Below are 144,179 nucleotides of genomic sequence, written 5' to 3' on the forward strand. Positions count from 1 at the left end.
GTTTTTCTTTATCACTTTCAGTTTGTCAACTGAATTGCTTGAGGACAAGCAAATGTTTAAGCTTGGGGGAGTTGATACGTCTCCTACGTATCTACTTTTCCAAACACTTTTGCCCTTGTTTTGGACTCTAACTTGCATGATTTGAATGGAACTAACCCGGACTGACACTGTTTTCAGCAGAATAGCCATGGTGTTATTTTTGTGCAGAAATAAAAGTACTCGGAATGACCTGAAACTTCACGGAGAATATTTTTGGAATAAATAAAAAATACGGGCGAAAGAATCAGCATAAGGGGGACCACACCCTGTCCACGAGTGTGCAGGGCGCGCCCCTGCCTCGTGGGCCCCCTGAGACTCCACCAACCTCAACTCCAACTCCATATATTCATGATCGGGGAGAAAAAAGAGAGTGAAGGATTCATCGCGTTTTACGATACGGAGCCGCCGCCAAGCCCTAATATCTCTTGGGAGAGATGATCTGGAGTCCGTTCGGGGCTCCGGAGAGGGGAATCCGTCGTTGTCGTCATCATCAACCATCCTCCATCACCAATTTCATGATGCTCACCGCCGTGCGGGAATAATTCCATCGTAGGCTTGCTGGACGGTGATGGGTTGGATGAGATTTACCATGTAATCGAGTTAGTTTTGTTAGGGTTTGATCCCTAGTATCCATTATGTTCTGAGATTGATGTTGCTATGACTTTGCTATGCTTAATGCTTGTCACTAGGGCATGAGTGCCATGATTTCAGATCTGAACCTATTATATTTTCATGAATATATGTGACTTCTTGATCCTATCTTGCAAGTTAATAGTCACCTACTATGTTTTATGATCCGGTAACCCCGAAGTGACAATAATCGGGACCACTCCCGGTGATGACCGTAGTTTGAGGAGTTCATGTATTTACTAAGTGTTAATGCTTTGGTCCGGTACTACATTAAAAGGAGGCCTTAATATCCTTTAGTTTCCAATAGGACCCCGCTGCCACGGGAGGGTAGGACAAAAGAACTCATGCAAGTTCTTTTCCATAAGCACGTATGACTATATTCGGAATACATGCCTACATTACATTGATGAACTGAAGCTAGTTCTGTGTCACCCTATGTTATAATTGTTGCATGAGGAATCGCATCCGACATAATTATCCATCATTGATCCATTGCCTACGAGCTTTTCACATATTGATCTTTGCTTAGTTACTTTTCCGTTGCCACTGTTACAATTACTACAAAGCTGCTACTGTTACTTTTGCCACTGTTAGTGTTACTTCCATACTACTTTGCTACTAAATACTTTGCTGCAGATATTAAGTCTTTTAGGTGTGGTTGAATTGATAACTCAACTGCTAATACTTGAGAATATTCTTTGGCTCCCCTTGTGTCGAATCAATAAAATTGGGTTGAATACTCTACCCTCCAAAACTGTTGCGATCCCCTATACTTGTGGGTTATCAAGAGTCCCTTTGAAGTTATTTTGAAACCTACTTTCAATTTGGAGTTATTTGGTTTTATTCAAATTATTTTTCTCCAAAAATGAAATATATGGAAAATAGGGTAAAATGATTCCCTACAGTAGAAAATTGGAGAAAAATGAGTTTGAAATTATTTTGGTATTTTAAAACATTTTTATTTGGTTTTTAAATAAACCAATAGCAGTGTTTGCTTTATTTAAATTTTTGTGGAATTTATTTGCCACTAAAAATATGTTCATGTTTTAGAAAATCTTTTTCTGAAAATTTTGATATATAATGTGCCTATGTAATATTTTTTTTATTTTCACTATTAATTTTTCCTTCTGTATTTCTAAAAAAAACAGCGCGTCCTCGCGCTAGCCAGCCGGCCCAACTGGCCTTTAGGCTCGCGGCCTGCCTTCCCCCGCCGAAGCGGTATGCCCGCACACCACCACCTCTCGGTCGCCTCTGCAGTCGATGATAGGAGGGCCCCGCCTGTCAGGTTCGTCTTCCCCAGGCAAGCTAAAGTCCCGCGAGGGCACGACAACGCCGCCGCGTGTTCAAATCGGTCGGAGTCTATCTCCCGATCGATCCTCTCCTCAAGAAAGCTCTCCTATAAATAGGCTAGGCTCCGGCCTCTTTTTCCTAAACCTGCAGCGCGTGAGACCCTCACCACGTGCCGCACCAGCTCTGCCGCAGCCCTGCCGCCTTGCCCCGCCCTCCACCGTCGCTCCTGACCGCCGCCGCCTCCACCGTCGGACGCGTCACCCCGAGCTGCTTCTCCCCGTGGTTTCGCCTGAGCCGGAGGGCCACCGGAGATCCCACCCGATAGCCTTGACACTGCTGCCGTCTCCTTCTCCGGCGACGTTAACGCCACCACCGCCGGTGAGTCCCCGAGTCGTCCCGTCCGTCCGATCCTAGATCTAGGGCTGAGATTAGATCTAGTTTTTTTTCGAACCGGTATGCTCTAGTTAGCAAACGTTCGTTGGTTTAGCGTCACAGCGAACAATTTTCAGCCTGTAGCATTGCTCCACGTGGCCAGGGACCTAGGCGTAGATCTTTTTTTTCAGTTTAGTCCCTGATTTTCAAAACACCACAACTTTTTACCCGTTTGTCCAAATTCAACGAAACTAACGCCAAATTCTTCGTTATGATCCCCTCTATCAGTAAACCAACTCAAATAAATTTTTGAAAGTTTTAAAATTTGAATTTATTCAGATCTGATTCAAACTTGTTTTGGCTATGACTTGAGTTTCGTAATTCCGATTTAGTTGATTCTTTTTGCAAATAGAATCTCTTAACTTGTACTTTCTATTAAGATCAAAATCACACAATTTTGCTGTTGTTAAAAATGTGTTTATGTCCAGAAGCTTTATTTGATGATTTTTTAAGTTTTCTGAAGTGTTTTCTTTGTTTCTTTTGGATCTTTGAGTGATTGCTTATGTGTGGTTATAATTGCTTGCTTACGATAGATTGATCGGAGTGTGATGAGTAGAACTATCAGGATTTATGAGTGCGAAGAATCTTCATCAACAGTACAAGGCAAGTTCACACTTTGATCATACTCTTCCTATACCCAGTTTTACTTGCATTAGATACACCGCTCAAAGATTTGCATGTGTAGGATTTGGGAACATATTACCTTTTTGATTCACCCCGGGAATATTCGTTATGCTCATATATTTCTTAGCCATGCTCATAGACGAGGATTGGTATGCACTACTGCAGGATGCTGCTAACACGACACTACGATCAAAGATCCTTCGAGAAACTGTGTGCGATGCAATAATCGCAAACGGTGTTGTATGAAAACCGTCAGAAATGATGCAAAACGTTTGCGATGAATGATACATCAAACACGGTTCAGATTATACTTGCGTGTGCGATGAGGGGCATATGGTTGACTTGTACGAACTGTTTGCGATGAGACAGAACAACAGAAACGGGCAGCCAAATCAAGGTGTGTGTGATATACGGCATACAGTTCACTCCGATGAACCGTTTGTGATGAGTGAGGTGAACACAAACGATTCAGCGTAACAAGATGTGTGTGATACCCGACAAACAGGTCGGTAATCAGAATTGTGTGCGATCATTATAGACAGACCATACGGTCTTTTTTTGTGAATTCTGTGGTCGTCAGGGCACACAGTTCAACAAACCAACCTGTTGGCGATAATGTAGAAGATCTCTGTCGAATACATATTACTAACCGTCTGCGATGAGATTGACAGGTTAAACAGAGATATATACAGTCTGCTTAATTTAGTCCTTTTTTTTCTTGTTGTTCTTGTTGGATGGCCCTGCGACATCGTCTTGGCGTGGACACTTCTTGCCGCTGACCATTGGCTTTTCATCGCCGCCGCCGTCGTCATCGTCGTTGCTGTCGTTGTCCTCCTCCTCCTTGTTCGACCATTCCTCCTCATCATCATCGTCGTCCTCTTCTTCGTCCTCCAACGGCTCCTCGTCCATCTAGTTGTCATCTGATGACTCCGGAGGTGGCGTCCCTTCCATGAACCGGATATAATCGAGGTCTGGGCTCGACGCCGGACTCATGGAAGACGAGCGGGATGATTCCGGTGTTGACCTATCATCGGGCGCCAGACTGCTGGCCGAACTGTCGTCCTCGCTATCGCTTGACATGGCTGCAGAGTGTGTGCCAGTGTGTAGCGCGGCCTGCCGGGGACGATGAAGATGGTGGACACTTAAGCGGGGTATGCAGAGAAGAGGAACTGCCAATTGAAGCAGGGATTGAAGCGGGGGTTGACGTATTATCTAACCGCTGATATAATCAACCGTAATTATTTGTACCCAGTCCCTCCAAATTCCCGGGGTTGCACAAGACTCATATTGGCTATTTGGCTGGTTTCCTTTTTCAGGACAAAAACAAAGAACGAGTTTTGGGATTATGCACCGGTACCGGTACGAACGGAGTAGGACAGTTGGCAAGCAATACATTGATCTCTTCTTATTGATAAAGCCAGTAATAATCAAACTAGAAAGGAAAAGAAAAAAGACAAAGAAAAATATCTGCAGGAATCTTTGCGTAACATAAATGGCATATATAGGACCTAGACGTGCATTACTTAGAGCACATCTAGATGTGCTTTAGCAATACTGTCAAACAAAACCCCTAATCATCATTGCAAACAGCGCATAGAACATGGCTAATGCGACAACCACAACTACACATGCTAGTTCCTTCTTGTCTCTTGCTTTCATCTGTTGCCTGTAATTGATTCTTTCTTGCTTCATCGTACTGATTGTACATTCCAGATCAACCAGTTTCTTCTTCAGCTTTTGGTGATAACACTCCGAGCCCTGCCATGCCATTCTTCATCCAGCCAGTTAACAAAGCCACAAGCCTCATATCCCTGCCAATGTTAAATAGTATTCTGGATGAGCGGTGGCATTAACTGAAGTAAAATGATGAACTTAATTAGCACTAACCTCTAAGGGGCAACTCAGAAACCGCCTGCCAATGTCGAATCCCTCCGTGCATACACGTCGAGCGGGAGTGTGCCCGTGCACACAACTCGGCTTTTGGTACTTCTCGGTGGCACAAAACTCAGAGTCGAACTCGTGTTGCGGGAGTATGGAGTCAAGCTCCAGATCCGGTGGCAGATCGCTTTCCTGGGGGGGTCATTCAGGACGGATTCAGCAAGGAGCCATACTTTGGACATGCTAAAAAAGATCAGGATAGATTGGAACCTGACAGGACGATTCGGATCCGTAGTACACCTGCCTTCTGATGACCTTAGGCAAGTGCTCGGCGGCGACCGTCGTCGTGGTGGCGATACGAGCAGGAGCAGCCGCACCGAAACCATCAGCACCACTCGTCCGCATTCCCCCAATGCCAGCGTTATGCGAGGGAATTTGGAGGCTATGTAGGGATTTGGGGGAAATGGGGAAACTATGGAGATAAGCTAACGGTCGGGAACTACTAATGGCACTATATATATGTTGTATACGGCACACTGTTTGTACATGTTGTTTGTGTTAGGTATTACAACGTCACACACGATTTCCGCACCAAACCGTGTGAGAAGACAACGTAGGTTAGACACGGTTGCCATTACATAACCGTATGTGATGTACTACCCTGTCCATATAATTGAGTTACGTTGAGATACCGTGTAAACAGCCGCTCCGCGGATATCCGTAAAAAAACAGCCGCTCTGCATATAAAGATGGTAGCGGCGGCCTAGGCAGCGGCTACCGGAGAAGAGGTCAATCTTCGGGCGGTGGGCGGTGGTGGCGTCATAGGAGGTCAATCCTCGTTCTGCGGTGGGAGATAGGAGGACCTCAACCATCGAGGTCGGCGGCGGCGTGATTCGAGCACATCCATCACGGTCGATAGCGGGATAGTGGAGGTCAAACTTCAGGCGGCAGCCGCACTAAGCTTTGCTCCTCGACCCTGCTGTCTCGGCATGCCGTCGCATCGCGCTTGTCTGTCTGCTGGGTGGAGGTCGCCGCGCGGCTAATTAATTACGGTATTCTTTTCGTGAGTGGCTAAATTTAGGTATTCAATTCCTAAGTGTAGTGTTGTACTAGTACTCTGCGTGTAAATTGACTGGCCATTAATTTTTGTCATAGCACGTCTGGATAACAACATGGAGCGCCCTCAGTAATTATTAAAATAAAACCTTGTGATTTATGCACGCATCTTTGGACAACAGTTAATCCATGTATTAATGTTGTTGTTTTGTTTTTAATTACCATTCGCATGCTACAGATGGAACGATCTCGATGGATGAAGAATCGGAAAACCGCAGATTTTATCAGTGGCATGACAGAGTTCATGAATTTGGCTGAAAGTACAAAGAGGAGAATTGGTGATGCGGATTACATCCTGTGTCCATGTACTGATTGTGCCAATACAGTGTCACATGAAGTTGCAGATGTCCAGATGCACTTAGTCTCTAGGGGATTCATTGATGGATATACACGTTGGACCAGACACGGTGAAGAGGAGGTCATGGATGAAGATACCCAGGGCAGCAAGATGCCAAACCCCGATTAGTGTCACATGGATGTTGAATCTAACATCAGGGCAGAGGCGTCAAGCTACCAATGGAACACCGGAAAGCCGAAACGCCCACTGGAAAACCAAGACGTCGACGCAGATGACGACGATCTTGATATGCCAGATTTTGCTGCTATGATCGTAGATTTCGAGGGCCCAGATAAGCATATGATTGGGTACAAGGATCTGCCAACCATTGATGCGGACTCCAAGAAAGAATTGTATCCAGGTTGCAACAAGAAATATTACAGGTTGAGTGCCACCTTGGCGTTTCTCAGATTTAAAGCAGCAAACGGTCTATCAAACAAGGGCTTCACAGAGATGTTAGGTCTTTAGAAAGAAATTCTTCCGGAAGATAATGTACTCCCGAGAAGCACGAATGAAGCGAACAAAATTGTTTGCCCATTGGAACTTGAAGTACAGAAGATACACGCTTGTGTGAATGATTGCATATTGTACTGTGGTGAGTACAAAGATTTTCGTGCATGTCACACATGCAAGCATGCACGATACAAGCGCAGGAGAGCAAAGGACGAGTACAAATTGGATGACGAGATCAAGACAGGAGTCCCGTTCAAGGTTGTTTGGTACTTGCCTTTAATTCCAAGGTTGAGGCGTTTGTTTCTAAACCCTAGAGAGGCAAAGAGGTTGCGGTGGCATCATGATGAGCGAATTGCGGATAGGTATATGAGGCACCCGAAAATGGGGCTCAGTGAGAATTAATCGACAAAAAGTTTGAAAAATTTGCCAAGGATCCTAGAAGTATAAGGCTTGGGGAGTGTACTGACGGGATGAATCCTTTTGGCGATATGAGCACCAATCATAGCACATGGCTGGTGCTTCTATGCATATATAACCTAGCTCCTTGGTTGTGAATGAAGAAAAAATACATTATGATGTCAATGATTATCACAGGCCCGAAGAAACCTGGAAATGACATCGACATTTACTTTCAGCTACTGGTAGAAGAACTGCTGATAGTGTGGATAGATGCGCCTGCTGTAAAATGTTAGGATGCTTACAGAATGGAGATTTTTGATCTACATGCAATGCTGGTGCACACCATTCAAGATATGCCGGCATTAGGCAACACATCGGGGCAGAAAACAAGGGGGAAGTAGGGTGTGTTACATGCATGGATAGGACAGCTAGCAGAAGACTTCCCAACTCGCACAAAACAGTGTATTTGCGTCAACGTAGGTTCTTACAGAAAAATCACCCATACCGAAAGATGAAAGCTGAATTTGATGGTATGGCAGAGGCAGCTGCAGCCCCAAGACCCTATGAAGGGGAGGTGGTCCACAACATGGCTAAAAACATTAATGTTGTGCTTGGCAAGAACCACCCTTTGACAGCGAAACTAACACCCAAGGATCAAGTGTTTAAGAAGAAATCGGTGTTCTGGAAATTACCTTACTGGGAGATTCTACGTGTACATCACTGCATCGATGTCATGCACGTAGAGAAGAACGTATGTGAAAGCATCATTGGTACTCTGCTCAAGATTAAAGGTAAAAGAAAGGATGGTGACGGTTCACGGCTCGATATGCTTGCCGATCAATCACAACGCAAGAGTGAAGCAGAAGATGATGACAAATTCATCAAAGCTCGCCAGAGTTACAATTTTAGTACAAAAGAAGCAACCCAATTCTTCACCTATTTGTTGTCAGTTAAGACACCCTCTTCCTACTGCGCAAACATCAGAAGTCTCGTGGATGTGAGCTCAGGTAAAATGAAGTTGGGACACATGAAGTCACATGATTGCCATGTAATGTTGACACAAATCCTCCCGGTGGCCATCAGGAATCTGATGGACAAAGATATAAGAAACACACTCATTGACCTCTGTGATTTCTTCAACCAACTATGGTAGAAAGTTGTAGATCCTGAAGAGTTGGATCATATGCAAGATGATATTGTAAGAATATTGTCCAACCTAGAGATGTTTTTCCCACTGTCATTCTTTGATATCATGGTCCATCTCACTGTGCACCTTGTCGACGAGATAAAGTATTGTGGTCCTGTGTTTCTTCGCAACATGTATCCCTTCGAGCAATTCATGGGAATCCTGAAGCGCTTTTGTCGGAACCGAAACCATCCAGAGGCAAGCATCCTACAAGGTTATACCGCGGAGGAGGTGGTTGAGTTTTGCACCAAATACATGAAACAAAGACCTATAGGTTTGCCGCTCTCTCGCCACAAGGGAAGGCTGATAGGTAAGCCAGTCCTTGCTGGCATGCAAATGGCTGCATCCGGAGAATTGGCAGAGAAAGCCCATTTGACGGTATTGCTTAACAGCCCAGTTCTCATCGCTTATGCCGAAGAACACTTGGCGGAGATACGCCAAAGATTCTTACCAATGGTGCCTTCATCAGATGTGGAGATGAAGGAGCACACTAAGAACTACGCCGAATGGCTGAGGAATTGTTTGGCACAAGGATCCATCGATGACATTTCTACGTGGTTGGCACAAAAGCCATCACCTACGGTGCTGACTTACCAAGCATATGACATAAATGGATACACGTTCTACACTGAGGAACGTGATAAGAAGACCTCGTATCAGAACAACTCTGTTTGAACAGAATGCATGACTGTAAATGAAGCTGATAAAAGAGTATACTATGGAACCATCAAAGAGATTTGGGAGCTTGACTATGTGAAAGTTAAGGTGGCATTATTCAGGTGAGCATGGATCCCTCTTGGTCAGGTAAGGAATGATGAGTACAGGAGGACATGTGTTAACAGGACAACGATGGCATATCACGTGGACCCATTCATTCTTGCCGGCGATGCTACCCAGATTTTCTTTGTGGAAGACCCCTTGGATAAGAACGGCCATTTAGCGATGCATGGGAAGAGAAGGGTACTCGGTGTCGACGATGTTGCCGATCAGGACGAGTACGATGAATTTGATGAGTTGCCAGCCAAGGGATCACGCACCAGTGCAACAAAGAAGAACCGTAAAATCATCAAAAACCCCAAGTTCATTCGGGGTCAACTTAATGATCCCAATTCCCCCATGTACATGGGAATTAAGCTGTAAGACTAGTCTTTATGCCTACCCTGCAACTTAATCCATTCAATTTAGAACTGTCGCGTGTACTGAATTTGTGAGTTATGCCCGGTTTTCTGTTGATGTAAGAACCGTTAATATGTTGACCTTGATATGCTGTCAGCTTAGGCAATGAATATGAACTGTTTTTTGTTGTTGTTATTATTATTATTATATCATAGAGGTAGCACACTCAATCGATCTCACTACAGTATGTGTGAACAAAAATATGCAATCTGGTTTGCGAATAGCACGCGGTTCATTGATGAAAGCCGTGTGTCGACCAAACCCCGCCACCCTGCCCACGATCTGAGTCGTGCTTTCTGATTGGCCAGAACCCAAACCCCACGGATCGTACGTCTGCACCGTTGGATGCTCCCAGATCGAATGGCGATCCTCATCCCTTTCGACAGCACATGCAGTTCCGGTTGTAATTTTATTTTTATGCACAAAATGCATGTTAATCTAAAAAATGTCTTAAATATAGCTAACGATGCCTGAAATGTGCCAGAAAATCAAACCCGTGGTATAATGGTGATTGTGTACCATGGAAGTTTTTGTGAGGCCAAACGATGAAGTCACCGGCCACAGGAGTTTGAATTGACACGTCTCCTTTTGGAAAACCATGATCCTTCATGTGAGATGCTCCGGTTTGGAAGGAGCGGTCATCAAAACTTGTGCCAAACTTTACCAATTTTTTTCCACGGGGTCGTGAGAACACACCACAGGCACACATCGATTTTGATGATGTCCGAACTCCATCTGAATTTTCTGTAATTAAAATACCAACTAGGCCTACGCCAGTGGCCGCACCTCGTGGCCGAAATGTTTGAAACTTCTCCCCGCTTCTCGAACAAACGGATGAAAACTCACAAAGTGACGCACAAATGATCTGTACAGCTTTGCTAGGCTGATAGTAAGGGGGTATCATAGCTGGTATCATGCATGCCAACTAGGCAATTTTGATGAGCTGTCATAGAATTAATTAAATGAAGAAAGAGAGGGTTAAGTATCATATCATGAAACCGTATCATAATAAATGTTAAGCTACTATGTGTCATGCATGACAATATAAATAAAGTACTACATATGATACTAGCTACTCTATGATACTATGCATTATTAGAGCAAGTAAGTACACAATAGAGTGACATAAGACTAGCCACAATGGGTAGTAACATAGAATGCTACTAGTCTATGTTACTACCTCTACAGTGGGGAGTAACATATGTGTAGTAACATGCAACACTTCATTTATTACGCTATAGACTCATCTTGCCTTGAGATGTGTGATGTTACTCAGACTTGCCACAATGGGTAGTAACATAGACTAGTAACATGCCCATGTGTTACTAGTCTATGTTACTACCTCTATAGTGGGGAGTAACATATATGTGTGGTAACATGCAACACTTCATTTATTAGGATATAGACACATCTTGCCTTGATATGTACATGTGATGTTACTCATACTACTAGTAACTAGCTATGTTACTACTTTCCTATCTTTATTTATTTATTGCTTGCCACATCATCTACTTTATCTAGATATGTGTGATGTTACTACCTATGTTACTCCCATTGTGGGTAGTCTCATACTATAGTAAGACTATACCCACAGTGGGAGTAACATAGGTAGTAACATCACACATATCCACTTTCCTCCATTTCTTCATTTATTGCTTGCCACATAATCTATTTTATCTAGATATGTGTGATGTTACTACCTATGTTACTCCCACTGTGGGTAGTCTGGCTATAAGGAATAGAATAATATATATGTGCTTATTAGTTAGAGGAAAGAGAAGAGAAGTGGGCTCTTTGTTAGTAGAGCCAGCTGCAACAGGAGACCCAAGACACTTTGTGAGGATGTAAGGTGGGCCAACTATTGATAAACTAGTGCATATATAAAACTTATTATTGTACATACCCGCTAAGAGGTTGGCTGTATATGACATGGCAACTTCTTATAGCTGACCCTTGGCTGTATTATTAACCATGCTCTTAGTGAGGTAGCTAGTATATCATAGACGACTAGCTAGTATCAGACTAGGCACAGTGGGAGTAACTTCAGGAGTAACACCGACTCCAACTCAGCAAACTTGCTTATGTGGAAATAAGTTAATGAGGAGAGAGATAGTTCCAGTAACTTAGATAGTTACTGTAGCATCACATGTCCCAATGCAATATGAGTCTGTAACCTAAGAATTGAAGCTTTGCATGACACTACACTTATGTTACTACCCACTATGAAGGTATAACATATATAGTCTAGGGATATGTGTGTATGTTACTAGTGTACTACTCTCCACTGTGGCTAGCTAGTCTCATACTCCCTCCTTTCCGGTTTAGGCTAGTTGTAATGGTATTATCATAAGCGGTATCATGCATGCCAACTAGACTTTCTGGATGATGTGGCACACAAGAGAGGATGTGGTATCATATCATGATACCATGTCATATTAAATGTTGTACTACTACTTTGTGTGATTAGTAAGGTAACCTAAGATGTTAACTTATGATACTATGCATTACGGAAGTAGCTAGTATGCTAGCTACACTATCATATATATGCATGATACTACTAGTATATATGATACTCCCCATTACAACCAGCCTTATAGGGCTCAATTCAAAAATCTCACCAACCAAGGTAGATGGTGAGTGGTGGAATACCTTTTTTAGTTTGCAAAAACACCCAATTAATGCTTTTGTTTTCCTCAAAATATTATGTTTTCCAATGTATTAATTGCAATACATGCATGCATATATAAAGTACATGCATTGGTGAACTTTCTCTTAATACTTGCATGCAATGATTTAATGCACCTTGGAATCTGGACATGTGATGAGGAACAACCAAATTGAGCCATATAAAATGGAAAAACTAAAATTTTGAGATAAGCCTACAAACCGGAAAGGAGGGAGTATATATGCATGATACTAGTATATGATCGGCAATACCTCCGTAATGCGCGCATGCATAGTATTATGAGTTAGTATCTTAGGTTCCTTATTAATTACCATGCATGACACAAAGTGGTACAACATTTAATATGATACGGTATCATGATATGATACCACACACCCTCTCTTTCATCATTTAACTATGTGCCACCAGCCTTATTAGGGTGGCCATAGTGGGGGTATCAGGCTGCTCCCAATGCATGGGTGCTTAGATGAGGTGCTAAGCACATTAAATAGCTTAGCAACTATACTCCCCAATGCATAGGTGCTTAGTTTATGGCACTAAGCTTGCTTCATTTAATGATTTAGCAACTAAAGCTCTTCATGTATTGGCGGGTTTCCTTCATTTAAATGCTTTGCCTAGGTTCACACTCTTAGCATTGTTTCTTCCTGGGGTCACCACACCCATCTCTCTCCTCTTAATAACTTGCCACATCAGATTTTTTGCCTACGTGGAAGGTTTAGCACCTGTACAAGGTGGAGCATTGGGAGGGGCCTTATGCATTGAGAGCTTTAATTGCTAAAGTCTTTAATGTGCTTAGCACCTTATCTAAGCACTTGTGCATTGGGAGATGCCTCATAGCCGGTATCATGCACCCGGGAATAGAAAATATGATGATGTGGCAAAGAAGCAGTAACATAGGTAGATACCGTAACATATATATATATATATATAAAATAAATAAATGCTATACTACATTGTGTCATGCATGGCCATAAATACAGTCATCTATGATATATATACTCCCTCCGTAAACTTATATAAGAGCGTTTAGGTCACTATTTAGTAATCTAAACGCTCTTATATTAGTTTACAGAGGGAGCTAGCTAGTACTACTATGATACTATATATGCAGTATGAAGGTACGTACGTAGTATCATACACTAGTATCATATGCATGATACTATATATATATAGTATATGATACTCCCCACTATATAAGGCTGGACATAGTGGTGGTATCATAGCCGACGATGTCATGCACTCAGAAATAGCAAGTATGCTGATGTGGCAAATAATTAAATATATATAAAGAGGGTTAGAGTAACATATAGTAGGTAGATACCGTATCATGTTAAATGCGATGCTAATTTGTGTCATGCATGGCAATAAATATGATCTATATATGATACTATACTCTATGTATTATACTATGCGCTGTAATTAATTAAAGGTAGTATCATATGTACTATATATTCATGATACTAGTATATGACAGTCTCCACTATACTCATGATTTCTTACCGTGGAAAAAAATTGGAGGCGAAATGATGAACTCATGTTTTCATTCGAACAAAAATATGATGTTAGGTAATGTAAATGTTTTCAAAAGAGCACACGGTTCACTCACGAAAGCCATGTGTCCACTAAACCGTGGCCGATGCACCCCCACCCCTCTGCCACGCGCGTGATCTGAGTCGTGCATTCTGATTGGCCAGAACCCAAACCCCACGGATCGTACGTCTGCACCGTTGGATTCTCCTTGATCGACGGCGATCCTCATCCCTTTCGACAACACATGTACATGTTTTCAAATAGCCCCTCCCAAAAAAATGTTTTCAAATAGCCACTCCCAAATATTTTTTTTCAAATAGCACATGGTTCACACACGAAAGACGTGTGCCTACCAAACCGTGGCCGATGCCCCCCTCGCTGCGCGTGCGATCTGAGTCGTGCGCTCTGATTGGACAGAACCCAAACCCCACGGATCGTACGTCTGCACCGTTGGATGCTCCCAGATCGGACCGCAATCCTCATCCCTTTCGACAGGAAATGCAGTCCGGCTAGGAATTGATTTATATGCCAACATGCACGGTAAATGCCAAAAAATGTCTGACATATAGCACACGAGACCTGAAATGCGCCAGCAAATCAAACCCGTGGTAAAATTGTGATTGGTTTACGTGCAAAAAATTTAGATGAGAAACGATGAACTCACGTCTTCATTTCAAAATTAGTACGTCTTCATTTCAAACAAAATTATTCTGTTTGTGCACACGAGCGCTTAGAGGCAACCGTTTGCATAGGCCTTTCCGCACGCGCGGTGACCGGGGATATTTTTCACCCTTTTCACCTAGGCCGCCAACACCCCCCCCCACCGTCCGCCTGCATTTCACTGAACTAGTCCACCCAATCTCCTTCGCCAGCTCCCCCCTCTCCCAGATCCACAGCAGAACCCTCTCCGGCGCCACCGTGCTCACCCCGCCCGTGTGCCCGCTCTTTGGCATCAAGCCTACCTTCACTGCCGTTCCCAACACACGGCGGCCCGCGCCTCGCCGTCTTCGTTTGCTCGCCAGCCACCCTCGAGCATATCGATGCAGTAACCCTCGCCTCTCCTGTGGTCCGGCCGGGTTTGCATTAAGAAGCCTGTTAGTTACTGCTCTCCATCGCGGTGAGGCATATTTCCTCGCAATCCCTCTTCCAATTTCATTCCATATGTTCCCAAATTTGCTATAAAATAACGGAGAGCCTATATATGTTAATTATCTACCTTCCTTACTACATGTAAGTTGTATTTGTTCCAATAAGTTACTGCCTATTTACAGATCGCGGGTGCCCGAGTCACACAAACTTAACAAATTAGCCGTACATTTTCTAAATTATTGCATGGCATGTTTAGGAAGCTTGATACCAAGTTGTTAGTTTTATGCTTATCCTCCTTTCCTAAGTTTCGCATGTGTTCTCTGTAGATGCCGAGTAGCAGCGACATCACTCATTCAGGCCATGTATCTTCATCTGATTCGGACAACCCTAGGTCTTTAGCAGATTGTGAGGGATCAAGTAGTCTTGAACGGGATAGAGCTGCAGCAATTACCCTTCCGGTCAGGACATGGAGGAACGCTCCAAGGAAGCCCACACACCAGCCTAAAGGTGTATATGAAGTAACCGAGATTGATTTAAAGTCCTGGGCTCCCACTAAACCAGATAAAGCACACATGAGGTTCGGGAGTGTGTGTGGATTTGTTGACAGGGCAAGGCTCGACATTAATCTGCCAGGGTTTCTGAAGGCTGACACAGAAACACAGCGAATGATAGTCCGGGAGATCATGGATCACTTCAATGTTCCAGAGCAGTGGAGAATGCAGGTGGGACACGCTGCACTGAAGAAGGCTAGGGATGCTTGGAGAAACTGGAAGCACGTGCGGTACAATAAGTACTTAAGTGAAGGCAAGGACCCAATCCCCGCATACCCCCAAATTACAAAGGCAAACTGGGCAGAATTCAAAAGGGTCATGGAAACTCTAGAGTTTGCTGCAAAGAGTTTCAAGCAATCGGAACTTCAGAAGAAGAACATACACCCCCACCGTATGCGTGTGGCAGGATACTACAGCATGAAACTAATATGGGAACAGGAGGACAAAGAAGCAGTAGCGGCGGGTGGGAATCCGGCCTTTAGTGAAATCAAGGGCAAACGCACCAGAGACTACTTGCGGGCACGTGCAAAGAGGCGTGATGACGGAACTTATTACTTTAAAAACGCACGTGACGCCAAACTGTCTGAAGTGATGGTAGAGGCTTCCAAGATCCCTGGAAGGTTCTACAGGAACTCAGGGCCATGTGACATTCTGTCCATTGCTCTGGACACAAAAGAGCCCCCTGGCCGTGCAAGGGGTATAGGTGTTAATGTCCCGCACAAGAGGGCTTTCACACTCAGCAAAGAAGAGAGGCTCAGCATGAAAAAAGTGAGGAGTGAAATGAAGCAGAATGCATTGTTTAAAAATTGAAGAAGGAGATTTATCCGGCTGTTCGAAAGGATGTTGTGGAGTCAATGATGATGATGCAGAAGACTCTAACACTGACAGATAGCCAGCAGATGGAGGGGAGGCGGGCATGGATGATGCTGCTTATTGCACGACAACACTGCACAAGAGTAGCTTTGCATCAGCTAAGCCCAGCGACACTGAGACTGCAGCTGCTCGTGATGATGCTATATTTGATCTATCTGGAATGAAAGACAGACTGAAGGGTGTGCTTACACATTATGAAGGTACATTAAAATGTGCAACAACATGGGTTTTCCCACCCTTCTTGGAAGATGGCCTCTTCTTGGACAATGTGCCATTGAAGCCGGGCTGTGTGAAGTGCTATGTGACTGAAGTAAAGCCTGGATTCCATGAATTTTCCCTGAAGAATGTCCTAGGAGACTTCGATGAGCAAATGACCTTGGGAGAAACACTGTTACATCACATCCAGTGGACACGAAAGGAAATAGAGTTCATCAATGAGATTCCTGAAGCCCCACAAGAGCAGCCACTGTCGCCCCTCAACCAGTGACGCTCTCCTTGCCAGAGCAGCTCTCGCAGGCTGATGCATCAACCTGTGATCAGCCGGACCGACTTTGTGGTGTACATGCCATGTCATCCTCCGCCCCAAAGCAACCAGTGGCAAGGCCTACAACTGATGATGACGCACCACCAGTTCAAATGCCGGCCACTGAAGCAGCGGGGGGAGACCCAGCTGCAGCACATGCTCAGCAGACCAACCTGGTGGAACAGACTGCTAAGCAGTCTGATGCTTCAGAACCGCCTGCTAAGTGGTTTGTAGGTCCAGAACCGACTGCTCATCAGTCCGTCGGTCCGCAGGCGCGTGATCAGCATACCAATGCGTCAGCACTTCCTGCTCAGCAAACCAACGTGTTGGCACGGCCTCCTCAGCACATCGACAAGTTGGCACCACCTGCGCAGAAACCCGACATAGCTTCAACGCATGGTCAGCAGTCCGATGCCTCTGCTCCTACAGCTCAGCAGTCCATGACTGCAGCATCGCCAGCTCAACGGTCCGGCATAGATAAACAGTCTGCTAAGAAGTCCGTCCAAGCTTCACCGTCTGCTCGGCAGTCTACCGTGCAGGCAACCAGACGTTCTGCCAGAAATGCTTCAAGTACCAAGAAGGAAGTGGCCAAAAAGGCTACACCCACGACCACGAGGAAGCGCAGCAAGAAAGTGAAGAGGAAAGAGAACGATTGCCTCTTACTTAAAGCACTCATCTCCCAGAACCAAATTAACAGCAGCTTGTTCGAATCGGGGAGTAATATTATTTCTGACGCCATGGATGATGAACAAGTAGAATTGTTGCTTGCTAAAAGAAAAGCAGACGTACTTGAAGCATGCAATTACGTCCATGGCCAGCCATTTCTTGTTGGCGAATACTTTGATGAGTGCAGCTCGAGTTGTCACGAGTTACATGAATATTGCATGGATCAAATGTCAGAAGGTCATCACCATTTGCTAGTCCACTGCAACAGAGATCATTTCCGACACGATGCTGGTTCCATCATTGTGAGTTTCGAGGACTTACATCTCTTCTTCAACTTCAACGTGCTCGATGCCACTCTTGTTAGATGCGTGATTTTGTAAGTACTTAACAAACTCTGATCAACTTCTCCATACAAGGCTGTAAATGATAAACAGCTAACTACATTTTATTCCTCTCAGGGGATTGAACGTGCAGAGAAGACAAAGTGAGAGTGTGTATTTCATAGATCCTGCATTAGCAAATGGCACAACATTACATGAAAAGGACCAACGGGACTGGGCCATTAACACGGTCGTCCATATCTTCGAAAACACGTCCCATGCAGAATCATTTCTCTGGCCATATCATGAAGGGTAAGTCAAGTAAACAACCACTCATACACTGATTATCTTTCAGATTTCGACATAATTCATAAGTTCATGGCTTTCTTAATAGGAACATTTGTATTCGTGCCCCTGGTTGGGTCACGCTCGACTAATTTGCCCCTATTTTTTAATAATTACGGTTTTGCCCAGCTCACTTCACTCGCCTTGTGTTTTTGCCCTTCCGGCATGGTTCCGACCAGTGAGCAGTCGCCACGTGGGGAACCGTGATTGGTCGGAACTGCCCCAGAAGGGCAAAAACACAAGGCGAGTGAAGTGAGCTGGGCAAAACCGCAATTATTAAAAAAATAGGGGCAAATCAGTCGAGCGTGACCCAACTAGGGGCACGAATGCAAATATCCCTTCTTAATATGTAGCAATCACTGGATATTAGTATTCATTGTTCCAAACAAGAACAAAGTTTACTACATCGATTCTCTCAGAGAGTCAACAAACGCTCAGGATCTGACGCATCTTCAGCAATTCTTCGATAGGTATTGAATTCTATGATGTTGAAATTAATTTACATTCATATCTGGTTCAATAATTGATGTTGTCAAAATTCATCATCATTTGAAGTGTGCTCGCATTGTCGGAAACTAAAACAGGGAACCTGTTCAAGAGGACACTACCTCCGCAACACGAGATCGTTTCTCTGGTAACACACCGAAATCCATTATTTTCGGAAAATTTATCCAACGTCTGCAAATACCTTTCCTTACGCTAGTCAAATGTTCAAGCTTCTAAATAAACCTCTTTCTATTTTTTCCAAAGAAAAAATAATACATCTAACACTGGTTAGGTTGTTCCTAACAGGACAAATACATTACTAATTTTGTACCAAAAATTTCAGTGTCCTCAGCAAGAAGCAGGGACCAACCTTTGTGGATACTATGTTTGCAGACACATGATCTCCATCTGCAAATCTGCTGATAGTTGTGACGATCCTCGCGAGTTATTACCAGTAAGTCTTTCTTAATTAATATCTTCTACTCCACTCATATGGCACATTCTGATCTTAAAAATACTGCAGCTCATCCTAAAATCGAGGACCCCTGAACCGCTCCTGGCTGGTGAATTGCTGATGGTTTGGAGATTTATCAGTGACTTCTTCCTGGATCACTACATCAATCCCACTGGTGATAATGAAGATTTGAGCATGCGTTCTCCTGAAACTTTGAGTAAGAGTTAGCCGCTAAACATATAACGCATGGATCCATTGTTTTCCATCTGATGAGGTCTTCGTATTTCGTACACTATGATTAATTATGTAATGCATATATGTGTGGACAAATCATTGGAATTTAGCTACCATATGTTCAATTGCAATTGTTGCGAAATCTGGTGAATGTTCTTCCTATGGACACTATTTGTTCAATTGAATATTGTGGCGAATTTGCTTTTTGTGTGCCGATTCAAAATGAGATATTTTTGTTTATTTGTTCAATTGAATATTGTGGCGAATTTGCCTTTTGCGTGCCGATTCAAAATGGGATATTTTTGTTTTAACCTGGAAATTGCTCCACACACGGTTCAACTAAATGAGTGTGTGCGATCCACATCGGAAAGCATACGTCAATCATATTGGAACCGTCGGTGATAGACAACAGATCGCAAACGATTCGCAGTGCTACTACGTGTGCGTAGGTTCTCCGGAACCGTTTGTGATATCGTGTTATCGCACACGAGAACTGGGAGTAAACCGTGCCCAATGCAAAATAAAATCCCAATCGTATTTTTTTCAGGAAACGTGTGGGATCCCAAACGAAAAGCACACGTCACTCTTGCGGCAACTGTCGGTGATACCTAACAAATCACAAATGGTTTGCAGCACGTGTATGTGTGCGAAGGGGCTCCTGGACCATTTGTGATAGAACATTATCGCAGACGGTAAATGTTGGAAAACGTGTGCGATGGAGTCTAGCATGGCAGACGGGTTACGCAGAAAACTCGTGTGCGATAGGGCACAAATCACACACACTTCATATGTTGGCCCGTGTGCCTTACATACTGTTTCCCAAAGGGTTCATTACGACAGACCGTATGGTTTCATTGCGTCATTAGAAACGCTTAATCACCGATACCACACGTGCGAACGAATTTAGTGTGTGTTGCATCGCACACATTATATTTTGGAAGGCCTCTAGATCACTGTTCCATATCCCCGACGGTTTCTAGGTCGTGTGGGAAGGACCCCCTATCACACACACTCACTTGGCAATGATTCCGAAGGCCATCGCCGAAAGGGGCTAAAAACCATTTGTTTAGGACCGACGCGCACCAGTGATGTGAGATTCATGAAAGTTGCGATAGTTACAATAATTAAGGGTTAAACTTAAGGTGGCTACTTTAATACACATCTGGGTGGAATGGTTGGGGCACCTTGGCGAACCCAATAGCTTGCCCGGGCACCTGGAGAACCCAGTGCTTGCCCAAGGGGATCCCAGAGTACCCGTGTGATCATCCTATGGAATGCCACCCAGGCTCAAAGGGATCATAAGATTATTCATGCTAGAAACTTCCGTGTGCAGCCACAAGCCATTATGGGCTCTGGCATAGTTGAGTAAGTTGTGTGACCTCTTTCAGTGGTAGACTAGCAGATGTAGGGGAAAGTAGGTGTAACTGTCTACCCAGAGTAAAGAGTTAATGCTTCAGAAAGACTATGTCTCGATCTTCCGGTTCTCAAACATCACGCAGTGCGAGGAATTCAACGGAGGAGATCGAGTCTTGTGGGGAAAAGTGTGCAAACCTCTACAGAGTGTACAAACTAATCATGATTAGCCGTGTCCCCGGTTATGGACAATTTTGAGTATTTGGTATTTGAATTATTTGTTGATCTCATCACTCTATTTAATCAAATTGTTGGGTTATTAATAATTTGGGAATTTTGGGACTGAGTTGGGGAAACCTTCTCAATAATGGTATAAACTTGGTAGTAAATAAAAATGTATTCCTGTGTTGTAGGAAAAAATTAGCTTTATGCAAAAATTAAACTTAGAGCCTCCACCAGCAAAATATGCATATAGAGATAGACATTTTCATCATTTTTCTATGGTGTGAAATTGCCAGTACATTCAATGTACTGACCTACATGGCTGCAACGTCTCATGTTGCAGGATTCTTACGACGAGTAAGTGATACGTTAGAGTCATGATGTCTACACCCAACTTTGTCGTTGGTGTTGTTGGGAACTCCACAACTTTGATGTTACTTCCGCTATATGGATTGAGGTAATAGTATTTATGTTACTTTATACATGTGATTTACCTCTGTTATAAATCCTCGAGTACTGTGTGTGTCAGCATACCGATCCAGGGATGACACTTAAGCACAGAGACTTTGATCCGTTCGGGTCGGGTCGCTACAACATGGTATCAAAGCACATGTTGACTCTAGGACGTGACCCTAGAAACCGGAAAGCCCTTAGGAAAGGATCTCTCTAAAACTTTATTTTCAAAAAGATATTTTACCTCTCCTCTTTTCTGAGCTTTATCAAATATTTCCTTTTTGTTAGACTATACCCTTTCCCATTTTGACCACACGAAGATTCGACTGATGAGACCAATCCAAGAAGTACAAGATATCAGACAACTAAGACCAATTCGGAATGAAGAGGATTTTACCGTGCATTATTATAATGGAAACTACAATGATTGAAGACTCCGAAGACTAGGAGAATGTGAAGGCTCCAAAGAATTTCCAGATTGGTATGACCTAGGATGGCTACCCTTATGGAACTTGTCGGACTATTGAAGCTGTCAATACCCAAGATCAAAGTGTGTCGGAGAAAGACCAAAACATGGAGCGTTAAAACTCAAAGTTTTTGTCAAGAAAACCCTAAGGAAGAAGATATCAACTATGGAATGATAGCTCATGGCAAAGATATGGGCATAAACACGGCTATCCATGATGTTATCGCCCGCTTACGCTACTGTCACCGTGCTGAGTTGAGCATGCATTTCTTCGGAAGGATTGGATGACAAAAGGGCTAATGGAGCACCTATCAGCAAAAGATGAAGTCTTAACCTTAGCTGGTGTATCACCAGGATCTGGAGTATTACATCAAGAATTTTAAGATGGACCTGCAGGAAGCCGTATTTGAAAGGAAGCATTTCGTAAAGAACTCAGGACCCAAAAGGTGAAGGTAGCCAAGCTGGAGGAGCAAAACCTCGAGATACCAGAGATTCGTCAGGAACTGAAGGACAGTAGGACCATGGTTCATGCCAATGATGTTGAAACAGAAGTTTGGAACACAACTCCAGAATATTAAAGGACGTCACGAGAGACTTCGCGTCAACAGAAATGACCTGGTAGAGGAACTTGAGAAGATCAGCTAACACGATCAGAAGAAAACCAAACTCCTGTTATATACTTATGTTAGATGCAATGACTATGAGCTGTCATTTGTTTGATGTTTTTTCGACAACCACAAAATAAAATATGTCTCTTCAAAATTATTGTTTGTATTGTGTGTATCCCTCTCTATCTCTCTTATCTCACCCCAAAACCCTTGGAACCAATAGAGGATGAATGGAGATGAACTCATATTTTTTTGGACCGATGACTCAATTTGTCACGGACCAATGGATTCAGAACATGGAAGATCACATGAAGAATTACACTATAGCTGGAAAGTATATGGCCCAGCATGCTCTTCAGTGCTTTGAAAGAGGTGCTGCTACTTGGTGGAGGATGTACCAAACCATCAATGGATGGCAAGGAGTAACCACTTGGAAAGAATTTATGTGCCTGCAAGCTATGTGGAGAAATAGGACACAACCATAAAGAACACAAGGATGAATGCCCCCATTGTGAAGAAAGTCACCCAGCTGAAGAATGCCCAACTAGGCAGATTACTTGTTTCTTGTGAGAAGGGACTACCCACTACCCTGCTTAGTGTCACATTTACCCCATGGTACAAAGAACCATCCAGTAGAAGAAAGAAGCAATGAAAGGAGCCCTCATGGAAATTTTAGAAGAACTTGTGATGAAGGAAGAAGTGGAGGACACACCCGAAGAATATCCAATTAAACCCTGCACCAAGTCATGCTATTCATGTGGAGAAGAAGGACACATCTCCCAAAATTGTCCGAAGGAGGATCAAGTAGAATTCCTGATAGAGGAAGTAGAGTATGACCCACAGGAAATAGAATCCCTGATTGGTACGAAAAATTCCAGGAAGAGAAATAGAATGTATCTCCAGAATAACCCAATTTCTACAAAGAAGGACCCGAGTCACATCACATGTTTTGGGTGTAAAGATTCAGGGCACTACTTCAACGGTTGCCCAAAAAGGAAGCCAAGGACCCAAGGAGGCTTTGTAATCACAAGGAAACCTCGAGACTTGTCAGAATGAATATGTTTCCGTTGTAATGAAGAAGGGCATTTTGCCAGAGATTGTTCTAAAGAGAAGGAGGCTTGTGCTAAATAGTTGAATTTGTAACAAAAAAATATAGTAGTAGTAGTGGGAACATTTCTTTTATTATTGAGGTGTTTAGTTGAGGCATGTAATGGAAATACAAGAGATCGTAATAAATTCATGAAATCAATAAAGTTCATGTGTCATGATTTCATATGTTAAATTTTATGAGTTGTTACTCTATGAAGAAAGATTTTGACCTTTTTTGAGGATATGAGAAATATGGTCTATGGAAGAATTTGTGCATTTCAAGGGTGGTAGTACCCTGTGAGGACACTTGACCCCTGGAAAAGATATTGATATTCCACAGAGTGGACTTCAGACAAAACTAAGTACGAATTTTATCTCGATATGTGGGATACCCTAAGAATATGAAGGGATGAAGTACTATTGGATATAAAGGAGGCACAATGTGGTAATATGGAGCAATTGTAACCCCACGATGAGTTCAATGTTTACAAGTGATGAGATGGGCCATAACCCACAAGCTCCAGGATCTGCCAAGAAGCAAGCACACTCTTGCTGAAGGAAAAAAAACCCTGGAAGAGGATATGCCTTTATCAATAGACGAACTTATAGGAGTTACGCAAAACCTAAGAGTTGTGAAGAAACGATAGAGGTTTGTTTGGCTTGCAAATCCATGGAGTTATCCAAACTTAGTTCATCGACAAATGAAATTCTGCTATGCTTGTGAGGATGACCGAGTGTTAGAATGCGAGATTCGCTAAACCATGTACAAGGAAATGATTTGGGTGCGGAATGGATTGATCACCATACCGACATACTCTTATTATTCACCTTGCTATATGGAATGGTAAATCTGAGTGACATACCTATAGTAGAGAGACGACGATCAAAACCTTGTTTAAACCTTAGAATGGTATGAGAATTTTCCCTTGTACAAGGCAGTTGTTGCCAACCGTAGGTCATACGGTGAGAATGAAGCCCAGAACCATTTGATGCAGGAGAAACCATAAATTGTTGACCACCATGAGATATTGATAGTTGTTTAGCATTGGTGCCAGACCTATCAGATAAGAAGACCCAGTCACAGGAGAACTGTACCAAGATGAAAGGACACTGGAATTGAGGAAAAAGGTTATGCCACTACCGGAAGAGCCAGAGTAGGGATTTTCCCGAGAATCTGAGAAGATCGACCCTGCCAACAATAAGGATGTACGACCTGAGTTTTGATGGAACCGTAACCATGTTTCTAAGGGTGGTAGCACCCTAGACCCCCTGTGACGATCGATGGATTTTGAGAAGACCCCGACCGTAACCTATTTCTTGCTAGCCTCTCTGAATCTCGAGGGCGAGAATCATTTTAAGGGTGGTAGGTTTGTAACATCCAAAAATTCTAAATTTTGTAATGTTATATTAAATAAATAGTTTTGATTGATTGTATGATTGCTTGTGTGTTTTGCTGTGTGAAATTGAGTGAAATTTGTAACTTTTTTGAAAGTTGAATGAGAGGGAATAAAAGGACTTCTCCAAACTTTCACTTTGCATTCTGATCTCCATGAATTCAAATTCTTTTCAAATACAAAACCCTAGAGAGAAGATGACATGACTTCTTCCTATTTAAAATGAAAAGGGTTTTTGAAAATATTTGAATTTCATTTGGAACTATTTCAAAATCGGAAACTTTATGCAACTCAATGAGTTTCATGAGAGAAGATAAAATGACTTCTTCAAATGCTAAGAAAGAGAGTTGGAAGTTTCAAAGAATCAAATTGAAAGTCCCTTTGAAGTTATTTTGAAACCCACTTTCAATTTGGAGTTATTTGGTTTTATTCAAATTATTTTTCTCCAAAAATAAAATATATGGAAAATAGGGTAAAATGATTCCCTACAGTAGAAAATTGGAGAAAATTGAGTTTGAAATTATTTTGGTATTTTAAAATATTTTTATTTGGTTTTTAAATAAACCAGTAGCATTGTTTGCTTTATTTAAATTTTTGTGGAATTTATTTGCCGCTAAAAATATGTTCATGTTTTAGAAAATCTTTTTTCTGAAAATTTGGATATATAATATGCCTATGTAATATTTTGTTTTTTATTTTCATTATTAATTTTTCCTTCTGTGTTTGTAAAAAAACAAAAAAAATAGCGCGTCCTGGCGCTAGCCAGCCCGCCCAACTGGCCTTTAGGCCCGCGGCCTGCCTACCCCCGCCGAAGCGGTACGCCCGCTCGCCTCTACCTCTCGCTCGCCTCTACACTCGATGACTGTGGGCCCCGCCTGTCAGGTTCGTCTTCCCCACGCAAGTTGGAGTCCCGCGAGGGCACGACAGCGCCGCAACGTGTTCAAATCGGTCGGAGTCTATCTCCCGATCGATCCTCTCCTCAAGAAAGCCCTCCTATAAATAGGCTAGGCTCCGGCCTCTTTTTCCTAAACCTGCAGCGCCCGAGACCCTCCCCACGTGCCGCACCGTCTCGCTGGAGTCGCGAGCTCTGCCGCAGCCCTGCCGCCTTGCCCCGCCCTCCACCGTCGCTCCTGACCGCCGCCGCCTCCACCGTCGGACGCGTCACCCCGAGCCGCTTCTCCCCGTGGTTTTGCCCGAGCCGGAGGGCCACCGGAGACCCCACCCCGACAGCCTCGACGCCGCTGCCATCTCCTTCTCCGGCGACGTCAACGCCCACCACCGCCGGTGAGTCCCCGAGTCCTCCCGTTCGTCTGATCCTAGATCTAGGGCTGAGATTAGATCTAGATTTTTTCGAACCGGTATGCTCTAGTTAGAAAACGTCCGCTAGTTTAGCGTCATAGCGAACGGTTTTCAGCCTGTAGCATTGCACCACGTGGCCAGGGACCTAGGTGTAGATCTTTTCTTTTTCAGTTTAGCCCCTGATTTTCAAAACACCACAACCTTTTACTCGTTTGTCCAAATTCAGTGAAACCAACGCCAAATTCTTTGTCATGATCCCCTCTATCCAGTAAACCAACTCAAATAAATATTTGAAAGTTTTAAAATTTGAATTTATTCATATCTGATTCAAACTTGTTTTGGTATAACTTGAGTTTCGTAATTACGATATAGTTGATTCTTTTTGCAAATAGAAGCTCTTAACTTGTACTTTCTGTTAAGATCAAAATCACACAATTTTGCTGCTATTAAAAATGTGTTTCTCTCCAGAAGCTTTATTTGATGATTTTTGAAGTTTTCTGAAGTGTTTTATTTGTTTCTTTTGGATCTTTGAGTGATTGCTTATGTGTGGTTATAATTGCTTGCTTACGATAGATTGATCGGAGTGAGATGAGTAGAACTATCAGGATTTATGAGTGTGAAAAATCTTCATCAACGGTACAAGGCAAGTTCACACTTTGATCATACTCTTCCTATACCCAGTTTTACTTGCATTAGATACACCCCTCAAAGATTTGCATGTGTAGGATTTGGAAACATGTGGGTATTGCTATGTAGTTGATGACGTAGGAACCTATAACCTTTTTGATTCACCCCGGGAATATTTGTTATGCTCATATATTGCTTAGCCATGCTCGTAGACAAGGATATGTATGTGAGATTCATGAAAGTTGCGAGAGTTAAAATAATTAAGGGTTAAACTTAAGGTGGCTACTTTAATACACATCTGGGTGGAATGGTTGGGGCACCCTAGAGAACCCAGTGGCTTGCCCGGGCACTTGGATAACACAGTGCTTGCCCAAGGGGATCCCGGAGTACCCGTGTGATCATCCTATGGTGTGAAATTGCCAGTACATTCAATGTACTGACCTACATGGCTGCAACGTCTCATGTTGCAGGATTCTTATGATGAGTAAGTGATACGTTAGGGTAACGATGTCTACACTCAACTTTGCCATCGGTATTGTTGGGAACTCCACAACTTTGATGTTACTTCCGCTATATGGATTGAGGTAATAGTATTTATGTTACTTTATACATGTGATTTACCTCTGTTATAAATCCTCGAGTACTGTGTGTGTCAGCATACCGATCCAGGGATGACACTTAAGCAGAGAGACTTCGATCCATTCGGGTCGGGTCGCTACCTATGTGGATGACATACTATTGATGGGAAATGATATAGAACTTTTGGAAAGCATAAAGGCCTACTTGAATAAGTGTTTTTCAATGAAGGACCTTAGAGAAGCTGCTTACATATTAGGCATCAAGATCTATAGAGATAGACCAAGACGCCTCATTTGTCTTTCACAAAGCACATACCTTGACAAGATATTGAAGAAGTTCAATATGGATCAGTCCAAGAAGGGGTTCTTTCCTGTGTTGCAAGGTGTGAGATTGAGCACGGCTCAATGCCCGACCTCGGCAGAAGATAGAGAAAAGACGAGTGTCATCCCCTATGCCTTAGCCATAGGGTCTATTATGTATGCCATGTTGTGTACCAGACCTGATGTGAACCTTGTCGTAAGTTTGGTAGGGAGGTACCAATGTAATCCCAGTATGGAACACTAGACAGCGGTCAAGAATATCCTGAAGTACCTGAAAAGGACTAAGGATATGTTTCTCGTTTATGGAGGTGACGAAGAGCTCGTCGCAAAGGATTACGTCGATGCTAGCTTCAACACAAATCTGGATGACTCCAAGTCATAAACCGGATACGTGTACATTTTGAATGGTGGGGTAGTCAGCTGGTGCAGCTGCAAGCAAAGCGTCGTGGCGGGATCTACATGTGAAGCGGAGTACATAGCTGCCTCAGAGGCGGCACAGGAAGCACTCTGGATGAAGGAGTTCATCACCGACCTAGGAGTAATTTCCAATGCGTTGGGCCCGATGACTCTCTTATGTGACAACACTGGAGCTATTGCCCTTGCCAAGGAGCCCAGGTTTCACAAGAAGACCAGACACATCAAGCGTCGCTTCAACTCCATTCGTGAATATATTCAAGATGGAGACATAGATATTTTTAAAGTGCACATGGATCTGAATGTCGCAGATCCGTTGACTAGACCTCTTCCAAGAGCAAAACATGATAAACACCAGAACTCTATGGTGTTCGATTCATCACAATGTAACTAGATTATTGTCTCTTGTGCGAGTGGGAGACTGTTGGAAATATGCCCTAGAGGCAATAATAAAATAGTTATTATTATATTTCTTTGTTCATGATAACCGTCTATTGTTCATGCTATAATTTTATTAACCGGAAACCGTAACACATGTGTGGATACATAGACCACAACATGTCCCTAGTGAGCCTCTAGTTGACTAGCTCGTTGATCAATAGATGGTTGTGGTTTCCTGCCCATGGACACTGGATGTCGTTGATAACGGGATCACATCATTAGGAGAATGATGTGATGGACAAGACCCAATCGTAAGCATAGCACAAGATCGTGTAGTTCGTTTGCTAGAGCTTTCTAATGTCAAGTATCATTTCCTTAGACCATGAGATTGTGCAAATCCCGGATACCATAGGAATGCTTTGGGTGTATCAAACGTCACAACGTAACTGGGTGGCTATAAAGGTGCACTACAGGTATCTCCGAAAGTGTCTGTTGGGTTGGCACAAATCGGGACTTTGATTTGTCACTCCGTATGATGGAGAGGTATCTCTGGGCCCACTCGGTAATGCATCATCATATTGAGCTCAATGTGACTAAGGAGTTAGCCTCGGGATCATGTGTTACGGAACGAGTAAAGATACTTGCCGGCAACGAGATTGAACGAGGTATGGGAATACCGACGATCGAATCTTGGGCAAGTAACATACCGATCGACAAAGGGAATTGTATACGGGATTGATTGAATCCTCGACATCGTGGTTCATCCGATGAGATCATCGTGGAACATGTGGGAGCCAATATGGGTATCCAGATCCCGCTGTTGGTTATTGGCCGCAGAGATGTCTCGGTCATGTCTGAATGGTTCCCGAACCCGTAGGGTCTACACACTTAAAGTTCGGTGACGCTAGAGTTGTTATGGGAAATAATATGTGCTTACCGAAGGTTGTTCGGAGTCCCGTATGAGATCCCGAACGTCACGAGGAGTTCTGGAATGGTCCGGAGGTGAAGATTTATATATGGGAAGTCTAGTTTCAGTCGCCGGAATGGTTCTGGGGGTTATCGGTATTGTACCGGGGCCACCGAAAGGTGTCCGAGGGTCCACCGGGTGGGGCCACCTACCCCGGAGGACTTAATGGGCTGAATATGGGAGGTAACCAGCCCCCTAGTGGGCTGGTGCGCCCCCAAGGGCCCAAGGCGCCTAGGATTGGAAACCCTAGGGGAGGGGTGGCCTCCCACCTTGCTTGGGGGGAAGTCTCCCCCTCCTGGCCGCCGCCCCACTCTAGATGCATCTAGGGGGGCTGGCCCCCTCTTTCCTTCCCTCTATAAATAGTGGGGGGTGGGAGAGCAGCCGCACCCCTTCCCTGGCGCAGCCCCTCCCTCCTCCAACACCTCCTCCTCCTCCTCCGTAGTGCTTGGCGAAGCCCTGCCAGAGAACCCCAAGCTCCGGCAGCACGATTATAGTGCTTGGCGAAGCCCTGCCGGAGAACCGCAAGCTCCACCACCTTGCCATCGTGTTGCCAGAACTCTCCCTCAACTTCTCCTCTCCCCTTTCTGGATCAAGAAGGAGGAGACGTTCCCGGGCTGTATGTGTGTTGAACGTGGGGGCGCCATCCGTTCGGCGCTTGGATCGGATCTTCCGCGATTTGAATTGCCGCGAGTACGACTCCATCAACCGCGTTCTTGTAACGCTTCCACTTAGCGATCTTCAAGGGTATGAAGATGCACTCCCTCTCTCTCGTTGCTGGTATCTCCTAGATTGATCTTGGTGACACGTAGGAAAATTTTGAATTATTACTACATTCCCCAACACTATTGACAGTTTTTTTGTAATATTAACTTTATTTGTCTGTTGCTAAGTTCAACTTGTCCACTAGATTGAGGGTGATAAGGAGATGTAATTCTATGGTTGACATCATATTTAGCAAGTAGTTTACGAAAAGCACCATGAATAAAATGTGAATCACCATCATTCACTAAATATCTAGGGACTCCAAACATAGGGAAAATAACTTCTTTAAGCATTTTAATGGAGGTGTTATGATGAGCACTATTAGTTGGAATAGATTCTACCCACTTAGTGACATAATCAGCATCAACCAAAATATGTGTATACCCGTATAATCAAAGCCCCAAACATCAAATGGTTCAATAACAAGTGAATAATTCATAGGCATTTCCTGACATCTACCAATATTACCAATTCTTTGGCATTCATCACAAGACAAGACAAACTTACGGGCATCTTTGAAAAGTGTAGGCCAATAAAAACCAGATTGTAATACCTTATGTGCAGTTCTATCTCCCGCATGATGCCCTCCATAGGCTTTGGAGTGATATTTTCGTAGGATTTGTTCCTATTCATGCTCAGGTATACAACGTGTCGGGGCTCAGGGACGACACCTATGGGATCACAGGGAATCCCTACTACGGTTGGTGGGGCGTGGGGCTGCGCAAAGAGTAGGTCGAGAAGATCAAAACGGGGGGATTTTTACCCAGGTTCGGGCCGCAAATGATGCGTAAAACCCTAGTCCTGCTTTCTGTTTATTTAGTGTTCTTAAGCTCTTGAACTAGCTGCAATGCATGCCCAGTCCAAAAGGTCTAAATCCTTCCTCAGTATGCCTCGGGCCTCCTTTTATATGCCAAAAGGGGTTGCCGCAGTGGCACACAGGAGGTGGAAAGTATGTACAGTGTACAAGTTTAATTATCTCCTGACATCATAGGACAAACGCATTTAATGCGCCACATATGTGTCCTCTTTCTTTATACGGGATGGCAAAGAAACACGTCCCGTCCGTCGCTGCCTCACCTTGCTTCGAAGCGTGTCCAAGCCGACGAGGCATGCAGCGCCACGCTGGCTGGCTGTTGAGCATGCAGCGACAGTTCCAACGCAAGCATGCTGCGGTCATTCCATGCACGACCCCCATGTCACGCACTCAATGCGGATCATGGGGAAGCGCAACTGGCGAAGGGATTACTGCGGTTAAGACTCTGCCATGCGTGCCCGCGCACCATTCTGGCCTTGGCCCAACAACGCTCTGTGCTTATGTGTTGCCCAGGCCCGGGGGCTCCTGTCGATGTACAAAAGTAGGGGCCTTTCTGTACCCCTTTACTTGTGCACGGGCAGTCGTAGCTGCACCTACGGCCATGCTTGACAAAGCAGGAGGAAGCAAAGATACAAGGCTATCGAGGCAGCACTCTAGCTAGAAGCATAAAGAGAAAAGGGACAAGATGGGCTTTCCCGGCAAGAGCCTTGCCGGGGCAGCCTACGTAGCCTCGGCAAGAGCCTTGCCGGGGCAATTTTCCCAACACCAGCAAGGCCACCACCCTTGAGCCTGAGAGTTCCGACACCATCGAGAACGTCAGGACCAAGGCTCAGGGGTGCCTTGCGTAGTGGCAAGCAGATCTTTGTAAAGACCAAAGGCCTGCAAAACTAGATGAGAACCAGAAGACGAAGACCCCCGGCAAGCAATCCCTCGTACTCTACCGTGTTGTTCGTTGATTATTCGGCGGGAAAGTGCATCTGGACTACGTACTTGAGGCACTCTCCGGTGGGTGCGACGAGTAGCATGCCGGCACCATCACCTTGCAGCGAGAAGGCTCCATCAAAGTACATAATCCAATCACGACTCGTCTCCTTGCCAGGAAGGGTGGTCTCTTGAATCTCTTCGTCGGGCATTGATGTCCATTCTGCTCTGAACTCTGCCAAGGCTCGGTTGTTGAAGTACTTTCAAACTTGAGGCCAAAGCTTGACAGTTCCAACGCCCACTCCACAATCCTCCTAGTGGCATCCGGATTGTGCAAGATTCGTTGCAAAGGGAGGCTGGTGACGACGGTGATCTCATGCGCTTGGAAATAGTGGCGCAGCTTTCTTGAGGCCATAAGAAGGCCGAAAAGTACCTTCTGTATGCCAGAATATCTTGATCTAGCCCCCTGCAAGAGGGAACTAACAAAATAAACCGGGTGCTGCACCACCTTCTTCTTCTGTTCAACTTCGCCCGCTTGCGCGGACTCCGTCTTGCCAGGACCAGGCTCTGCCGGGGGTCCTGCCTTGCCGGCATCAGACCCTGCCAGGGAGAGCTCCGGCTCATCATCCGACGGCTCTGCCGCTACCCTGCTTCTCCCTCAAGTTCTCTCCGTGCCACCAGCGCAGCACTGACCACTTGATTCGTTGCTGCTAAGTATAGCAGCAACGGCTCTTGTGGTTTAGGCGCGACTAGTATTGGCGTGGAAGAGAGGTACCTCTTCAAATCTTGCAGTGCTGCCTCTGCCTCCGGAGTCCATTTCATTGGACCCGCCTTCTTCAAAGCTATGAAGAAGGGGAGGGCGCGCTCAGCAGATTTGGAGATGAACCTACTTAGAGCAGCAACATAGTCGGCAAGCCTACGGACATCTTTGACTCGCCTTGGCGCCTCAATCTGCTCAATTGCTTTGATCTTGTCGGGATTTGCTTCGATTCCACGTTGAGACACAAAGAACCCAAGAATTTTTTCGGATGGGATGCCAAACACGTACTTCTCTGGGTTGAGCTTGAGGTTGATCTTGCGCATGTTGGCAAATGTTTCCTCCAGATCCTGCACGAGCGTGGCCTTGTCCTTGGTTTTGACTACAATATCATCCATATAGGCTTCCATATTTCTATGCAGCTGGGGCTCAAAACCAATTTGGACTGCTCATGCAAATGTCGAACCAGCGCTTTTCAACCCGAAAGGCATCCATACAAAACAGTACGTACCACATAGGGTGATGAACGCAATCTTCTCTTCGTCCTACTTCATCATGAAGATCTGGTGGTATCCTGAGTAGGCGTCGAGGAATGACAGTGGGCCACACCCGGCAGTGGAGTCCACTATCTGGTCAATGCGTGGCAAAGGGAAAGGATCCTTTGGACATGCCTTATTGATATATGTGTAGTCAATACACGGCCTCCAGTTCCCATTTTCCTTACGCACTACCACTGGATTGGCCAACCACGTGGGGTGGAGCACTCCTCTGACCAAGCCTGCCGCCTCCAACTTCCTGATCTCTTTGATATTGAACTCCTGTCGCTCCAAAGCTTGCTTTTTGACCTTCTGCTTGACGGGCCGCGCATGGGAACAGACAGCAAGGTGGTGCTCAATCACCTCCCTGGGAACGCCGGGGATGTCGGATGCTTGCCATGCAAACACGTCGACATTCGCCCGTAGGAACGCGACGAGCGCGCTTTCCTATTTGCTGTCAAGGGTGGAGCTTATGGTAAAAGCTCCACCTGTGCCATCCTCCTTGACGGGCACCTTCTTGGTTTCTGGTGGGGCGGCCTTGGACCTCTTGCTCCCGCTGGCGGAGCTCTCTGGCACGTCCTCAACGGTAACGCAGCACTCTGAAGCGGCGCATTTGCTGGACGAGGTGAAGGAGTCCTTGCCGGGGTCGGAAGTCTTGTCGGAAGGGGCCTTGCTGGTTTTCTTCCCTCCCCGGGCCTCAGCGGCAGGAACAAGTGCCTTGGCGGCAGCTGCTGCAACTGCCTCCCGGTAAAGTTGGTCAGCGCAGACGAGCGCGTCTTTCTTGTCGGAGGGGACGGTGATGATGCTCATCGGCCCGGGCATCTTCAACGTCTTGTAGGTGTAATGTGATGCCGCCATAAACTTGGCCAGCGCTGGCCGGCCGAGGATCCCATTATAGGGCAAGGGGATCTTGGCAACATCAAAAACGATTTTCTCCTTCCGATTGTTCAGCTCGCCCCCGAATGTGATGGGCAACATGACTTTGCCCTTCGGCTGACTCCTCCCCGGGTTAACCCCCTGAAACGTGCCCATCTCCTCGAGATCTCCATCGGGGATCTGCAGCCTCTCGAGCACGGCGGGCAAGATCACGTTCAAACCGGCCCCACCATCAACTAGCATTTTCGTCACCTTGAGGTTGCGTATTGTTGGTGAAACCAACAACGGCAAACACCCGACCGTAGTTGTGCGGTCAGGGTGATCCTTAGTGTCAAAATGATAGGCGTGCTGGACCACTTCAATGGCCTCTGGGCGTCGAACGATGGCTCCGCCACAGTGACTTCACGCGCCCACTGCTTCAGTTGGCGGTGAGAGGTATGCAACGAGGCGCCACCGTCGACGCACATGGCTTCCGTAGCTTTCTGAAATTTGTGCTCGCCGGACTCGTCGTCCTCATCATGATCATCATCTTCCTCCTTCTTGCCGCGGCCCTGAGTGGGCCTCTCTTGTTGATTATCCTTGTCGCGGCGGCCTCCTCGACCACCACGCTTCTTGCCGGACCCCTCAGCACCATCCTGGCCCTTCTCCTTGTCGCGCCTCTCATATTCAGCTTTCTGCTTCTCTGCAAGCAGCTCAACCTGCTGGCAATTCTGGAGGTCATGGCCTTTGGTGCGGTGGATCTTGCAGTACTGCTTGTCGGAGCCTCTTGGCTTGTCATCAGCCGCCAAGGCCCGGCAGGCAGCGCACCCGGCAACTTCCTTGCCGGGGTCGTCAACCTTGGCCTTCTTGGCGGTGCCGGGGTTGCCGGATGCCTCGACGGCAAGCACGGTCTTGCCCTTATGCTTCCTGTTGCAGCGTCGGCCCTTCTTTGCCGGGGCGACGGCGTCTCCGTCTGTGGAGTCGGTTTCCGCGCCAGCATGTTTGCCGGGGTACTTCCTCCCTTCTTTAGCCCGAGCGCACCTATCGTCAGAACATACCGCTCGACTACATCCTTAACCTTGTTCATCGCTAGCTCCTCGCGCATCTTGCGGTTGCGCACATTCTAATGGAATGCACTGATGACAGCGGTGGGATGAACATCCGGGATGTTGTACTGCACACGGCTGAACCTTTGTATGTACTTTTGCAGGGACTCGCCGTCCTTCTGGGGGATGAGATGCAAATCACTCGCCTGGCCAGGAGCTTGGTGGCCTCCGGTAAAGGCGCCAACAAACTCGTGGCACACATCCGACCAAGAAGAGATGGAATCCACTGGCAGGTGCATCAACCATGACATGACATTGGGCTTAAGTGCCAGCGGGAAATAATTGGCAAGCACCTTATCGTCGCGAGCCCCGACAGCTTGCATCGCGATGGTGTAGATGTTGAGGAACTCCGACGGGTGAGTCTTGTTGTTGTATTTCTCTCTGACCTCAGGCTTGAACGTGCGGTGGGTGGGCCACAGGAACTGCCGCAGCTCACGGGTAAAGATTGGACAACCCACCTCATAAGGTAGGTCACCGGCACCCCCCGACGCTGGGCGGTCCATAGTGGGTCCCGCGCGCCTATCTGACTGATGGCGCGCGTCCCGCCGCCGCTTGATAGTGGTCCGAGCGTCTTCTTGAGCTCGCTCCCGAAGGACTTGACGTTGGTCGCAGCGGGTTCGCGGGTCGGACGACGCCGTAGAAACGTTGTCGCAGGCGTCGGCCTGGCGAGCCGGCGGCTGCTGTCGCGGCCGTGGGGGAGGAGAGTGCACCATGGTCGCAACATCTCTGGTCCTCCCACCGCTGGCATGCACAGGCTCGATAGAACGCCGGCCTATGGGTCCCACTAGGCGCGCCTCATCTTTGTTGGCGAAGCTGATGAGGCTTCGAATGGTGGCCCTCCACTCCTTGAGCTTCTCCGCTGCCGGAGGGAAGTCGAGGAGTAGTTGCACGTGTGCCGACGCTTCCGCTGGCGTGGGTGGCGGCAAAAGCTGCGTGGACCGTGACGTGCTTTGATTTCTAACCATCTTAGAAGGAGCTCTATCACGGTCTCGCTGCCCCGCGCCGTTTCCGCCAGCGTCTGGGCGCACAAGCCGGCCCGGTGCATCTTGAGAGTGATGCAAAGGGCTCTTCCCGCGGCGGTGTCCGGAGGCACCAACGTCGCGGCATTTCTCATCACACGTGGCCTGTGAAGGTCGCGGCACGGGCGCCGGCTGGGGCGTCCAGGAGGTCGCCGCGCCGCCCGTGGGCAGCATGGCCTCGCCCCCGGGCCCAGCGGCACGCGGCTCGTTGTCTCGGGCACGCATGACGCCGCTCGCTTGGCTTCGATTGCCAGAGTGTCGTGGATACTCGCGGGCCACGCCTCCGCCACCATCCGCGACCTCTCTGTCGCCCGCCCGCGCTGGGACAGGTGGTTCGGCCCCAGACGAGCCGATCGTCATGATCGCCTTCTTCTTGGGAGCCATCACGACGAAGGAGTCGATGAGTTGACTTCAAAACCAGATTTTCACAGCCTCAATGCAACCTACCTGGCGCGCCAAAGAAGCCCATCTTGTCGCTTTGCTCTTTATGCTTCTAGCTTGAGTGCTGGCTCGGCAGCCTTGTATCTTTGCTTCCTCCTGCTTTGTCAAGCGTGGCCGCAGGTGCGGCTACGACTGCCCGTGAACAAGTAAAGGGGTACAGAAAGGCCCCTACTTTTGTACACCGACACAACGTCTAATAATACCATCTACTCCCTCCTTATAAAGATGTGAGTCATCCCAAAAGTAATGTCTTAAATCATAGAAGAATTTTTTTCTTTTGTTGGTATGTGAAACTAGGTGGTATAAATTTAGCAACAATATAATTAGCATAGTCAGCATACCAAGGAGTATTATGAGAAGCATTTATGACAGCTAGTTGTTCATTACGGAAAATATCATCAATAGGTAGTGGGTCATCAAGGATATTTTCTAACCTATACAAGTTATCAGCTACGGGGTTCTCAGCTCCTTTCCTATTAGTGATGTGTAAGTCAAATTCTTGCAGCAATAGAACCCACCTAATGAGTCTAGGCTTAGCATCTTTTTTCCATAATGTATTTAATAGCAGCATGATCAGTGTGTATAATTACTTTAAATTCAGCTATGTAAGATCTGAATTTAGCACAAGCAAACACAACTGCTAAAATTCCTTTTCAGTAGTAGCATAATTTCTTTGGGCATTGTCTAGAGTTTTGCTAGCATAATGGATAACATTTAATTTCTTATCAACTCTTTGTCCTAGAACAGCACCAACAACATAATCACTAGTATCACACATAATATCAAAAGGCAAGTTCCAATCAGGTGGTTAAACAATAGGTACAGAAGTTAAGGCTTTCTTAAGTGTTTCAAAGGCTTCTACACAATCATCATCAAAACCAAATGGAACATCCTTTTCTAAAAGATTAGTAAGAGGCCTAGAAATTTTAGAGAAGTCTATAATAAATCTCCTATAGAAACCAGCTTGACCAAGGAAACTTCTAATACCTTTGATATCTTTGGGACATGGTGTTTTATCAATTGCATCAACTTTAGCTTTATCCACTGCAATACCTCACTCGGAAATTTTGTGCCCTAAGACAATACCTTCATTCACCATAAAATGGCACTTCTCCTAATTCAAGACAAGATTAGTTTGCTCACTTCTCTACAAAACTCGGTCAAGGTTGCTGAAGCAATCATCAAAAGAAGTTCCGTAAACAGAGAAATCATCCACGAGAACCTCAACAATCTTTTCACAAAAGTCAGAGAATATAGCAGTCATACATCTTTGAAAGGTAGCAGGTGCATTACATAAACCAAAAGGCATACATCTATAAGCATAAGTTCTAAAGGGACAAGTAAAGGTGGTTTTCTCTTGATCAGGTTGTGATGCGGGTATTTGAGAGAAACCAGAGTATCCATCAAGAAAGCAAAAGTGTGTGTGTGCTTAGATAGTCTTTCTAACATTTGATCGATAAAAGGCAGAGGGTAATGATTTTTTCTAGTAGCCTTGTTTAATTTTCTTAAACCAATTGCCATTCTATAGCTAGTCACAATTCTTTGTGGGATAAGTTCATTTTTATCATTAGGAACAACAGTTATACCTCCCTTTTTAGGGACACAATGAACAGGACTTACCCATCTACTATCAGGTATGGGATAAATTATACCTGCTTCCAGAAGTGTTAGTATTTTAGTTCTTACCACTTCTTTCATCTTGGGATTTAATCGTCGTTGATGATGAACAATTGGTTTTGCATCAGGTTCCATATTAATCTTGTGCTGACAGAGAGTGGGAATAATGCCCTTAATATCAACAAGAGTATATCCAATAGCAGCTTCGTGCTTCCTCAGAGTTTTTAATAATCTTTTCTCTTCATGCTCTGTAAGGTTAGCACTAATAATAACAGGATATATCTTCTTTTCATCTAGATAAGCATATTTCAAGGTATTGGGTAATCATTTCAATTGAAACACAGGATCACCCTTAGGTGGAGGAGGACCTCCTAGAGTTTCAACATGCAAATATTCTTAAGGATAGGTTGTTGTTCAAAGAACATCCTATCTATTTCATTTCTTTCACGCAAGTGCATATCATTTTCATGGTTAAGCAAATATTGTTCTAGTGGATCAGTAGGTGGTACGGCAATAGAAGCAAGACCAATTATTTCATCCTTACTAGGCAATTCTTTATTACAAGGTTGCCTACGAAACTTAGAGAAATTAAACTCGTGAGACACATCACCAAAATTAACACTGACGTTTCTTTCTTGCAATCTATCTTTAACAGTGTTCAAGAAAGGTCTACCAAAGATAATGGGACAAAAGTCATCTTGTGGGGAACCAAGCACTAGCAAATCAGTAGGGTATTTTATCTTTCCACACAAGACTTCAACATCTCTAACAATCCCAAGTGGTGTGATAGTATCCCTATTAGCAAGTTTAATAGTGACATCAATATCTTCTATTTTAGCAGGTTCTATATCATTCATAATTTCTTGGTAAAGAGTAAAAGGAATAGCAGTAACACTAGCACCAATATCACATAAGCCATGATAACAGTGATCTCCTATTTTAACTGTTATAACAGGCATGCCAACAACTGGTCTATTTTTATCTTTAGTATCTGGTTTGGCAATTATAGCAGCTTCATGAGAAAAATAAATAACATGCCCATCAATACTATCAACCAAGAGATGTTTAACCATAGCAATACTAGGTTCTACTTTAATTTGTTCAGAGGGCCTAGGTGCTCTAATATTACTTTTGTTAACCACGGTTGAAACCTTAGCATGTTCCTTTATCCTAAGAGGGAAAGGTGGTTTTTCAATATAAGCAGTAGGCACAACTAGGTCAACATTGTAAATGATGGTTTCATCTTTAACTATAGCTTATTATTTAGTCTCTTCTTAAATAGAGGGGGTGATATTTAAACCACTTCTCCATAGGGAGATCAACATGAGTAGCAAATGATTCACAAAAGGAGGCTACTATCTCAGAGTCAAGTCCGTCCTTAGTGCTAAACTTGTGGAAAGCATCGGTATTCATAAATGATTTAACACAATAAAACTCAAGCTTTATACCTGACTCTTTACCTTCATCAAGTTCCCAATCTTCAGAGTTGCATTTAATTCTTTCCAAAAGATCCCACTTGAATTCAAATAGTCTTCTTCATAAAAGAACCAGTACAAGAATTATCGACCATGGATTGATCATCACGAGAAAGCCGAGCATAAAAATTTTGTATAATAGTTTCTCTCGGGAACTCATGATTGGGGCATTAATATAACATTGATTTAAGCCTCCCCCAAGCTAGAGCGATACTTTCTCCTTCATGAGGCCAAATATATATATATAATTCCGATCACGATGAACTAGATGCATAGGATAATTTTTTTGGTGAAATTCAAATTTGAATCGATTCCAATTCCAATTCCAATCTCCAATATCATCACATTGCCTATACCATGTCAATGCTCTTCCCTTCAAAGATAAAGGGAAAACCTTCTTCTTAGCTTCATCTCCGGGAAACCTGCAAGCTTAAATAATCCACATAGATTAGATGCATATCAGGATGTAGTGTTCCATCTCCTGCATAAGGATTAGCTAGTAGTTTCTCATCATACCCGATGGAATTTCATAACAAATATTTTCAGTAGGTGTAGTAGGTTGAGGGGCAACTCTTTGTGTTTCCGGTCAAGGTGAAGATACCCCGAACAAACCCCTCAAAGGATTGTTTTCCATAGTGATAAGTAACAGTAAATTTCAGCATGTAATATAAATTTTTCCTTACCAAGAGCGCCTCACTCCCCGGCAACGGCACCAGAAAAGAGTCTTGATGACCCAAAAGTATAGGGGATCAATCGTAGTCCTTTCAATAAGTAATAGTGTCGAACCCAACGAGGAGCAGATGGAAATGATAAGCGGTTTTCAGCATGGGATTTTCTGCAAGCATTGAAATTGTCGGTAATAGGTAGTTTAATAGCAAGATAATTTTGAAGGAGCAAGTAATAGTAACGGTAAAAAAGTACAGCAAAGTAGCCCAATCCTTTTGTGGCAAAGGACAGGCTGGAACGGTCTCTTATAATAATTAAAATGTTCTCGAGGACACACGGAATTTCATCTAGTCACTTTCATCATGTTGGTTTGATCCGCATTTGCTAGTTTAATAATTTGATGTGTGGGTGGACCAGTGTTTGGTGCTGTTCTTACTTGAACAAGCCTCCCAATTATGATTAACTATGGAAGAAGAATTAAGATAAAATCTAACCATGGCATTGAACGTATGGATCCAAATCAGCCCCTTACGGAATAGCGCATAAACTAGGGTTTAAGCTTCTGTCACTCTAGCAACCCATCATCTAATAACTACTCCACAATGCATTCCCTTAGGCCCAAAGATGGTGAAGTTTCATGTAGTCGACGTTCACATAACACCACTCAGGGAATCACAACATACATGCCATCAAAATAACGAACGAATATCAATTTCACATGATTACCTGCAACGTAACTTCTCCCGTGTCCTCAAGAACAAAAGTAACTACTCACACAACATATTCATGCTCAAGATCAGAGGAGTAAATATCATAATGGATGTAAACATTTAATCTTCCACCAAATAAACCGGCTAGCATCAACTACAAGATGTAATCAACACTACTAGTCACCCACAGGTACCAATCTGAGGTTTTGATACACAGATTGAACACAAGAGATGAACTAGGGTTTGAGATGAGATGGTTCTGTTGAAGATGTTGATGAAGATTGGCCTCCCAAAGATGAGAGGGTTGTTGGTCATGACGATGGCTTCGATTTCCCCCTCCCGAAGGGAATTTCCCCGGTAGAATCGCTTCGTCGGAGGGCAAAAGTGCTCTTGCCCAAGCTCCACCTCGAGACGGCGGCGCTCCATCCTGAAAGTTCTCTCCTTATTTTTTTCTAGGTCAAAAGACCTTATGTACCAGAAGATGGGCACCGGAGGTGGGCCAGGGCCCCCACTACCCACCAAGGCGCGCCAAGGGAGGGAGGCGTGCCCTGGAGCCTTGTGGGCCCCTGGGTGACCCCCTCTGGTAGTTCTTTTCTCTGGTATTTTTTATATATTCCAAAATAATTCTCCGTAAAATTTCAGCTCATTTGGAGATGTGAAGAATAGGTATCTTTGACGTAGCTTTTTCAGGTCTAGAATTCCAGCTGCCGACATTCTCCCTCATTGTGTAAACCCTGCATATTATGAGAGAGAAGGCATTAGAATTACTCCAGAAGGTATTATAATGGTTAAAAACACTATAAATAGCAGTAGGAAAACATGATGCAAAATGGATGTATCATTGTGTCAAACTAAAAATCAAATAAAGCAAAGACTCATATAACACATGACGCTCCAAGCGAAACACATATCATGTGATGAATAAAAATATAGCCTCAAGTAATTTTATCGGTTGATTGTAGACAACAGAGGGGATGCCATCCGGGGCATCCCCAAGCTTAGATGCTTGGTTGTCCTTGAATATTACCTTGGGGTGCCTTGGGCATCCCCAAGCTTAGGCACTTGCCACTCCCTATTCCTTAGCCCATCGAAACTTCACCCAAAACTTGAAAACTTAACAACACAAAACTCAAAAGAAAACTCATGAGATCCATTAGTATAACAAAGCAAACCACCACTTTTAGGTACTGTTGTAAACTCATTCTAATTTCATATTGGCATTATATCTACTATATTCTAACTTCACCATGGTTCATACCCCCCGATACAACCCATAGATTCATCAAAATAAGCAAATAACACAAAAAACAGAATATATCAAAAACAGAACAGTTTGTAGTAATATGGACTTTAGCCAAACTTCTGTAACTCCAAAAATTCTGAAAAATTAGGAAACGTAGGAAATTCATATATCAATATTGTGTAAAAAATTCAGATCAAAAGCACGTTTATGTGAATTTAAAAAATTCAAGAAACTGAGTGCAAAAGTTTCTGTTTTTCAGCAAAATCAAATCAACTATCACCCAAGACCATCCTAAAGGCTTTACTTCGCACAAACACTAATTAAAATACTAAAACACAATCATAACAGTACTGTAATTGCATATTTATTGAAAAACAGGAAGGAAAACAAAAAAATTAAAAGATAACTAGTGGGTTGCCTCCCAACTAGCGCTATCGTTCTATGCCCTTAGCTAGGCATATTGCATAGATCTAAGTATTGTCATCTTTCTACTCTTTTTCCTTAGGCGTATTTTCATTCGGAGGTTTTTCAAACATAACATAAAATGCATCATCCATAGAAATTTTAGCATTAGCAAGTTGCTCATCTACATACCCTTTTTGATTTCCGGCTACAATCCAAGACTAATATTGGTTAACATCATTGAAAACTTGTTGAATCATACTTAAAGGAGGGACTTCCTTTTTAAGATTTTCATCAAAAAGGCGATTATTGCGAAGCAAATGCCTTAACATATAATCTCTATAATGAAGGATCTCATCTATTACCGGTTTTTCATGGTTCATACCATAAAAAACAAAGATCCCCCTAGCTTCCTGCACTATGTGATCAGATGCATTCATGAGGACAAGGGTAGCTATCCTTTTAGCCCTAGGATTTTTTATAACTGGCAACTCATAAAATAATATTTGTAAAGTAGGATGAGTGCGAATAAATTTTCTCTCAAGTTTAAGAACAAGTGTGGAAATAGCATCGGCATAAGTCTTGGTTCTTTTAAGTATCGGGACATCATCATAAGCTAGAGTACCAACGCAATTAAAGAATTCTTGGATGACATCTTTCCCTATGACATTCCCTTGTCCCAACCCAAAAGTTTTAGCATCGATATTAGAAAAAACTTCCAATTTTAGGAGTCTTGCCATCATCTGTTTCTGCCATACCAAAATCACTCATGATGGAAGTTTCAAGGCAAGCGAACAAAAAGAAAAAAATTGTATTTTTATGAAAATGTTTTAGAAGTGGGGGAGAGAAAACGAGAGGCAAATGGCAAATAATGTAAATGCAAGAGATGAAAGTTTATGATAGGTACTTGGTAGGCTTGAATGTAGATCCTCCCCGGCAACGGCGCCAGAAATTCTTCCTGCTACTTCTTGAACTTGCGTTGGTTTTTCCCTTGAAGAGGAAAGGGTGATGGAGCAAAGTAGAGATAAGTATTTCCCTCAATTAAGAACCAAGATATCAATCCAGTAGGAGGAACACACAAGTCTCCATTAATTGCACCTGCACAAACAAACAAATACTTACACCCAACACGATAAAGGGGTTGTCAATCCCTTCACGGATGCTTGCAAGGATGGGATCTGATAGTGATAGATGTGAATATAAATAAAAGTGTGGAATGAAATAAAACTAAATAAATTGAAGCAAGGTATTTTTGGGTTTTTTATTTTGTAGATCTAAAAATAAGATGATAAAGATAGACTTGGGGGGCATAGTTTTCACTGGAGGCTTCTCTCTTGAAACAAAGCATATGGTGGGTAAACAAATTACTGTTGAGCAATTGATAGAAAAGCGCATAGTTATGACAATATCCAAGGCAATGATCATGTATATAGGCATCACGTCCGAGACAAGTAGAAATACTCCTGCCTGCGTCTACTACTATTACTCCACACATCGACTGATATCTAGCATGCATCTAGTGTATTAAGTTAACAAGAACGGAGTAACGCCTTATGCAAGATGACATGATGTAGAGGGATAGATCCAATCAATATGAAAAAACCATCTTCTTATCCTTAATGGCAACAATACAAATACATGTCATGCCCCTTTTTGTCACTGGGATTGAGCACCGCAAGATTGAACCAATTACAAAGCACCTCTCCCGTTGCAAGAAAAATCAATCTAGTTGGCCAAACCGAATCAATAGATCGGATAGAAATACAAAGCTATATAAATCATGCATAAAAGAGTCCAGAGAAGACTCAAATAATATTCATAGATAATCTGATCATAAACCCACAATTCATCGGATCTCAACAAACACACCGCAAAAGGAGATTACATCGAGCAGATCTCCAAGAACATCGAGGAGAACATTCTATTGAAGATCAAAGAGAGAGAAAAAGCCATATAGCTACTAGCTATGGACCCGTACGTTTGTGGTAAACTACTCACACATCATCCGAAGAGAAGCAAGGTTGATGTAGAAGCCCTCCATGATCGAATCGCCGGCGGAGTACCTGAAAAGGTCCCTAGAAGGGATCTCACGAAGACAGAAACTTGCGGCCATAGAAAAGTATTTTTGGCGTGCCCTCTGGTGTATGGGGAATATTTGGGTATTTATAGAAGAAGAATTAGGGTTAGAGGAGCCACAAGGGGCCCACATGCTTGGAGGGCGCCCCCTAGGGCGCGCCCCGTGAGCTTGTTGCCTGCTCGTGGCCCTTCTGGCCTCATCCCGAAGCTTCCAGGGCGTCTTGTGGTCCAAGAAAAACTGTCAAAAAGTTTCATTCCATTTGGACTGTTTGGTATTGATTTTCTGTAAAGACAAAAAGAACGAAAAAACAACAACTGGCACTGGGCACTACGTTAATAGGTTAGTCCCAAAAATGATATAAAATAGCATAATAATGCATATAAAACATCCAAGATTGATAATATAATAGCATGGAACAATAAAAAAATATAGATATGTTGGAGACGTATCACCTGATGACCCACAAGTATAGGGGATCAATCGCAGTCCTTTCGATAAGTAAGAGTGTCGAACCCAATGAGGAGCAGAAGGAAATGACAAGCGGTTTTCAGCAAGGTATTTTTTGCAAGCATTGAAATTATCGATAATAGATAGTTTGGTACCAAGGTAATTTGTAACAAGCAACAAGTAGTAATAGTAACAAAGGTAGCCCAATCCTTTTTATAGCAAAGGACAGGCCGGAATGTTCTCTTATAATAAGCAAAGCATTCTCGAGGACACATGGGAATTCATCTAGTCACTTTCATCATGTTTATTTGATTCACGTTCGGTACTTTGTTAATTTGATATGTCGGTGGAATTGTTCTTGGGTGTTGTTCTTACTTCAACAAGCCTCCCGCTTATGATTACCCCCTCTCGCAAGCATCCGCAACTATGAAAGAAGAATTAAGATAAATCTAACCATAGCATGAAACATATGGATCCAAATCAACCCCTTATGTAATAGCGCATAAACTAGGGTTTAAGCTTCCGTCACTCTAGCAACCCATCATCTAATTACTACTCCACAATCCTTCAATTAGGCCCAATTATGGTGAAGTGTCATGTACTCGACGTTCACATAACACCAGTAAGGGAATGACAACATACATATCATCAAAACGAATACCAAATTCACATGATTACTTATAACAAGACTTCTCCCATGTCCTCAAGAACAAAAGTAACTACTCACAAATCATGCTCATGTTCAAGATTAGAGGGGTATTGAATAGCATCAAGGATCTAAACATATAATCTTCCACCAAATAAAATAACTAGCATCAACTACAAGATGTAATCAACACTACTAGCAACCCGCAGGTACCAATCTGAGGTTTTGAGACAAAGATTGAATACAAGAGATGAACTAGGGTTTGAGACGAGATGGAGCTTGATACGTATCCGTCGTATATACAATTTTTGATTGTTTCATGCCAATATTATACAACTTTCAAATATTTTTGGCAACATTTTATATGATTTATTGGACTAACCTATTGATCCAGTGCTAGTTCCTGTTTGTTGCATGTCTTTTTGTTTCAGTCCAAACATGATAAAAATTTACAGAGAAATATTTTGGAATATATGTGATTTTTGGGACTTGGAATCGACGCAAACGGGGGCCCACAGCCCCCAACATACACCAGGGCGCGCCCCAGGGGCCAGGCGCGCGGTGGTGGGTTCTGCTCACCTTGTACGTTGGTTGGAGCTCTACTTCGGATGCAAGGTAGCTTATATCCGGAAAAAATAGTGTTAACATCTCAGCGCAATCGGAGTTACGGATCTCTGGAAATATAAGAAACGGTTTTCGGCCAGATCCGAGGGACACGAAACAGAAGAGAATAGAGAGGGAGATCCAATCTCGGAGGGGATCCCGCCCCTCCGCCGCCATGGAGGCATGGACCAGTGGGGGAACACTCCTCCCTTCTAGGGGGAGGCCAAGGAAGAAGAAGAATAAGGAGGATGGGGGCTCTCTCCCCCTCTCTCCCGGTGGCGCCGGAGTGCCGCCGGGGAAAGTATTGTGATGACGATCTACATCAACAATCTTGCTACCGTCAACACCAACTTTCTCCCCCTCTATGCAGCGGTGTAACAACTCTTCTCCCCGCTGTAATCTCTACTTAAACATGGTTTTCAACACTATATATTATTTCCCAATGATATGTGGTTATCCTATGATGTTTGAGCAGATCTGTTTTGTCCTATGGTCTAATTGATCATCGTCGTTGGTTTGAGTGTATATTTTATTATGGTGTTGTCCTACGGTGCCCTCCGTCACGCGCAAACTTGAGGGATCCCCGTTGTAGGGTGTTGCAATACGTTCATAATTTGCTTATTGTCGGTTGCCGGAGTGTCAGAATCCTGAACACGGATAAGTGGGTTGTTGCGTATGCGAGTAAAGAGGACTTGATACCTAATGCTATGGTTGGGTTTTATGATCTTAATGATCTTTAGTGGTTGTGGATGCTTGCTAGAGTTCCAATCATAAGTGCATATGATCCAAGTAGACAAAGTATGTGAGCTCATGCCTCTCCCTCATATAAAATTGCAACAATGATTACCGGTCTAGTTATCAATTGCCTAGGGACAAATGAATTTCTTATTTACAAAAGCTATCCACTTTTATTACCTTGTAATTTACTCGTAGTTTCATTCTTGCAAAGTACTTCTAGTTTTCTTCTTGCAAACTTATCCTTTCACCTACCAAATAGTTTCATACTTGTTCTAGGTAAAGCAAACGTCAAGTGTGTGTAGAGTTGTATCGGTGGTCAACAGAACTTGAGGGAATATTTGTTCTGCCTTTAGCTCCTCGTTGGGTTCGACAGTCTTATTTATCGAAAAAGGCTACAAACGTTCCCCTATACTTGTGGGTTATCAAGACCTTTTTCTGGAGCCGTTTCCGGGGAGCAATAGCGTGGGGTGAATATTCTCGTGTGTGCTTGATTGCTTTATCACTAAGTAGATTTTATTTTCTGTTCTAAGTTGTTCCCTATCTTTAGTTATATATATGGAACACAAAATACCAAAAAATTAGTTTTACTTGCTACTCATGGAGATGGGGAACCTCCTAAAACCCTAGATGCTCGTTATGTGAAAATAGTAAACACTACTTTGACAATCCTGAGAAAACCCCATTTAACTTGATAATGGGAGACACGATGGATCAACGTGAATATTTTAGGGATTATCGCCTAACACAAAAAGGGAAACTCTTATGGGATCAAATTGATATGTTGCATTGGTATGCTTGGAATTTATGCTTGAGATATGATTATACTTGTTGCTCCAGGATGAAGGCTCCACACCTTCCCTTTTCATTCAAATTTAATGATAATGAAACCTTGGCTTCTTATGCTAATGGTATATATAATTACTATGATGTGGAACGAAAAGAAGAATTTGTTGCTTTTAAGGGTGCTTATGAAATTGAATCTTTGTATGAAAAGTATGAAGATTTTGACGACTCAGTTTATAGACCTGAAAATTTTGCTATACTTAAATATTGCTATGATATATATTGATGTATTTATTGAGAATGTCTTCGCTGTCCAAGAAGAGACTAATCTTTTGCAGGAGTCTATGGAAGAAGAAATTGATGAAACTGTGAGCTCATTGGATGAAAATGATGATGAGGAGAGCGAAGAACAAAAGGAGGAAGAGCGTATTAGCTACCCGTGCCCACCTTATAATGAGATTATCTCTTCAACTCATACATTATTTAATTTTCCTTCTTGCTTACCGAAGGATGAATGCTATGATAATTGTTATGATCCCATTGATTCGTTTGAAATATCCCTTTTTGATGAACTTGATGCTTGCTATGCGTGTGGCCAAGATACCAATTTAAATTATGCTTATGGAGGTGAACTTGCTATAGTTCCTTATGTTAAGAATGAAATTGTTGCGATTGCACCCACACATGATAGTCCTATTATCTTTTTGAATTCTCCAAACTGCACTATATCGGAGAAGTTTGCTCTTATTAAGGATTACATTGATGGGTTACCTTTTTCTGTTGCACATGATGATTTTGATGAATATAATATGCATGTGCTTGCTGCTCCTGCTTGCAATTATTATGAGAGAGGAACTACATCTCCACCTCTCTATGTTTCCAACATGATAAAATTGCAAGAAACTGCTTATGCTATGTATTGGCCTTTTAGATGTGCATGAATTTTTCTTTATGAAATGCTGATGCATAGGAAGAGAGTTAGACTTCGTCATTGCATGATATATATTGCTTTGTGCTCACTACTAAATGCCAAATCATTTCTAATTAAAATTGGCTTTGATATACCTTGGGATCCAAGTGGATCCATTACTTAAGCACTTTATGACTAGCTTAATGTATTTAAAGAAAGCATTGCCAGGGAGACAACTCGGAAGTTTAGAGAGTCATTTATTTCTGCTTAGTGCTTTTATAAAGTTTAAAAACAAAAAATATAGAGGGGAACCTAAAAACCTTTTTCTAAAAGAGAAGCGATTGAAAGGTGATGCATTGGAGAAGTGAGGGTCGACCTTGAACACTTGTGTTCATGCTCACGGAAACAATGTAAATTTTTCATGGAAGTTTCTCACAAAAATAATTATCCCCTTGTACAAATTGTCAGGACCCCGATCCTAAGTCACACCGATCTAGCATGTAACACATCATATCACTTTGTGGCCTCACGCATGGTATTCTCACGGGTGCCACCTTACCTGGCCCGGGACCGTTTGCGCCTTTTGGCTCACGTATATGATAGTGTCGCTAGCATCCATATGACAGAGAACTCGGGCCGACATGACTAGTCGTAAACCCAAAGTGGCACTAACTTACAGGGACAGGCATACATGACCTAGCATCGAACGTGTCGGTCAACAGCGAATGAATCCGGGCTATAGCAGCTGGGCTAGCAGGACTCCGGTAAACCGGGCTGTAGCAGGCTAACAGGACTCCGGTGTACACTGCGTGACATTTCCCCGAAGGGACAGACACAGGATCGAAGTAGGACACATGCCGGCCAGTCTAAGTGTTCCGGAGCAGTAGCCACTGGGTTAACAGGACTCCGGTAAACCGGGCTGTAGCAAACTACCATGGCTCAGTGGAAGCACTAGACTACATTTCCCCATAAGAGAGGCTACCAAGGATAGACAACCAGGTTGTCGGATCCCACACATACCAAGCATTTCAAAATCACACACACAATATGCTCGATATGTGCAAATACAACATGGCATCACAACAAGACTCTACGACTCAGAGTATTTATTCATTAGGCTCCGAGGAGCCAAGTATTAGAAACATGGGTCTCATGACCCCACATACAGAGCATGCAAGCAACAAGCACATGCGGAAGCTTAACTTGTCTGAGTATAGACAACTACAAATGGAAAAGGCTGAGAAGCCTGACTAGCTGAGGTAACAAGCTAAACGTCAAAGACCACGCGGAACTACTAGTGAGACTGAAGTCTCTCTGCAAAACATAAATTAAGCAAGACTTACATCAGAACTAGCTACATATGCATCAGTATTAATAAAAGGGGTGGTGGAGTTTAACTGCAGCAAGCCAGCTTTGACTCGGTGGCTATCCTGAACTACGACTGCAAGTAACTCTTTTGAGGTTGCGCACACGAGTCCACATATTCACCATATCAATATACCACTATGGATCCGCTCCCGTCTCCCTACGAGAAGGCCATCCATAGCACTCATGCTTATCTTGCGCATTTTAAAGTATCCACTTTCACTTGTCTATGAATTGTACAGGCAACCCAGAAGTCCTTTACCGCGGACACGGCTATTCGAATAGTTGATGTTAACCCTGCAGGGGTGTACTTCTTCACACACACTCTCGCCACTTACCACCATGTACACATCGTGTATCTCGGCAACCTTCAAGCGGAAACCTGGCGAGGGAGTCGGCCACGACCTGACTAACCAAACAAGTCTCTAGTCCAGGTTTATCGCCTATTCGGGTTCCATCCGCAAGGAGATCCGGCCGGGGTGTCACTCACGGCCTCAAACGATGTGTGCAGGGTTCCCAAGCCCACCTCGACGGATGGATCTACGCTTGGTACACCGTGCCATGGGACCTAGTCCGTCCCAAGCCCACCTGTACTGGGAGCCACTTGGTAGACTACTAACACAACCTACAAACAACAGAAACTAGTTGCAACTCCTGGACAGAGATCAGGTTGATTACTAAGTCGAGAGAGCTTGGAGTGCCCGGAGCCCAATGTGTGGTAGTAGCTGTTCATGGATCACAAACAAAGAACTCAGTTCCTGAGGACGGTTTCAATGAGAAAACCCACCATGTACTCCTACATGGCCTCTCACTGCTACCTTTACCAAATCGTGTTCACACACTTAGCTCTCAATAGTAGGACATGTTCACCACATTCCAATTCATTCCCGACGAATTAGAACCGACTCAACTCTAAGCGGTAGCAGGCATGACAACAAGCATGAATGAGTAGGCACATCAGGGCTCAAACAACTCCTACTCATGCTAGTGGGTTTCTTCTATTTACTGTGGCAATGACAGGTCATGCAGAGGAAAAGGGTTCAACTACCGCAACATGTAACATTGAATCGTTGTTGTCCTAATGCAGTAAAAGAGAGCAGAAGTGAGGGAGTGGTATTGTATCGGAATGAACAAGGGGGTTTTGCTTGCCTGGCACTTCTGAAGATGATATAGCTCTTCATCGGTGTCATCGAACTCATCGCCAGATCAACGTCTACTGAGGGGGAACAAATACCGGCAACAGAGAGGAAACACAATCAATGCAATGCACAATATGATGCATGATCATGACATGGCAATATGAGTGTGTTGGGCTAATGCAACTACAACCAGATGGGTTTGAGCTTATTTGAACGAAAGATTCAAATACAAACTCAAGTTATGGGTTCATATAAGTGCATTAACATGTTTGACCTAACCAGCAAGGTTAAGTTGCTCTAACATGCATGAAACCGGTACATATGGATAGATTGGATTTTTCTGATCATTTTTCATATATAACTTATTTCATTTGGAGTTATGGTTGAATTTCTATTATTTTTACAAGTTTTAAACATTTTCTGGAATTCCTGGTTATTTAGAATTAGAATAAATCCGAAAAAGGATTTATTGCGTCAGCATGATGACAACACGATGTCATCGGGTCAACAACGACAGTCCGGGTCAAACCTGACGGCTGGGACCCGAACGTCAGTGACTCAGAGCTGGTTTGGGAGGATGACAGGTGGGACCGGTCAACACTGACTTGGCCAAAGTCAAGGCTGACATGTGGGTCCACAGGATTAGCACTAATTAAACAGGATATTTAGACTAACCTAATTAGGCTCAGGGACCCACATGTCAGAGTCTGTTAGGATGAGTAATTAACGGAGATTAGCACTAATTACGCCGCCACGTCGGCATGCCGGAGTTGGCCGGCGGCGACCTCAAGCCGCGGTGGAGTCTGCTCGGGATTGAGCTACAGGCGATGGTTTTGAGCGTGGTTTGCAGCTACGGGACGTTGGCACTCGCGCGCATCCATTGCAGCAAGAGGCAGCAGCTGGGGTGGCCGGAGCTTGCCAGAGTGGAGCCCGCGGCGGATGCCGGAGCTCGGGTTCGAGCGGCGCAACGCTATGGTGCGCTGGAAGACGAGCTGGCTGCGGCGGTGGCTTTCTGCGGAGCTGCTGAGCACGTATTCGTGCTCGGGCGTGAGCTTTGCTAGCTCTAGTTACGGCGACGACAAGAACGGCGGCGACCGGCTCTCGGCTCCGGTGGAACCACGGTCTAGAGAGAGCAAATGAGCGTGGGGAGAGAGGGATTCGGTCCGTGAGCTCACAGCGGAGACGATGGTATGGTCAGCATGCTCGGGGGAGGCCTGGGGGCGACGAGACGTTGCTGGCGATCTCGGGCGCTGGAGGTTGAAGATGACGGCGATGGCGACATTGCAGGGGCTCCCGCGGTCCTGTGCTTTAGCTTGCGGCTCCACGGCGTCGAGGCGGACCTAGGGGACCGGACGGCGAGGCGAGGCGTGTGCGGTGGTGCTCGTCGGCGCTCTCTGGTGCGCTCGGGGAGGAGAGGGAGAGGGCGCCAGGGGAGGGAGAACAAGGGCAAGGGTGAGAGAGAGACCAGGAAGGGTGCATGGCATCGTCCAGGGGATCACGGAGGGAGGCAACTAGGCAGGAGGTGGCCAGGCGCGGCGTCCGCGCTCGCCACCAAGCTCGTGCGTTCGCACGGGGAAGAAGACGGGTGTGCCCCTGTGGGCTGGGCCAGTATAGTAGCGGGCCGCGTAGGTGGGCTGGCCTCTCTGGTGGGCTTCACACGTGAGGCCAGGTAAAACTGCTCTGTTTTATTATCTGTGTTGTTTTCTAATTTTGCAGTTTGTCTTTGATTTAGTGAAAACACCAAATCACTTCTATAAATCCTGAAATTAGTTATGGGCAATTACTGAATTGTCTCAGAGGCCCTTAGCTATTTTCAGAATTTTTGGAGCATTTAATAATAGTTATAGCAATTAAATGCCCCAATTCAAATACTTCATGATTTAATTCAAAGCCCAAATATCTCCTGCAAAAAGGTAAACCATTTTTGGTAGATGCCTCCACCTTAATCCAGAAATGATGAACATTTTTAAAGGGCAATTTTAGTTCATTGAAAATATTTTTAGGTTGAACCTATTTGAATTCCATTTGATGCTAGGGTTTGAACATCCCCAATTCAAAATTCATTTGAATTTAAACATGATGACATGATGATCAAGCAAAGACAAACAAGGACTGATCTAGGGCTGTGACAACTCACCCCCACTAAACAAGAATCTCGTCCCGAGATTCAAGCATAGGGTAAGATGAAGGGGGAAACGCGAACTAACACAATCTTCATGATCCAGGTAGCACTTCATAAGAACGTTGATTCGATCACCATCTTTGTCTTGATGTCATGCTCTGAGAACTTCATCCAACACGACGATGACAGAAAGAAATTGTACGGAGTTGATCCCTCGAAGATCGAGCAACTGACGGTCAGCTCATGAAATGAGACATAAAATCTCTTGAGCTGAGACACAGGACACACATCAAGAATGATGGAAATGAGCATATGACAAGGTTTAATTAAGTAGCAGAATTTCCACACTTAGGGGGGTGGTGAACAGGTGTCAACGTAGTAAGGAGTTGGTTGCCCTTTGGAACAAACGGGGTACCTTTGGGAAGATGACTGGTAGAGTTATTCCCTTAAGTGGAAAAAGAATTACTTTTGATACATCGATCATTGAAACTCTCTATACCATCCTAAGGCAACTCACAAACGATCGTTTGACGGAGTTCGAGAGAGCGACATACTCAGGCTAGAATGGATGATGTGGACTACCTTGTTGAAGACAACGCGATGGATGATTTCTCCTTATCATCGAGAAAGGATAGGGCCCAGGGTAAGCTCACTTTTGAGGATGGTCCTGAATAACAGTTACTAAGAAGGCAAACCATAGTAAAATGGCACAATGGCAGGTGCAAGCTGGGGACAAAATGCAAATGTTGGGAATGTTTCAACCATCATGTCTGCCTGAGATTCAGATCTGGTTGGTAACAGGATATTTCAGACATCATGTCCGGAAAAGAAAGTTTGCAACACAAATCGACAAGACGATGTTGCGAGATTCTCGGGAAATGAACTACGATAGCAAGCTCCAAAACATGAGCTGGTTCTGCTACACACATGTGATCATGTTGTCCCTGACAAGCATGACCACGTAGTAGTCTTATAATAAAACACTACCGAGTTCTGGTTGGGAACCATCATCAAGGATATCGAAATCTTGTGCCTTACCATGGATTAGCACTTAACTACTTTTCCTATAACAGTTCAGTCAGTGGCTTGGTGTGCTACGGAATTCATATGGAACGAAGATGATCAGACAACAGACCATAGAATACTTTGCACATGCATGGCTGACTTGGGATGATTCCAGAGGAAGCAAAAACAATCTTTCTTGAACTCACGGTGGCAACTTGCACCAAATGCATATGAATTCGAGGAAGTCACTTCTTCCATCCAAGCATAAGCTTCATGAACGGAACACGAAGGCATTGCTTACAAAGTTTTCAACACTAGCTTGATGTTCAACATGATTCATGGAGGAGACAAAATGCTGCTGATGGGCTCAACAGCAACTCATCGAAATTTCCATATCACTGGAATTCCACCATTATGTGAACAATGTGATAGTATTGGTCAGACCCAAAAGATATAATGGTGTATGCTCGAGGAAACAACCACGAGTAAGACAACATTACGAACACCATTGGTTCTGATTTGATTTGACGATAGCCCATACTCAAATCAAAGACTGGATAAGACAATAGCGCCGACAATTGATCACGAGGATCAATTGATGAAGATATCATATTTCTTCAACACACACACACACACACACACACACACACACACACAACAGATATCCCTTTGAAATGAACTACGACGGACCAAACTTTTATCTTCCAACTCTCCAAGTTGTTGTTTAGCTCAACCAACTAGCTCAGGGGTATCCAACACAGATCCTTGGAGAAGGGGTGGTTTATAGGAAAAATAACTTGATCACAAACTTAACATAACGGTCAGGGGACAACCTGGTGATACTTCCAAGAAGATATTCGGAAAATCACGGGCCACCGATATGTTATGAAGCTTGAGAGCAATCTTGCTTTTCAAGGCAAGACGATATGATCTAAAGAGCGAGTGATTGACACAATCCTAACTCATTGATCGAGGAGTGCACTAGGAAAAATGGACTAGGTAACATGATCAATCTCAGGATGATGATTGAATAACCAACACGCTAAGAATGAGATAGTTGTCCATTAACTACCAAGCAACTGGGTTGCTAGGAGTATTGATTTCACACATCATGGTTCACTTGTCGGCATTCCAGTCACAACAGCAAGGAGACCGAGGAATGAATAATGATGGCGAGAAGTACCACTGTACCAAGAATTCATAAGATGGTGTACAATTCCCATGACATTCTTGATATAAAGGTGGTAATACTCCAAGGTAGAACAGAACAAAAACTGGATTGGCATTTTGATCTGTGGAATACAACTACTTTGACCCAATCCTAGAAATGGATGAGGTACTGGAGTTTGTTTCTCCTAGTCATTCTGGAATAGAATGGCTTGACAGACCACAAGAATATGAGGTATCGATGAGCTGAATGCAAGACATGCTCTTGATTATCAAATGATAGACGGAGATCAGGATTCAACTAAAGAGAGGGACAACTAGAAGGAACATATATCTTTCTGAGTTGTGGATGCATAGATTAGTATGTCGAGCAAAGCTCAACATTTCTTCTAGATAACCCATGCAGAAAGGTAGAACTGGCAGATTCACAATGTAGAATGGAGAACTCATCAAGAGCACTCTGGTTGTGATATTTTGGTTCAAAAGAACTTCTGCCATAAGCAGTTCATGGTATTGGAAGAATGATATACCACGGACCTCAAAGACTATCACAAAGGTTACTAATATCCTAAAGGTACGAGCAACACTATCAACACGAGGTATGTAGAGTGAATCTTGGGCTTAAGAACCTAGAAATAGAAGGCCTACTAACTAAATGGCATCACGGGATGCTTTCGAGAATGATGGCCAGAATCATCACACTGGCAACACAAAGCATGGCTAGATTTCTAGGTGATCCTCTAAGAAACCTAGGGTCATAATAATAGCTCAATCATATATGTCGAGGCAACAGAGTACCTCAACTCACCGATTAGTGTGGTTAAACTGGCCCAAAGAAACATCGGGAACGGAAAGAAGGGATTTGCAAATGCATCAGACTAGTTAGAAACCTGGGATGACTCAGACAGCATAACGACTGTAAATGCTCAAAAGAGATTCTAAGACATCATGCAAAATGGTGGCATAACCACTCAACATCACAATAACAAGGTTCCGAGATCAACTGTCAACATACAGAAGTACTAGAAACTGAAGTGAGCCTTGAATCCATCAATCCTATAAGTCTATGGATTAGTAACACGTGATCCTGATAGATAGATGAGAAGGCCTAGTTCTTAATCCCCGTAGAAAAGAAGAGGTTGACTCAGATCAGAAGGCATAAGGTAAAGGAGTAAAAAGAGCCTTACATTCCCTTCCACAATCAATTCCCTTATAAAACTAAAGCATTTCTAGACTCGACTTTGACTAGTTTGGCTTGGTAATCCTACAGGCAGTCAGGCTCTGATACCAAAGCTGTCAGGACCCTGATCCTATGTCACACCGATCTAGCATGTAACACATCATATCACTTTGCGACCTCACGCATGGTATTCCCACGGGTGCCACCTTACCTGGCCCGGGACCGTTTGCGCCTTTTGGCTCACGTATATGATAGTGTTGCTAGCATCCATATGACAGAGAACCCGGGCCGACATGACTAGTCGTAAACCCAAAGTGGCACTAAATTACAGGGACAGGCATACATGACCCAGCATCGAACGTGTCGGTCAACAGCGAGTGAATCCGGCTGTAGCAGCTGGCCTAGCAGGACTCCGGTAAACGGGCTGTAGCAGGCTAACAGGACTCCGGTTTACACCGCGTGACATTTCCCCGAAGGGACAGACACGGGATCGAAGTAGGACACATGTCGGCCAGTCTAAGTGTTCCAGAGCAGTAGCAACTGGGCTAACAGGACTCCGGTAAACCGGGTTGTAGCAAACTACCATGGCTCAGTGGAAGCACTAGACTACATTTCCCCATAAGAGAGGCTACCAAGGATAGACAACCAGGTTGTCGGATCCCACACATACCAAGCATTTCAAAATCACACACACAATATGCTCGATATGTGCAAATACAACATGGCATCACAACAAGACTCTACGACTCAGAGTATTTATTCATTAGGCTCCGAGGAGCCAAGTATTAGAAACATGGGTCTCATGACCCCACATAAAGAGCATGCAAGCAACAAGCACATGCGGAAGCTTAACTTGTCTGAGTACAGACAACTACAAATGGAAAAGCCTGAGAAGCCTGACTATCTACTAGATCCTGCCGAGGGCACAAGATCGTAGCTGAGGTAACAAGCTAAATGTCGAAGACCACGCGGAACTACTAGTGAGACTGAAGTCTCTCTACAAAACATAAATTAAGCAAACGTGAGTACAAATGTACCCAGCAAGACTTACATCAGAACTAGCTACATATTCATCAGTATCAATAAAAGGGGTGGTGGAGTTTAACTGCAGCAAGCCAGCTTTGACTCGGTGGCTATCCTGAACTACGACTGCAAGTTACTCTTTTGAGGTGGCGCACACGAGTCCACATATTCATCGTATCAATACACCACTATGGATCCGCTCCCGTCTCCCTACGAGAAGGCCATCCATAGCACTCACGCTTATCTTGCGCATTCTAAAGTATCCACTTTCACTTGTCTATGAACTGTACAAGCAACCCAGAAGTCCTTTACCGCGGACACGGCTATTCGAATAGATGATGTTAACCCTGCAGGGGTGTACTTCTTCACACACGCTCTCGCCACTTACCACCATGTACACATCGTGTATCTCGGCAACCTTCAAGTGGAATCTTGGCGAGGGAGTCGGCCACGACCTGACTAACCACACAAGTCTCTAGTCCAGGTTTATCGCCTATTCGGGTTCCATCCGCACGGAGATCCGGACGGGGTGTCGCTCACAGCCCCAAACAATGTGTGTAGGGTTCCCAAGCCCACCTCGACGGATGGATCTACGCTTGGTACACCGTGCCACGGGGCCTAGTCTGTCCCTAACCCACCTGTACCGGGAGCCACTTGGTACACTACTAACACAACCTACAAACACCGGAAACTAGTTGCAAGTCCTGGACAGACATCAGGTTGATTAATAAGTCGAGAGAGCTTGGAGTTCCCGGAGCCCAATGTGTGGTAGTAGTTGTTCATGGATCACAAACATAGAACTCAGTTCCTGAGGACGGTTTCAATGAGACAACCCACCATGTACTCCTACATGGCCTCTCACTGCTACCTTTACCAAATCGTGTTCACACACTTAGCTCTCAATAGTAGGACATGTTCACCACATTCCAATTCATTCCCGATGAATTAGACCTGACTCAACTCTAAGCAGTAGCAGGCATGACAACAAGCATGAATGAGTAGGCACATCAGGGCTCAAACAACTCCTACTCATGCTAGTGGGTTTCTTCTATTTACTGTGGCAATGACAGGTCATGCAGAGGAAAAGGGTTCAACTACCGCAGCATGTAACATTGAATCGTTGTTGTCCTAATGCAGTAAAAGAGAGCAGAAGTGAGAGAGTGGGATTGTATCGGAATGAACAAGGGGGTTTTGCTTGCCTGGCACTTCTGAAGATGATATAGCTCTTCATCAATGTCATCGAACTGATCGCCAGATCAACGTCTACTGAGGGGGAACAAATACCGGCAATAGAGAGGAAACACAATCAATGCAATGCACAATATGATGCATGATCATGACATGGCAATATGAGTGTGTTGGGCTAATGCAACTACAACCAGATGGGTTTGAGCTTATTTGAACCAAAGATTCAAATACAAACTCAAGTTATGGGTTCATATAAGTGCATTAACTTGTTTGACCTAAACATCAAGGTTAAGTACCTCTAACATGCATGAAACCAGTACAGATGGATAGATTGGATTTTTCTGATCATTTTTCATATATAACTTATTTCATTTGGAGTTATGGTTGAGTTTCTATGATTTTTACAAGTTTTAAACATTTTCCGGAATTCCTGGTTATTTAGAATTAGAATAAATCCAGAAAAGGATTGACTGCATCAGCATGATGACAGCACGATGTCATCAGGTCAACAACGACAGTCCGGGTCAAACCTGACGGCTGGGACCCGCACGTCAGTGACTCAGAGCTGGTTTGGGTGGATGACAGGTGGGACCGGTCAACGCTGACTTGGCCAAAGTCAAGGCTGACACGTGGGGTCCGTAGGATTAGCACTAATTAAACAGGATATTTAGACTAACCTAATTAAGCTCAGGCACCCACACGTCAGAGTCTGTTAGGATGAGTAATTAACGGAGATTAGCACTAATTACACCGCCACGTCGGCATGCTGGAGTTTGGCCGGCGACGACCTCAAGCCGCGGCGGAGTCTGCTCAGGATTGAGCTACAGGCAATGGTTTTGAGCGTGGTTTGCAGCTACGGGACGCTGGCACTCGCACGCATCCATTGCAGCAAGAGGCAGCAGCTGGGGTGGCCGGAGCTCACTAGAGTGGAGCCCGTGGCGGCTGCCGGAGCTCGGGTTCGAGCGGCGCAGCGCTATGGTGCACTGGAAGACGAGCTGGCTGCGGCGTTGGCTTTCTGCGGAGTTGCTGAGCACGTATTCGTGCTCGGGCGCGAGCTTTGCTAGCTCTAGTTACGGCAACAACAAGAACGGCGGTGACCGGCTCTCGGCTCCGGTGGAACCACGGTCTAGAGAGAGCAAATGAGCGCGGGGAGAGAGGGGTTCGGTCTGTGAGCTCACAGCGTAGACGATGGTATGGTCAGTGTGCTAGGGGGAGGCCTGGGGGCGATGAGACATTGCCGGCGATCTCGGGCGCTGGAGGTTGAAGACGACGGCGACGGCGGCGTTGCAGGGGCTCCCGCAGTCGCGTGCTTTAGTGTGCGGCTCCACGGTGTCGAGGCGGAGCTAGGGGGCCGGACAGCGAGGCGAGGCATGCGCGGTGGCTGCGGTGGTGCTCGTCGGCGCTCTCTGGTGCGCTCGGGGAGGAGAGGGAGAGGGCACCAGGGGAGGGAGAACGAGGGCAAGGGTGATAGAGAGACCAGGAAGGGTGCGTGGCGTCGTCCAGGGGATCGGGGAGGGAGGCAACCAGGCAGGAGGTGGCCAAGCACGGTGTCGGCGCTCGCCACCGAGCTGCTTCGTGCGCTGGCACGAGGAAGAAGACGAGTGTGCCCCTGGTGGGCTGGGCCGGTACAGTAGCGTTCCGCGTAGGTGGGCTGGCCTCTCTGGTGGGCTTCACAGGTGAGGCCAGGTAAAACTGCTCTGTTTTATTATCTGTGTTGTTTTCTAATTTTGCAGTTTGTCTTTGATTAGTGAAAACACCAAATCACTTCTATAAATCCTGAAATTAATTATGGGCAATTACTGAATTGTCTCAGAGGCCCTTAGCTATTTTCAGAATTTTTGGAGCATTTAATAATAGTTATAGCAATTAAATGCCCCAATTCAAATACTTAATGATTTAATTCAAAGCCCAAATATGTCCTGCAAAAAGGTAAACCATTTTGGTAGATGCCTCCACCTTAATCCAGAAATGATGAACACTTTTAAAGGGCATTTTGAGTTCATTGAAAATATTTTTAGGTTGAACCTATTTGAATTACATTTGATGCTAGGGTTTGAACATCCCCAATTCAAATTCATTTGAATTTAAACATGATGACATGATGATCAAGCAAAGGCAAACAAGGACTGATCTAGGGCTGTGACACAAATCCATTGTATTATAAAAATAATGTACCAAGATTTGCCTTTAGGAGGATTAGATTGCTTGTTGGTACATGGGGTGCAAAAACGGAAAATTTGGCTGTAGTGATTGGTTTTACATTTTTTATTGGAACGTGAAAAGTTTCTGAAACTTTTTGCACAGTATTTCTATACAAATTGTTTATTTTGCCCTAATTTTTAAGAATTGTTGAAATTACAGAAGTATGGTAGATGTTCAGATTACTACAGCCTGTCCTGTTTAAGATAGAATCTGTTTTTGATGCACTGTTTTGCTTGTTTTGATGAAACTATCGATTTTTATCGGTGGTATAAGCCATGGAAAAGTTATAGTTCAATAGATACAATGCAAAAACAAAATATTAATAGGTTTTCAACAGTACTTAGAGTAGTGATTTGCATTATTATACTAACGGATCTCATGAGTTTTCTGTTAAGGTTTGTATGGATGAAGGGTTCAAAGATCGAGGAGGTCTCGATATGAGGAGAAGGAGGAGAGGCAAGAGTTCAAGCTTGGGGATGCCCAAGGCACCTCAAGTAAATATTCAAGGAGACTCAAGCGCCTAAGCTTTGGGATGCCCCGGAAGACATCCCATAATTCTTCAACAAGTATCGGTTTGTTTTCATCTTCATTTCGTTCATGTGATATGTGTAAATCTTGGAGCGTCTTTTGTGTTTAGTTTTCAATTTTCTTTTCTGCACCATGCTGGTATGAGATAGTCCATGGTTGATTTATAGAATGCTCATTGCACTTCACTTATATCTTTTGAGTATGGCTTTTATAGAATGCTTCATGTGCTTCACTTATATCATTTGAAGTTTGGATTGCCTGTTTCTCTTCACATGGAAAACCGTTATTTGTAGAATGCTCTTTTGCTTTCACTTATACTTATTGGAGCATGGTATTTTGTAGAAAGAATTAAATTCTCATGCTTCACTTATATCTATTTAGAGAGTCAACATGAATTGGTCATTGCATGGTTAGTCATAAAATCCTACATAAAGCTTGTGAATCATTGAATATGATATGTTTGATTCCTTGCAATAGTGTTACGATATAGAGATGGTAATATGTGGGAGGTACTAGTAAATGGTTGTGGTTAGTAAGAATATTGGTGTTAAGGTTTGTGATTCCCGAAGCATGCTGCACGTATAGTCTCTCGTTATGCTATGAAGTTGGAGCATGATTTATTATTGACTGTCTTCGTTATGAGTGGTGGTCGGGGACGAGTGATGGTCTTTTCCTACCAATCTATCCCCCTAGGGGCATGCGTATTAGTACTTTGCTTCGAGGGCTAATAAACTTTTGCAATAAGTATGTGAGTTCTTTATGAGTAATGTGAGTCCACGCACTCTTACCTTTCCGCAATTTGCTAGCCTCTACGGTACCGAGCATTGCCCTTTCTCACCTCGAGAGTCGGTGCAAACTTCGCCGGTGCATCCAAACCCCGTGATATGATACGCTCTATCACACATAAGCCTTATTATATCTTCCTCAAAACAGCCACCATACCTACCTATTATGGCCCTTCGATAGCCATTCTGAGATATATTGATATGCAAATCCACCGCTTCCGTTTTGATGACTTGAGCATTCATCATATTTCTTTGCATGATCGTAAGATAGCTTGCATGATATTTCCATGGCTTGTCCGTTTTTTTATATTGTTGTTATGCTTGATCATTGCACATCCTGGTACACTGCCAAAGGTATTCATATAGTCATACTTTGTTCTAGGTATCGAGTTGTAATACTGAGTTGTAAGTAAATAGAAGTGTGATGATCATCATTATTCATTATTAGAGCATTTTCCCAATGAGGAAAGGATGATGGAGACTATGATTCCCCCATAAGTCGGGATGAGACTCCGGACAAAGAGAGAGAAAAAAGAGAAAAGGATTAAAAGATTAAAAAAGGAACAGAAAAAAAAAGAAAAAAAAAGGAGAGAAAAAAATGAGAGAAGGGGCATGCTAATTCCACACTTGTGCTTCAAAGTAGCACCATGTTTTTCATATAGAGAGTCTCCTATGTTGTCACTTTCATATACTGGTGTGAATTTTTCATTATAGAGTTAGATGCACACCCACTTATTTTTCATGTTGAGCTTTCATACAATTACAACTCTTAGTGCATTCGTTGCATGTCAATCCCTACTCCTCGCATTGATATCAATTGATGGGCATCAACATAACCCGTTGGTTAGCCATGTCGATGTGAGACTTTCTTACTTTTTTGTCTTCTCTATGTTTACCCCTATCATCATACTCTATTCCACCCGTAATGCTATATCCATGGCTTGCGCTCATGTATTGCGTGAGGGTTGAAAAAGCTGAAGCGCGTTAAAAGGTATGAACCAGTTTCTCGGCTTGTCATCGGGGTTGTGCATGATAAATATTTTGTGTTAAGAAGTCAGAGCATGACAAGACTATACGATTTTGTAGGGATAGCTTTCTTTAGCGTTGATATTTTTTAAAGACATGATTGTTTGTTGGGATGCTTGAGTATTGTTGTCTTTATGTCAAATTATAGACTATTGCTTTGAATCACTCGTGTCTTAATATTCATGCCATGATTAGATATATGATCAAGATTATGCTAGGTAGCATTCCACATCAAAAATTATCTTTTTTATCATTTATCTACTCGAGGACGAGCAGGAATTAAGCTTAGGGATGCTGATACCTCTCCGTCGATTCTATAATTTTTTATTATTTCATGCCAATATTATACAACTTTCACATACTTTTGGCAACATTTCATATGATTTATTGGACTAACCTATTGATCCAGTGCCCAGTGCCAGTTCCTGTTTGTTGCATGTTTTTTGTTTTGCATAATACTCATATCAAAAAAGTCCAAACGCGATAAAAATTTGCGGAGAATTATTTTGGAATATATGTGATTCTTGGGACTTGGAATCAACGCAAATGGGGGGGGGGCCTATCGGTGTACAAAAGTAGGGGCTCTCCTTTTGACCCCTTTACTTGTGCATGGGTAGTCAGAGCCGCGGGCCACGGCCGCACGTAGCAGAGTGAAGGAGGGAAGCCGGAGAGAAGCCAATGCACAAGACAGCCAAGGCAATGCCAAGACCAAGAACACAAAGGACAGAAGGGCGAAGCAGGTTCCCCCGGCAAGACCCTTTCCGGGGCAACCTCGGCAGCCCCGGCAAGGGCCTTGCCGGGGCGGCATGCCCGACGCCAACAGAGTGAGCCACCCTTGAGCCCACGGGTTCCAAACCAACCAACTACATTGGAACTAGGGCTCGGGAGGCACCTCTGTGGTGGCATGCAGATCTTTGACAAGACCATAGAGATGTGAGATCAGATGAGAACCAGAAGACGGCGACCCTCGGCGAGATCCTTGCCGAGGAGATCCACAAGACCCCCGGCAAGCGCCTTGTCGGGGACGACTGCAACGCCACGGCAAGACCCTTGCCGGCCCCCCGGCAAGGCCCTCGCCGAGGGCGTCAGCGGGGCCATAGCCAGGCCCGCGTCGACCAAGACTCCACCGCCGTCCCCAAGCAGCTGCTAGCTCAACCAGCTGGGCAGGCACCTGCGTGCCGACGGGCGGCCTCTACGCCAACTCAGCAAGCACCTGCGTGATGGCATGCAGATCTTCGTGAAGACCCTACCACCGCGCCACCTCAGCTACCTGCCTGCCTACTTGGCGCCGCATGCATCGCTGGCCTAGGCACGTGTCAAAGCAAAGCGAGGCGGCGACGGACGGGACGGGCCTCGTTCCCGCCCCCGATAAAGCTAAGGGACACCTAAGCTACGCATTAAATGCGTCTTGTCCTGTAACACGGGCGATGAGCTCACAGCACTGTATACCTTTCCACCTCCTATATGCCACCGTGGCAGCCCCGTTCGACTATAAAAGTAGGCCCATGGCGTATTGGACAGGGATTCGGCTCCTTTGGACTATGCAGCCACCATACCTAGTTCGAGAGCTCAAGAACTCTCTCAAATACACACCAAAGCAGGACTAGGGTATTACGCATCCTCGCGGCCCGAACCTGGGTAAACGATCCACGTCTTGACTGTTAATCCTGCTCTTCTCACGACCCCGTGCCTCGGCAACCGTAGTAGGGATTCTTGTGATCCCATATGTGTCGTTTTCCACCGACATCTTTGGCATGCCAGGTAGGGGTGGCACAGTTGTGAGAATCTGGTCTAGCAGTTAGCCTAGCAGTTCGTCATCGCCATGGCTCCCAAGAAGAAGATGATCACGGTGATCGGCTCGTCGGGAGCCGAACGACCCGTGCTGGTGTGGACGAGCAGCGGGCCGGTCGCGGATAGAACCCGAGCCGCGGCCTGCGAGCACCAGCATCGCTCTGGCAGTCAGAGCCTGGCGAGCGGTGTCGTTCATGCGTGAGACGACGGGCCGCGCATCGCCAAATCCAGCAAGGACGGGGATAAGCCCCCCGCAGGTGGCGCGGGGCCCTCCAGGAGTGTCGTTGTACCTCCCACGGGCGGCGCAGCAACCTCCAAGACGCCTACGCCGGTGCCCACAACGCGCTCTTCCCAGGGTGCGCGTGATGAGCAGCGCCACCACGCTGGAGACCCCGGGCGCCGCCATGGGAAGAGTCATGTGCATCATCTGCGGGACGAAGGAGTCCAGCCTGCCCGCCGAAGTGTTGGCGAAAATGGCACGCAGCCACTGGGCCGTGATAGAGATCCTTCTAACATGGTTAGAAGTCGAAGCGCGCCACGGTCCACGCTGTTGTCGCCACCACCCATGCCAGCAGAAGCTTTGTCGCGCGCGCAGCTGCTCCTTGACTTCCCTCCTGCTGCGGAGAAGCTCGACGAGTGGAGGGCCACCGTCCGGAGCCTCATCGCCGTCGCCAATAAAGATGACCCGCGACCGGCGGGGCCCTCGGTCCGGCTCTCCGTCGAACCACCGCATGCCAGTGGTGGAGGGGCCGGGGGTGCTGCGGCCACGGTGCACTCTCCTCCTCCACGCCAGCCACCGCGGGTGTCGGTCCGTCGCGATGACGCTTGTGATAATATTTCCATAGCGTCGTTCGACCCGCGGACCCGCCGCGATCAACGCCAAGTTCTTCAGGAGCGAGCCCATGAAGAGGCTCGAACCACTATCAAGCGCCGGCGCGATACACGCCACCGGTCGGATAAGCGGGCGGGACCCGCTATGGACCACCCAGCACCGGGGAGCTCCGGCGGCCTACCTTACGAGGTGGGTTGCCCAGCCTTTACCCGTGAGCTGCGGCAGTTCCAGTGGCCGTCCCACCGCACCTTCAAGCCCGACGTCGGCGAGAAGTACAACGGCAAGACCCATCCGTCAGAATTCCTCAGCATATACACCATCGCGATGCAAGCTGCAGGAGCTCACGAAGACAAGGTGCTTTCCAATTACTTCCCGTTAGCACTGAAGCCCAACCTCATGTCTTGGTTGATGCACTTGCCAGCGGATTCCATTTCTTCTTGGTCGGATCTGTGCCATGAGTTCATTGGTGCCTTCACCGGAGGCCACCAAGCTCATGGCCAGGCCAGTGATTTGCACATCATCCCCCAGAAGGAAGGGGAAACCCTGCGCAAGTACATCCAAAGGTTCAACCGGGTGCAGTACAACATCCCCGACATTCATCCCGTCGCCGTGATTAGCGCATTCCATCAGAACGTGCGCATTCGGAAGATGCGCGAAGAGCTAGCGATGAACAAGGTCAAGGATGTGGCCGAACTTTACGTTTTAGCCGACAGATGCGCCCGGGCCGAAGAGGGAAGGAAGTACCCCGGCGAGGACGCCAACATGGAAACCAACTCTACTGATGAAGACACCGCTGCCCCGACAAAGAAGGCCGGCGTCGCAACAGGAAACGCAAGGGCAAGACCGTGCTTGCCGTCGAGGGATCCGACAGCACCGGCGCCGCCAAGAAGGCTAAGGCAGACGACCCCGGCAAGGAAATTGCCGGGTGCGCCGCTTGCCGGGCCTTGGCGGCTGTCGACAAGCCAGGGGGCTCCGGCAAGCAGTATTGCAAGATCCACCGCACCAAGGGCCACGACCTCCAGAACTGCTGACAAGTCGAGCTGCTTGCTGAAAAGCAAAAGGCCGAGTATGAGAGGCGGGACAAGGAGAAGGGCCAAGATGGTGCCGAAGGATCCGGCAAGAAGCGTGGCGGCCAAGGAGGCCGCCGCGACAAGGACAACCAGCAAGAGAGGCCCGCTCAGGGCCGCGACAAGAAGCAGGAAGATGATGATCATGATGAGTCCGGAGAGTAAGAGTTTCAGAAGGCTACAGAGGCCATGTGCGTCGATGGTGGCACCTCGCTGCATACTTCTCACCGCCAGCTCAAACAGTGGGCGCGTGAGATCACTGCAGCGGAGCCCTCGTTCGACGCTCAGAAGCCGCTGAAGTGGTCCAGCACGCCCCTCATCTTTGACGCCGAGGACCACCCTGACCGCACAACCGCGGTCGGGTGTTTTCTGCTGTTGGTCTCGCCAACGATATGCAACCTCAAGGGGAACAAGATGCTGGTTGACGGGGGGGCCGGCCTGAACTTGATCTCGCCCGTCGTGGTCAAGAGGCTGCAAATTCCTGATGGAGACCTTGAGGAAACAGGTACGCTTCAAGGGGTCAACCTGGGAAGGAGCCAGCCGAAGGGGAAGGTCACGTTGCCTGTGACATTTGGAGGCGAGCTGAACTACAGGACGGAGAGGATTGTCTTCGACGTGGCCGAGAACCCCTTGCCCTACAACGGGATCCTCGGCCGCCCAGCACTAGCCAAGTTCATGGCGGCGTCGCACTACGCCTACAACATGCTGAAGATGCCTGGGCCGACGAACATCATCACCGTCCCCTCCGACAAGAAGGACGTGCTGATCTGCACCGACCTACTCTACCGGGAAGCAGTTGCAGCAGCTGCCGCCAAGGCACTTGCTCCTGCCGCTGAAGCCCCGGGAGGGAAGAAGAAGACCGGCAAGGCCTCTCGCACCCACTCCGGCAAGTGCACCTCTTCGGAGTGTTGTGCTACCATCAAGGACGTGCCAGAGAGCTCCACCGGCAAGAGCAAGAAATCCAGAGCTGCGCCACCAAAGACCAAGAAGGTGTCCGTCAGGGAGGATGGCACAGGAAAGGCTTTTACCATAAGCTCCACCCTTGACAACAAATAGGAAGGCGCGCTCGTCACTTTCCTACGGGCGAATGTCGATGTGTTTGCGTGGCAAGCATCTGACATCCCCGGCATTCCCAGGGAAGTGATTGAGCACCATCTTGATGTCTGTCCCCATGCGCGACCCGTCAAGCAAAAGGTCAGGAAGCAAGCTCTGGAACGGCAAGAGTTCATCACAGAGGAGATTAGGAAGTTGGAAGCAGCAGGCTTGGTGAGGGGAGTGCTCCACCCGACGTGGTTGGCCAATCCGGTGGTGGTGCGCAAGGCAAATGGGAAGTGGAGGTTGTGTATTGATTACACAGATATCAATAAGGCTTGTCCTAAGGACCCCTTCCCGTTGTCGCGCATCGACCAGATTGTTGACTCCACGGCCGGGTGTGATCTGTTATCATTCCTCGACGCCTACTCGGGCTACCACCAGATCTTCATGACAAGAGAAGACGAAGAGAAGACAACATTCATCACCCCATGTGGTACGTACTGCTTTTTACGGATGCCTTTTGGGTTGAAGAGTGCTGGCTCAACATTTGCAAGGGCAGTCCAAATTGATTTTGAACCCCAGCTACATAGAAATATGGAAGCCTATATGGATGACATAGTGGTCAAAACCAAGGACAGGGCAACTCTTGTACAAGACTTAGAAGAGACGTTTGCCAACCCGCGCAAGATCAACCTCAAGCTGAACCCTGAGAAGTGTGTCTTCGGTGTCCCATCCGGCAAACTTCTCGGGTTCTTTGTGTCGCAGCGTGGGATCGAGGCAAACCCAGACAAGATGAAGGCTATCGAGCAAATTGAGGCGCCCAAGTGGATCAAGGATGTGCGTCGGCTCACTGGCTGCTTTGCCGCCATGAGCCAATTCATCTCAAGTCTGCCGAGCGCGCCCTTCCTTTTTCCAAGATCCTGAAGAAGGCGGGCCCAATGGAGTGGACCCCAGAGGCCGAAGCGGCGTTGCAAGACCTGAAGAGATACCTTTCCTCTACGCCGATACTAGTTGTGCCTAAACCACAAGAGCCGTTGCTGCTGTACTTGGCAGCGACGAATAAAGTGGTCAGTGCCGCGCTAGTGGCGCAGAGGGAGGTTGACGAAGAAGTAGTGACGCCGGCGGGGCCGGCGGACAGCAAGTCAGAGACTCCACCGGCAGGGCCCGGCACCGGCGAGGCAAGGCCCCCGGCAGAGTCTGACACCGTCAGGGCAGGGCCCGCGTAGCCAAGTGAAGTGGTGCAGAAGAAGAAGATAATGCAGCACCCGGTTTACTTTGTCAGCTCCCTCTTGCAGGGGGCTAGGTCAAGGTACTGCTGTGTGCACAAATTGCTCTTCGGCCTCCTTATGGCCTCGAGGAAGCTGTGTCATTACTTCCAAGCCCACGAGATCACTGTCGTCATCCGCCTCCCGTTGCAACGGATACTGCACAACCCAGATGCAACTGGAAGTATTGTGGAGTGGGCCTTGGAATTATCAAGCTTTGGGTTGAAGTTTGAAAGTACCTCAACAATCCTGAGTAGAGTCTTGGCGGAGTTCATTGCGTAATGGACCTCAACGCCCGACGAAGAAATCCAGGAGACCGCTCTCCCCGGCAAGGAAGCAAGCCGCGACTGGATCATGTACTTTGATGGGGCTTTCTCCCTGCAAGGTGCCGGCGTGCTGCTTGTCGCACCCACCGGAGAGCACCTCAAGTATGTGATCCAGATGCACTTTCCCAGGGAGATGTCCACAAACAACAGTGCTGAGTACGAGGGGCTGCTTGCCGGTCTCAGGATCGCGGCAGACCTCGGGGTGAAAAAGCTCATCGTCCGGGGTGATTCACAGCTCGTCGTCAGACAAGTCAACAAGGATTATCAGAGCCCGTTGATGGAGGCCTACGTAGATGAGGTGAGGAAGCTGGAGGAGCGCTTTGACGGTATACAAGCGGAGCACGTTCCCCGAGTGGAGAACGACATCGCTGACTACCTGTCAAAGCGCGCTGCATTCAAGCTGCCTGTGGAACCAGGTACCTTCTTGCTTCGGTTGACTCAACCATCAACGGAGCAGAACAAGCGGAGGAAGTCAGGCTCCGGCAAGTACTTTCCCGCCGAGCCCCCAGGGGCTGCTGGCAAAGGTGTTGCCGTGGACCCTGAGCCTGCCGAGGAGCGACCGACTCCGGCAGGCCATCAAGACCTAGCCGTAGAGACGGCCGCTCCCATGGCAGAAGAGATGCCTTTGGTCCTTGCCGTCGAACCCCAGGCTCCGGCATGGGCACAGCATACCGTCTGATTCCTCCAAACAGGGGAACTTCCTGAGGAACAGGAAGAAGCGGAAAAAGTAGCCCGTCGGTCTGCCTTGTACCAGTTCGTCGATGACGTCCTGTACAGGAAGAGACCGAAAGGTGTGAAATTGAAGTGCATTTCCCGGGAGGAAGGACTGGAGCTGTTGGCGGAGATACACGGAGGCATATGTAGCTCCCACATAGGGTCGAGGGCCCTTGCCGGCAAGGCGTTCCGGCAGGGTTTCTTCTAGCCCACTGCCCTCCAGGATGCAACGGCATTAGTAACCAAGTGTGAAGCATGTCAGTTCCATTCAAAGAAGCTTCATCAACCAGCTCAAGCCCTTCAAACAATCTCTCTCTCCTGGCCATTTTCGGTCTGGGGGCTCGACATACTGGGCCCTTTCCCCTGTGTTGTCGAGGGCTTTGAGTACTTGTACGTTGCAATCGACAAGTTCACAAAGTGGCCGGAGGTGGAAGCAGTGAGGAAGGTGACAGCACAGTCAGCCGTCAAGTTCTTCAAGGGACCAGTCTGCCGTTTTGGTGTGCCAAACAGAGTCATCACCGACAACGGCACACAGTTCACAAGCCACACCTTCATGCAATACATCCAAGACCTCGGCAGCAAGGTCTGTTTTGCCTCCGTGGCACGCCCACGGAGCAACGACCAAGTGGAGAGGGCAAATGCTGAAGTGTTGCGAGGCCTGAGGACAAAGACTTTTGATAAGCTGCACAAGAGCAGAAGGCGCTGGATTGATAGTTGCCAGTGGTTCTTTCGTCAATCAGGACGACGCCAAATCGAGCCACCGGCCAGACACCCTTTGCCCTGGTATACGGGGCAGAAGCAGTTCTCCCCACGGAACACATATACGGGTCACCTCGAGTGCTCGCTTACAACGAGCTTGAGCAAGAGCAATTGCGGCAAGATGATGCAACACTCCTTGAGGAAGATCGTCTTCGGGCGGCTGTGAGAGCAGCACGCTACCAGCAAGCCTTGCGTCGCTACCATAGCCGCAAGGTTCATGCCCGAAGCTTTGAGGAAGGCGACCTTGTTCTTCGGTGCGTTCAGTCGACCAAGAATTCCAACAAGTTGACGCCAAAGTGGGAAGGCCCTTATCAGGTAATACGAGTCACTAGGCCTGGCGCGGTCTGCCTGGAGACCGAAGATGCTGTCCCAGTGAGCAACTCCTGGAACATTGAGCATCTTCGCAAGTTTTACCCATAAGGCGCGGCTTGCCGGGCTTCCCGGCAAGCCACCTTTCGTACAAGCCTTGCCGGCAAGGCATGTAACCCTTTGTGCAAAGCCAGGTGCAGACCCTGAGCATAAATAAATGAAGTGCTGGCACCCTAAGTTATAGCATGCATGCTAGGTTGAGTCTCTCCCTCGGTTAGGGTTGATAGTGCTTAGCGGCGACTAACGCCTAGCCTAGAGGTCGAGTGTGTGCCTTTCTGTCCTCTTTGGTTCGCAGGGCACGTGGACACTTCTCCTGAGCCGCTTGGGAGAAAGAGGATGGACCGGCACTCCGGCCCCGGCAAGCCAAGATTGCCGGGGGCTGAAGACACAAGGATCCAACCACGGCAAGCCAAGGTTGCCGGGGGCTGTGGATTCAGATAAGTCTTTCATCCCCTATTATGCACTTCCGTATGGAACTGGGACATATGAAACCTCGTTTATGTTCTTAAACCACCGTGCTCCCCCTTTCCTGTACCCGAGAGCTACGTCCTGGGTCGGAATTTGGTAGTAGTCACGGTGGCGAGGAGATGAACGAGGGGCCTAACTCTACTTCGCCCTGCCTCCGCCAAGAGCGCGAGAATGGTCGACTGGAGTGGGGAAACGGCAAGGCCTGTTGCCGGGCAACAATGTTTATCTTAAAAATAACAAGGATTCGTCCTTGGCATGGGCCTCGCTCACCCACAAAGAACCCGGCAAACACCCTTTTTCATTAAAAATGTCTCATACAGGTATAGTTCGTACGGAATGAAAAACATGAGCAAGGGGATTACAAGCTTTAAATCTAACAGGTGCCCGCAGGCTTACAAACTAAAAAGAGATAAGGTGCCCGTGATCCCTTTCTTGTGCCTCTCCTCAGAAGGTGAAACAAGACAGCAGGAGGGCGAAAGGAGCGCCTAGGCGAGGTGCGAGATGCAGAAGGCACCAAGAGAGCATCCCGGTGCCGGCGAAGGAGCTGGAAGATGAGGCAACGGCCCGACAATAAGCGACGAAGGCATCGGTGCCCGCGTACTCCGAGTTGACGGCCGCCGCCCGTCTTCTTCGCCTTCTCCGGCCCTCCTACACCAGCCGCCCAAGGAGGCTATGGGGAACGCGCCGATGGAGAGCTTGATGAGGAAGGCCCTCGGCAGGGCGCGAGGCCGAGGGAGGGGTGATACGATCAGGCGAAGTCAGGGTCGGCATCCTGCCGCCAGACTCCCTCGTTGTCGATGTCGTTGTCCTCCTCGTCACTCCCGCTCGAGGAGGAATCTTCATCGTCGGAGGAGCTCTCCACGCAGCACTTCAGGTGAGTTCCAACATCTCCGAAGACCTTGACGGAGAGCAGGCCGCCCTCCATTAACTTGAAGTAGAGGACGAGCCCCACCATCAGGCTATGGATGCGAGCAAATATCTTCCATCCGCGACGGAGATACATAACATGAGGAGCAGGGAAGTCGACGTCAACCCGCGTGCCACCGGTCCCGCAGCCCCTCATGTGCAACCTGAGGGTCTGGGGCGGATCGAGCTCCATCTCCTGAGCGAAGGGGGTGGGAAGACGGAGACGACGATGCGGTGGCCGGCGCAGCCTGATGAAGAACACGCGGGGCTGGTCCCTGACGTGACCCACCGCCGCGGGAGGCACCGTTGGCGGAGGCACAACCGTCGCGCCGCCTCGTCCCCCTGTCCCCTGACCACCACGGCGACCTCGGTCACGCCCCCTCCCCCTTCCTCTCGTGGCCGGCTCCGCCGCCGCAGGCTCATGGGAAGGAGGGACGCGCTGACGAGGAGCAACCCTTGCCGCCACCGTCGAAGGCCTTGTGTCGGTGTCAACACCGGCGGATCTCGGGTAGGGGGTCCCGAACTGTGCGTCTAGGATCGATGGTAACAGGAGACGGGGGACACGATGTTTACCTAGGTTCGGGCCCTCTCTATGGAGGTAATACCCTACTTCCTGCTTCATTGATCTTGATGAATATGAGTGTTACAAGAGTTGATCTACCACGAGATTGTAATGGCTAAACCCTAGAAGTCTAGCCTGTATGACTATGGTAATGTGTATATCTATCCGGACTACGCTCTCCGGTTTATATAGACACCAGAGAGATCTAGGGTTACATGGAGTCGGTTACATCAAAGGGAATCCACATAGTCGGTTGCCAAGCTTTCCTTCCACGCCAAGTAGAGTCCAATCCGGACATGGGTACAGTCTTCGGCCTTCATGTCTTCGCAGCCCATCAGTCTGGCCCAATGGATAACAGGCCGGACGCCCGAGGACCCCTTAGTCCAGGACTCCCTCAGTAGCCCCTGAACCTGGCTTCAATGACGAGGAGTCCGGCGCGCAGATTGTCTTCGGCATTGCAAGGCGGGTTCCCCTTTTCCCGAACTCCAAGATAGTCTTCGGATGATTATCCGGGCCTGTGCATACAATTGTAGAGAATATCATATTCCACGAGTCCAATCCGCTGGAAACTGTTTATGACATTGTATCACGCCTGCCTGTTTATTATTTCCAACCGTTGGCTAGCCCGTTGCTCCACGTCTCGGGACGCGGTTTTACTGGCACGTCTCGCCAAAGCAGAGATCGTGTCCCCTTATTGATGGGATTTTCATTAATACAGGTGTGGATAACCCAACCGTCCCCTGGGTACAACTCTTTTGGGATAGGTAAGTTTCGAGACCCAGGGGAGACGCCCAGTATTCGGGGTCTTTATATAGGGACCCAGTCTCGTCTTGTTCTTTTGTGCTAGCTTCTTCCTCAACCCCAGCCACCTCGAGTTCTAACCCTCGGGTTCCAATCTCCACCAGCCCCAATCATGTCCGAATCCAGCCGTCCAGGCCGGTGGTTGGCTTCTTCTGTCATGGAGGAGGATATTGCAAAGCTCCGCGCGGCGAGGCATCTGACCACAGAAATCCTTCATCGCCTTCCCGCAAAGGGTTAGGTTATTCCTACCCCCAAATCCGGTGAGAGGGTAGTATTTGTGTCCCACTTCATCCACGGGTTAGGGTTCGCGCTTAACCCCTTCGTCCGGGGGCTCATGTTCTACTATGGGCTAGATTTTCACGATCTAGCCCCGGACTCTATTCTCCTTATCTCGACATTTATCGTCGCGTGTGAGGCCTTCCTCCGGACTCCTCCATACTTTGGTTTGTGGCTCAAGACCTTTGACATGAGGCCGCAGGTGACAGAGGAGGAGCAGGCAGAGTGCAGCGGCATCATAATAGGCAAGCTTGCCAGTGTGATTTGGTTTCAAGGATCTTTCGCCAAGTCTTCTGACTTATGGCAGTAGGGGTGGTTTTATATCAACGAGCCGCGTGGCTCCAGGTGGGCGGCTATGCCTGCGTTCCGACCCGGCCCTCCAATTCAGCTTGCTTCATGGATCAATAAGGGATTGGACTGGGGATCCGTCAATGAAGTGCAGACTCTGCAGAGTCGCATCCGAAGCCTTACTGAGAAGGGCATCGATCTTGTGAACGTCGTTCAAGTAATACTAGTCCACCGGACCTTGCCATGTCAGTGGCGACCTCTCCGTATGTGGGAGTTCAATCCAGAAGGGCGGCGGACTCTTCAGCACTTCTTCAGCACCACGCACGAAGGAATGTGGAAATTATATTTAGGGGAACGAGAGCAATGGCCGGACACCACCGAAGATGTTGGCCTTTACTGCAATCATCCGGACACTTCGGTAAGGATTCGATCTCCGAACACCTTTTATTCAAGCATCTCTTGACAAGATATTGAACAATCCGTCCCTCTACAGGACTGGATAAAGAAAGCGGTGTTAATCCGGTGTCCGGCACCCCTCCCCGAAGATTCTGCGACCGCCCTGCTGACGAGAATGCTGACTCCGACACTGTACCAGGTGTCTGCAGAGGGGGGTGAGAACAGGGGGACCAGAGGTGATCCCCGTCCTAAGGATAAATAAGATGTTGTGTTCGGGGAAACCGAAACCCTTTTGCCCGAGGGCAAAGGTGCAGAGGAAACCCTCCATGGCAAGAAGAGGGCCGCTTCTGAAGATCAGGAGGGGAAACCTTCCAAAAGAGGAAAAATGCCATCGTCGGGCGGCTTGGGCCGGGCAAGCGATGTTGCCGTAGAGCTTTATGTTAAGGACAACCCTCTGGCCAAACCGTAAGTGAAGCTGGGGCACTTTAAACATACCTCATCCTTTTCCTATTAGTGAAGTAATCACCCGACATATGTACATCCTCGCAGGTTCACGCCTGACATTTCTCAATCGTCCTCCTCCTCGGGAGACCTTCCTCCAGAGATGATGGAGAGTGACACACCTTCTCCGGCCTCCTCGCCCAACAGGGCGGATGATCTTGAGGTATCGTCCCGGAGGGCTCCTTCCAATTGACAAGTAGTGCCGAAAATGAAGAAGGCGTTACCCGAAGGTGGTGCCTCTGTCACTTAGGGTTCAGGAATCAAGAATGACGGCCCCGAACTGTCCGGTTTACAGCCGGAGACGATTCTGGAGGCGAGTAAGCGGATTCCTTCAAAGGAATGTCGTACTCCGGCGGCGGTTTCCGAAGACCCCGGAGCGCCGGAAATGCTGACGGACATGCTGCGACAAGCGTCCATTTTAGAGGAGCACCGTGCCTTGATGGTTATGGTGGTCGAAAAGGTTCTATCCGTGAAGAGCGGATTGAACGAGGCCTTCACGAGCCTTCTAAGAGGTTTTGAGGTTTGTGATGTAATTTTGCCAATTGGATAATATTGACAGAATGCACCTGTTGTATATGCCGTAGCCCCTGGGACTCGGAATGCCTTCTGAAGGAAGGGGTCGGAGGATCAAAGAGATATGACCAGGTGCTAACCTTGATTTAACTTGGAATACAGGCTACCTCCCCCTACGGCTACCCGAAATACTGAGGTGGCCGAACTGCAGCGAAAGCTGGATATTGCGGAGGACGACATTGCATTGATCAACAGCGTCTTGAAGACTCGTAAGGTATATATTTCGAGCATTCCTTACACCAATGTGCTTGTAATTTAGTCCTGACGCCGAAAAGAGTTTTATATGAAATGTGCATGAGTGCAGATGGTGCTGCCGCCGTTGAAGCTCTTCGGGCGGAGCTAGCCCGGGCCAAGGAGCAGGCCCGATGTAGTGATGCGGCTGTCCTCAAGCAGCTCGGTGCCAAAATGAGGAGAAAATATCCGCACTGGCGCTTGAATTGAAGAATACTGCCAACCGCTGTGAATACCTTAAGAAGGAGAACAAAGCCAAAATGGCTTTACTTGATAAGGCCGTACGAGAGGCGAGTGAAGCTCGGTCTGAATCTAGGGCAGCTCGTGAAGAGATTCGGCAGGCTAAGGAGATAGCGGCCGGTAAGCCCCTTTTGCTTCAGACTAAGTTTGGCGATCCGGACTATGCTCAGCTGAACCAGGTCTGGAGTTCTCCAGCTGAATTTTTGAACTTGCCGAAGAGTTCTTCCGATGCGGCGCAATTTTACCGAGCACAAGAGGGGTATCCAACGGAGAAGCTTTTCTGGTCACAATTTGGCGCATCAAAGCGCCCTCTGTTGCTGAATGAACAGATGTCCCAATGGGCCGAGCTTCATAGGATATTCGGCGACGCCATGAAGAACGTCATAATCCAGTTGTGGCCGAATGAGCCTGTTCCAAAGAGCAACTTTGGCCTGGTGCGGCGTCTTGTTGATGCGGTGCCGTGTATCGACGCTGTGAAGCGGTCGGTGTGTATTGAAGGTGCACGGATGGCCTTTGCCCGAGTCAAGACGCTCTGGGGGAAGATGAAGGCCGTCGATGTTGCGGCGATGAGTCCGCCCAAGGGCATGGACCGTAATGAACCGGAGCATTATTTTGAAGATGTCCTGGAAGCCGCCCGCCTGATAGAGGGTCAATGCTCGAAGAACATAATGTTCGAGTGAAGTGTATTAGAATTGTAAAAGACAATTTTATAATTGATCTATTTTTATATTTTGTTCAAAAGCTTGAATTCCTCCTGTGCGGCCGTTTTAATATAATCTGAAAGTTTTCCAGTCGTCGGCTTCAGCCCCCTCATAGGAAGTACAGCGGTGTTCGGAAAATCATTTAATCACTCATTATCCAACGTCTTGGTCCGTGAAGGAGGTGATAATGCAGCGAACCAGGCAATCAGACTATAAGGCGTTAACACTTTCACTTAGCCATAGGAGTTTTATGGTGGGACTACGACATAGCCCCTAGTATGTATGCGGCGTATGGTGCCTTACATATTTGATCTGAAAAAGATCCCTCGTGTGACACGGAGAATCGCTAAGGATTCCAAGAAGTCGTCAAGTGGTTGACCAGCTCTCGCCGCATCATGAGAGTCAGTTTTCAGCTTTCTCTACTGAGGTGCTCATTCGGTTTAGACCAGGGCACAATCGTAGTAGTTCTCCCTTTACTACCCTAGCCGATAGAGCGGAACGTAGGGTAGCAAGCACAGGAGCCGGGCAACCCAACTATTGACCCAAGACAATGATTTGGAGCTGATGCATATAAGGCCAAACTTGTGACGCCGAAGTACGCTATAGAGTTTTTCGGACTTTTACTGGCAACTCATTCGTTCCCATACCGAGCCCCTGGCAGGGTATGCCGAGGTGCATCTGTAAAGCAGCCGTTGAGGTCATAATCATTGTTGAAAGATTATGAAAGATTAGTTCGGATGAGGTTTACTGGGAGCGGAGCAATATGCCAATGATAAATTTATGTATATATATATATATATAAAGAAACCACAAACCAGGCTATTTGACATGCTCGGGGTCGGGAACGAAGGAAAAAGGGCATAGTACAGGCTCCGAATAAAGAGTGCGGTCTACAAAAAGTTATTTTGGACCTCCTGGCACACGTCTGCGCCGCCCGTCCTCGGGGAGGGGAATCCTTAACGGAAGTAGCCCCTTAGGTGAGTGTACGGATCCGAACTCCGATAGAGTCCGTTGTAGATGTTGTCCTGTTGGTCACCTGTTCTTAAGAGATGATACAGAAAAATAAGGAAAACAGATAAAAACGTTATGGGAATGCTTGCAGGGTTGTCCGTATTGTGCTTCCGCCGATGCCCATGGTATCTTGAGTGCGTAGTGATGTACACGTGGTGTAAATCTTGCGAGTATAGTAGGTGGGTGGCGGGAACCGAACTGCTATTTCCGTTCCGGGAGTGGTCGAACTTCAGAGGGAAACTGTTTCTGGCCCCTGGTGTTCGGCTGGTGAGCCGCTCCGTCGTCTTTTTCGCCTGGTGGCCTCCTCCCCTTGTGATCGGCGTTAAGCTTGCCTGCTTGCTTGAGGACCCAACAGTTTCTGTTGGTATGATTAGCTGGCTTATCAGGGTGGCCGTGAATCTGACAAGGTCGGTCCAATATCCTGTCAAGGGTGGATGGACCATCCTGGTTTTCCTTTAGTGGCTTCTTCCGTTGACCGAGTTTCGGAGTGAAATCCGGCGTTGACCGCTGTGTCACGTAATCTTTCAGTATTATTGCGACTATTGTGTCCGGTTTGTCATGGCTTACCGTTGCCGTCTCGGATTTCGGAAGTGCCTGGGTCGCTAGCGTTGTTGCTTTTACAAGCGAGCTAGTTGTCTTCTCCCGCACAAAAGCGAGTCATTAGAGCGGTAAGGGCTGTCATGAATTTGGGTCCTTCCTGGCCGAGGTGACGCGCTAGCCATTCATCCCGGACGCTATGTTTTAAGGCCACGAGGGCTTCTGCGTCCGGACAGTCGACAATTTGGATCTTTTTGACTAAGAACCTAGTCCAGAGCTCCCTGGCAGACTCGCCGGGCTCCTGGACAATATGACTTAAGTCATCGGCATCTAGTGGCCGGACATATGTTCCTTGGAAGTTCTCTCGAAAGGCGTCTTCCAAATCTTCCCAGTTGCCAATAGAATTTTCTAGCAAACTGTTTAGCCAGTACCGAGCTGGCCCTTTAAGCTTGAGAGGTAGGTATTTAATGGCATGAAGGTCGTCTCTGCGAGCCATGTGAATATGGAGGAGGTAATCCTTAATCCATACCACGGGTTCTATTGTTCCATCGTATGATTCGATGTTAATGGGTTTAAACTCGTCTGGAAATTCATGCTCCATTACCTCGTCAGTGAAGCAGAGAGGGTGTGCGGCTCCTCTATGTTGGGCCGCACTATGAAGCACCTCCGGCGGACTCCGTTTACAGTGTTCGGACCGGGCGTGGTCGACTCTGTTGTGTCCGAATAGGTAACCATCATCACCGGTTGGGGCATGTCCCCGTGATCTGTATATCAATTTTGTGTGTCCTGTTCTACCCTCCAGGTCTTGTTGGATGTCGCGAGTATTCCCCCGAGCTGTTTTGTTCTTGTTTTGACGGCCGGATGGTTTGGTATGGTGATCTTCTTGGGCTGCTGCTTTATCCGGACCGAACTGTGGTCGGCCTACCGCATTATTCGATGGTGGTGTGGGCTCCAATGCCCTGCCATTGTATTGAGGGAGCCACCTACTCTTGGGGTGGCTTTTATCTGGGCCGCTAAGGCCGTATTCTTCAGCGGCCAAGACCTCGGTCCATCTATCATTGAGCAAATCTTGGCTTGCTTGAAGCTGCAGCTGCTTCTTCCTTAGGCTCCTTGCAGTAGCTATGAGCCGGCGTTTAAAGCGCTCCTGTTCAAGAGGTTCCTTAGGCACAATAAAGTCCTCATTGCCGAGGATCTCCTCTTCCTCAGAGAGTGGGAGATAATTGCTATCCTCCAAGTCTCCATATGTGGCCAGTTCATCAGGGTTGTCTTGCCCGCCTTCCTGTTCCTCCTGTTCGGATCCGACCTCAACAGGGTCTTTATTGTCCGGAGTGTTATCTTCTGCGGTGCTAGTGTTGTTTTCTCTTGAGCGACGTGACTTAGAGCGGCGCAGGGCGCGCCGGTGTTCGGACTGTGTACCAGGAGGTTTATCCTCAACTGGGTCCTCCTTGTCATCGTCGAGAGCGTGGTTGGGTGTGTCTACCATACACACGTCGTACCATGAAGTGGCCATCCCGCGTCTAGCGGGTAGTGAGTTCTGGCCTTGCCCCTCATCGTCGTCCATACCATCGATGTCTTCGGAGCCGGGGTCAAGCGTGTTGGTTGGGTCTTCGGCAGTGTGTAACATCCCAAATTTTCAATTTGGAATGTTATACATTAGATCATCATTGCATAGCATATTTTATTGCATTTTGGCTAAACCTCGAAATCCTAAGCAGCTCAAGGACCCTCGGAGAGAGTTGGGGATTTCTCGATTTTCATATTTGATTTTCATCAAATTATGAAACGAGGATTTTGGTTTCAATTATTTTTCACTCCGAAAAATATTTCATATAAAAGTATATGAGAGGAGAAAATATGACTTCTCCAAAATAATTGAGATATTGGAGGAAAAATATTAAAATCAAATATTCGATTTTTTTGGATTTTATTGCATTTTATTTGCATTAGAAAAATTTGCATGTTTTCAAAATTTCATTTTAGGGCCAAGAAAATGTTCATCGCGTTCTAATTATTTTAATTAGACGGTGAAAATTTGTTTTGGCATTTTTAGATTTTTATTTAATTTTTTAGGATTTATTTTAGTTCGGCGTAATTTTAAAAAAAATCGCCTGCGGACCGAACTGGGCCGAAGGCCCAGCGGCCCACCTTCCGCGCCGCCTCGCCTGAATCGTGGCGGAGCCGGACTCCCGCCGGAGTTCGGGACAACGCCGCCGCCGCCACCCGGGGTCGCCCCCTTCTCCAAGTCGGATGCCCCCCCGAACCTATAAGTACCCCGCCCCGCCACCTCGTTCCCCACCCCGAACCCCGCCGCCCGCGCCACCAACCGCCGCCGCCACAGGAAGCCGCCGCCCGACGCCTCCCGTCGACCCCGCCGCCACCCGCCGCCCGAACCAGCAGCCCCGCCACCCCACGCCACCTCCCGAACCCTGCCGGAGCCGCCCGACCCCGCCGGACCCCGCCGAATCCCACCGGACCCGAGGTTGCCGGAAAAACCGTGCAGTTTTTTTTAAACCCCGGTTTATTTTTTTATAGATCGGTTTGGTTTTTTTTCGGTTTAGTCTTTTTAGCGAGCGTTCGCTCGTTCGTTCATTTTAACGAACGCGTTCATCGTTTAGTTACAGTTAACGAACGTTCGTTCGATAAACTGTTCGTCAGTTTTTCTTTTTCTCAGATTTTTCCGCGATTATTCCAGATCGCGATTTCTGATCCGATTTTCGTTCTAGTATAACGTTTCGCTCATTTATCGGAATCAGGCGATTCAAGCGCCTAGAGTTTCGTCTCGAAATTCTCTTTCCGTTTAACCAACTCAAACAAGTTTTTGCTACCGTAAAATTTGACTTAGATCTAGATTAGTAAACGAAGCTTGTTTCTTTCGCCGTTTGACTTTCGTTGCTTCGTTTGATTTGATTCTTTTTGCAAACCGGAGTTCTTAAGTTGAACTTTCTGGTTAGATCCTTTATTTGAGTTTTACCTGTGCATTAGATGAGTGCTTATTGTATGCTTGTTTGTTTGCGATAGAGTACCCGGAGTGCGCCGCTTGCTACTTCGAATCTCTAGGTTTCACGGATCATCAGCAAGGCAAGTAACACTTTGATCATACCTCTTTACTACCCAGTTTTATTGCATTACACCAATCCTCAAATATTGCATGATTAGGATCTGATTAAATTGTGGGTATCGGGAAGTAGATGAGGTAGTACCTATTACCTGTTTTGTTATCAAACCTTTGGGAGTTACTTCTACGTTTGCTCATATTGCTATGCTATGCTAGTAGACGTGGATTGGGTTTGAGAGATCTTTCCATGACAGTTGTGAGATTGTTAATTAATGGTCAAACTTAAGGTGGCAACTTAAACTCACATCTGGGTGGATTGAGGCACCTGGAGAATCCAGTGTTGCCTGTATTATTGGAAATCCCGGGGTTCTGTGTGATTATCCTATGGACCGCCACCCAGGCTCAAAGGGATCATAAGATTATTCATGCTAGAAACTTCCGTGTGCAGCCACAAGCTATTATGGGCTCTAGCATAGTTGAGTAGGTTGCATGACCTCTTCCAGTGGTAGGCTAGCAGATGTAGGGGATGTAGGTTGGTACTGTCTACCCGGGGTTAGAGTTAATGCTTCTGAAAGACTGTGTCTCGGTCATCCGTTTCTCAAACACCATGTAGTGCGAGAATCCCAACGGAGGAGATCGAGTCTTGTGGGGAAAAGTGCACAAACCTCTGCAGAGTGTACAAACTAATCATGGTTAGCCGTGTCCCCGGTTATGGACATCTTGAGTATCTAGTTCTTGGATTATCATGTGAATCTCATCACCATGTTACTTAATTTAATTTGATTGGGTTAAACACGTTCTTAACTGGGATTGAGATGCTGTCAACCATCTCAATGTTTAACAACCACCATGATAGTTAAATAAAATTTTATTCCTTTGCAGTAGGGAAAAATTGGCTTTTCGCAAAACTGTAACCATAGAGCTTTCCACCAGCCAAATATGCATGTAGTATAGCCTTATTCTGTTCATTACTCTCTATGTGTTATATTGCCAGCATATTCCATGTGCTGACCCGTTTTTGGGCTGCAACGTTTCATGTTGCAGACTTTTCAGACGACGAGTAAGGTTCCTTAGGTCGTGGTCTTATACTCAGTGATGCCGTTGGAGTTGATGGGCTCACTTATCTTCCAAGTCTTCCACTGTTATCGTTTTTAGATGGCCTTAAGCCATATTTATCATACTTAGTTCTCTTTTGAGACACTCGATGTAATAAGTTTGTGATTGCTACTCTGTTATAAATCCTTCGAGTACTATGTGTGTCAGCATTACTGATCCAGGGATGACACTGGTGCACAGTAGATCAGACTGTTTGAGGTCTGGTCGCTACATAGTGGCTATGAAGTGGGTGGCAGGTGGGAAGCAAAATTCTCCATCATCTGCTGCAAGTTCGAACCGAACATAGTTCGACGGTGAGTCGCCTGCCAGGGATAGGTTTTTTAGTGAGTTTAGTACGTCGCCCATGGGCGAGTGTTGGAAGATGTCTGCGGCGCTGAACTTGAAGATCGATAACCGATTGAGTTCGGTATCCGCGGACTCGCCGGGTTCGGAACTTGTCGCCGGAGATGAGTCCGGGGTTCCGTTGATGCGGATATCATATGAAGTAGAGTCTGTGTGCGGCTCCAACGCCGCGGAATCGGTGGCCTCCATGATGGGGTTGAGCTTCCCATCTTCGGATGACTCGACCCGCTCCAGATCTAAGGCCAGAGTTGTTACAGGAGCTATCTCCTGGATGTGGCCTGCTGGCAGGTTTAAGCCATGCTCATCGGGGCGAAGGGGAGCGGTCGCCGCGGTCTCAAATCCGTCGAAGATCAAGTCTCCCGGATGTCCGCAATGTAGTTCAAGCTCCCAAATCTGACCTGACGGCCAGGGGCGTAGCTGTCGATCTGCTCCAGATGGCCAAGTGAGTTGGCCCGCAGTACGAAGCCGTCGAATATGAAGATCTGTCCGCGGAGGAAGGTTTCTCCTTGGACCTCGTCAGTATAGACGATCGAAGGGGCCATCGGACCCTTTGCTGACGGCACAGTGGAACTCTCAATGAAAGCACCAATGTCGGTGTCAAAACCGGCGGATCTCGGGTAGGGGGTCCCGAACTGTGCGTCTAGGATCGATGGTAACAGGAGACGGGGGACACGATGTTTACCCAGGTTCAGGCCCTCTCTATGGAGGTAATACCCTACTTCCTGCTTGATTGATCTTGATGAATATGAGTGTTACAAGAGTTGATCTACCACGAGATCGTAATGGCTAAACCCTAGAAGTCTAGCCTGTATGACTATGGTAATGTGTATATCTATCCGGACTACGCTCTCTGGTTTATATAGACACCAGAGAGATCTAGGGTTACATGGAGTCGGTTACATCAGAGGGAATCTACATAGTCGGTTTCCAAGCTTGCCTTCCACGCCAAGTAGAGTCCAATCCGGACACGGGTACAGTCTTCGGCCTTCATGTCTTCGCAGCCCATCAGTCCGGCCCAATGGATAACAGGCCGGACGCCCGAGGACCCCTTAGTTCAGGACTCCCTCACCCAGCACCTCCTCTCGCCACGGCGGATGGAAGAAAGGAGCGGAGGTGGAGAAGGATGGGTACTGAAGGAATGTGGGACGACGCCCCCTCCCCCCTCCTTATAAAGGGGCGGGGTCGAGGCTCGGCCGCCCCACTCAGCCAATCTAGCCGTCGGAGGCGCAGGGAATCAAGACCGACCCGCTGCCCCAATCAGCAATGGCCCGGTTTCCCGCCTCCACCGCCCGCCACTTGCATGAAGGACGCGTGGCGGGCGAGCAGGGTCGAAAGGACGGGTGAGGCGACCGTTTCCCGCTCCGTGATCGGGGGGGCATGGGCGCCTTGAAGACTGCGACTCGAGTCCATCCAGTAAATGAGCCGCGCCTCCACGCCTCCCTCTTTTCATGGTGAAAGCGTGAGCCGCCTCTTTACCATGATGTGACGCATGCATGCGGAAACCACATCGCGCATGACCCCCACGTCACGCACGCCCCTCCACGTCGCGTGTTCAACGCGGGTCATGGGGAGCGGACGGAACAGTACTACGGTGGAGATCCGCCCCACCTGCCCGCGCACCGTTCTGGGCCTGGCCCAACAACGTGTCGCGCTTATATGTGGCCCAGGCCCGGGGGCTCCTGTTGGTGTACAAAATTAGGGGCTCTCCTTTTGACCCCTTTACTTGTGCACGGGCAGTCAGAGCCACGCGCCACGGCCGCACGTAGCAGAGCAAAGGAGGGAAGCCGGAGAGAAGCCAAAGCACAAGACAGCTAAGGCAACGCCAAGACAAAGAACACAAAGGACAGAAGGACGAAGCACGTTCCCCCAGCAAGACCCTTGCTGGGGCAACCTCAGCAGCCCCGGCAAGGGCCTTGCCGGGGCGGAACGCCCGACGCCAACAGAGTGAGCCACCCTTGAGCCCACCGGCAAGGGCCTTGCCGGGGCGGCACGCCCGACGCCAACAGAGTGAGCCACCCTTGAGCCCACGGGTTCCAACCCAACCAACTACATTGGAACTAGGGCTCGAGAGGCACCTCCGTGGTGGCATGCAGATCTTTGTCAAGACCATAGAGATGTGAGACCAGATGAGAACTAGAAGACGGCGACCCTCGGCGGGATCCTTGCCGAGGAGATCCACAACACCCCCGGCAAGCGCCTTGCCGGGGATGACTACAACGCCACGGCAAGACCCTTGCCGGGCCCCCGGCAAGACCCTCGCTGAGGGCGTCAGCAGGGCCACAGCCAGGCCCGCGTCAACCAAGACTCCATCATCGTCCCCAAGCAGCTGCTAGCTCAACCAGCTGGTTAGGCACCTGCTTGGCGATGGGCGGCCTCTACGACAACTCAGCAAGCACCTGCGTGGTGGCATGCAGATATTCGCGAAGACCCTAGCACCGCGCACCTCAACTGCCTGCCTGCCTACATGGCGCCGCATGCATCGCTGGCCTAGGCGCGTGTCAATGCAAAGCGAGGCGACGACGGACGGGACGGGCCTCGTTCCCGCCCCGATAATGCTCAGGGGCACCTAAGCTACGCATTAAATGCGTCTTGTCCTGTAACACGGGCGATAAGCTCGCAACACTGTATACCTTTCCACCTCCTGTATGCCACTGTGGCAGCCCCTTTCAACTATAAAAGGAGGCCCATGGCGTACTGGAGAGGGATTCGGCTGTTTTGGACTACATAGCCACCATAGCTAGTTCGAGAGCTCAAGAACTCTCTCAAATACACACCAAAGCAGGACTAGGGTATTACGCATCCTCGCGGCCCGAACCTGGGTAAACGATCCTCGTGTTGACTGTTAATCCTGCTCTTCTCACGACCCCGCGCCCCGGCAACCGTAGTAGGGATTCTTGTGATCCCATAGGTGTCGTTTTCCACCAACAGGACCACAGCCCCCAACATACAACAGGGCGCGCCCTAGGGGCCAGGCGTGGTGGTGGGTTGTGCTCACCTCGTACGTCGGTTGGAGCTCTACTTCGGGTTCAAAGAAGCTTTTATCCAGAAAAAATCATGCTAATATCTCAGCGCAATCGGAGTTATGGATCTCCTGGAATATAAGAAACGGTTTTTGGCCAAATCTGAGGGACGCGAAACAAAAGAGCACAGAGGGGAAATCCATTCTCGGAGGGGCTCCCATCCCTCCACCACCATGGAGGCCATAAACCATAGGGGGAACTCTCCTCCCATCTATGGGGGAGTGATATGTCTCCAACGTATCCATAATTTTTGATTGTTCCATGCTGTTATATTATCATTCTTGGGTGTTTTACAATCATTTTATGTCATTTTTTGGGACTAACCTATTGACATAGTGCCAAGTGCCAGTTGTTGTTTTTTGCTTGTTTTTTACATCATAGAAAATCAATATCAAACGGAGTCCAAATGCAGCGAAACTTTTTGTGGATTTTTTTGGACCAGAAGACACCCAATGGGCCAAAGAAGCACATGGGTGGTGCCCCGAGGGGGGCACAACCCACCAGGGCGCACCTGGGCCCCCAGGCATGCCCAGGTGGGTTGTGCCCACCTCGGTGGCCTCCCGCACCGCCTCTTTGTTCTATAAATACTCCAATATTCCAGAAAACTAGGGGAGTCGACGAAAATCAATTCCAGCCGCCGCAAGTTCCAGAACCACCAGATCCAATCTAGACACCATCACGGACGGGTTCATCATCCTCATTGGTGCCTCTCCTATGATGCGTGAGTAGTTCATTGTAGACCTACGGGTCCGTAGTTAGTAGCTAGATGTCTTTCTCTCTCTCTCTCTCTTTTCATTCATAATACAATGGTCTCTTGGAGATCCATCTGATGTAACTCTTTTTGCGGTGTGTTTCTTGGGATCCGATGAACTTTGAGTTTATGATCAGATCTATCTTTTTATACATGAAAGTTATTTGAGTCTTCTTTGTTCTCTTATATGCATGATTGCTTATACCTTCGTATTCCTTCTCCAATATTTGGGTTTTGTTTTTCCAACTTGATCTATTTATCTTGCAATGGGAAGAGGTGCTTTGTGATGGGTTCGATCTTACGGTGCTTGATCTTAGTGATAGAAGGGGAACCGACACATATGTATCGTTGCTATTATGGATAACAAGATGGGGTCTATTTCTACATAAATAGATCTTGTCTACATCATGTCATCGTTCTTATTGCATTACTCCGTTTCTCCATGAACTTAATACACTAGATGCATGCTGGATAGCGGTCGATGTGTGGAGTAATAGTAGTAGATGCAGGCAGGAGTCGGTCTACTAATCTTGGACGTGATGCGTATATAATGATCATTGCATGGGTATCGTCATGATTATTTGAAGTTCTATCAATTGCCCAACAGTAATTTGTTTACCCACCGTTGCTATTTTCTTGCGAGAAGCCACTAGTGAAATCTACGGCCCCCGGGTCTCTTCTTTATTACATTTGCCTTCGCGATCTATTTTATTTGCTTTTATTTCCAGATCTATTAATCCAAAAATACAAAAGTACCTTGCTGCAATTTTGAGTTATTTATTTTATCTCGCATTCCCGCGAGATCTATTTATCCAATCTACTACAATTTTACCTATCTTTTTACCCGTGAGGGATTGACAACCCCTCTCTTACATCGGGTTGCAAGTATTTGTTCTTTGTGTGCAGGAGCTGTTTACGTGGTGTTGCGTGGTTCTCCTACTGGTTCGATAACCTTGATCTCATCACTGAGGTAAATACCTACCGTAGCTGTGCTGCATCATCCCTTCCTCCTTGGGGAAATACCGACGTAGTTCAAGCCACATCAAAAGAATTTCTGGCGCCGTTGCCGAGGAGACATCATCAACATCTACCAGGTTCCTAATCTAAATCTCATCTCATTGCAATTTACATTATTTTCCATTTGCCTCTTCTTTTCCTCTCCCCCACTTCACAAAAAAATTCCATTTTATTCGCCCACTTTTGCGTTCGCCGTTTTCTCGTCAGATCTGTTTTTGAGTGCAATCTTGTTGTGTAGTCACGATGACACAAGAGAACACCAACTTGTGTGATTTCTCCAATACCAACAACAATGATTTTATTAGCACTCCGATTGCTCCTCCCGCCACTAGTGCGGAGTCTTGTGATATTAATGCCGCTTTGCTGAATCTTGTTATGAAAGATCAATTTTCCGGTACTCCTAATGCGGATGTCGCATCCCATCTAAACACACTCGTGGAATTATGCGATATGCAAAAGAAAAATGGTGTGGACAATTTATATTGTGAAATTGAAATTATTCCCATTTTCTTTGCGAGATCGTGCAAAAAATTGGTTTTCTTCTTTGAATCGCAATAGTATTGCTTCTTGGGATAAGTGCAAAGATGCCTGTATTACTAAGTATTTTCCTCCTATGAAAATTATTTCCCTTAGAACCCAGATCATAAATTTCAAGCAACTTGAACATGAGCATGTTGCACAATCTTGGGAAACGATGAAACTAATGCTAATGAATTGCCCAACTCATGGGTTAAATCTTTGGATGATCATACAAAAAATTTATGCGGGGTTGAGTTTTGTTTCTCGAAATCTTTTGTACTCCGCTGTGGGTGGTTCTTTTATGGAAATTACTTTGGGTGAAGCCACCAAATTGCTTGATAATATTATGGAAGATTATTCACAATGGCATACCATAAGAGCTCCTACTAGTAAAAAAGTTAATTCGGTTGAAGAAATATCTTCTTTGAGTGAAAAAGTTGATGCTCTTATGAAGTTGGTTGCTAATAAAAGTGCTCCTATTGATTTTAATGATGTGCCTTTGTCTACTTTGATTGAGAAAAATAGTGATGCCATAGATGTGAATTTTATCTTGTGAAACAGTTTGAATAACAATGCTTATAGAGGTAATTTTAATCCTAGGCCTTTTCCTAGTAATTCCTCTAATAATTATGGTAATTCCTATGGTAATCCTTCTTATAATAATAATAGGAACACCTCTGATCTTGAGAATAATATTAAAGAATTTATCAATACTCAAAAAGTTTTCAATGCTACAATAGAAGAAAAGACGAATAAGATTGATGATATGTCTAGAAGTATTGATAGAATTTCTCATGATGTAGAAAATCTCAAGATGAAAATTTTTGTGCCTAAGGTTGAGGAGTCAATTAAGGCTCTTTATGTTTCTATGGATGAAAGCAAGAAAAGAACTACTATGCTTAGAGCTAGAAAAGAATTTTTAGAAAAAGCGTTTTGTAGTGATTGCTTTCATAAAAGTGATGAAGGTCTTAAAATGATTGGTGTTTCCTCTATTGATTCTTTGTTTAGTAAAATTAAGATTGATCATAAAGGGACTGAAGAAGAGTCAACTTTAGCTAGAAGGCGTCCCGATAATTCGGAGGGTGAAAATCTTGTTGAGAAAATTGATAAAATTGGGTTTGAAGAGGTCAAAACTTTAACTAGTGATGTGCCCACTCTTTTTGATTACAAAGACTTTAATTATGATAGTTGCTATTTGATTGATTGTATTTATTTGTTGCAATCCATGATAAATTCACCCCATGCTTATGAACAAAATAAAGCTTTTACTAAACATATTGTTGATGCTATGATGAAAGCTTTGGAAGAAAAGTTGGAATTAGAGATATCAATTCCTAGAAAATTACATGATGAATGGGAACCTACTATCAAAGTCAAGATCAGAAATTATGAGTGTTTTGCTTTATATGACTTGGGTGCTTGTGTTTCTACAATTCTGAAATCTTTATGTGATGTGCTTGGTCTTACCGACATTGAAGAGTGTTCTCTAAATTTGCACTTGGCGAATTCTACTATTAAAAAACCTATGGGAAGAATTAATGATGTTCTTATTCTTGCAAATAGGAATTATGTGCCCATAGATTTTATTGTTCTTGATATTGATTGCAATCCGTCTTGTCCAATTATTCTTGGTAGACCGTTTTTACGTACTATTGGTGTCGTGATTGATATGAAAGAAGGAAATATTAAATTTCAATTTCCACTAAGGAAGGGTATGGAACACTTCCCTAGAACTAGAGTTAAGCCACCATATGAATCAATCATGAGGGCATCGTATGGATCTAGAAACAAAGATGACAATACATAGATCCTTCGCATTATGCCTAGCTAGGGGCGTAAAATGATAGCGCTTGTTGGGGGTTAACCCAAAGAATAAAATTTATTTTTTCTTTTTCTTTCTGTTCTTGAGTCGGATCCCTACTCCTCAGATTGATATCAACTGATGGGCATCAACATAACCCATTAGTTAGCCATGTCGATGTGAGACTTTCTTACTTTTTTCTCTTCTCTATGTTTACCCCTGTCATCATACTCTATTCCACCCGTAGTGCTATATCCATGGCTTGCGCTCATGTATTGCGTGAGGGTTGAAAAAGCTGAAGCACGTTAAAAGATATGAACCAGTTACTCGGCTTGTCATCGGGGTGTGCATGATAAATATTTTGTGTTAAGAAATCAGAGCTTGACAAGACTATGCGATTTTGTAGGGATAGCTTTCTTTAGCGTTGATATTTTTGAAAGACATGATTGTTTGTTGGGATGCCTGAGTATTATTGTCTTTATGTCAAATTATAGACTATTGCTTTGAATCACTCGTGTCTTAGTATTCATGCCATGATTAGATATATGATCAAGATTATGCTAGGTAGCATTCCACATCAAAAATTCTCTTTTTTATCATTTATCTACTCGAGGATGAGCAAGAATTAAGCTTAGGGGTGCTGATACGTCTCCATCGATTCTATAATTTTTTATTGTTTCATGCCAATATTATACAACTTTCACATACTTTTGGCAACATTTCATATGATTTATTGGAATAACCTATTGATACAGTGCCCAGTGCCAGTTCCTGTTTGTTGCATGTTTTTTTTGTTTTGGATAATACCCATATCAAACAAAGTCCAAACGCAATAAAAATTTACGGAGAACTATTTTGGAATATGTGTGATTCTTAGGACTTGGAATCAACACAAACGGGGAGCCACAGCCCCCAACATACACCAGGGCGCGCCCCAGGGGCCAGGCGCGCGGTGGTGGGTTGTGCTCACCTCGTATGTCAGTTGGAGCTCTACTTCGGGTGCAAGGAAGCTATTATCCGAAAAAAATCGTGTTAAAATCTCAGCGTAACCGGCGTTACGGATCTCTGGGAATATAAGAAACGGTTTTCAGCCAGATCTGAGGGATGCGAAACAGAAGAGAACAATGAGGGAGATCCAATCTCGGAGGGGCTCCCACCCCTCCACCTCCATGGAGGCCATGGACCAGAGGGGGAACTCTCCTCCCATCTATGGGGGAGTGATACGTCGCCAACGTATCTATAATTTTTTACTATTCCATGCTATTATATTATCATTCTTGGATGTTTTACAATCATTTTATATCATTTTTTGGGACTAACCTATTGACATAGTGCCAAGTGCCAGTTGCTGTTTTTTGCTTGTTTTTTACATCGCAGAAAATCAAAATCAAACGAACAAATGCAGCGAAACTTTTTGTGGATTTGTTTTGGACCAGAAGACACCCAATGGGCCAAAGAAGCACCTGGGGGGTGCCCCAAGGGGGGCACAACCTACCAGGGCACGCCTGGGCCCCCAGGCGCGCCCAGGTGGGTTGTTCCAACCTCGGTGGCCTCCTGCACGGCCTCTTTGCTCTATAAATACTCCAATATTCCGAAAACCCTAGGGGAGTTGACGAAAATCAATTCTAGCCGCCGCAAGTTCCAGAACCACTAGATCCAATCTAGACACCATCACAGAGGGGTTCATCATCCTCATTGGTGCCTCTCCTATGATGCGTGAGTAGTTCATTGTAGACCTATGGGTCCGTAGTTAGTAGCGAGATGGCTTACTCTCTCTCTTTTGGTTCTCAATACAATGGTCTCTTGGAGATCTATTTGATGTAACTCTTTTTGCGGTGTGTTTGTTGGGGTCCGATGAACTTTGAGTTTATGATCAGATCTATGTTTATATCCATGAAAGTTATTTGAGTTCTTTGATCTCTTATATGCATATTACTTATAGCCTCGTATTTATTCTTCGAATCTTTGGTTTAGTTAGGCCGACTAGATCGATTTTTCTTGCCATGGGAAGAGGTGCTTTGTGATGGGTTCGATCTTACGGTGCTTGATCCCAGTGACAGAAGGGGAAACGACACGTATGTATCATTGCCATTAAGGATAACAAGATGGGGTCTACTTCTACATAAATAGATCTTGTCTACGTCATGTCATCGTTCTTATTGCATTACTCCATTTCTCCATGAACTTAATACACTAGATGCATGCTGGATAGCGGTCGATGTGTGGAGTAATAGTAGTAGATGCAGGCAGGAGTCGGTCTACTAATCTATGATGTGATGCCTATATAATGATCATTGCCTGGATATTGTCATGATTATTTGAAGTTCTATCAATTGCGCAACAGTAATTTGTTTACCCACCGTTGTTATTTTCTTGAGAGAAGCCACTAGTGAAATCTACGGCCCCCGGGTCTCTTCTTTATTACATTTGCCTTCGCGATCTATTTTATTTGCTTTTATTTTCAGATCTAATAATCCAAAAATACAAAAATATCTTGCTGCAATTTTTAGTTATTTATTTTATCTCGCATTCCCGCGAGATCTATTTATCCAATCTACTACAATTTTACCTATCTTTTTACCCGTGAGGGATTGACAACCCCTCTCTTATGTCGGGTTGCAAGTATTTGTTATTTGTTTGCAGGAGCTGTTTATGTGGTGTTGCGGGGTTCTCCTACTGGTTTGATAACCTTGGTCTCATCACTGACAGAAATACCTACTGTAGTTGTGCTGCATCATCGTTTCCTCTTTGGGGAAATACCGACGTAGTTCAAGCCACATCAAAAGGAATTTCTGGCGCCGTTGCTGGGGAGACATCATCAACATCTACCAGGTTCCTAATCACAAATCTCATCTGCTTTACATTATTTGCCATTTGCCTCCCGTTTTCCTCTCCCCCACTTCACAAAAACAAATTGCCGTTTTATTCGCCCTCTTTTGCGTTCGCCGTTTTCTCGTCAGATCTGTTTTTGAGTGCAATCTTGTTGCATAGTCATGATGACTCAAGAGAACACCAAGTTCTGTGATTTCTCCAATACCAACAACCATGATTTTATTAGCACTCCGATTGCTCCTCCCGCTACTAGTGCGGAGTCTTGTGATTTGAAGCCGCTTTGCTGAATCTTGTTATCAATGATCAATTTTCTGGTACTCCTAATGAGGATGTCGCGTCCCATCTAAACAAATTCATGGAATTATGCAATATGCAAAAGAAAAAAGATGTGGACAATGATATTGTGAAGTTGAAATTATTCCCGTTTTCTTTGCGAGATCGTGCAAAAATTTGGTTTTCTTCTTTGCCTCGCAATATTATTGATTCTTGGGATAAGTGCAAAGATGCCTTTATTACTAAGTATTTTCCGCCCGCAAAAATTATTTCCCTTAGAACCCAGATCATGAATTTCAAGCAACTTGAACATGACCATGTTGCACAATCTTGGGAAAGGATGAATTTAATGCTAAGGAATTGCCCAACTCATGGGTTAAATCTTTGGATGATCATACAAAAAATTTATGCGGGGCTGAATTTTGTTTCTCAAAATCTTTTGGACTCCGCCGCGGGTGGTACTTTTATGGAAATTAATTTGGCTGAAGCCACCAAATTGTTTGATAGTATTATGGATAATTATTCACAATGGCATACCAAAAGAGCTTCTACTAATAAAAAAGTTAATTCGGTTGAAGAAGTTTCTTCTTTGAGTGAAAAAGTTGATGCTCTTATGAAATTGGTTGCTAATAAAAGTGCTCCTATTGATTTTAATGATGTTCCTTTGTCTACTTTCATTGAGAAAAATAGTGATGCCCTAGATGTGAATTTTATCTCGCGAAACAATTTGAATACCAATGCTTATAGAGGTAATTTTAATCCTAGGCCTTTTCCTAGCAATTCCTCTAATAATTATGGTAATTCCTATGGTAATCCTTCTTATAATAATAATAGGAACACCTCTGATCTTGAGAATAATATTAAATAATTTATCAATACTCAAAAAATTTCAATGCTACAATAGAAGAAAAGCTGAATAAGATTGATGATATGTCTAGAAGTATTGATAGAATTTCTCATGATGTAGAAAATCTCAAGATGAAAATTTTTGTGCCTATGGTTAAGGAGGCAATTAAGGCTCTTTATGTTTCTATGGATGAAAGTAAGAAAATAACTACTATGCTTAGAGCTAGAAGAGAATTTTTAGAATAAGTGTTTTCTAGTGATTGCTTTCATAAAAGTGATGAAGATCTTAAAACGATTGGTGTTTCCTCTATTGATTCTTTGTTTAGCAAAATTAAGATTGATCATAAAGGGACTGAAGAAGAGTCAACTTTAGCTAGAAGGCATCCCGATAATTCATAGGGTGAAAATCTTGTTGAGAAAATTGATAAAAGTGGGTTTGAAGAGGTCAAAACTTTAACTAGTGATTGATACGTCTCCAACGTATCTATAATTTATGAGGTATTCATGCCAATATATTATCATTCTTGTATGTTTTACAATCAATTTATAGCAACTTTATATCATTTTTTGGTACTAACCTATTGACATAGTGCCAAGTGAGAGTTGTTGTTTTCTGCATGTTTTTTACATCGGAGGAAATCAATACCAAACAGAGTCCAAACCCAACGAAACTTTACGATGATTTTTTTGGACCAGAAGGAACCCAATGGGCCAGAGCTGCAACTAGGGGGGTGCCCCGAGGGGGGCACAACCCACCAGGGCGCGCCATGGCCCCCTGGCGCACCCAGGTGGGTTGTGCCCACCTCGGTGGCCTCCCGCACCCCCTCTTTGCACTATAACTTCCCAAATATTCCGAAACCCTTCGGGGTTAACCTAGATCAGAAGTTCCGCCGCCGCCAGCCTCTGTAGCCAGCGAAAACCAATCGGGAGCCCATTCTGGCACCCTGCCGGAAGGGGGAATCATCTCTGGTGGCCACCTTCATCATCCCGGCGGCCACCACGATGAGGAGGGAGTAGTCCACCCTCGGGGCTGAGGGTTTGTACCAGTAGCTATGTGTTTAATCTCTCTCTCGTGATCTATATCATGGGCTTTGTTAGCATAGATGGATCATATGATGTTTCTCCCCTCTATACTCTTGTTGTGATGAATTAAATCTTTACCCTTTGAAGTTTTGTCATGTTGGATTGAATGTTCAGATTTGAGAACACATGATGTATGTCTGCGGTATGAATACTTGAGGTGACATTGGGGTATCTTATTGATTCACTTGATATACGTTATCGCACTCAACTTGCGGATTCCCGCGGTGATATTGGGGTAATCTATGCATAGGAGTTGATGCACGTTTTTATTATCTTTTCTCCGATAGAAACTTTGGGGTCTCGTTGTAGTTATTTGTGTGGATTGAGTATTATGAATATGCTTTTGCTTTGGTGTTATTTAGTACGAACTCTTGATTAGATCGATCGGAAAGAATAGCTTGCGTTATTTTAGTACGAACTCTAGGATAGATTGATCGGAGAGAATAGCTTTGAGGTGGTTTCGTACCCTACGAACAATTTCTATCTTTTGTTCTCCGCTAATAGGAACTCGGGAGTGATTCTTTATTGCACTTTGAGGGATAATCATATGACCCAACTATGTTAGCATTGTTGAGAGGTTGCACTAGTGAAAGTACGGACCCTAGGCCTTGTTTTCAAGCATTGCAATACCATTTTGTGCCCGTTTACTATTTGCTACCTTGCTGTTTTTATTTATTCAGATTATAAAAATATATTTCTACCATCCATATTACACTTTTATCACCATCTCTTTGCCGAACTAGTGCACCTATAAAATTTGCCATTGTATTGGGTGTGTTGGGGACACAAGATATTTCTTGTATTTGGTTGCAGGGTCGTTTGAGAGGGACCATCTTCATCCTACACCTCTCACGGATTGATAAACCTTAGTTCATCCACTTGAGGGAAAATTGCTACTGTTCTACAAAACTCTGCGCTTGGAGGCCCAACATGTGTCTAGAAGAATAAAGTTGCGTAGTAGACAACAAGCTCTTTTCTAGCGCCGTTGCCTGGGAGGTGAGTTCTTGAAGGTATATCTTTAGATCTTGCAATCGAATCTTTTAGGTTCTTGTTTTATCACTAGTTTGGTTTACAAAAAGAAAACTAAAAAATGGAATTGAGGTTGCATCATATTATTGATCATCTTTATAATATCTTTCTTGAAAATGATGGTTTGGAAAATTGTGCTCAATTGTTAGAAGAAGAAGTCAATAAAATGTTTGCCACAAAATATTTGAATGATGAGCATGATTGCAATGTTGTTAGTACGAATTCTTCGCATATCCATGATGCTAATGATATGCAAAGCTACAAGCTTGGGGATGCTATATCTGATGAAGATGATATTTTTACTCCCCCAAGTTTTGATGAGAAAATTTATTATAATGAAAGCATGCCTCCTATTTATGATGATTATATTTATGAAAGTGGATTTGGAGAGGTCATGACTTTATTTAGTGATGAATCCACTATTTTGGAAGAGGTTTCAATTGATTATTATGAGAACAAAGTTGCTATCTATGATGATTATGGTGATGACATGTATGCTATAAAGAATAATGATAACCATGAAACTTGTCATCATGATTTTAATTTTCAATCTCATGATTATTATTTTGTTGAGTTTGCTCCCGGTACTATTCATGAGAATAAATTTGCTTATGTGGAGGGCAAGAAAATTTATATGCTTATGTATCATGAAAAGAATGCTTTATGTGATAGTTATATTGTTGAATTCATTCATGATGCAACTAAAAATTATTATGAGAGAGGAACATATGCTTGTAGGTAATTCAATAATATCAAGTTTCCATTCAATGTGTTGAAAGTTTTGAAGTTATGCATGTTTTGCCTTCCTATGCTAGTTGATTCTTGTTCCCATAAGTTGTTTTCTCACAAAATCGCTATGCATAGTAAGTGGGTTAGACTTAAATGTGCTAGTCATATGCTTCATGATGCTCTCTTTATGTTTCAATTCTTATCTTTTATGCGAGCATCATTGAAATCATCATGCCTAGCTAAAAGGCATAAAAGAAAAGCGCTTTTTGGGAGACAACCCAACACTTTTACCTACTGCTTTTGTGTGTTCACATGATTATACTAATTTATTGATCATTTTTATTGATTTTGTTTCAATAAAGTGCCAAGTAAAGCCTTTGGGATCATGTTGGGTGATAGTTGATTTGACCCTGCTGAAAAATAGAAACTTTTGCACGCACGAAAATAATTCTTATTTTAAACAGAAGAGTGCTTTTGATTTGATTCTCTTTTCAGAAGATTAATATACAAATTTCTCACGTGGTCCTAAATTTTCAGAATTTTTGGAGTAGCAGAAGTATGGTTTGAGTACAGATCACTACAGACTGTTCTGTTTTTGACAGATTCTGTTTTCAATGCATAGTTTGCTTGTCTTCTAGTTTCTATAGCTTATATTGCTCAATATAAATTTTGGAAATGATATGATACAGTAGGCATTGCGTGGAAACAATAATGAATCTTGTCTTTGACAGTACCAAAGTGAAATGGTTTGCTCTTTATCATACTAACCTATCTCACGAAGTTCCGTTAAGTTTTGTGTGCTTGAAGTTTTCAAGTTTTGTGTGAGATATCGATATGAGGAGAATAAGGAGTGACAAGACCCTAAGCTTGGGGATTCCCAAGGCACCCCAAGATAATATTCAAGGAATATCCAAGCAACTAAGCTTGGGGATGCCCCGGAAGGCATCCCCTCTTTCGTCTCCAACACTATCGGTAACCTCACTTGGAGCTATATTTTCATTCGTCACATGATATGTATTTTTTGCTTGGGCGTCAATTTATTTTATTAGGACTTGCTTTCTCTTATTTAGAATAATGTTTTGCATCTTTTATTTCAATAAAAGTGACATTGATAGCCTTTTCCATGCTTATTTTGCAAGTCTATATGTTGTTGTTTGAAAACAGAAAGTTTACCGTTGTTGCCAAAATTCCCTACAGAAGTCAGAACATGATAAAATGTTGAAACTTTTTGCACAACAAGCTCTGATAAATTTTCTACAGTGTGTTAAACTTTCAGAATTTTTTGAGTTGAATAAGTATTGATACTCTTGCATTCTTTACAGACTGTACTGTTTTGGCAGATTGCTGTTATGTTTGCATATGTTTGCTTGTTTAATGAATCTATTTGAGGATGGGAGTATTAAATATGCAGAGGCATTTAGTATGCAAAGTTGAAGAATAATTTTAGTGATTTGCTACAGTAGAGAATGATAAGGTTTTTGCATTGGTTTATACTAACTTATCTCACGAGTTCTTGTTGAGTTTTGTGTGGATGAAGCTTTTGAGATTTAGGAAAACCGTGATATGAGAAGAATTAAGGAGACACAAAAGCTCAAGCTTGGGGATTCCCAAGGCATCCCAAAATAATATTTAAAGAAATCTCAAGCATCTAAGCTTGGGGATGCCCCGGTAGGCATCCCACCTTTCTTCTTCAACAATTATCGGTTAGTATCGGTTGAGAGCCTAAGTTTTTGCTTCTTCACATGATGTGTGCTATTCTTAGAATGTCATTTTATTTTGTTTTTGCTTGTTGTTTTAGTAAAATACTTAGATATGAAAGTTTTTAAATAAATTAGAGTCCTCAAATAATTGCCAGGGAGGCTAAGTAAGCGGCATTCACATCCCGTCAACAAAGCTCTTTCCTATGTCATTTACTCTTGTGCTTCACTTATATCTTATGAGTAAATTGTTGAATAAATTGAATATCATAAAGTTGAAATCATATCATGCCTAGTGGTAGCCTCACATTGGGTTTAGAAAGTGAAATCTTTTGGGGCTTGACAGTCACAATTTTGGTCATACAAGCAATTCACGAATAATTAGTATAAGGAAGAGAACTTTCACATGCAAATACACTATCTTGGAAATCTTTTGTGATTGTGAGCCCCCATCAAAATAATATATGTCAAAATTGTTGATGTTGGACAAGGAAGACAACGTAATGATTTATGTTTGTTCATATTCACATAGAAGTTATATTGTCATAGATCCTTCAACATGTGGTGCTTGCCCCCTATCTTTGCAAGCCAAAAATTCCGCACTAAGTAGAGATACTACTTGTGCATCCAAAAACCCTTAAACCCAAATCTTATTTTCAAGAGTCCACCATACCTACCTAATGATTGAATAAGATCCTTCAAGTAAGTTGTCATCGGTGCAATAAGGCAATAAAAATTGCTTCTAAAAGTGTGAGATCATTTAGTGTAAGAGAAAATTGAGCGTTGTACGAACTTGTGATGGCAAAGAATAAGAGTGACAGACTACATAATAAAGGTTGCTATCATAAGGGGCAGTATAACATGACATTCTTTTGCACTAAGGGGTTGAGCATACAAACATATAAGCGCATGGCAACTCTGCTTCCCTCTGCGAAGGGCCTATCCTTTACTTTTATGTATTTACTTTTATGCAAAGAGTCAAAGTTTTTCTCTCTATTCCCTTTTATTTTTCTCTTTTGGCAAGCATCACGTGGTGAGGAAATATCTAGGCACATATGTCCAGTTGAATATGGGTAGCATGAGTTATTATTGTTGACATCACCCTTGAGGTGAATACGTTGGGAGGCAAACCAATAAGCCCCTATCTTTCTATGTGTCCGGTTGAAATGTTTTGCTCATGAGTATGCAGTGAGTGTTAGCAATCATAGAAGACTATAAGATGGTTGAGTATGTGGAGCTCTTACTTAAACTCCGTTGAATAAGTTGAATTGCAATTGCTTGGTGACTAAGAACATAGGTTGTTGGGTTTCAAGAGAATTCATTGTTTAAACCTTAATATGTGAATTGGTTGCCACTATAACGTGAGAAATTTTATAAGAAAGAATTGTTGTTATGCTGCTAGAAAAAGTGTTTGAAATTATCATTGATCATACTTGTGCACTTTGCTAGCATTCACACTTCATAAATTATTTGTTTTATCATATACCTACTCGAGGACGAGTAAGAATTAAGCTTGGGGATGCTGATATGTCTCCAACCTATCTATAATTTATGAAGTATTCATGCCAATATATTATCATTCTTGGATGTTTTACAATCAATTTATAGCAACTTTATATCATTTTTTGGTACTAACCTATTGACATAGTGCCAAGTGCGAGTTGCCATTTTTTGCATGTTTTTTACATCGCAGGAAATCAATATCAAACGGAGTCCAAACGCAACGAAACTTTACGAGGATTTTTTTTGGACTAGAAGGAACCCAATGGGCCAGAGCTGCTCCTGGGGGGGTGCCCCGAGGGGAGCCCAACCCACCAGGGCACGCCAGGGGGGCCCTGGCGCGCCAGGTGGGTTGTGCCCACCTCGGTGGCTTCCCGTACCCCCTCTTTGCACTATAAATTCCCAAATATGCCAAAACCCTTCGAGGTTAACCTAGATCGTAAGTTCCGCCGCTGCCAGCCTGTAGCCACCAAAAACCAATCAGGAGCCCATTCCGGCACCCTGCCGGAGGGGGAATCATCTCCGGTGGCCATCTTCGTCATCCCGGCGGCCACCACAATAAGGAGGGAGTAGTCCACCCTCGGGGATGAGAGTTTGTACCAGTAGCTATGTGTTTAATCTCTCTCTCTCTCTCTCTCTCTCTCTCTCTCTCGTGATCTATATCATGGGCTTTGTTAGCATAGATGGATCATATGATGTTTCTACCCTCTATACTCTTGTTGTGATGAATTGAATCTTTACCCTTTGAAGTTTTGTCATGTCGGATTGAATGTTCAGATTTGAGAACACATGATGTATGTCTTGCGGTATGAATACTTGAGGTGACATTGGGGTATCTTATTGATTCACTTGATATACATTATGGCACTCAACTTGCGGATTCCCGCGGTGATATTGGGATAATCTATGCATAGGAGTTGATGCACGTTTTATTATCTTTTCTCCGATAGAAACTTTGGGGTCTCCTTGTAGTTCTTTGTGTGGATTGAGTATTCTGAATATGAATTAGCTTTGGTGTTATTTTAGTACGAACTCTAGATTAGATCGATCGGAAATAATAGCTTGCATTATTTTAGTACGAACTCTAGGATAGATTGATCGGAGAATAGCTTTGAGGTGGTTTCGTACCCTACGAACAATTTCTATCTTTTGTTCTCCGCTAATAGGAACTCGGGAGTGATTCTTTATTACACTTTGAGAGATAATCATATGATCTAACTATGTTAGCATTGTTGAGAGGTTGCACTACTAAAAGTACGGACCCTAGGCCTTGTTTTCAAGCATTGCGATACCGTTTTTGTGCCCATTTACTATTTGCTACCTTGCTGTTTTTATTTAGTCAGATTATAAAAATATATTTCTACCATCCATATTACACTTTTATCACCATCTCTTCGCCGAACTAGTGCACCTATACAATTTGCCATTGTATATGGTGTGTTGGGGACACAAGAGATTTCTTGTATTTGGTTGCAGGGTTGTTTGAGAGAGACCATCTTCATCCTACACCTCTCATGGATTGATAAACCTTAGGTCATCCACTTGAGAGAAAATTGCTACTGTCCTACAAAATCTGCGCTTGGAGGCCCAACACGTGTCGACAAGAATAAAGTTGCATAGTAGACATCAGTGATGTGCCCACTCTTTTGGATTACAAAGACTTTATTTATGATAGTTGCTATTTGATTGATTGTATTTATTTGTTGCAATCCATGATAAATTCACCCCATGCTTATGAACAAAATAAAGCTTTCACTAAACATATTGTTGATGCTATGATGAATGCTTTGTAAGAAAAGTTGGAATTAGAGATATCAATTCCTAGAAAATTACATGATGAATGGGAACCTACTATCAAAGTCAAGATCAGAAATTATGAGTGGTTTGCTTTATGTGACTTGGGTGCTAGTGTTTCTACAATTCCGAAATCTTTATGTGATGTGCTTGGTCTTACCGATATTGAAGAGTGTTCTCCAAATTTGCACTGGGCGGATCATACTATTAAAAAACCTATGGGAAGAATTAATGATGTTCTTATTCTTGCAAATAGGAATTATGTGCCCATAGATTTTTTTGTTCTTGATATTTATTGCGATCCGTCATGTCCAATTATTCTTGGTAGACTGTTTTTACGTACTATTGGTGCCGTGATTGATATGAAAGAAGGCAATATTAAATTTCAATTTCCACTAAGGAAGGGTATGGAACACTTCCCTAGAACTAGAGTTAAGCCACCATATGAATCAATCACGAGGGCATCGTATGGATCTAGAAACAAAGATGACAATAATTAGATCCTTTGCATTATGCCTAGGTAGGGGCGTAAAATGATAGCGCTTGGTGGGGGTCAACCCAATGAATAAAATTTATTTTTGTCTTATTCTTTATGTTCTTGAGTGTTTGCACAATTATGCTACTGTTATGATTGTGTTTTTTGTGTTTTAATTAGTGTTTGTGCCAGGCAAAGTCTTTGGGATCATGTTGGGTGATAGTTGATTTGATCTTGCTGAAAAACAGAAACTTTTGCACGCAGGAAAATAATTTTCATTTTTAACAGAAGTGCGATAAAATACTGGTTCTTTTTGCAGAAGATTAATTCACAGATTGCTCACGCTGTCCTAATTTTTCAGAATTTTTGGAGTTACAGAAGTATTCGAAATATCCAGATTGCTATAGACTGTTCTGTTTTTGACAGATTCTGTTTTCTTTGCATTGTGTACTTGTTTTGATGATTCTATGATTTTCTTTGAAGAGTTTTTGGCATAGAAAAGTTGGAATACAGTAGATATAATGCAAAAATAAAATATGAATGGGTTTTCAACAGTGCTTATAGTAGTGATTTACTTTCTTGTACTAATGGATCTCACGAAGGTTTTGTTGAGTTTTGTGTGATTGAAGTTTTTATGTTTTGGGTGACATTATGATGGATGAAGGAATAAGGATTAGCAAAAGGCTAAGCTTGGGGATGCCCATGGCACCCCAAGATAATATTGAAGAAGTATCATGCAACTAATCTTGGGGATGCCCCCGAGTGGCATCCCATTTCTTCCAACGACCATCGGTATTTTACTTGAAACTATATTTTTATTCATCACATATCTTGAGTTTTGCTTGGAGCGTCTTGTATGATATGATTCTTTGCTTGTTTTGCTTTGTATTTTTAGTCATGAATCCTTGCTGGACACACCTATTTGAGATAGCCAAAATTATGCTATGACTTGTTAGAACTGCTCTCTATGCTTCACTTGAATCCTTTTGAGCTATGGAATTCCTCTAGTGCTTCACTTATATCTTTTTGAGCATGGTGTGCTTTAGTAGTTTTGAAGAAATTCTCTCATGCTTCACTTAGATTTATTTGAGAGTTGGTAAACAATTTAAGAAAATCTCTCATGCTTCACTTAAATTATTTTGAGAGAAGTAAATTTTTATGCTCATGTTCTTCACTTATATTTGTTTGAGTTTATTAAAAGCAACATATGAAACTAGTTCCAAAGTGACAGATATCCAAGGAGGATATAATAAAAACTTTCATGAAGATCATTGGACAAAACAAACTTGATTCCTTGTAATAGTTTTGAGATATGTTGATATAATATGTGAGTCATGTTGATGAGTAATTATGCTTTAGTAAGAATATTGGTGTTAAGGTTTATGATTCCCTATGCAAGCATGAAACTCAATAGTTATGCAATGAAATTACATCCTACTTGTGGTGCATTATTCGGTGTTAGTTATGCTTAATGCTCGCTTATGAGATGTTTTGTTTCTTGGTTGGATGCTTCTCAATCTTTTGCTAGCCTTCGTTTGCACTAAGTATGATCACTACTTGTGCATCCAAAATCCTTTAAACCAGTTTTTGCCACATGAGTCCACAATACCTACCTATATGCGGTATTCTTTCGGCGTTCTAAGCAAATTTGTATGTTCCATCTCTAATTTTCAAAACAAATTTCTCTTTTGTGTGCTCGTACCGCTCATGAAACGGTAGGGGTTGGCTGATATATTTCCATGTTAGATGTGTTATTCTCAAGATGAGTGTTTATTCACTTGTCATTGCACGAGAGTACGATAAAGGTATTAGGGATGCCAGTCCCGAAATGAGAAATGAATTTACTTTATGTTGTCAAATAATAAATTCCTTGGAAAGTGTTGGTATGGAAGGCACCCGTGGATACGGTTAGCCCTGGAAAGTAAAAGTATGGTGGAAAAAGGAATAAACTTTATTTTCTGTTTGGGAACCGCCTATGATATATCTAGCATGGAAAGTATTGGGAACTACTCAATCGTTTTCATTAACAGGAAAATCATGCCACCCAAAATGTTTTATCTCTATCTTTTCCGCCTTGAGATCTGGCACCTCTACAAATCCCTACTTACCTTCGCGAAGGGTCTTTCTATTTACTTTATGCAATTTTTATTTTTACTTGAGTCTCCATCTTCTCTTATAAAGCACCAGCTAAGGGGCACTATGATCATATTTGAGCATTGAGTGTAGCTAATATGCGAGTGTGTTTCATGAATGGATCAATGACTGAGCATAATGGGCTAGGGATAACTTGCTTTAGTGTTGATATTTTGAAAGACATGGTTGCTTGTTGATATGCTTGAGTATTAAAGTCCTCATGTCAAAACTAGACTATTGCTTTGAACCATATAAAAGTCCAATTTTCCATGCTATAAAACAAAGAATATGTGATGAACATGTTAGGCGGCATTCCACATCAAAAATTCTGGTTCTATCATTTACCTACTCGAGGACGAGCAGGAATTAAGCTTGGGGATGCTGATATGTCTCCAACGTATCTATAATTTTTGATTGTTCCATGTTGTTATATTATCATTCTTGGATGTTTTACAATCATTTTATACCATTTTTTGGAACTAACCTATTGACATAGTGCCAAGTGCCAGTTGCTATTTTTTGCTTGTTTTTTACATCGCAGAAAATCAATATCAAACGGATTCCAAATGCAACGAAACTTTTTGTGGATTTTTTTGGACCACAAGACACCCAATGGGCTAGAGAAGCACCTGGGGGTGCACCCAGGGGGCACAACCCACCAGAGCACGCCTAGGTGGGTTGTGCCCACCTCGGTGCCCCCCACACCGCCTCTTTGCTCTATAAATATCCCAATATCCCAGAAACCCTAGGGGAGTCGACGAAAATTAATTCCAGCCGCCGCAAGTTCCAGAACTACCAGATCCAATCTAGACACCATCACGGAAGGCTACATTATCCTCATTGGTGCCTCTCCTATGATGCGTGAGTAGTTCATTGTAGACCTACGGGTCCGTAGTTAGTAGCTAGATGGCTTTCTCTCTCTCTCTTTTGATTCTCAATACAATGGTCTCTTGGAGATCTATTTGATGTAACTCTTTTTGCGGTGTGTTTTTTGGGATCCGATGAACTTCGAGTTTATGATCAGTTATATCTTTTTATATCCATGAAAGTTATTTGATTTTCTTTGATCTCTTATATGCATGATTGCTTATAGCCTCATATTTCTTCTCCGATATTTGGGTTTTGTTTGGCCAAGTTGATCTATTTATCTTGCAATTGGAAGAGGTGCTTTGTAGTGGGTTCGATCTTACGGTGCTTGCTCCCAGTGATAGAAAGGGAAACGACACGTATGTATCATTGCTACTAAGGATAAAACGATGGGGTCGCCACAGTGGCACACGGGAGGTGGAAAGTTTGTACTGTATACAAGTCTATCGCCTAGCACCGTAGGACAAGTGCATTTAATGCGTTGCCGACGTGCCCTCTCACTTTATCGGGGACAGCAAGGAAACTCGTCCTGTCCACCACCGCTTCGCCTCGCTCCAACGCACGTCCAGGCTGACTAGGCGTGCAGCGCCATGTTGGCTGGCTGGCTGCTGAGGTGGTGCGGTAGCAGAGTCTTCACGAAGATCTGCATGCCACCACGCAGGTGCTTGCTGAGTTGGCCAGGAAGCTGCATGTCGCCATGCAGGTGCTTGCCTTGTTGGCGGGTTGACTTCTGTGTTGGAATGGCGGTGGAGCCTTGGTAGGTGGGGGCCTGGCTGCGGCCCCGCAGATGTCTCGAGCAAGGGTCTTGCCAGCGCCCCGGCAAGGGCCTTGTCGGGGCCTCGCAGACGTCCCCGACAAGGGTCTTGCCGGGGGTCTTGTGAGCGTCCCCGTCAAGGATCTTGCCGGGGTTTCCGTCTTCTCGTTCTCATCTAGTATTGTATGTCCTTGGTCTTTACAAAGATCTGCATGCTACCATGCAGGCGCCTCCCGAGCTTTGGTTCCAATGTTTTCGATGGTGTCGGAACTCTTAGGCTCAAGGGTGGCGGCTCTGCTGGTGTTGGGCAAGTTGCCTCGGCAAGGCCCTTGCCGAGGCTACGTAAGATGCCCCGGCAAGGCTCCTGCACGGGAGAACCCACCTTGTCCCTCTACTCCTCGTGCCTTTGGCTTGGCGCTGCTCTGGTAGTCTTGTGTCTTCGCTTCCTCTGCCCCGCCAAGCGTGGCTGCGGGTGTGTGGTTGCGACTGCCCGTGCACAAGTAAAGGGGTATAAAAAGGACCCCTACTTTTGTACACCGACAGGAGCCCCGGCCCTGGGCCACATATAAGCGCGGAGCGTTTTTGGGCCAGGCCCAGAACGGTGTGCGGGTACGCGTGGCAGAGTTTCACCGCAGTAACTCCCTTGCCAGTTGCGCTTCCCCACGACCCGCGTTGAATGTATGACGTGGGGGTCGTGCATGGGGCGGTTGCAGCACGCTTGCATCACATCGTGGTAAATGGTAAAGAGGCGGCCCGCGCCTTCCCATAAAAAGAGGAAAACGCAGGGGCGCGGCTCATTTACTAAGTGGACTCGGGTCGTGGCCTTCAAGGCGACCGCGCCCCACGATCACGGGGTGGAAAACAGTCGCTTCACTTGTCTTCTCGATCCTGGCCTGCTCGCCACGTGTCCTCCATGCCTCAAGGATGGTAGGTGGTGGACGCGGAGGGCACGGGCCTTAATGGTGAGGCGGGAAACCGGGTCGTCGTGGATTGGAGCAGCGGGTCGGTCCCGATTCCCTGCGCCCCTAGCGGCTGGATTGGTTAAGTGGGGCGGCTGAGCCCCGGCCCTTCCCCTTTATAAGAAGGGGAGGGGATGGCACCCTTCAGTCCTCCAACATCCATCTCCTTCCATCTTGACTCCTTCCTTCCCTTCGCTATGGCGAGAGGGCGTGCCAGCGCTCCGATGGCAGCGACGAGTGTCTCTGCTCGACTGTAGCGACCCGACCTCAGACGGTCTAGTCTCTGTGCTTAAGTGTCATCCCTGGACCGGTATGCTGACACACACAGTACTCGAGGATTTATAACAGAGGTAAATCACATGTATAAAGTAACGTAAATACTATTACCTCAATCCATATAGCGGAAGTAACAACAAGGTTGTGGATTCCCATCAACACCAACGGCAAAGTTGAGTGTAGAAATCGTAACCCTAACATATCACTTACTCGTCGTAAGATTCCTGCAACATGAGACGTTGCAGCCATATAGGTCAGTACATTGAATGTACTGGCAATTTCACACTGTAGAGCAATGCTAAATAATGGCTATCACTACATGCATATTTGGCTGGTGGAAAAGCTCTGTCGTTATAATGTTTTTGCGAAAAGCCAATTTTTCCCTACTGCAAAGAAATATATTTTATTTAACTACAAAGTTTGTTGAAAACATTGAGAAGGTTCCTCCAACTCAACCCCAAAAAATAATTATAACCCAACAAATTAATTTGGTAAAGTGATGAGATCAACATGATAATCCAAGAACCAGATACTCAAGATGTCCATAACCGGGGACACGGCTAATCATGATTAGTTCGTACACTCTGCAGAGGTTTGCGCACTTTTCCCCACAAGACTCGATCTCCTTCGTTGGATTTCTTGCACTACATGGTGTTTGAGAAACGGATTACCGAGACACAATCTTTCAGAAGCATTAACTCTAATACTAGGTAGACAGTACCAACCTACATCCCCTACATCTGCTAGCCGACCACTGGAAGAGGTCATGCAACATACTCAACTATGCTAGAGCCCATAATAGCTTGTGGCTGCACACGGAAGTTTCTAGCATGAATAATCTTATGATCCCTTTGAGCCTGGGTGGCATTCCATAGGGTGATCAGACGGGTCCTCCGGGATCCCCTTGGGCAAGCACTGGGTTCTCCAGGTGCCCGGGCAAACCACTGGGTGCTCCAGGGTGCCCCTACCATTCCACCCAGATGTGTATTAAAGTAGCCACCTTAAGTAAACCAGTACTTATCATTCTCACATCTGTCATGGATACACTCAAACCCAGTCCACGTCTATGAGCATAGCATGGCAATATAAGCATAACGTAAAAGTAACTCCCAAGGTTTGAATGCAGGACAATAGGTTCCTACCTCCTCAACTACTTCCCAAAACCCACATGTTATCAATCCTACTCACGCAATGTTTGAGGGTTGAATCTAATGCATAAAAACTGGGTAATAAAGGGGTATGATCAAAGTGTGAACTCGCCTGTACAGTTGATGAAGATGATTCGCACTCATAACTCCTGATAGTTCTACTCGTCACACTCCGGTCAATCTACCGCAAGCAAGCAATAGTAACCACACATAAGCAATCATGCAAAAGAATCGAAGAAAAGACTTCGGAAAACATCGAAAACAAGCAATTCACTCTTGCAACATAAAAAAATTTCTAACAGTACCAAAATTGAGTGAATTTGGCCTTATCGGAAAGTTTAGGTCAAGAGCTTTGATTTGCAAAAAGAATCAACGCAAACGGAGTTATAAAACTCGAGTTACGATCAAACGAAGTTCAAATACAAATCTGTTTGAATTCAAATTTTAAAACTTTCAAAAATATGTTTAAGTTGATTATCTGGATAGAGGGGATCATAACGAAGAAGTGAGCGTTGGTTTCATCTAATTCCGACTAACGAGCAAAAAGTAGTGATCGTTTCAAGACTAGGGACTAATGTGTAAAAACTTTAATCGCAGATAGGTCCCTGACGAAAAAATAACAGAAAAAGAAAAATACTGAATAACGAACGTTCGCTACCAAACGCTAACGAACGAAAACTGTTTTCTAAAGAAGCTAACTAATGAACGTTCACTAAATAATCTAATCTAAAAGAAAAATAAAACCAACTAAAAAGAAAACCAAAGAAAACCTAAAAGAATAAACCGGACCGGGGCGGTTTATTACCGGTTCGGTGGTTCGGCGAGCAAAAACCGACGGCGGCGGCGGCGGCGGGCTCTGGCGAGATCTGCGGCGACGGCGGGGTGGGGCGGTGGCTACGCGGCGCGGGGCAGCGGTGGCGAGCAGCAGGCGGCGACCCGGCAAGGCGGCGGCTCCGCGGCGAGGGCGTTGAGCGGCGGCGGCGCTAGATGCGGGCGGCGGCGGCTGCGGAGCTTGTGGCGGTGCTACCTCTTGAGCACTGCGTTGGTTTTCCCTTGAAGAGGAAATGGTGATGCAGTAAAGCAGCGTAAGTATTTCCCTCAGTTTTTGAGAAAGACCATCATTGGAATGTACAAGCCAAGTTCTATAATGAAAAATTCCCACTAGTATATGAAAGTGACAACATAGGAAACTCTATATCATGAAGATCACGGTGCTACTTTGAAGCACAAGTATGGAAAAATGATAGTAACATTGTCCCTTCTCTCTTTTTCTCTCATTTTTTTCTTTTCTTGGGCCTTCTCTTTTTTTTCTTTGGCCTCTTTTTTTTATTTTTTTATTTAGTCCGGAATCTCATCCCGACTTGTGGGGGAATCATAGTCTCCATCATCCTTTCCTCACATGGGACAATGCTCTAATAATGATGATCATCACACTTTTATTACTTACAACTCAAGAATTACAACTCAATACTTAGAACAAAATATGACTCTATGTGAATGCCCCCGGCGGTGTACCGGGATATGCAATGAACCAAGAGTGACATGTATAAAAAATCATGAAAGGTGGCTTTGCCACAAATACGATGTCAACTACATGATCATGCAAAGCAATATGACAATGATGGAGTGTGTCATAATAAACGGAACGGTGGTAAGTTGCATGGCAATATATCTCGGAATGGCTATGGAAATGCCATGATAGGTAGGTATGGTGGCTGTTTTGAGGAAGATATAAGGAGGTTTATGTGTGATAGAGCGTATCATATCACGGGGTTTGGATGCACCGGCGAAGTTTGCACCAACTCTCAAGGTGAGAAAGGCCAATGCACGGTACCGTAGAGGCTAGAAAATTGTGGAAGGTTGAGAGTGCATATAATCCATGGACTCACATTAGTCATAAAGAACTCATATACTTATTGCAAAAGTTTATTAGCCCTCGAAGCAAAGTACTACTACGCATGCCCATAGAGGGATAGATTGGTAGGAAAATACCATCGCTCGCCACTCATAAGGAAAGCAATAAAAGAACACCTTATGTGTAAAAATTGTCACACAACTTTTACCATACGTGCATGCTACGGGACTTGCCAACCTTAACACAAGCATTTCTTAATTTCACAATTACTCAACTAGCACACTCTAATATTACCACCTTTATATCTCAAAACACTTATCAAGTATCAAACTTCTCATGATATTCAATGAACTCAATATGGAAGTTTTTATTATGCTCCTCTTGGATGCCTATCACATTCGGATTAATTTCACAATTAAAGCAAATTACCATGCTGTTTAAGACTCTCTAAATAATATAAGTGAAGCATAAGAGATCAATAATTTCTATAAAATAAAAGCACCATCGTGCTCTAAAAGATATAAGTGAAGCACTAGAGCAAAAACTATATAGCTCAAAAGATATAAGTGAAGCACATAGAGTATTCTAACAAATTCCGAATCATGTGTGTCTCTATCAAAAGGTGTGTACAGCAAGGATGATTGTGGTAAACTAAAAAGCAAAGACTCAAATCATACAAGACGCTCCAAGCAAAACACATATCATGTGGTGAATAAAAATATAGCCCCAAGTAAAGTTACCGATAGACGAAGACGAAAGAGGGGATGCCTTCCGGGGCATCCCCAAGCTTAGGATTTTGGTTGTCCTTGAATTTTACCTTGGGGTGCCTTGGGCATCCCCAAGCTTAGGCTCTTGCCAATCCTTGTTCCATAATCCATCAAATCTTTACCCAAAACTTTAAAACTTCACAACACAAAACTTAACAGAAAATCTCATGAGCTCCGTTAGCGAAAGAAAACAAAACACCACTTCAAGGTACTTTAATGAACTCATTCTTTATTTATATTGGTGTTAAACCTAATGTATTCCAGCTTCTCTATGGTTTATAAACTCTTTTAGTAGCCATAGATTCATCAAAATAAGCAAACAACACACGAAAAACAGAATCTGTCAAAAAACAGAACAGTCTGTAGTAATCTGTAACTAACGCAAACTTCTGGAACTCCAAAACTTCTACCAAAATAAGAAGACCTAGATAATTTTTTTATTGATCTACTGCAATTGGAATCAGTATTTTATCACGTTCTGGTGATTTTTAACAATTGTTTTCGTGAACAGAAAGTTTCTGGAATTTTCAGCAAGATCAAATAACTATCATCCAAGAAGATCCTACAGGTTTAACTTGGCACAAACACTAATTAAAACATAAAACCAAATCTAACCAGAGGCTAGATCAAAGATTTATTAATAAACAGAACCAAAAATCATGAAAATAAAATAAAATTGGGTTGCCTCCCAACAAGCGCTATCGTTTAACGCCCCTAGCTAGGCATAAAAGCAAGGATAGATCTAGGTATTGCCATCTTTGGTAGGCAATCCACAAGTGGCTCTCATGATAGATTCATAAAGTAATTTAATCTTCTTTCTTGTTAAGTGTTCCATGCCTTTCCTTAACGGAAATTGGAACCTCATATTCCCTTCCTTCATATCAATAATTGCACCAATCGTTCTAAGGAAAGGTCTACCAAGAATAATAGGACATGAAGGATTGAAATGTATATCAAGAACAATAAAATTTACGGGCACATAGTTCCTATTTGCAATAATAAGAACATCATTAATTCTTCCCATAGGTTTCTTGATAGTGGAATCCGCAAGATGCAAGTTTAAAGAACAATCATCAAATTCACGGAAACCTAGCAAATCACACAAAGTTTTTGGGATCGTGGAAACACTAGCACCCAAATCACACAAAGCATAGCATTCATGATCTTTAATTTTAATATTTATTGTAGGTTCCCACTCATCATAAAGTTTTCTAGGGATAGAAACTTCCAACTCAAGTTTTTCTTCATAAGATTGCATCAAAGCATCAACGATATGTTTAGTAAAGGCTTTATTTTGCCTATAAGCATGGGGAGAATTTAGCACGGATTGCAACAAGGAAATACAATCTATTAAAGAGCAATTATCATAGTTAAATTCCTTGAAATCCAAAATAGTGGGTTCATTGCTGTCTAAAGTTTTAACCTCTTCAATCCCACTTTTACCAATTTTTGCATCAAGATCTAAAAACTCTGAATTTTTGGGACGTCTTCTAACTAAAGTTGACTCATCTCCAGTCCCATCATTATCCAGATTCATATTGCAAAACAAAGATTTAATAGGGGACACATCAATAACTTTTAGATCTTCATCTTTATTCTCATAAAAACTAGAAGAACACGCCTTCACAAAACAATCTTTCTTAGCACGCATCCTAGCAGTTCTTTCTTTGCACTCACCAATGGAAATTCTCATGGCTTTGAGAGACTCATTGATATCATGCATAGGTGGAATAGACTAAGCTTCAAAGAATCAACATCAAGAGAAATTCTATCCACGTTCCTAGCCAATTCGGCAACTTTAAGCATTTTTTCTTCAAGCAAAGTATTGAAATTCTTTTGCGAATTCATAAACTATTTAACACGAGTCTCAAAATCAGAGGGCAACTTATTAAAATTTCCATAATAAGTGTTGTAGGAATTACCATAATTATTAGAGGAATTACTAGGATACGGCCTAGAATTAATGTTTCCTCTATAAGCGTTGTTACCAAAATTGTTCGTACCAACAAAATTCACATCCATAGATTCATTATTATTCTCAATCAAAGTAGACAAAGGCATATCATTAAGATCAGAAGAAACACTCTTATTAGCAAACAATTTCATAAGTTCATCCATCTTTCCACTCAAAACATTAATTTCTTCAATCGCATGAACCTTTTTACTAGTAGATCTTTCAGTGTGCCATTGAGAATAATTAACCATAATATTATCTAGGAGTTTAGTAGCTTCTCCTAAAGTGATTTCCATAAAAGTGCCTCCCGCGGCCGAATCTAAAAGATTTCTAGAAGCAAAATTTAATCCGGCATAAATTTTTTGTATAATCATCCACAAATTCAAACCATGAGTAGGGCAATTACGTATCATTAATTTCATCCTCTCCCAAGCTTGTGCAACATGTTCATGATCAAGTTGCTTAAAATTCATAATATCGTTTCTAAGAGAGATGATCTTAGCGGGAGGAAAATACTTAGAGATAAAAGCATCTTTGCACTTATTCCAAGAATCAATACTATTTTTAGGTAAAGACAAAAACCAAGTTTTAGCACGATCTCTAAGCGAAAAAGGAAATAGCTTCAATTTAACAATATCATTGTCCACATCTTTTTTCTTTTGCATATCACACAAATCAACAAAGTTATTTAGATGGGTAGCGGCATCTTCACTAGGAAGGCCAGCGAATTGATCTTTCATGACAAGATTCAGCAAAGCAGCATTAATTTCACAAGATTCAGCTTCGGTAAGAGGAGCAATCGGAGTGCTAAGAAAATCATTGTTGTTGGTATTGGCAAAGTCACACAATTTAGTATTGTCTTGAGCCATCGTGACAAGCAAGCAATCCAACACACGAGCAAACAAGAACCACACGAAAAAGAGGCGAACGAAAAAGAGGGCGAATAAAACGGCAAGGGTGAAGTGGGGGAGAGGAAAACGAGAGGCAAATGGAAAATAATGTAAGAGGGATAAGAATTTGTGATGGGTACTTGGTATGTCTTGACTTGTGCGTAGACTCCCCGGCAACGGCGCCAGAAATGGCTCGTTGTTGGGAGAGCAAATCTTGACTTGACTTGGTGCACACCTCCCCGGCAACGGCGCCAAAAATCCTTCTTGCTACCTCTTGAGCACTGCGTTGGTTTTCCCTTGAAGTGGAAAGGGTGATGCAGTGAAGTAGCGTAAGTATTTACCTCGGTTTTTGAGAACCAGGGTATCAATCCAGTAGGAGACCACACTCAAGTCCTTTGTACCTACACAAACAAATAAGAACCTTGCAACCAACGCGATAAAGGGGTTGTCAATCCCTTCACGACCACTTGCAATAGTGAGATCTAATAGAGATGATAAGATAATATTTTTGGTATTTTTATAATAAAGAGGAAAAGTAAAGATTGCAAATAAACGGTAATAAAAATAACTTGTTGACGGTAGATTAATATGATGGAAAGTAGACACGGGGGCCATAGGTTTCACTAGTGGCTTCTCTCAAGAGCATAAGTATTACGGTGGGTAAACAAATTACTGTCGAGCAATTGATAGAATTGAGCATAGTTATGAGAATATCTAGGTATGATCATGTATATAGGCATCACGTCCGTGACAAGTAGAACGACAGCTGCCTGCATCTACTACTATTACTCCACACATCGACCGCTATGCAGCATGCATCTAGAGTATTAAGTTCATAAGAACAGAGTAACGCTTTAAGCAAGATGACATGATGTAGAGGGATAAACTCATGCAATATGATATAAACCCCATCTTTTTATCCTCGATGGCAACAATACAATATGTGTCGTTTCCCCTATTGTCACTGGGATCGAGCACTGATACGTCTCCAATGTATCTATAATTTATGAAGTATTCATGCTATTATATTATCTATTTTGGATGTTTATGGGCTTTATTATGCACTTTTATATTATTTTTGGGACTAACCTATTAACCGGAGGCCCAGCCCAAATTGTTGTTTTTTGCCCATTCCAGTGTTTCACAGAAAAGGAATATCAAACGGAGTCCAACGGAATGAAACCTTCGGGAGAGTTATTTTTGGAACAGAAGCAATCCAGGAGACTTGGAGTAGATGTCAGGGAAGCTTCGAGGTGGCCATGAGGCAGGGAGGCGTGCCTACCCCCTGGGCGCGCCCCCACCCTCGTGGGTCCCTCGTGGCTCCCCTGACCGACTTCTTTCGCCTATATATATATCCATATAACCTAAAAACATCGAGGAACAGAATAGATCGGGAGTTCCGCCGCCGCAAGCTTCTGTAGCCACCAAAAACCAATTGGGACCCTGTTCCGGCACCCTGCCGGAGGGGGGATCCCTCACCGGTGGCCATCTTCATCATCCTGGCGATCTCCATGATGAGGAGGGAGTAGTTCACCCTCGGGGCTGAGGGTATGTACCAGTAGCTATGTGTTTGATCTCTCTCTCTCTCTCGGGTTCTTGAGATGGTACGATCTTGATGTATCGCGAGCTTTGCTATTATAGTTGGATCTTATGATGTTTCTTCCCCCCTCTACTCTCTTGTGATGGATTGAGTTTTCCCTTTGAAGTTATCTTATTGGATTGAGTCTTTAAGGATTTGAGAACACTTGATGTATGTCTTGCATGTGCTTATCTGTGCTGACATTGGGATATTCACATGATTTACTTGATGTATGTTTTGGTGATCAACTTGCGGATTCACCTTGTGAACTTATGCATAGGGGTTGGCACACGTTATCGTCTTGACTCTCCGGTAGAAACTTTGGGGCACTCTTTGAAGTTCTTTGTGTTGGTTGAATAGATGAATCTGAGATTGTGTGATGCATATCGTATAATCATACACACGGATACTTGAGGTGACATTGGAGTATCTAGGTGACATTAGGGTTTTGATTGATTTGTGTCTTAAGGTGTTATTCTAGTACGAACTCTATGATAGATCGAACGGAAAGAATAGCTTCATGTTATTTTACTACGGACTCTTGAATAGATCGATCAGAAAGGATAACTTTGAGGTGGTTTTGTACCCTACCATAATCTCTTCGTTTGTTCTCATCTATTAGTAATTTTGGAGTGACTCTTTGTTGCATGTTGAGGGATAGTTATATGATCCAATTATGTTATTATTGTTGAGAGAACTTGCACTAGTGAAAGTATGAACCCTAGTCCTTGTTTCCTAGCATTGCAATACCATTTACGCTCACTTTTACCATTAGTTACCTTGCTGTTTTTATATTTTCAGATTACAAAAACCTATATCTACCATCCATATTGCACTTGTATCACCATCTCTTCGCCGAACTAGTGCACCTATACAATTTACCATTGTATTGGGTGTGTTGGGGACACAAGAGACTCTTTGTTATTTGGTTGCAGGGTTGCTTCAGAGAGACCATCTTCAACCTACGCCTCCCACGGATGGATAAACCTTAGGTCATCCACTTGAGGGAAATTTGCTAATGTCCTACAAACCTCTGCACTTGGAGGCCCAACAACGTCTACAAGAAGAAGGTTGTGTAGTAGACATCAAGCACAGCAAGATGAAACCCAAAGCTAAGCACTTCTCCCACTGCAAGAAAGATCAATCCAGTAGGCCAAACCAATCTGATAATTCGAAGAGACTTGCAAACATAACCAATCATACATAAAAGAATTCAGAGAAGATTCAAATATTGTTCATAGATAATCTTGATCATAAACCCAAAATTCATCGGATCTCGACAAACACACCACAAAAGAAGATTACATCGAATATATCTCCAAGAGAATCGAGGAGAACTTTGTATTGAGATCCAAAGAGAGAGAAGAAGCCATCTAGCTAATAACTATGGACCCGAAGGTCTGAAGTAAACTACTCACACATCATCAGAGAGGCTATGGTGTTGATGTAGAAGCCCTCCATGATCAATGCCCCTTCGGCGGAGCGCCGGAAAAGGCCCCAAGATGGGATCTCACAGGTACAGAAGGTTGCGGCGGTGGAAATAGGGTTTTTGCTCCTCTGCTGATGGTTGGGGGTACATAGGTATATATAGGAGGAAGAAGTAGGTCAGTGGAGCCACGAGGGGCCCACGAGGGTGGAGGGCGTACCCAGAGGGGTAGGCGCGCCCCCTGCCTCATGGCCGCCTCGTTGATTGCTTGGCGTCCACTCCAAGTCCTCTGGATCACGTTTGTTCAGAAAATCACGTTCCCGAAGGTTTCATTCCATTTGGATTCCGTTTGATATTCCTTTCCTTCGAAACACTGAAATAGGCAAAAAGCAGCAATTTGGGCTGGGCCTCCGGTTAATAGGTTAGTCCCAAAAATAATATAAAAGTGTATAATATAGCCCATTGAACATCCAAAACAGATAATATAATAGCAAGGAACAATCGAAAATTATAGATACGTTGGAGACGTATCAGGCGGCGGCGGTTGGTGGTGGGAACGGGGCGGCGGGGGCGGCTTATAAAGGCCCTGGGGTCAGGGTCCTGACTTGGAGCAGGGGGCGATGGCTCGGACTCCCTGCCGGAGTCCGGCGCGGGCACGGGGTCGGGGGCGATGGCGGTTGGCGGCTGGGCTTGGCCTGGCTGGAGCTGGGCCGGCCCAGTCGGCGGATTTTTTTAATACAGAGAGATAAAGAAATAAAACTAAAAGAGATAAAACAAAATATAATAAAGTCAAATAAAGTCCACAAAAATACAAATAAAGCCAAGAGTGCTATTGAATATTTAAAACCCAATAAAATAATTTTTAAAAATACCAAAATGATTTCAAATTTATTTCTCTCCAATTTTCTATTGTAGGGAATCATTTTACCCTAATTTCCATATATTTTATTTTTGGATAATTTTTTTGAATAAAACCCAAATAACTCCGAATTGAAAAATAATTTTCAAAAAGGACTTTAAATTTGATCCTTTTAAACTTCCAACTCATATTTCATATATTTTGAAGAAGTCATTTTATCTTCTCTCATGAAAATCATTGAGTTGCTTAAAGTTTCAGAATTTGAAATAGTTCCAAATGGAATTCAAATCTTTTCAAAACCTTTTCATTTATTTAAATGGAAGAAGTCATATCATCTTCACTCCGGGGTTCTATGATGAAATGATTTTGAATTCATGGAGATCATAAGTGCAAGATGAAAATTTGGGAAAGTCCTTTTATTCCTTCTCATTTAACTTTCATAAAGTTTCGACTTTCACTCAATTTCACTCAAGCAACCGCACCACAATCAATCAAAACTATTTATTTAATATAACATTCTAAAATTTAGAATTTTGGGATGTTACAAACCTACCACCCTTAAAATGAATCTCGTCCTCGAGATTCGGAGAGGCTAGAAAGAAATAGGTTTGGTTCGGGGTCTTCTCAAAATCCATCGATCGTCACAGGGGGTCTGGGGTGCTACCACCCTTAGAAACATTGTTACGGTTCCATCAAAACTCATATGCTCCATCCTTATTGTTGACAAGATATGTTTTCTCAGATCTTCAGGACAATTCCTTCTCTGGGCTCTTCCGGTAGTGGCATAACCTTTACCGCAATTCTTCTGTCCTTTCATCTTGGTAAGGTTCTTCTGTGACTGGGTCTTCTTAGCTGACGGGTCTGGCGCCAATACTAAACAACTATCGATATCTCATGGTGGTCATCAAACAATTTGACTGGGTCCCTGCAGAAAACAGGTCTGGGTTTCATTCTCACCGTATGTCCTACGATTGGCAACAGCTACCATGTACAAGGGAAAAATACTTATACCATTCTAAGGTTCAAACAAGGTTTTGATCGTCGTCTCTCTACTATAGGCAAGTCACTCAGATTTACCATCCCATATAGCAAGGCGAATAATAAGAGTAAGTCAGTATGGTGATCAATCCATCCCGCACCCAAATCATTACCTTGTACATGGTTTAGCGAATCTCGCATTCTAACACTAGGTCATCCTCACAAGCATTGCTGAATTTCTCTTGTCGACGAACTGCGTTCAGAAAAATCCATTGATTCTGCAAGCCAAACGAACATCTATCATTCCTTCACAACTCTCAGGTTTTGCGTAAACTCCTATAAGATCGTCTATCGATAAAGTCGTATCTTCTTCCAGGGTTTTTCCTTCAGCAAGAATGTGCTTGCTTCTTGGCAGGTCCTGGGGCCTGTGGGTTATGGCCCATCTCATCACTTGAAAACCTTGAACTCATCATCAGGGCAACTAATCATTATTCCAACATCTAGTTTCCTAGCATTCTTAAATCCTACCAATTGTACTGTCTCCCTTCCTTCTATTGGCACCAAACTAACACGTGATTACTCAAACTCATCATGGAATTACAATTGCTCCATATTGCCAACATTCTACTTCCTTTATATCCAATAGTACTTCATCCCTTCATATCCTTGGGGTATCCCACATATCGAGACAAAACTCGTACTTATTTTGTCCAAGGTCCACTCCGTGGAATATCATTATCTTTTCAAGGGGTCAAGGGTCCTCACAGTTACTACCACCCTTGAAATGCACAAACTCATCCACAGACCATATTTCTCATATCCTTAAAAATGGTCAAAATCTTTCTTCATAGGGTAACAACTCATAAAAATCCAAATCAGTACCAACGGTGCTAACTTTATTGATTCTTGAATTGCTTCAATCCCCTGCATTTCCATTACATGCCTCAACTCAACACCTCAATATAAAAAGAACTGTTCTCACTACTACTACTATACTTCTCACAGACACAACTAATTATCACAAGTCTCCTTCTCCTTGGGACAATCTCTGGCAAAGTACCCTGCTTCATTACAACGAAAACTTATTACTTCCGACAAGTCTCGTGGTTTCCTTATGACTACATAGCTTCCTTGGGTCCTCGGCTTTCTTTTTCGGCCACTGCTGAAGTAGTGCCCTGACTCCTTGCACCTGAAACAGGTGATATGACTTAGGTCCTTCCTAGAATCCAATCTATTTCTCTTCCAGGACTTTTCCGTTCCAATCAGGGCTTCTATTTCCTGTGGGTCATACTCTACTTCCTCTGTCGGGAATTCTACTAGATCCCCATTCATACAATTTTGGGAGATGTGTCCTTCTTCTCTGCATGAATAGCAAGACTTGGTGCAGGGTTTAATTGGGTCTTCTTTGGGTGTGTCCTCCACCTCTTCCTTCATCACAGGTTCTTCTAAAATTCCCATGAGGGCTCCTTTCATTACTTCTTTCTTCTGCTGGATGATTCTTTGAACCAGGGGGTAAAAATGTGACACTGAGCAGGGTAGTGGGTAGTTCCTTCACACAAGAAACAAGTGATCTGCCTAGTTGGCCATTCTTCAGCTGGGTGACTTCCTTCACAATTTGGGCATTCATCCTTGTGTTCTTTATGGTTGTGTCTTATTTCTCCACAAAGCTTGCATGCACATGATTTCTTCACATCATTTCCATAAGGCTTCAACTTCTGGGACACAAGCCGAGACTTTGGCAAAGTCAACTTAAATTCTTTCCAAGTGGTTACTCCTTGCCATCCATTGATGGTTTGGTACATCCTCCACCTAGTAGCAGCACCTCTTTCAAAGCACTGAAGAGCATGCTGGGTCATATCCTTTCCGACTATAGGGTTACTCTCCATATGATGTTCCATGGTCTGAATCCATTGGTCTGTCTCCAATTGACTCATCGGTCCCGGAAATGTGAGTTCATCTCCATTCATCCTCTATTGGGTCCATGGGTTTGGGGTGAGATAGGAGACATAGAGAGGGATACACACAATGCAAACAATAGTTTTGAAAAGACAGATTTTATTTGAGGCTGTCGGAAAATCATCAAACAATTGACAGCTCACAATCGTCGCATCTAATGTAGGTATATAATAGGGGTTTGGTCTTCTAAAGGTCAATAAATCTTCAAAGTCACCAAACTCTTCAGTTTTGTTCATGTCTCCGATAGCTTCTTCCGATCGTGCTTGTCCTTCTCAAGTTATTTTGCCAGATCATCTTTGTTGACGCCAAGTCTCTCGTGACATCCTTTAATATTTCTGGAGTTGCGTTCCAAACTTCTGGGTTGTCTATATCCTTGGCATGAACCATGACCCTACTGTCCTTCAGTTCCTGACGAATCTCCGGTATCTCGAGGTTTCACTCCTCCAGCTTGGCTACTTCCAGCTTCTGGGTCCTGAGTTCTTCAGGAAATGCTTCCTTGTCAAATACAGCTTCCTGCAGATCCATCTTAACTTCTTGATGTAACACTCCAGATCCTGGCGATACACCAGCTAAGGTTAAAACTTCGTCTTGCTGATAGGTCCTCCATCATCCTTCTTGTCAACCAATCCTTCCAAAGAAATGCATGCTTAACTCAGCACGGTGGCAATAGCATAAGTGAGCGATAACACCATGGTTAGCCGTGTCTATGCCCAAGTTACTGCCATGAGCTTTCATTCCATAATTGATATCTCATGTTTTAGGGTTTTCTTAACAAAAACTCTCTGTGTTCCGGTCTTTCTCCAATACACCTTGATCTCGGGTATTGATAGCTTCCATTGTCTGCCAAGTTCCATAAGGTAGCCTTCCTAGGTCATACAAATCTGGGTACTCTTCAGAGCCTTCAAATTCTCCTAGTCTTCGGGGTCTTCAACCGTCGTAGTTCCATTATTATAATGCACGGTAAAATCCTCTTCATTCCGAGGTGGTCTTAGTTGTCCGACATCTTGTACTGCTTGGAGTGGACTCATCAGTCGAATCTTCGTGTGGTCAAAAGGGAGAGGGGTATGATCTCACTAAAGGGAATATTTGAATAAGCTCAGAAGAGAAGAGAGGTATAAGATCTTTTTGAAAAGAAAGTTGTAGAGAAAAATCTTTCCTATGGGCTGCCAGTTTCTAGGGGTCACGTCCTACAGTCAACATGTGCTCTGATACCATCTTGTAGCGACCCGACCTCAGACGGTCAAGTCTCTATGCTTAAGTGTCATCCCTGGATCGGTATGCTGACGCACACAGTACTCGAGGATTTATAACAGAGGTAAATCACATGTATAAAGTAACGTAAATACTATTACCTCAATCCATATAACAGAAGTAACAACAAGGTTGTGGATTCCCATCAACACCAACGGCAAAGTTGAGTGTAGAAATCGTAACCCTAACGTATCACTTACTCGTCGTAAGATTCCTGCAACATGAGACGTTGCAGCCATATAGGTCAGTGCATTGAATGTACTGGCAATTTCACACTGTAGAGCAATGCTGAATAATGGCTATCACTACATGCATATTTGGCTGGTGGAAAAGCTCTATGGTTATAATATTTTTGCGAAAAGCCAATTTTTCCCTACTGCAAAGGAATATATTTTATTTAACTACAAAGTTTGTTGAAAACATTGAGAAGGTTCCTCCAACTCAATCCCAAAATAATAATTATGACCCAACAAGTTAATTAGGTAAAGTGATGAGATCAACATGATAATCCAAGAACCAGATACTCAAGATGTCCATAATCGGGGACACGGCTAATCATGATTAGTTTGTACACTCTGCAGAGGTTTGTGCACTTTTCCCCACAACACTCGATCTCCTCCGTGGGATTTCTTGCACTACATGGTGTTTGAGAAACGGATGACCAAGACACAGTCTTTCAGAAGCATTAACTCTAACCCTGGGTAGACAGTACCAACCTACATCCCCTACATCTGCTAGCCTACCACTGGAAGAGGTCATGCAACATACTCAACTATGCTAGAGCCCATAATAGCTTGTGGCTGAACACGGAAGTTTCTAGCATGAATAATCTTATGATCCCTTTGAGCCTGGGTGGCATTCCATAGGGTGATCACACGGGTCCTCCGGGATCCCCTTGGGCAGCATTGGGTTCTCCAGGTGCCCGGGAAAACCACTGGGTGCTCCAGGGTGCTCCTATCATTCCACCCAGATGTGTATTAAAGTAGCCACCTTAAGTTAACCATTACTTATCATTCTCACATCTGTCATGGATACACTCAAACCCAATCCACGTCTACGAGCATAGCATGGCAATATAAGCATAACGTAAAAGTAACTCCCAAGGTTTGAATGCAGGACAATAGGTTCCTACCTCATCAACTACTTCCCAAAACCCACATGTTATCAATCCTACTAATGCAATGTTTGAGGGTTGAATCTAATGCATAAAAACTGGGTAATAAAGGGGTATGATCAAAGTGTGAACTTGCCTGTATTATTGATGAAGATGATTCGCACTCATAACTCCTGATAGTTCTACTCGTCACACTCCGGTCAATCTACCGCAAGCAAGCAATAGTAACCACACATAAGCAATCATGCAAAAGAATCGAAGAAAAGACTTCGGAAAACTTCGAAAACAAGCAATTCACTCTTGCAACGTAAAACAATTTCTAACAGTACCAAAATTGAGTGAATTTGGCCTTATCAGAAAGTTTAGGTCAAGAGCTTTGATTTGCAAAAAGAATCAACTCAAACGGAGTTATAAAACTCGAGTTACGATCAAACGAAGTTCAAATACAAATCTGTTTGAATTCAAATTTTAAAACTTTCCAAAATATGTTTAAGTTTATTATCTGGATAGAGGAGATCATAACAAAGAAGTGAGCATTGGTTTCATCTAATTCCGACTAACGAGCAAAAAGTAGTGATCGTTTTAAGACTAGGGACTAATCTGTAAAAACTTTAATCGCGGATAGGTCCCTGACAAAAAAAAACAGAAAAAGAAAAATACTAAATAGTGAACGTTCGCTACCAAACGCTAACGAACGAAAACTGTTCGCTAAAGAAGCTAACTAATGAACGTTCACTAAATAATCTAATCTAAAAGAAAAATAAAACCGACTAAAAAGAAAACCAAAGAAAACCTAAAAGAATAAACTGGACCGGGACAGTTTATTACCAGTTCGGTGGTTCGGCGAGGAAAAACGGATGGCGGCGGCGACGGTTGGCAGCGGCGGCGGGCTCCGGCGAGATCTGCGGCGACGATGGGGTGGGGCGGTGGCTACGCGGCGCGGGGAGGCGGCGCGGGGCAGCGGCGGCGAGTAGCAGGCGGTGACGCGGCAAGGCGGCGGCCGCTGCGGAGCTTGTGGCGGCGGCGGCGGTTGGTGGTGGGAACGGGGCGGCGGGGGCGGCTTATAAAGGCCCCGGGGTCGGGGTCCCGACTTGGAGCAGGGGGCGACGGCGGCGGTGATGGCTCGGTCTCCCGGCCGGAGTCCGGCGCGGGCACGGAATCGGGGGCGATGGCGGTTGGCGGCTGGGCTTGGCCTGGCTGGAGCGGGGCCGGCCCAGTCGGCAGAATTTTTTTAATACAGAGAGATAAAGAAATAAAACTAAAAGAGATAAAACAAAATATAATATAGGCATGTTATATATCAAAATTTTCACAAAAAGATTTTCTACAACGTGAACATTTTTCTAAAGTCAAATAAAGTCCACAAAAATACAAATAAAGCAAAGAGTGCTACTGACTATTTAAAACCCAATAAAATCATTTTTTAAAATACCAAAATGATTTCAAATTTATTTCTCTGCAATTTTCTATTGTAGGGAATCATTTTACCCTAATTTCCATATATTTTATATTTGGAGAAAAATAATTTGAATAAAACCCAAATAACTCCAAATTGAAAAATAATTTTCAAAAAGGACTTTAAATTTTATCCTTTTAAACTTCCAACTCATATTTCATATATTTTGAAGAAGTCATTTTATCTTCTCTCATGAAAATCATTGAGTTGCTTAAAGTTTCAGAATTTGAAATAGTTCCAAATGGAATTCAAATCTTTTCAAACCCCTTTTCATTTATTTAAATGGAAGAAGTCATATCATCTTCACTCCAGGGTTCTGTGATGAAATGATTTTGAATTCATGGAGATACTATCTCCTCCATGCTGCTGAATCCTGGTATTCCTTTTGTCAGAATTAACACTTTTCTCACGGCCGCTATAATGCCAATCATTACTAGTTATGGCCCTTGGAGCACTGGGCTTGGTTTTAGAAACAACAGCATTGACATCAGAGTGGTTCTTTCTGAAGATAGTGGCTCGTTTGTGGTTTCCCAAGCTTCCATGTCCACTCACCTTGCCTCCTCGGTTTCTTGCACGAACCTGCTGCCTGATCTGTCGGCTTGGATGCTTCCGGCTCAGGAAACTGCTGCTACTGGTTTGCCCCTACTGGACATGGCTTCAAGTATTATACCTGTTGCTCCATCTTCTGATTCTGTGGGCCTAGGACTTGTGCTTGAACACTCATCCAGCTCTACTGTCAGTTTGGGTTTTTCAGTGCCACCTGATGATGATCCGACAGTCCTTGCTCTGACACAACCAGAGGAATTGTCTGAGCCTTCTCGTTCTGCTTTGGTTGGGCGTCGAGGACAGACTGTGGCTCCAGACTGTTCCATTGTTTTGCACAGGAGTACTCGCTCGACCAAATATGACGGTTTCAAAGTGCCTTCTGTTGCAGACACGCCAATCAGAAAGTCCAAGGTCAAGCCAAGGACTGTGCCTTCTGCCTCCGCTGCTACGACGACCGATAACAATGAAGCCACAACAACTACTGCACCACCACCGCCTACCCCAATCCAGGTGATTCAGCATATTGGCACAGCCCTTTGTGCCATCCCGGCTGCGGAGCTCTCGGAGGAAGCTCTCCTTTCTGATAAGGAGACGGGGCCATCTTCGGCCTCTGCCTAGCCTTCCTTTTTCTTCTTCTGCTCTCGCTACTTTTTATGGTTCTGTCAGTCAATTGGAACGTTCTTTGCTGGAATGTCTGGGGTTTGAACTCTGCTGCTAAGCAGCTGGCCCTGACCAACGCCATACACTCTAGTGGGTGTGCAGTGATTTGCTTGCAAGAAACTAAAATGGCCTCTTTTGATAATGCGTTCATTAAATCCTGCTGTCCAAGACGCTATGATAAATTTGCTTTTGTCCCCTCCAGGGGAGCCTCTGGTGGTCTCGTGACAATCTGGAACAGCTCCATTTTTCATGCAGATATTGTTTCTTTTGTTGATTTCGCTCAGGCCATCACTTTCAAATCAATGCAATCCGCTCACCATTGGACTCTTGTGAATGTATATGGACCTTGCCAGGGGGAACAAAGAATTGCATTCATCCAATGGCTTGTCCAATTAAACATCCCTCACCATGAAGATTGGTTGTTAGTCGGCGATTTTAATTACATCAGAAGCCCCGACAACCGCAATAAACCAGGTGGTAATCTTAATGACATGATAACCTTTAATGATTTCATTCGTTCACAAGCCCTCATTGAATTACCTATTAAAGGTCGATCGTTCACAGAGCAACTGGATTGGTTCTTTACTAGCTCCAATTGGACCACTTCTTTCCCCAAGACCATGGTTAAACCTCTAGGGAGACCAGTTTCGGATCATATACCTTGTGTTGTCACAATTGAGACCTCCATTCCAAGATCAAAGGTGTTTCGTTTTGAATCTTATTGGGTACAGCATCAGGGTTTCTTTGATATTGTCCAGCAAGTTTGGGGCAGACAGATTCGGTCTGACAATATGGCTACGGTGCTTTGCAGAAAGCTAAAGGCTCTCAGACATGCTCTTAGGATTTGGAGCAGAGGGATTTCTAGACTTTCTATTGCCATTGAAAATTCCAATAAGGCACTTCTTGAACTTGATGAGTTGGAAAACAAACGCCCACTATCATTACCAGAAGCAAACTTTAGGAGGATTCTCAAGTCACATATTCTTCGTCTCCTATCTTATCAGCAGCAATATTGGAAAAAACATTGCACTATACGTTGGGTTTAATTCGGAGATGAGAATTCCAAGTTCTTTCAAGCAATGGCCTCTGAAAGGATGAGAATTAACAACATTGCCTCCCTGACCAATGACAATGGCATCATCGTGGAGGATCATGCTGGAAAAGAGGCACTCATCTTTAATACCTTCAAGCAAAGATTGGGCTCGGCATCACATCATGAGATGAAATTCAATCTGGACAGAATTATTAAAAAAGTTGATGGGTTAGAGGAGCTCACTGTTCCATTCTCCACGGATGAGATCGATAATGTCATTAAGCTCATGCCTGCTGACCGTGCACCTGGCCCGGATGGCTTTAATGGTGTGTTTCTAAAATCTTGTTGGCACATTATCAAACATGACTTCTATAAGCTCTGCTTCCAATTTTTTGATGGTAATCTTAATCTTGAATGCATTAATGAGGGTTTCATCACGTTAATACCCAAAAATAATGCCCCATCATCAATCAATGATTATAGACCAATCACTTTGCTAAACTGCTGTCTCAAAGTCATAACAAAGCTTCTAGCCAACCGTCTGCAAAGAGTGATCCTACGCATCATTCATCGAAACCAATATGGATTCCTCAAAGGCCGCACCATACAAGATTGCCTTGCTTGGGCATTTGAATACATTTACCAATGCCAGGCCTCTAAGAAAGATATTGTGTTACTAAAGCTTGATTTTGCCAAGGCATTCGACACTATTGATCATACAGCCATGCTTACAATAATGCAGAATATGGGCTTTAATGACAAGTGGCTGGGCTGGGTACAATGCATCTTTGGATCTGGTAAATCTGCGGTTCTCTTGAACGGTGTACCTGGACGGCAATTCCATTGTAAATGCGGAGTCCGCCAAGGCGATCCCTTCTCGCCTCTGGTATTTGTATTGGCGGCGGATCTCCTGCAAGCAGCAATCAATGACGCCTACACTAGAGGAGCAATCCAGCTGCCTTTCCCCACGACCATTCAAACGGACTACCCTGTCATTCAATATGCGGACGACACTATTCTCGCCATGCCAGCATGCACAACGCAAGCAAGGATCATCAAAGATATTCTCTCGGACTATGCTACCTCTATCGGTCTCAAAATAAACTTCCACAAGTCTACTTTGATCCCCATAAACTGTCATGAAGACACGTACAACTGCATTGCAATCACCTTTGGGTGTGTGGTGGGTAAGATGCCCTTCACATACCTTGGTTTGCCTATGGGGACGACCAGGCCGTCTGTGCTAGATCTGTTCCCTCTTGTTTGTCGGGTGGAACGAAGGCTCTCTGCTACACTCAACATGATATCCTATGGGGGGAAACTATCACTCCTCAACTCGGTCATAACCTCCCTAATCATCTTTGCTCTTTGTACTCTCAAGCTACCAGTGAGCATTATTGAACTTTTGGAAAAAATCAGACGCAAATGCTTATGGACCAAAAAGACGGAGAATGGGGATTCTTGCAACTCTCTTGCGGCTTGGGACATGGTTTGCCAACCCAAGGCTTCGGGAGGCCTCGGTGTCATTAATATCAAGGTACAAAGTGATGCCCTCCTGCTAAAATACCTCCACAAATTCTATAACCGATGGGATTTACCTTGGGTGGAGCTCATTTGGAACACGTATTATAGCAACAAGATCCCCCATGCAGCTGATCCCTGCGGGTCCTTTTGGTGGCGAGATGTGATGAGACTAATGCCAATTCACCGAGGGATTACAAAAGCCCAAGTTCACACGGGGAATGACATTCTCTTCTGGAAGGATCATTGGAGGGATGGTATTCTGGCAGAAACACACCCGCGGGCTTTTTCGTTCGCCACCCAGGAGGATATTTCGGTTAGAGATTTTTTGGGGGCCACGACTTTGCGCGAAACGTTTCATCTACCGCTTTCCATACAGGCGCATACAGAGACTAGAGATCTTCAACGTCTTGTACGTGACATTCAACTGCACGATAGCCTCTCGGGGAATGATAGCTGGAACTGCACTTGGATGACTCAGAAGTACTCGGCCAGCAAATACTACAACTTTCACTTCAGGGAGGTTCGGGCCCATCAAACTTATGCCTGGCTTTGGAAGTCCAAGGTTACAATGAAAACAAAGGTTTTTGGGTGGCTGCTTCTTTCTGATAGACTTAACACCAGAAACATGCTGAAGCGATGACACTACAACATTGGCAATGACTATACTTGTCCCCTCTGCGAGTCAAACGTGGAAGAAACACTTGAACATCTTTTCTTTGGTTGTCCTTTCAGCAAGGATTGCTGGTCTGATATTGCCATTTGCTGGAGTTCTCAGGGCTCACGATTGGATTGGATAAGCACAGCTAAAACTGTATGGAACAAGCCAATGTTCATGGCAATATTTTTACAAGCTGCTTGGAGCATCTGGAAGGAACGAAATAATAAAGTCTTCAGAAGAATAGCACCCACAAAAACAGCCTGGATCTCAAGATTAAAGGAAGACCTATCTCTCCTAACTCATAGGGTTGGAGATAAACATATCTCCTTTCTAACCTCCTTTGTAGCTACCCTTTGACTTGTTACTTTCCCACCCCAACCATCCCCAAAGGGGATGGCATGTACAGATCCATGTGTAAATCCCCCCATTTATTAATTTAATTACACAGTAGGAGGCTCTCCTACTGTTTCAGGTGTCAAAAAAAATCATGGAGATCATAAGTGCAAGATGAAAATTTGGGAAAGTCCTTTTATTCCTTCTCATTTAACTTTCATAAAGTTTCGAATTTCACTCAAGCAACCACACCATAATCAAACAATCAATAAAAACTATTTATTTAATATAACATTCCAAAATGAGAATTTTGGGATGTTACATCGACAGCGTGCTCCTCCTTCCCAAGAGCTCGTGGCGGCGGAGCCGGCTGCGAGAGGAAGAGGGACGGGGCGAGGCCGAGGCCGCCGTGGCGCTCGGGGGAGAGGAGGACGGGGCGGGGTACCAGCCTCGCCTCCGCCAGCGGCTCCTCCCCCGATGGAGGGCCATGTCGGTGACCAGCCCCGCGAATTCTTCATTAGGCTGCACAAGCCAGTGCGCGGTCGCCTTCGTCTCCCCACTCCGTTCGCTCGGTAGATGGAGCTCGATCCGCCACGGGCTTTGAGGCTGCATATGAGGGGGCTGCAGGAATGGAAGCATGCGGGTCGACGTCGACTTCCCCGCCCCCCACATTATGTATTTCCGCCGTGGATGGAAAACCTTCGCTCGTGCCCATAGCGTGTCGGAGGGGCTCGTCCTCCACTTCAAATTGATGGAGAACGGCCTGCTCTCCGTCAAGGTCTTTGGGCACTTGGGAACGCGCCAAAGATGTCGGTGGAAACGACACCTATGGGATCACGGGGAATCCCTTCTACGGTTGGCGGGTGTGGGGCTGTGGAAAGAGCGGGTTTAGAAGATCAACACGGGGAATTTATCCAGGTTCGGGCCGCAAGTGATGCGTAATACCCTACTCCTGCTGGTTTGTGTTTATCTAGTGTTCTTGGACTAGCTACAAAGCGTGCAGGTTCCAAAAAGTCCGAATCCCCCTCCAGTATGCCTTGGGCCTCCTTTTATAGCCAAAGGGGGTGGCCATAGTGGCACAGAGGAGGTGGAATGTTTGTACTGTATACAAGTCTATCACCTGGCACCGTAGGACAAACGCATTTATTGTGCTGCCCCTCTCACTTTATCGAGGATGGCAAGGAAACTCGTCCTGTCCGCCGCCGCTTCGCCTCGCTCCAACACGCGTCTAGGCTGACTAGGCGTGCAGCACCACGCTGGCTGGCTACTGAGTTGTTGCGGTGGCAGAGTCTTCACGAAGATCTGCATGCCACCACGCAGGTGCTTGCTGAGTTGGCCTGGAAGCTGCACGTCGCCACGCAGGTGCTTGCCTTGTTGGCGGGTTGACTTCTGTGTTGGAACGGCGGTGGAGCCTTGGCAGGTGGGGGCCTGGTTGTGGCCCCGCTGATGTCTCTAGCAAGGGTCTTGCCGGGGTCTCGCAGACATCCCCGGCAAGGGTCTTGTCGGGGTCTCGCAGACATCCCTGGCAAGGGTCTTGCCGGGGGTCTTGTGAGCGTCCCCGGCAAGGATCTTGCTGGGGTTTCCGTCTTCTGGTTCTCATCTAGTATTGTATATCCTTCGTCTTTACAAAGTTTTTCATGCCACCATGCAGGCACCTCCCGAGCCTTGGTTCCAATGTTGTTGATGGTGTTGGGCAAGTTGCCCCGGCAAGGCTCCTGCCGGGGAGAAACCACCTTGTCCCTCTGCTCCTCGCACCTTTGGCTTGGCGCTGCTCTGGTAGTCTTGTGTCTTTGCTTCCTCTGCCCCGCCAAGCTTGGCTACGGGCGTGTGGCTGCGATTGCCCGCGCACAAGTAAAGGGGTATAAAAAGGACCCCTACTTTTGTACACCGACAGCAATATTTCAAAAAAATTCCTACGATAACGCAAGATCTATCTAGGATATGTATTGCAACGAGAGGGCAGAGTGTGTCTACATACCCTCGTAGACCGAAAGCGGAAGCGTTTAGTAACGCGGTTGATGTAGTCGAACGTCTTTGCGATCCAACCGATCCAAGTACCGAACGTACGGCACCTCCGCGATCAGCACACGTTCTGCTCGGTGATGTCCCTCGCACTCTTGATCCAGCTGAGGCCGAGGGAGATTTCTGTCAGCACGACGGCGTGGCGACGGTGATGATGAAGTTACCGGCGCAGGGCTTCGCCTAAGCACTACGACGATATGACCGAGGTGTGTAACTGTGGAGGGGGGCACCGCACACGGCTAAAAGATCAACTTGTGTGTCTTTGGGGTGCCCCTTGCCTCCGTATATAAAGGAGGGAGAGGGACAGGCAGCCGGCCCTAGGGGGCGCGCCAAGGTGTGGAATCCTACTAAGACTCCCTAGTCCTAGTAGGATTCCACCTCCCACACGGAGTAGGAAAGGGGGAAGGGAGAAGGAGAAGGAAAGGGGGGCGGCCCCCTTCTCCTAGTCCTAATCGGCCTCCTACCCAAGGGGGGCACGCCAGCCCCTTGTGAGCTGGCGTGCTCCCTCTTATGGCCCATAAGGCCCATAACTTCTCCCGGGGGTTTCGGTACCCTCCCGGTACTCCGGAAAAATGCCCGAACCACTCGGAACCATTCCGATGTCCAAATGCAACCTTCCAATATATGAATCTTTACGTATCGACCATTTCGAGACTCCTCGTCATGTCCATGATATCATCCGGGTCTCCGAAGAAACTTCGGTTCATCAAATCACATAACTCATAATACAAATCATCATCGAACGTTAAGCGTGCGGACCCTACGGGTTCGAGAATTATGTAGACATGACCGAGACACATCTCCAGTCAATAAACACTAGCGGAACATGGATGCTCATATTAGCTTCTACATATTCTAGGAAGATCTTTATCGGTCAAACTGCATAACAACATACGTTGTTCCCTTTGTCATCGGTATGTTACTTGCCCGAGATTCGATCGTTGATATCATCATACCTAGTTCAATCTCATTACCGGCAAGTCCCTTTACTCGTTCCGTAATGCATCATCCCGTGACTAACTCATTAGTCACATTGCTTGCAAGGCTCATAGTGATGTGCATTACCGAGAGGGCCCAGAGATATCTCTCCGATACACGGAGTGACAAATCCTAATCTCGATCTATGCCAACTCAACAAACACCGTCGGAGACACCTATAGAGCATCTTTATAATCACCCAGTTACGTTGTGACATTTGATAGCACACAAGGTGTTCCTCTGGTATTCGGGAGTTCCATAATCTCATAGTCTGAGGGGCATGTATAAGTCATGAAAAAATCAATAGCAATAAACTAAACGATCATAGTGCTAAGCTAACGGATGGATCTTGTCCATCACATCATTCTCTAATGATGTGATCCCGTTCATCAAATGACAACACATGTATATGGCTAGGAAACTTAACCATCTTTGATTAACAAGCTAGTCAAGTAGAGGCATACTAGGGACACTCTATTTGTCTATGTATTCACACATGTACTATGTTTCCGGTTAATACAATTCTAGCATGAATAATAAACATTTATCATGATATAAGGAAATATAAATAACAAATTTATTATTGCCTCTAGGGCATATTTCCTTCTGTCTCCCACTTGCACTAGAGTCAATAATCCAGTTCACATCGTCATGTGATTTCACACCAATAGTTCAAATCTTTATGTGATTAGTTCACATCTCCATGTGACTAATACCCAAAGGGTTTACTAGAGTCAACAATCTAGTTCACATCGCTATGTGATTAACACCCAAAGAGTGGTCATGTTTTTCTTGTGAGAGAAGTTTAGTCAACGGGTCTGCCACATTCAGAGCCGTATGTATTTTGAAAATTTTCTATGTCTACAATGCTCTGCACGGAGCTGCTCTAGCTAATCGCTCCCACTTTCAATATGTATCTAGATCGAGGCTTAGAGTCATCCAGATCGGTGTCAAAGCTTGCATCGACATAAATCTTTATGAAGAACTCTTTGTCACCTCCATAATCGAGAAACATTTCCTTATTCCACTAAGGATAATTTTGACCGTTGTTTAGTGATCCACTCCTGGATCACTATTGTACCCTCTTGCCAAACTCATGGTGAGGTACACAATAGGTCTGGTACACATCATAGCATCCTTTATAGAACCTATGACCGAGGCATAGGGAATGACTTTTCATTCTCTTTCTATTTTCTGTCGTGGTTGGGTTTTGAGTCTTTACTCAACTTCACACCTTGCAACACAGGCAAGAACTCCTTCTTTGACTGTCCCATTTTGAACTACTTCAAAAACTTGTCAAGGTATGTACTCATTGAAAACATTCATCAAGCGTCTTGATCTATCTCTATAGATTTTGATGCTTAATATGTAAGCAGCTTCACCGAGGTCTTTCTTTGAAAAACTCCTCTAAAACACTCCTTTATGCTTTCCAGAAAATTCTAGATTATTTCCGATCAACAATATGTCATTCACATATACTTATCAGAAATGATGTAGTTCTCCCACTCACTTTCTTGTAAATACAAGCTTCACCGCAAGTCTGTATAAAACTATATGCTTTGATCAACTCATCAAAGCGTATATTCCAACTCCGAGATGATTGCACCAGTCCATGGATGGATCGCTGGAGCTTGCACACTTTGTTAGCACCTTTAGGATTGACAAAACCTTCTTATTGTATCATATACAACTCTTTTTTTAAGAAATCCATTAAGGAATGTAGTTTTGACATCCATTTGCCAGATTTCACAAAATGTAGCAATTGCTAACATGATTCGGACAGACTTAAGCATCGCTACGAGTGACAAAATCTCATTGTAGTCAACACCTTGAACTTGTCAAAAACCTTTTTTTCGACAAGTCTAGCTTTGTGGATAGTAACACTACTATCAGTGTCTATCTTCCTCTTGAAGATCCATTTATTCTCTATGGCTTGCCGATCATAGGACAAGTCATCCAAAGTCCACACTTTGTTCTCATACATGGATTCTATCTCAGATTTCATGGCCTCAAGCCATTTTGAGGAATCTGGGCTCATCATCGCTCCTCATAGTTCGTAGGTTCGTCATGGTCTAGTAACATGACTTCCAGAACAGAATTACCATACTACTCTGGTGCAGACGTATTCTGATTGACCGACGAGTTTCAGTAGTAACTTGATCTGAAGTTTCATGATCATCATCATTACTTTCCAATTCGGGAGAAGGTACAATTACCTCATCAAGTTCTACTTTCCTCCCACTCACTTCTTTCGAGAGAAACTCTTTCTCTAGAAAGGATCCACTCTTAGCAACAAAGATCTTGCCTACGGATCTATGATAGAAGGTGTACCCAACAGTTTCTTTTGGGTATCCTATGAAGACGCACTTCTCCGATTTGGGTTTGAGCTTGTCAGGCTGAAATTTTTTCACATAAGCATCGCAACCCCAAACTTCAAGAAACGACAACTTAGGTTTCTTGCAAAACCATAGTTCATACGGTGTTGTCTCAACGGATTTTTAGACGGTGCCCTATTTAACGTGAATGCAGCTGTCTCTAATGCATAACCCCAAAACAATAGTGGAAAATTGGTAAGAGACATCATAGATTGCACCATATCTAGTAAAGTACGGTTACGACGTTCGGACACACCATTACGCTGTGGTGTTCCAGGTGGCGTGAGTTGTGAAACTATTCCACATTGTTTCAAATGAAGGCCAAACTCGTAACTCAAATATTCGCCTCCGCGATCAGATCATAGAATCTTTATTTTCTTGTTACGATGATTCTCAACTTCACTCTGAAATTCTTTGAACTTTTCAAATGTTTCAGACTTGTGTTTCATTAATTAGATATATCCATATCTACTCAAATCATCCATGAAGGTCAGAAAATAACGATACCCGCCACGAGCCTCAACACTCATCGGACTGCATACATCAGTATGTATTATTTCCAACAAGTCTGTTGCTTGCTCCGTTGTTCCGGAGAACGGAGTCTTAGTCATCTTGCCCATGAGGCATGGTTCGCAAGCATCAAGTGATTCATAATCAAGTGATTCCAAAAGCCCATCAGCATGGAGTTTCTTCATGCGCTTTACACCAATATGACCTAAATGGCAGTGCCACTAGTATTTTGCACTATCATTATCAACTTTGCATCTTTTGGCATCAATATCATGAATATGTGTATCACTACGATCGAGATTCAATAAACCATTCACCTTGGGTGTATGACCACATAAGGTTTTATTCATGTAAATAGAATAACAATTATTCTTTGACTTAAATGAATAATTGTATTTCAATAAACATGATCCAATCATATTATGCTCAACGCAAACACCAAATAACATTTATTTTAGGTTCAACACTAACCTCGAAGGTAAAGGGAGTGTGCGATGGTGATCTTATCAACCTTTGGAATCATTTCCAACACACATCATCACCTCGCCCTCAACTAGTCTTTGTTCATTTTGTAACTCCTATTTTGAGTTACTAATCATAGCAACTGAACCAGTATCAAATACCCAGGGGCTACTATGAACACTAGTAAAGTACACATCAATAACATGTATATCATATATACTTTTTTTCACTTTGCCATCCTTCTTATCCGCCAAGTATTTGGGGCAGTTCGGCTTCTAGTGACCATTTCCTTTGCAGTAGAAGCACTCAATTTCAGGCTTGGGTCTAGCTTTGGGCTTCTTCGTGGGAGTGTCAACTTGCTTGCCATTCTTCTTGAAGTTCCCTTTCTTTACCTTGCCGTTTTACTTGAAACTAGTGGTATTGTCAACCATCAACACTTGATGCTTTTCTTGATTTCTACCTTCATTGATTTCAGCATCACGAAGAGCTCAGGAATCGTTTTCGTTATCCCTTGCATATTATAGTTCATCACGAAGTTCCGGTAACTTGGTGATAGTGACTAGAGAACTCTGTCAATCACTATCTTATCTGGAAGATTAACTCTCACTTGATTCAAGCGATTGTAGTACTCAGACATTCTGAGCACATGCTCACTGGTTGAGCTATTCTCCTCCATCTTGTAGGCAAAGTACTTGTCAAAGGTCTCATACCTCTCGACTCGGGCATGAGTCTGAAATACCAATTTCAGCTCTTCGAACATCTAATATGCTCTGTGGTGTTCAAAACGTTTTTGAAGTCCTGGTTCTAAGCCGTAAAGCATGGCGCACTAAACTATCAAGTATTCATTATACCGAGCTTGCCAAACATTCATAACGTCTGCATCTGCTCCTGCAATAGGTCCATCGCCTAGCGGTGCATCAAGGACATAATTGTTCTATGCAGCAATGAGGATAATCCTCAGATCACAGAGCTAGTCCGCACAATTGCTACTAACATCTTTCAACATATTTTCTCTAGGAACATAATTAAACGGGGAGCTACATCGTGAGCTATTGATCTACAACATAATTTGCAGATACTATTAGGACTAAGTTCATGACAAATTAAAGTTCTATTAATCAAATTACTTAAGAACTCCCACTTAGATAGACATCTCTCCAGTCATCTAAATGATCACGCGATCCATATCAACCAAACCATGTCCGATCATCACGTGAGATGGAGTGGCTTTCAATGGTGAACATCACTATGTTTATCATATCTACTATATGATTCACGCTTGACCTTTTGGTCTCAGTGTTCCAAGGCCATATCTACATTTGCTAGGCTCGCCAAGTTTAACCCGAGTATTCTGCGTGTGCAAAACTGGCTTGCACCCGTTGTATGTGAACTTAGAGCTTATCACACCCGATCATCACGTGGTGTCTCGGCACGACGAACTGTAGCAACGGTGCATACTCAGGGAGAACACTTATACCTTGAAATTTAGTGAGATATCATCTTATAATGCTACCGCTGTACTAAGCAAAATAAGATGCATAAAATATAAACATCACATGCAATCAAAATAAGTGATATGATATGGCCATCATCATCTTGTGCCTTTGATCTCCATCTCCAAAGCACCATCATGATCACCATCGTCACCGGCTTGACACCTTGATCTCCATTGAAGCATCGTTGTTGTCTCGCCAACTACTGCTACTGCTTAGTGATAAAGTAAAGCAATTACATGGCAATTGCATTTCATACAATAAAGCAACAACCATATGGCTCCTGCCAGTTGCTGATAACTGTTACAAAACATGATCATCTCATACAAAAATTTATATCTCATCATGTCTCGACCATATCACATCACAGCAAGCCCTGCAAAAACAAGTTAGACGTCCTGTACTTTGTTGTTGCAAGTTTTACGTGGCTGCTACAGGCTTCTAGCAAGAACCGTTCTTACCTACGCATCAAAAACCACAACGATTTTTTGTCAAGTGTGCTTTTTTAACCTTCAACAAGGACCGGGCATAGTCAAACTCGATTCAAAAAAGCTGGAGAAACAGACACCCACTAGCTACCTATGTGCGAAGCACGTCGGTAGAACCAGTCTCATGAACGCGGTCAGGTAATGTCGGTCTGGGCCGCTTCATCCAACAATACCACCAAATCAAAGTAAGACGTTGCTGGTAAGCAGTATGACTATTATCGCCCACAACTCTTTGTGTTCTACTCGTGCATATAACATCTAGGCATAGATCTGGCTCGGATGCCACTGTTGGGGAACACAGTATTTCAAAAAAAATCCTACGATCACGCAAGATCTATCTAGGAGATTGCTACCTCTTGAGCATGCGTTGGTTTTCCCTTGAAGAGGAAAGGGTGATGCAGCAAAGTAGCGTAAGTATTTCCCTCAGTTTTTGAGAACCAAGGTATCAATTCAGTAGGAGATTACACACAAGTCACCTAGTACCTGCACAAACAATCAAGAACCTTGCAACCAATGCGATAAAGGGGTTGTCAATCCCTTCACGGTCACTCGCAAAAGTGAGATCTAATAAAGATAGTAAGATAAATATTTTTGGTATTTTTGTTGTATAGATTGGAAAGTAAAGATTGCAAAATAAACGGTGACAGAAATTGGCAAGTTGACGGAAAACTAATATGATGTAAAGTAGACCCGGGGGGCATAGGTTTCACTAGTGGCTTCTCTCAAGATAGCATATATTACGGTGGGTGAACAAATTACGGCCAAGCAATTGATAGAAAAGCGCATAGTTATGAGAATATCTAGGCATGATCATGAATATAGGCATCACGTCTGTGTCAAGTAGACCGAAACGATCTGCATCTACTACTATTACTCCACACATCGACCGCTATCCAGCATGCATCTAGAGTATTAAGTCCATAAGAACAGAGTAACACATTAAGCAAGATGACATGATTTAGAGGGATAAACTCAAGCAATATGATATAAACCCCATCTTTTTGTCCTCGATGGCAACAATACAATACGTCCCTTGCTGCCCCTACTGTCACTGGGAAAGGACACCGCAAGATTGAACCCAAAGCTAAGCACTTCTCCCATTGCAAGAAAGATCAATCTAGTAGGCCAAACTAAACCGATCATTCGAAGAGACTTGCAAAGACATGAAATCATGCATATAAGAATTCAGAGAAGAACCAAATAATATTCATAGATAATCTTGATCATAAATCCATAATTCATCGGATCTCGGCAAACACACCGCAAAAAGTATTACATCGAATAGATCTCCAAGAACATCGAGGAGAACTTTGTATTGAGAACCAAAGAGAGAGAAGAAGCCATCTAGCTAATAACTATGGACCCGAAGGTCTGTGGTAAACTACTCATGCTTCATCGGAGAGGCTATGGTGTTGATGTAGAAGCCCTCCGTGATCGATTCCCCCTCCGGCAGATCGCCGGAAAGGCCCCAAGATGGGATCTCACGAGTACAGAAGGTTGCAGCGGTGGAAAAGTGGTTTCGTGGCTCCGCCTGATGTTTTTAGGGTATAAGAGTATATATAGGAGAAAGAAGTACGTCGGTGGAGCTACGAGGGGCCCACAAAGGTGGGGGCGCGCCTACCCCCTGGGCGCGCCCTCCTGCCTCGTGGCCGCCTCGTTGCGTCTCCGACTTCTTCTCCATGTCTTCTGGTTTGCTTTCGGTCCAAGAAAGATCATCGCGAAGGTTTCATTCCGTTTGGACTCCGTTTGGTATTCCTTTTCTGCAAAACTCTAAAATAGGCAAAAAAACAGAAAACGGCACCAGGCCTCCGGTTAATAGGTTAGTCCCAAAAATATTATAAAAGAGCATATTAAAGCCCATTAAACATCCAAAACAGATAATATAATGGCATGGAACAATCAAAAATTATAGATACGTTGGAGACGTATCAGAGATGCATAGCAACGAGAGGGGAGAGTTTGTCTACGTACCCTCATAGACCGAAAGCGGAAGCATTTAGTAACGCGGTTGATGTAGTCGAACGTCTTCGCGATCCAACCAATCCAAGTACCGAACGTACGACACCTCCGTAATCAGCACACGTTCAGCTCGGTGACGTCCCTCGAACTCTTGATCCAGCTGAGGATGAGGGAGAGTCGTCAGCACGACGGCATGGCGACGGTGATGATGAAGTTACCGGCGCAGGGCTTCGCCTAAGCACTACGACGATATGACCGAGGTGTGTAACTGTGGAGAGGGGCACCGCACACGGCTAAAAGATCAACTTGTGTGTCTTTGGGGTTCCCCCTGCCTCCGTATATAAAGGAGGGAGAGGGAGAGGTAGCCGGCCCTAGGGGGCGCAACAAGGTGTGGAGTCCTACTAGGACTCCCTAGTCCTAGTTGGATTCCACCTCCCACACGGAGTAGGAAAGGGGGAAGGGAGAACAAGAAGGAAAGGGGGGCCGCCCCCCTTCTCCTAGTCCTAATCAGCCTCCTGCCAAAGGGGGGGCGCACCAGCCCCTTGTGGGCTGGTGTTCTTCCCTCTTATGGCCCATAAGGCCCATAACTTCTCCCAGGGGGTTCCGGTAACCTCCCGGTACTCCGAAAAAATGCCTGAACCACTCGGAACCATTCCGATGTGCAAATGCAACCTTCCAATATATGAATCTTTACCTCTCGACCATTTCGAGACTCCTCGTCATGTCCGTGATCTCATCCGGGACTCCGAACAAACTTCGGTTCATCAAATCACATAACTCATAATACAAATCATCATCGAACGTTAAGTGTGCGGACCCTACGGGTTCGAGAACTATGTAGACATGACCGAGACACATCTCCAATCAATAACCAATAGCGGAACCTGGATGCTCATATTGGCTCCTACATATTCTACGAAGATCTTTATCGGTCAAACCGCATAACAACATACGTTGTTCCCTTTGTTATCGGTATGTTACTTGCCCGAGATTCGACCGTGGGTATCATCATACCTAGTTCAACCTCGTTACCAGCAGGTCTCTTTACTCATTACGTAATGCATCATCCCGTGACTAACTCATTAGTCACATTGCTTGCAAGGCTCATAGTGATGTGCATTACCGAGAAGGCCCAGAGATACCTCTCCGATACACGGAGTGACAAATCCTAATCTCGATCTATGCCAACTCAACAAACACCATTGGTGACACTTGTAGAGCATCTTTATAATCACCCAGTTACGTTGTGACGTTTTATAGCACACAAGGTGTTCCTCCGGTATTCGGGAGTTGCATAATCTCATAGTCTGAGGAACATGTATAAGTCATGAAGAAAGCAATAGCAATAAACTAAACGATCATAGTGCTAAGCTAACGGATGGGTCTTGTCCATCACATCATTCTCTAATGATGTGATCCCATTAATCAAATGACAACACATGTCTATGGCTAGCAAACTTAACCATCTTTGATTAACGAGCTAGTCAAGTAGAGGCATACCAGGGACACTCTGTTTGTCTATGTATTCACACATGTACTAAGTTTCCGGTTAATACAATTCTAGCATGAATAATAAAAATTTATCATGATATAGGGAAATATAAATAACAACTTTATTATTGCCTCTAGGGCATATTTCCTTCAATAGTTTCATACTTGTTCTAGGTAAAGAAAACGTCAAGTGTGCGTCGAGTTGTATCGGTGGTCGATAGAACTTGATGGAATATTTGTTCTTCCTTTAGCTCCTCGTTGGTTTCGACAATCTTATTTATTGAAAAAGGCTACAAATGATCCCCTATACTTGTGGGTTATCAGTGCTGGTGAAGATGTTGATGAAGATTGGTCCTCCCAATGAGAGGGTGTTGGTGGAGGTAAGTGCATCTATTGCCACCCCTAGTTGGTTTTGGAGTATTGACGACAAACTTGGTTGAGGTACTAATGTGTTTGTGAGATTCATAGGAGAACACAGGTAGAAGTCCCTATTGATTCAGTTTACCCATCAAAGATGACCCTAAAAATGTATGAAGACATTAAAGACAATGGTGGTTCACGAAGACATTCATGTCGGAGATAATGACGCGAGAAGACATTCACTTGAAGACAATGGAGTGCGAAGACATAGTTTCTTTCGTAGTTTCATTTTCTTTTTTCTTGAGTCATAGGAACCACCAAACTGTCAAGTGGGGTTCAAGTGAACAAAGTCAGAAAACTGACGTGATGCTCAACCAAAATCGTATGTCTTCGAGTGAAGACAATGAGAGAAAATCTTATCCAGAGTTTGATGACTCAGCTTTACTTGTAGCCCAAGTCAAGCTGTCGCGTGTATTTGAAATCCGACCATTGGACATGGGTCGGTTCCAAAGTGACCCAGGGTCATTTCGGACAAAGCATGTCGGGTTGCCTCCTGGCTATAAGTAGCCCACCCCCTACACCATAAGTTAGTGGCTGCTCAGAGTTAGTGCACGGCTATGTTCGTTTGAGAGCAACCCACCTCTGAAGCCTTTGAGAGAGAATCCTTGCAAGCACAAAGCCCAAAACACCCAAGCCCAAAGAGTGTTTGGCATCACTGAAGTCTTTCTGTCCACGTGATCTGATGACTTATTACACTTGAAGACTGTGATCTTCCAGTCGGTTAGGCGTCGCATTCTGAGGATCCAAGAGTCATTGTGGATCGCCGGTGAACAAAGTCTGTGAAGGTTTGGAAGTCTACCTTGAAGACTTACCTAAGTGATTGGCGAGGACTAAGTGACCTTAGCTCAAGGGGAATAAGGTGAAGACATGGTCTTTTGAGTTCAATCTCAGCCTCCCTAACCAGACGTACAGTTGTCACAGCAATTGGAACTGGTCTACCAAATCCTTGTCTTCACCAAGCAATTGGTTCTATCTCTTCACCCCTTTACTTATAGTTCAGTCTCGTGAAGTCATTGCTTGCCTGCTCAATTTGACTTCATTGTGTGAAGACATTCTCTCTGATTGCATAATTGGCTTCATATTGTATCCCATTCCGATCCAATCTACCTAGCTTCTATTTTTCTTTGTGCTTACTCTGTACTATTTCTTGGACTATGGCTTCGCTAGCATAGTTTATCTTCTGCTGCATACTGTGTTGGTGTTATTTGGTTGTTTGTCTTTGAAGACATTGCCTGTCTTGAATACTTTCATAAATATCGCCTGTTCACCCCCCTCTAGTCGATAACTAGTACTTTCAATTGGTATCAGAGCAAGGTGATCCCTTGTTCTGTGTGATTCGGTTTAACCGCCTAGTGTTTTAGCTATGTCGACTGCAGGGATAATCAAAGTCTCAGCTGCGTGTCCCGTCTTTGATGGTACTGATTGCCCCTACTAGAAGAATAAGATGCGCATGCACCTTGAAGCCATTGACAATGACCTCTAGTATGTCGTCAAGACTGGAATTCCCAAAGTTGGTGAAGGTGTCACCACTGCTGATGTCAAGAGGTTTGCGCAACTGGATTCAACTGCTAAGAACATCATCTGTGGTTGTCGGGTGGTAGGTGCAACATATGCCAACGGGTGGCTTATCATTGTGGGAGCCAGTAAGACGTCGCCGGTGCCTGGAAACGGGATGAGGCGAAGACATGCACGCCGGCGGATCTTACCCAGGTTCGGGGCTCTCCGTGGAG

This window comes from Triticum aestivum, chromosome 3D, assembly GCF_018294505.1.
Source record: "Triticum aestivum cultivar Chinese Spring chromosome 3D, IWGSC CS RefSeq v2.1, whole genome shotgun sequence".
NCBI lineage: Eukaryota > Viridiplantae > Streptophyta > Magnoliopsida > Poales > Poaceae > Triticum > Triticum aestivum.